Genomic DNA, 144,179 nt, shown 5'->3' on the forward strand with positions numbered 1-144,179 from the left:
GCACGCCCAGAGGAGGGCCGCCAAGTTGATAAGGGCACTGGAGCACCTCCCCTGTGAAGACAGGCTGAGGAAATCGGGGCTGTCCAGCTTGGATAAGAGGAGATTGTGTGCAAACCTTATAGAAACCTCTCTGTATCTGAAGGGAAACTGGAGAGGGACTCTTTGTCAGGAACTACAGCAATGGGACAAGGGGTAATGGGTTCAAATTGAAAGAGGGTAAATTTAGGTTAGACGTTAGGAAGAAATTCTTTGCTGCGAGGGTAGTTAGACGCTGGAAGGCGTGTCCCAGGGACGTTGTGGATGCCCCATCCCTGGCAGCATTCAAAGCCAGGCTGGATAAAGCGTGAAGCAGCTTGGTCTAGTGGGAGGTATCCCTGCCCATGGCAGGGGAGGTGAGACTAGATGATCTTTAAGGTCTATTTCAGCTCCTTGACATTCTGTGATTCCATGATTCTAAGATAACAGCCCCCAAAATCCTAAAAAAACCAAATAGAAGTAAGTTGCTATTGTCATAATACTGATAGCTTCTAAGACCACAAGGAGCCTGTGGAAGTTTGATGGCTTCTTAAATATCCAAGAAACATACTTAAAATCTATACCGTGCTGTCCTGTCATCTGCCCTGCTACCTCTCTGGCCAGCCCCAGGCTCCAGATGGAAGCATGGCATTGTGTTCGAGCTGGTGATGTGTGTAATAGCTGATGTGACTGCTGGGAATCTGAATTCTGGGGAGCATGCCTGGTGAGAATTGTCACTTGGGCATCTGTTGCTGAATAAGAAGAGCCAAAAATCGGAATCATTGGAGGTGTTTCACAGGGTAAAGTGTGTAAAATAAAATAATTTTTACTGCAAGAGCAAGAATAATAATTTTGGATTGGGAATTGACATCTGTATCAAGCTTGAGCTACCCCATTAGAATGTTTTTTAATGGGAAAAGGAGTCACACTCACTTGAAGGTCAATGGGTCTTTTTTTTTTTTTTTTCTCTGAGGTAAAAGAAGGCAAAATAAAATTACAGCATTAAGTTGTAACATTGTGGATTTCAAGTCTACTGTGTGTTTTCATCAAATAGCTTTGGGAAGGATATTTTTATTATTCCACATGCTCTCTCTAGCACCTCAGAGGAAAGATACAGAATCTTATGCTACACAGGCAATTAACGTTTTTCTAAAGGACATTTTAGTTTTCTGCTAATTAGTTATACTTCTATGCTCTTATGTCTAAAAACCCAGAGCCAGGCAGACCTACCTGAATAATAAGCCCAGCTAAAATGTGATTACGTTTTGTCTCTGAAAGTCTGAGAGAGCAAAAGGAAAGAGACTGGCTCCTCTAACCTGAAATACACATGGAAAAGAAAGGGAAGTAGTTGCAGCAAGGCACCAAGAGAGCAAGGCAATAATACTTTGTTGTCTTGCTTCAGTTTTGTGCTGGTGAATAAAAATTTGTCCTAAAAAGTCTTGGTCAAAACAGGGTGTTCTCTGTGTGCTGGAAAGCAGGCAGCTGTCTCCTGTGTGTGCAAACAGCTGCTCACATTTTCTGAGCACTCCTCCCACTGTCACTTGGGCATCTCATGCTTTCCTAGGCTGAGCAGTAGTTGTTTGCTTCCCTGGTTTTGAGAGAGAGAGCACAGGGAATCCTAACAGGAAATCTTAACAGTCCACAGGAGAAAAGCCAGCCTTTTTACAAGGAAAATGAGGTAGAGAGATGGGCACAAATGAGAGAGTTTCTCCTATACTCACCCTTTTTTCAGGTCATTACAGGATGCCAAGCTGCTGCTCTAGTGAACACTGCCCATAACTTGCACAAACCATCCCCAGCTTAGCCATCGGCAATTTGCTTTCCCTTGCTAGCATTCAGTTATTTCAGCAATGTGGGCGGTTCTATCCAGCACCCAAATCTAGCTAACTCCGAACAGTTAATAGGTAATCCTGGAAAGGAGTCAGATGTTCCTCATGCACTTTTAAAGTGACCATGGGATAATTAGATTCAGAAAGCACACTGGGGTTAAAATTTGGGTTTAACCAACTGTATGATAATGACAATGTAATCCCACTGCCCTAAGGATTATAACCGTGGCAGGTTTGAGGCAATCCTCCCTTACCAATATTTCACTTTTTTTTAAACATTTGAGGATGATTGTATATTCCCCCTGCCCCAAATTTTTACTCTCTGTGACACTCCCTTCAGTGACTGGTGTTCAAAAATCCCCCCTCTCCTAGAAAGAGGAGTGGAATCTGGATGAAGGAGGATGAGGTGAGGTTTCTGTGGGAAGGGTAGACTACAAATAAGAGAATTCTTTTGGATTTTGATTAAGGTTGCATCCATTCTAGATTACTGACCTCTGCTTTCCTGACATATACCATGAAGGATATGAACAGAAATTAGTGAAAAGCTCTTCCAGAATAGGTTTTGTAATTTAGCTAATGGAAAAAAAGAATGTTTGATGGATGCCAGTTCTCCTTTTCTTCCTGTTGATTTTTCTTGGGCTTGGTTTATATGAATCATTTTACTGAAAGCACTCTGGTATAAACATTAATGTGGGAGAAGAAATGAATACTTCATTCCCAGCCATTGAAAGTTTAGATGCCTTTTTCAGAAAAAAAAAAAAAAAAAAAAAAGTAAATAGGTTGTCTGGCTTTGATCTTCCTGTACTTTGATGTTTTGCCTGCCAGGGTTTAAAAGGTTTGTGTGCAGTTTGAATTTGGGATGGGAAAATTAGGACTAGCAACCAGTGAGCAGTTGCATGGGTGAGCTGTAATGCACAGAATTAGGTTAGGGACTGTGGGTCTGGTGCTAGGGACTACAGTGTAAAAAATGGATGAAAACCAAGGAGAAAGCTTTGCAAGTGGCTGTTTCAAAGGAGTTTAATATAAAATAAAATAAAAGCGTTCTAATGCTTCTGAAATATGTTTGAAAATGCTGGTGTCATCATAGATTAAGTATTGAATTCAGTTGAGGATTCCAACTCAAAATGGAATGAATTTCCTGCCTTTTTCTTTTTTGTTTTAGCTTGTTTTCCATTAGCTTCATTTCCTCACAGGATCACAGACTGGGTTAGTTTGGGAGGAATGCCTGTAAGACATTTGATCTGACCTTTATCTGCACATACACACTCAGCACCCCTGTTACTTGGCTGTGACGTGTTGCTCTGTGTCATGCCCAGATCAGCTCTGATCATCTCTGAGGGCTAGAGATTCTGCAATGCACTCTGGGCAACCTGTTTGAACATTTGGCCACATTCATTGTGAAGAATATTTTCTTATTATCTATTCGAAATTTCTTATTTCACCCATTATTATTCGAAATTTCTTATTTGCTCTAATTTGGTTCTGCACCTTGCAGGGAAGGGCTCTGTCCCCATCCATTCTATAACCACACATCAGGTACTCTGTAAGTAGATCCCTGTTAACCCCTGTTCTCCAGAGTGAGTGAAGCCAGCTCTCCCAGCCTTTCCTTCTATGTCATCGGCTGTGTGCCACTGACATTCCAGGGGCCCTCTGGACTTCTTCCAGTATGTCAGCATGTGTCTTGTCTTGGGTTGGCCCAAACTGGACAAAGTATCCCATATGTGGTCTCACAAAATGTAGAAGGAGGGGAAGAATTACTTCCCGTGTCCTACTAGTAACCTATAATTAGTGCAGGATTATAGACTCTTTGCCCAGTCATATCCATGGCACTTTCCTACTTGTCTCTGCTTTGAGGCTGAGGAATTATGTCTTAGTCACTCTTACTATTGCAGCCCTCTTGTGTCATCGTCACTCTTAATAAGGTATGACTTCCCTTTTCCTGAATTTTTTTCATCCATCTTCCCTTTTCCTGAATTTTTTTCAGTTCTATAACTGAAATAAGATTTCTCAACAAGAAATCTTGTATGGTTCTAGTCACATCATCTCTGCATTTGTTAGAAGTAGGAGCAGATCAAAGATTTGAATAGTTTCATAACACTGTGCCATGGTTTTCTTTTGTAATAATTTTTAAACACTGCTTCATTTTTTTTCTATTTTTTTCCAGTAACTAATGAAACATCACCATTTTGTCCCTAAGTGCTAATGTTCACTTCAGAGCCTGCTGTACAGCTCATTCTGGTATTGGGCTTCCCCATCACCTCACCCGCCTCACTTTGTCTACTTGGAATTTATTTGGCATTTCATTGGACAATTATTCAGTTTCCTAAAGTCGTGCAGGTTTTTTTAGTCTGCCCTTATCCTGGCTTTCCTGAATAAGTTGATGTCATCACTAAACTCTAAGCTTGCTCCTCATCATTTTCCAGTTCACTGTTCAATAAACTGAAGATCTTAGAGCCTCTCCTGAACCTCAGGAATTATCTCCTTCTTTTGTTTGGAATGGATTGCTTTCTCTTACTGTCTGTTCCCTATCTTCTAGCCAATTATTTACCCACATCAGGACTTCTTATATGTATGCATAGCTTCCTCTAAGCCTTAGGTGATGAATTTTGCCAAAACAGTTTTTGAAATCTGGGTAAACCAGACTGCTGTCATTCAGAGATCTGTCAGAGAACTTCAGCAGACTTCTAGCACAGACTTCTAGGACAGACTTATTAATCAGAACCTATGATGTCCCTTCTCAATAGATCATATTTCTTCAGGTGTCCACTCATTATTTCCTTGATTATAATATTGAGTAGTTAACACTAAAAGTCTTTAATTGCCTAGATTCCTCAAAACTCTTTAAAGACTGGTGTCATAGGTGACATATATACCATGCACTTTTAATGAATCCTATTTCATCCTGAAGCTTCATGCATGCTTTTGTGGAATTTCTCCTGCATCTTTTCACTAATCTCTGATAACTTTCCTAGTTACCATTTAAGTGTAGAATGACTTTCAAATTAATAATTGGCAAACAGTTTTCTCCTTTGATGCACACCTTCTTAGCTTTTGCAGCATCCCTAAGGTCTCTGTTGAGGAATATATTTGAAACTACATCCTCTTTGTTATTTTATTTAACTGCAATATAATATTTAACTATGAAACAGGAATGCATTGAGTGTTGTCCTGTGATATGCAAAATGCAATTAGGACTGTGACGTGTTTAAAGTATTTTATGTACAAGTCTGTGCATTTCAAAATACTCTTGTGTTCCACTGAAATATTTATCTGTTGGGCAGTTGGAATACATGGGACCTGACTAAAACTAAAACTATGTGGTAGCTTGACCGTGGCTTTGTGCCAGATGCCCACACAGTCACTCCATAACTCCCCTCCTGAACTGGGCAGGGGAGAGAAAATACAATGAAAGGCTCAGCAGTCAAGATAAGGACAGGGAGAGATCACTCACTGTGATACTGTGTTACTGTCATAGGCAAAACAGACTCCGTGCTGGGAAATTAGTTTATTTACCAATCAAATGAGAAAATAAAACCAGATCTTAAAACCATTTTCCAAACACCTTCCCCCCACGCCTCCCTTCTTCCCAGGCTTAACTTTACTCCTGATTTGTCATCCTCCTCCTCCCCCCAACAGTGGTGCAGGGGAACAAGGCATGGGGGCTGCAGTGAGTGCACACATTGTCTCTGCTGCTCCTTCCTCCTCTGAGGAAGGAATCCTCACATTCCTCCCCTGCTCCAGCATAGGGTCCCTTCCATGTGGTGCAATCCTTCAAGAACAGGCTGCTCCAGGCAGGGCCCCTTGTGGGGTCACAAATCCTGCCACTAAAGCTGGTCCAGTGTGGGTTTCCTACAAGGTCACAGCCTCATTTGGGCATCCATCTGCCCAAATGTGGATGGTCCCCAAAGGGGTCCTCAGCTGGCTGCAGCTGGATCTCTGCTCCACCATGACCTTCATGGGCTGCAGAGGGACAGCTACCCCACCATGGGCTGCACCATGGGCTGCAGGGGAATCTCTGCTCCAGTGACTGGAGCACCTCCCCCCTTCCTACAGCTACCCCACCACGGGCTGCACCATGGAATCTCTGCTCCAGTGACTGGAGCACCTCCCCCCTTCCTTCTTCACTGACCTTGGTGTCAGCAGTGCTGTTTCTCCCACATGTTCTCATTCCCGTCTCTCACCTGTTGTTGCACAGCAGTTTCTTTCTCCTTCTTACGTATATTATCCCAGAGGTACTATCACCATCACTGATGTGCTCACCCTTGGCCAGCAGCAGGTCTGCATTGGAGATGGCAGCCATTGGCTCTGCAGACACAGGGAAAGCTTCTGGCAGCTTGTCACAGAAGCCACCCCTGTAATTCCCCTCCTTCGCCTTGCCACTACCAGCACCTTGCCATGCAAACCCAATACAAGGTGCATAATACCAGGTGGCATAAGATGAAAAATTCAACAAAATAGTGACAAAAATATATGAGTGTTGATGCTGCTTCTTATGCAAAAATGCTAGTCTATGGGACTTTTTTCCCTCACTGCTAGATGTTATGCTTCTTAATGCCTGTGAACTCAAAGTTTTAAGAGTAAAACTCAACAATGAATTAATGAATGGAAGGATAATGTTTCAATTTTACATTTTCTGTAATAGAGATCATGATCAGGAAGCTCTAATATCTCCCACATCAGATATTCCTTTTTGTTTAGCAAAAATATGAGAGGACAGTAGTAAATATTCCATGCTCAAATGCAGTGTTGTTCTTTTCTGAATCCAGGTTTTATAGAATTAAGATAATGTAGCAATTATATACACTCATTTTAGCAATTATTTATATGTCTTTATATTAGAAAGAATGGTATTTCTGATGTAAGTGTTTAGGACTTGGGACAAGGAAGTTTACAGGAATGAGAAAATGTATGGCTCAACAGCTATAGTCAAAGCCAGTTAAGCCACTTAAAACAAGTGTTTTTAGCCCAGAAATAGTACTGTACAGCAATCCCATAAAGTATTTATGCAACAATTTATAGGTGTTTAACACCAAACTGTGCTGATCTTCCTGTCTGTCTAATCATGCCATGTAGAAGATCCATAAGAACAATTGATTTTCATGGATCTAATTTTGGAGCTAATTACTGTAATATCTTAGATGGCATTACCTGTTTGATTATGTGTGGTGGAGAGTTGATAATGACTTTATAGGTTTAGCTCCACTCTTCGGTCAACTTTGCATGAGAGCAGGCCAAGCAGGCCAGCAAGCTTTTTGAATCTAGCATTTGTTTATAGTTTATGGAACAGGCAAGCTCATACTAGAGTTGTCATTGTCGAGGAAGAATCAAAATTACTGTGAATCAGCAAGTTTGGACATTTTGGCTTTATTTGTAGAAAGAGTGATCTAAGTAAAAACATCAGGTGTGATGTTAGGTTTAGTAAACTGAGAAGTCCCTAGTGAGAGAAATGCCTAGAAAGAGAAAGCTGGATACTGGCACTGTACCTAGACACCTGAATGTGGTAACATGGATGGGAAAATACTCTCTCAGCAGGCAGGGTATAAGAAAAAAGGGAAATGTCTTTCAGAATGCAGAATAGATAGTCTCCTTTATATGGGATTGTGCAGAGTGCATGCAAGAGCCTTCCTTATGACTGAGAAAACTGGACTTGAAGATGGAATTTCATCAGAACCTACTGGTTTTTAATTCTAATGCATTCAAATGAGAGGATGTTTCACGAAGTGACAGGATGGATCAAGTTGGAAGGGGCCACAGTGGTCATCTGGTCCAACCTCCCTGCTCAAGCAAGGTCATCCCTATACCCTAGAGTATATGGCACAGGATTGTGTCCAAGAAATTCTTGAATAGCTCCAGGAAGAGAGACTCCACAACCTCTCTGGGTAATCTGCCCCAGTTTTCAGGCACCTGTACCATAAATAAGTCCTTCCTCATGTTCAGGTGGAGCTTCCTCTGCATCAGTTTCTGCCTCGTCCTACTGCTTAGCTCCATCCTCTTGACACTCTCTTCAGATGCTTATCAACTTTGATAAGACTTCACTTTTTTTCTCTTCTCAAGGCTGATCAGGCCCAGTTGCCTCAACCTTTCCTCATAACAGAGATGCTCCAGTCCTGTAATCATCTTTTTCACCCTCTGCTGGACCTGCTCCAGGTGCTCTCTCTTGTACTGAAGAGCCCAGAACTGGATACAGCACTCCAGATATGGCCTCACCAGGGCTGAGCAGAGGGGCCGGATCACCTCCCTCAACCTGCTTGCAGTGCTATTTTTAATGCACCCCATGGACAGTTTCTTGTCCATGAGGACTGTCATGAGGTCCATGAGGTCCTTTTCCACAGAGCTCCTTTCCAGCAGGTCAGGCCCCAGCCTGTTTTGGTGCATAAGGTTATTCTTCTCCAGGGGTAGGACCCTGCATTTGCCCTTGTTGAATTTCAGGCAGTTCTTTGTCCATCTCTGCAGCCTGTCGAGGTCCTTCTGAAGGGCTGCACGGTGTTCTGGGGTATTGGTCACTTCTCCCAGCTTTGTTTTGTCACTTCAGATTTAGGCACATCATCACCTTTCCATGGATTGAAGTGAGGCTGACTGGCTGGTAGTTCCCTGAGTCCTTCTTCTTGCCCTTTTTTAAGACTGGGGTGATCTTTGCTGTTTTTCAGCCCTCAGGCACCTCTCCTGATCCCCCTGACCTTTCAAAGGTGGTCATTAGCAGCCTTGCTGTGATACCCGCCTGCTCTCTCAGGATGCATGGATGCATCTCATCAAGGCCTATGGACTTGTGGATCTCAAGTTTCCCTAGGTGTTCTCTGACCAAATCCTCCCTGACTAAGGGAAGGTCTTCCTCCTGATGTTCATTATCCCTTGTCTCCAGGTTCAGAGGTCCCTGAGGGCTGATCTTGTCAGTGAAGATTGATACAAAGAAGGCGTTCAGCAGGGACCCCCTCTATTAGTTACAGTCCCACATCATTCTTTGGTTTCCTTTTGTTATTGATATATTTGAAAAAGCCCTTCTTTTCCTTGACATCCTTGGCCAGATTTAATTCCAGATGGGCCTTGACTTTCCTTGCCTCATTTCTGCTTCCTCTGACTACCTCTCTGTATTCAAAGTGGCCTGACCCTGCTTCCATCTCGTGTATAGTTCTCATGTATGCATCAGTAATGACAGCAGTTCTTTTTTCATCCAGTAGGTGTGTTGCTCCCTTTGCCTGATTTCTTGCTTATCAGGATGTATTGTTCTTGAGCCTGGAGGAAGTGATGCTGCAATACTGACCTGCTCTCTCGGACCCCACTTCCCTGCAAGGCCTGTTCCTATGGGATTCTTCCAAGAAGATCCCTGAAGTGGCTAAAGTTAGCTCTTCTGAGGTTCATGGTTGTAATCTTACTTGCTGCCCTCTTCCTCCTCACCTGTTGCTGAACTCCACAATCTCATGGCCACTACAGCTGAGGCTGCACCCAACCTTCACATGTCCAACAAAGCTTTCCCTGTTTGTGTATGAATCGAGCAGCACACCATTCTTTGCAGGATCCTCCACTACCTGTGGCAGAAAGTCATCATCAGTGCTTTCCAGGACCTCCATGGCCTGTTTGTGCTTTGCTGTGTAGCTTTCCAGCAGAAGTCAGGGTGGTTGAAGTCCCCCACATGAACAATGGCCTGTGACTTTGAGGCTGCTGTAATTGCCTGTAGAAGAGCTAACCCGCTTTGTCCTCCCAGTCAGGCAGCCTGGAGCAAACACCCAGAGTGTCAGTCTTACTCATCTGCGCTTTTATCCTGACCCATAAGCTCCTGATTCATCATCCACCCTGAGACAGAGCTCAATACATTCCAAGTGTTGCCTCACTAGAGGGCAACTCCACCACCGTGCCTTCCTGGTCTGTCTCTCCTAAACAGCGTGTAGCCCTTCGTGGCAATGTTGCACTGTGGGAACTATCCTACCACATCTCTGTAACTGCAGTGAGGTCAAAGCCTTGTGACTGCACACAGAGCTCTCGCTCCTCCTGCTTATTTTCCCCACTGTGTGTTGGGGTACAGGCATTTAACAGAGGTATTTAATATCCCAGTGGGGTGCAGAGGGATACCCCATAGTCCTGTATAGTGGTTGTCCTTTTGTCTGCTTGTGCTTAATTGAAGTATTCCCTCTTAAGCCTCCTTTTGCTACTAGATTGGTTACTATAGTTCTCCCCTTTCCTAAACCTCTGGCAAGTCCGGCCCTGTCCCTGTTCATGTCCCCCTTATTGTTGGTCAGATGGTAAATATCAGTAGTGTGATTCCTGTCTGCCCAAGGAGATGTGTGTGGGTGTCAGGGAGTAAAGGAAAAACGAACTTTTTTGAAAGAAAAAGGAAATAACGCCTGGGCTAAACTCCTCTTGAACTCATCAGAAACATTGTTCCCAAGAACTTGGTCTGTCTGATGGGATCCTGTTTTTTAACAAACACCCATAAAAATTATTTTTCTTGCCTGAATAACAACCCAAGTGGAACCATGTTTTTGTTATCAAACTTTCAAAGAAGTTACTGACCTGAATTGCTGCCAGGATGGAAAATTACTATGACTTAAGGCAGCACTCTTGCAACCCCATAACCATCAGTCCTAACTGAGATCCTGTGAACTCTCCAAGACCACAGCAGGCTGTAATCAGCAGCCTCCTTCTGAGTGGAGCCTCTCAGGGCCAGTGAACTCTCAAATTTTCTATATTTGGAGCCACTGGTATCACCTTAGGTGATACCCCCACTGCTTGAGGTTCAACCCTTTGCCCCTTGAAAAGGCGCAATGGCATCCAACATGAGCTGAACTCAAGGGGAATTTTTCACAGGTACATACTCCTTTAGGTCTGTGGGTATGAAAATATATTTTCTGAATATGCCATAGAAAAATTACCATGAATATTGGTCTCAGATCCTTAAATATATTAGATTAATAAGTAAGTTAGGCCTGTGAGTTATTGTCATGTTGTAGTAAATTCTGTAGAATCTTTTGTTAAACTGTTTGAATTAGGCTATCAATTAAGTGCTGTTAAGTTTAAGTGCAGTTTAAACCTTTAGGCCTCAACCATTGGTCACATCTGGGACTAAGTTTGGCAAAGGGGTCCACTCTGAACCTTGTGACCCAATAGGTGGGTCTCCCTCATTCCTTTTTATCCTTATCCTTTCCCATTCTTGCCCTTTTTCCATCCCCAGCCTCCATGTAAATTACTTTTGGTAGATTTTACATTTAGATTGATTGATTTTAGATTTTAGTCAAATTTTTCTCTGTGTGCTTTAACCAGCTAGTAAGCAGTAGGGCAAACCTTTAAACAAATTTTGTCACACTTTAATATTAAACCTGCTTTTGCTGGTACCTTTTAGCTGATTCTTTGAGCGACCTGAGACAGTTGTTTGTGACAGGTGGAGAGCAAGAATAATGAGAAGACTCCTTCCCTGTTCCCTCTCCTACCCCAACTTCCTAATAGAGACCAGGTAAATTCATACTGCAGGTGGAACCACTCGGTGTATGCTTCACTTCCTTGGATCACTGCTGCCCTCTTCTGCTGGCTTCCCAAGGCTGTTGTGGCATGGGGAGTTTTTGAACGGCACCAAAGGCCTTGTGTCGTTGTGATCTTATGGGAGGTTGTGGAATGAAATGCAGTGATTTTATAGGGTTGGGCTCCACAAAGAATTAATTTTATTCAGGACAGTGCTGTCATATGTGGTTGGTACCCTTTTGTATTTACTTTACAGAGTCATAAATGATGTGGAGTGCTTGTGCTGTGAGAAAGAGTCTGTCAGCAGTGAAAAAGCAGACACTGTTCTGGCCATGTTTCTGCAAAATGGTCTTGGGCCAGCATGACTGGCAATGCTGTAGCATGCCTGTGCTGAGCATTTGAGCTGGTGCAGACCTGTGAGTCCGTGTAATGCCTCAGAAATGTGGGGCTTGAAACCCAGTTTCTGATGCAACTCTTCTGGGGTAAAGCAATTTCCACTGCATAGCTCCTGTAATTAAGTTTATTAAGAATTCTGGCACCTTGACAAATGGTTGTATTGTATTATGAAGCACAGGGAAAGCGCTAGACAGACTCCTGAAGATGTAGGAGGAATTTAAGCATGGCCAGCTAAGTCCAGGGGAGAGCCACAAAGATCATTAGAGATGGAAAAATCTCTTTTATGAAGACAGGCTGGAAGAGTTGGGGTCGTTCTACCTGGTAAGGGTTCCAGGGAGGCTTTAGAGCAGCCTTCCAGTACCTAAAGGGGACCACAGGAGAGCTGGAGCAGGAGTTTTTATAAGGGCATGTAATGATAGAGCAAGGGGGAATTGCTTCAAACTGAGAGAGGGCAGGTTTAGATTAGATATTAGTAATTCTTTACTGTGAGGGTGGCAAGGGATTGGCACAGGCTGCCCAGAGAAGCTGTGGATGCCCCATATCTGGAAGTGTTCAAGGCCAGACTGGATGGAGCTCTGAGCAACCTGCTCTAGTGGAAGGTGTCCCTGCCCACAGCAAGGGGATTGGAACTAAATGATCTTTAAGCTCCCTTCCAAGCCAAACCGTTCTGCAGTTTTATGATTTAAGGGCATACTGAGATGAAGCTATACAATTTTATTTCCATTGCAGCTGACACTATTGCCAGGCCTGACTGCATGGTTTCTGCCCAGCCTTGAGCTCTTGCAGGGCGCCTGCCTGGTGGGCTCCTGGGTGTGGCTGTATTCCACCAGGTGCAGTCCAAGGCTGTGGAAACCCAATGTGTGCTCCCAGAGGGATTTTGACAGAGCTGGTGTAACCACCTGGGGCAACCACCATCTTCCTGAGGGGGAATGAGCATCAGTTCCACAACTGGGGTCAGTTCAAAGCACATGGACAGGTATTCCACTTCCAAACACGGGTGTATCTATTATGCTGTATTTATTTTTATAATCTGTGCATTTGTTCTGTTGAGTGTCAACAATTGTGTATTTTTTCTCTTTGCCTCAGTAAGAGTTATTGGACTAAGATTTGCATGGCAGGTTGATAGGCTTGGCATGAATGAAGAGAAGCTCTTAATTACAGTAATGTAGTGACAGGCACTTCTGTGTACTGACCAAGAGCAAGCATCCTTCCCAATGCTTGAGAGCATCCAGAAGTCAGTCAGAAGGCAAATGAATCAGGCAGTGGTGTCTGCTTCTCAAGACTGTGACCCAGCACAAGACTGTCACCTTGTGTATTCCTGGGCTGTTAACCAATTACTGATTATGATGATGTGCAGGGACTTCTCTGAGCATGTTTACCCACAGGCCTTTCAAGGAGCAGCTAAATTCTTTCTAAATAACTTGCATATGGGAAAAATTAAAAAAAAAAAAAAAAAGTCAGTCTCAGATACTTTGTGTGTGTGTGTAACCATACATATTGAAGTTATAGTTTCTTACATTCTTAAGTTATCTTTTCTGGGAGAGTGGGGATATGAAATCAGTAGTGTGACTTTGTAAGCCTTTAGGGACTGAGGTGGGGTGTGTCACAAATGGGGTGACTAGAAGTATCTGGCAGTGGGAGGAGGGTGGAGGATTTCTCAGGGCAAGTCTTGTAGTCTACAAAGGCTATGTACACCACGAGGGCATTGCATGCTGCCCTGCCATGGTGTGGCTGGCTAATAAAGACAAGCCATCTTTCATCAGGGCTACATAAATAGCAAAAGCTTCACTTGCACATTCACTGTGGCATGGAACTGCTCAGCAGCCCTTCCCTCTGTGTCATGTAAAGACACATTGCATGGACAAGGACACCTGCCCCAGAACAACACACAGCACATGCAGTTTTCCAAGCAAAACACACACACAGACACACAGACACACACACATACACACACACATACGTGCGTAGCCTGTGCAGTAGGTTTGCCTCCTGAGAAGACAGGAAATTAAAGTTTTGTTGCAAGTCTGACTCAGTAGGAAATAGAAACAGAGCACATTACATGTATTTTCTTTATTGCTGGACTTTTTTTTTCCCAGTAAGTAGGCATGATTCCTTAATGGCTGAGGTTTTTAACAACAGTAAGGTTTTTCAGGTCTCTTTTTTTCTTTTTTTTTTTTTTAATCTGTGGACAAAAAGATACCTTTGAACAAAGTTTTGCCTTATATTACAGTATTTCTGTACAAAAATAAAGGTCCAAAATCAAATTATTATTAGCTGATATTCCCCAATTTATTTACAGGATACTCTCAAAAACCTTCATCAGGCAACCAGGTAAAATATTAAAGCAGTTGCATTGTATAACGTTGCCTTCTCTAGTCAACTCTGAAGGGCTCTGGCCTTTGGCAGTCAATCTGGGTTGAGGAGTCCAGCCAGAAGTATAAAACATGATGTCTTTCAAAGAAAAAATTAATATTAAAAACTTAAGCTGACATTATGGAGAATTGAACTGATAACTGTATTTCCATATTAGGGTAGTCTATAAATATTCTCAGCTACATCTCTCTTTATCATACAGCAGATACAGAATGCAGACTTCTGCTACTTATATGGTAATACATATTTGAAAAAGTAAAATCAGTGTATGAAAATTTTGGAATTTACTTGTTAATAAAACTGCTTATAAAGTAACCATACAATTGTAACAACTATAACTCTGAACTATTAAAATGTACAGAAAGACTGTTTACACCATTGCACATACTTATTCCCTTTGCTTCAAAAGACTTGTGAAATACAGAATAAAATTTGTCAAATTTTACTGACAGCTCAAGCACACATGCACGATGTGCACATCCATGGAAGCAAGGGCAAACAAAGTGTTGGTGTCCATCAGGAAAGCTGCCAGCAGCGCTCCAAAAAAATATACCTTGCTCTTCTTCCCTCCCCCTTCCCACCTGTATGCAGGCCAGTAGATTAGTGCAGAATGGATGAATATAACTCTGTTTTCAGTGTTCTGAAAGGACAAAGGAAATCCTCTTGACTTTTATCAGCAATTTTAGATCAATACAAGTTAGGCTTATATGGTAAGGCACTTATTACTGCTTTGTATTGCAGTGGATCGAGTCTTAAGGCATTTGTTACATCAACGGAAGGTAATAATGCTTTGGAAAGTTTTGAATGAGCCAGCAGTTCTAGGTATGTGACTATTCCAGGTGATTTTCCCCTGCCTCCCTGTGGTCTTTCTAAAACATTGTTTGAAGGTATTTTCCGTTGAAACTCCGATTCTTGGTTAGCTTGTCAACGAAGGTGATTGATGTCCCCAGATCGTTCTGAGGCCAAGGAGTGATGTATTCTATTTAGGGGGCAGTAGAACTGGTTTTGTTTTCACCTGGAGCTGCCCTGACTTCCATGACTACTCACGGATCGAGAGGTGCTGTAGCGTTTTTTCACGATCATACTGATGTAAGCTTTCATCAGCTTTGCAATGTCAACCACCTGCCAAGAGTATGAAGAGCACAGTGAGGTAACAGTATATGAATTAATTTCTTTGGACACTAACAATATAAAACTGTCAAGCTTTCAACAAAATCCTTTTGCAGCTAAACAAATAAAAATACTCAGCACTTCTCTCCACGTGATTGTCTTCCCTTTAGCTTTACAGGGATCTTGAACAAATCTCTAACATTTGCAGCCATTACTTGAATTACTAAGTGGCCTGGCTATCAAAACAGGAAGACCACAATAACAAAACTACCTTGCTCTTACCTCGCTAGTTTCAAAAAGCAGTTCTCTTTCATCCACCACGATCTTGTAGGTGTTGGCAAGCGGAGCACCAAATGACAAGATATGTTCATACTGGAACACCTCCAGAGGCCTTCCTTCCCCACGCTTGTAGACAGAAACTGCATCAGCGCTGACTCCAAGCCACAACTCCTGTGGGAATCCCCCTTCTTTACACTAGAAAAAAAAAAGTAAATTAACAGCAAGGGGAACAGTGGGGGCCACACAACACTTACTGTTGATGCTTTTGTCTGTAACCATTTGTTAAAAAGTGCATATTGCTTGTCCCTCTTTAAATGTAGCCTTTTATACTTATACTTGTTTGCAACCTGTCAGAATAGCATTCTGTCCCTCTATTTTTATGGTTAACTGGTGGATTTAAATAGCTACAGTGTTTGCTAATGGGAGTAGGCTTTTAATAGCTCAAAGTTTATTACATCAGCTGTCTGAGCATTGTGGTACTGTATTTATGGAATGAAATCAGCACCTATACAGTGTAGGCTGTAGTTTGAATGTCCATATGGTCTTACCTCTACGTCAAAGAGTGTTGAACCATAGCCAGGCCATTCCTTAATCAAAGCCATGTACTTTGCCATGGCCTGCTCCTGATTCATCCTCTGGAGTTTTTTCCATTTGTCAATAATACTAGTCCTGGAAGCTGAGATTTCCTCTTTGACCCACATGTCTAACATCTGATCCTCCTCAACCTTCTGTTTGCTGACAGAGCCACTTCGGAAACTCCTCCGCAGTGTTCCTTCAAGAAAGCTGGCTCGTTTCTTCTCGGCCTTCTCTGATGCAGTAAATGTTTTGGTCGACTGTGTAATCCTGGACTTCAGCTTTTGCAAGGGATAGACTTCCTCCAGTTCTGGTACAGTGGTGTGCACAGTGTAATCTCCCTGAAGGTACTGAAGACGCAAAGCTGCAAGGACCTGGAGGGTTTCCTCAGGAGCAGGATAATGTCCTTTAATCACTGCTTCATGAGCCTATCAAGGGGAAAAAAAAAGGTAGCTTTTTATAAATCAGCCTTTGAAAGAAATACGAGAAACAAGGGGAGTAGATTTACTCCCAGGCCAAGCCAGGACCTGAAATAAATGATCCATTAAATAAGTCAAATGGGGTAAATCTCTTGGCAAATTTAAGCTGGACAAGACTGAGTTTACCAGAAGAACTACAAGCCTACTGAGGAACTAAATGGGAATTACTTTTACTAGGACAGCTTTTAGTGAACTCCCGTATGTCAGAATAACTGAACCATGAAAAAGGAAAATAAAATGTAAAGGGGAGAAAACAGGATCTAAACATCTGATTGTGGAGAAGCCATCTATGTGCAAGGGCATTAGGAAGAAACAGGTCTTCCATTTTGTTTACTGCTATCAATAATCTGTCTGTGAAAACTGATGTTTCCCACCAAACAAGCCAAGCTCTAGAACAGCTTTGTAATTTTACTGAGGGGAAACAATACGTTTTCAATGGATCCCAAATCAAGTTAATACAACATCTACATACTACAGTGCTCTGTAGGGATGAGATTCTGACCCAAGAAGACTCTTTTAAAATTCCAGCTCTCTGCACACCCATTCAAATTTGTGAAAATGTGCAGCAGCTAGGTGTTTTCTTTCATATGACAGTAGTAGAGGAAACAAACACCTATCGTGTCTGGTGATCCAGGAATTGCGAGCTTAGTAAACACACAGCTAAGTAACAGCTAATTCACAGCTAAGTAACAACTAGTTTGTTTAGGTTTGTACAAAATGTGCCTTTAAACAGGCAAAATGGTTTACCTGAGATTGTACACATGCAGAAGAAAGAGCTGTCTTTTAGAAATGGAAGGACAGTATTTTAATGAGGAAGAACTAAAAGATTTTCTTCAGCTCCTTATGATCATTAAAGGATTCAGACTTTAAAATAATGGAGACTGCAGAGTTAAAACTGATGACAAAAGGGAATTTTCGTAATTGTCTGAAAAGAGTTGATGACTGACATCAAAAGCAGATAATTAGAAAAAATAGAACAGAATTGATGTTAGATTGTAATGTTACCTCTTCAAGGTACTGCTGTAATATTGCTGGTAGGGATTGAATGTCATGCTTTATAACAAATAGTACTGATTTTGGCACGACATAAAGTATTTGGCTAAACACTAGTCAGCACAGAATGCCACATGAAAACAATCTGCTTCAGCAAGTGTGCTTTTTTTAGCTGTTCATACAGAGCACTGCCTGAATCTGCCTCTTAAGCCAATAATGTAACTCAGAGATTTTCTTCTTGCTGTTTGAACTTCATCCCAAACAGAGGCACTGGATGACTTCTCTAGAGGTAACAACAGACAGACAGAATGGCTGTGTTTCTAAGCCCAGCCAGGGCAACCTATGGCCCACATCCTTCAGCCAACAAGGAACAGTTCTGGACTGAGCTACAGTAGCAGGCTGTGGAAGGAGACTTCTGGTAGTCTTGTGGTGTAATATGTCTACATAATAATATGTAGCAGACATATGTAATATCTATGTAATATTAAGTCTTAAAACTTAAACTGAACAAGGAAGAAATACTCTATTACAGGGAAGATGTAGAAGGGGAAAACCCTTCATATATATGAAAATTGAGGTACATCAGTTCTTGATCACGTCAGGCTTGCTCACCAACAGAATGTCATTGTCTTGGTGTTGCAAAGAGCCAGAAATCTTAACCCTATACAGAAATCTTTATCTGTGTCTAGTGTCCACTGAAAGAAGCTGACTACTGGAAGAATTTTTAATAATTTGCAATATAGCAGAATGGGAGAAGATCAATTAACAATAAAAAAAGCCATCAGTGAGTTTCTGAGTAACTACAGGGATTGATATAATAAAAAAACAGCTGCTGATGCATTTAATTTTCATTAGAAATCAATTTAACTTATTTTATGTTTTGCAGTGTAGCCTCATTCTGGGCTCAGCATGTTCACTAAGTGGATTTCTGTTCATCATAACTGTCTTACTGCTGAGACTTGATTATTACACTATGGTACCTATGAAATGATCCGGTTTTGACAAGATAAAAGGCTATTGCTCAATTAGTTCTGTACAGTTGTCAGTAGGAATCTCTTATTAATTAAGTTGTTGCCAGTCACACTTTTTTTCACTTTATTTCTTATAATTTCTTCAGAAAATAGTTTAAGAAGAGGAAAATTAAAAACAAGTATTATTCTTTTTTTCATGCAGCTTAGATCCAGTTATTCATTTTTCTACCACTACACAGAAAGCAACTGACAAGTAATGCAGAAGTAAGAAACATAACACTAGAAAAATCATACGTGCTTCACTTATGTCAGGATAGGCCTATTTTGACTACTGAACTGCTTCCTTTGCTCTTGATGCTTGAGTAGTAATGCATTCAGTTGAACAGAAGCAAAATAATATCACTCTCTTGGCTGCCTAGAACCCTTTCTCCCCTCCTCTTTATAGTGCCTCAAAACAGAATCTTTGTTCTTTACCTGCTCAAACATAAAGGCAAATTCCACGCTATCTTTTGGGACATTTTCTGTGTCCAGGAAGCAGTAGAGCTTGAAGTAGAACTTCCAGTGCATCTCCCCAGCTTCAGCAGTGGCAGCAAGCCTGCAACATTTTGTTAGGAAGGAGAGAGATCAGATCTGCGAAATCTTTTCTAAATTGCCACCTGCAGAATCTAAGCAAGGCATCAGCTGAACTTTGCTTTATGTGTATCTTTGTTTTTACAGCCTACAGCAAAATCAAGGACAAATGTGGCTCAGTTCTCAAGTCAAAGGTTTCTAACCCATATTCTCTTAATAAATGTTGATTTTTAGATAAGTCTGGTGTTAATAAAAGTGACATTATTAAGTCCTGTATAAAACTACATAACACTTAAAACACTCCTTTTTTCCCCATTTTTATGTGGATAATGGGGGCCGATTGCCATGCATAAAAAGTAAGGATGACAAACAGGTATTTAGGCTTGTATTTAATTTTCTTACTACAGTGCTATAGGTGGTTTCAATTTTATTGGTAAGAGAAATGTTGTGAGCTGTACTGTGGTGACTTCCATGTGAAGCTAGCTAACAGTCAGAATGGCAGTGACTGTCTGGAGCTCAGTTCTCACAGTCACATTGCCAGTAATGGTGGAAAAATTTATAGTAGTGGAGAAGAAGATGTGGGAATAGTGATGAGAAATATCACTCTACAGGTGTCAGGACAGAGGAAAACCACCACAAGAGGCTATTAAATCTTTCAAGGAAACTAAAAAAAGAGATCCTTTTGTTCCAGAAATGGCCACGTGTGTAATTCAGCTGCATCATCACAAACAAGCAAGTCAAAGAGAAAATGACATTGAAAATTTATTTAATTGCTACTTATTAGAGTGAAGAGAGAAGGAGAGGCACACTCACTTTTCAAACTTTGCCAAGACATCAGCTACAATGGTTCTGCTTTCAATTGCTTTATCAGTAGTTCCGTTGTATTCAAACAAAGCAAACATATTTCTGCTATCCTCCATGGCCAAGCCACGAATTAACTTTTCAACCACCTAATGGAGAAACAGCACATGAAAAAAACATAGCATGGAAAAACAGTACCACAGAGTAAGACAGACACTTCGAAAAAAATTAGAGCTAGGTTTTACATTAGGCTGAAAATGTTATTAACTTGTCTTCATCAGCATTATTAATTGTTGTCAAATTCCACTGTAGTTGTTATTATTTCAGAATATGTATGTGCTATCTCCTGGACAGACATAACCCCATGTATTTCACCAACTCAGCAAGAGTCTTCCAGTTTTAGGAAGCAGCTTGGCTCTCATACACACCAATGTCTACCAAAGTTTCTCCAATAAAGCTCTCTGCTAGTTGCTTAGTGTTTCCTGTAATTTTTCCTGTAAGAAGGAACAACAGCTGGGTAAGCCTCTGCAGCACAAAGTTTTTATAGAAGGGATTTCTCCAGAACAAACTGTGGGGAGGGACAACTGTCCTGGAGGTACAGCACTGTAAGCCTTTCCTTCCCAGAAAGGAGAGACTGGCAGAGAAAGCCCCAGTGCTTCCAAAGTGCAACACTACTGCTGCCTGGGACTGGCATGTGAAGGGACACGCTGATTTTGTTACAAAGACATTCTGTCACCACTCCTCACCTCTCCAGCTGTAGTGTGTGAGTTGATTGTAATCTTACAGGAGCCCCCACCATGGCAATAAACTGTGGATGTCATCTCCTGCCTGCCAATCAGTGCTTCTATTTCATCTCGCGATGGCACGAACTCTCTGCATTTGGTTTTCTTCAGAGATTCGTAAGTGAAAAGTGCGTATTTCTCCATTTCGGTTCCTGGAAACTGGTCACGAACCCTGTGAGACAAAGCTTATTACTTTAAGCTGCAAGTCTGTGAAGTTTGCTTATTTGAGAATTTTTCCCCCTGAGATTATTTCTGTATCCAGTACACTGTTTAATTGACATGCTCCAAGTACAAACAAACCTTTTAAATTACTGAGTTTGTTGGTGGACTGACTTTCCTAACGACACGCTCTGCATTCTTCCATTGCACCACAGCAAAAGGAACTCCACATTCTAGTTAATGCTGAACTGACAACAATGGTTTATTATTATCTAATGTTCACTAATATTTTAAAATCAGATTTGCAATCACAGGTTTGTACCTCAAATACATCTTTAAATATGATACTGCTCTTTTATATGCATGATGCATATCTCATAAAATTAAGGTAAGTGGGATGAAGAATTTTTAACAGGTTGGTTTGGACAGGTGAGAATGGGACTTGGGGGTATGGGCTGGAAGTCATTTAAGTTTATACAGTTACAGGAAGCACCCCTTTTGCCAACATTAACAAATTGTGCATTCAACTTTGTAGCATTTTGCTTGATTCTTCAAATGTGTGTAATTCCATCCAGACCAACTCACACACACTTTTCCTATAACATTTTGTTTTTAGATTCTCTGTTTGGCATAGCCAAAAGTGAATGCTAAGTGAATACATCTTCAAGTCTCACTTCTAGATATCTAAACACTGTTAAAAGTCATGGTGCTTTAGTAGATCAAAGGTTCTCACCTTTTGAGATGAAACTTGAGATATTTGAGGATGCTGCGACTGGGCAGAAATGTGCAACTCATGCAGGTGAGTATTTGCCAACTATAGAGGTTCCCCACGCTCCCAGGGTTAGGCACTTTATTGGTTTGCTTGATGAGCTGACAGTAGAGCTCATCTCGGAGAGGTCGTAAATCATGTCCTGTTTGCAGGATACCTTGGATTATAGGGATGGGATCAGACATAGACTCCAGCTGCTGTAAAGAATTAAATATCTTGATGGCTTCATCCTGCAGAGTTGTGTAGCCTTTGTCTTTCAGCACTACAAAAGAAATATTGGGAGAAATGTGCTTAGATGAGATATGAAAGAAAAAAGACCCAGTCTTAATGTGGAAATCACTTAATGCTACTCTGTGACCTTGTTATGCACGATATTAGAATCTGTATTTTCCATTTCAAATGTATGATGCAAACTCATTTTATGAGCTTATTTGCTATTGAGATTTGTTCCAAATTTAATAACTGAAATGGTGTATCTTGATTGGGTTTTTTTTGTGATGGAGAGTTTTTCTCTCAGAGGGAGTCACACTGCTGAAGTGCCATATCACACTCCATATTAACCTCCCAGCCTCCTCCCAAGGATGAAACTTTGTGGTCTGAGTAATATCTTGTTTAATATGCAGTTGCAAACTAAGATAACCAAATCCTTTTCAAGGACACCAGGTTCACAGTCATCAATAGCTCTTCAAAAGAGACTTCTAAATTAGCGTTTGAATCAAAAATATTAAAAGAGATGATTGCACTCATTTCAGGACTAAACAAAGCATTACTTTTTAAAACCATGTACACTCCTAAATGTTATTTCCCATAAAAGCCTTTCCTACCCATCTTATAAAATGTACACAAGTTAATTGGAAGCTGTGGCGGCTGCAGCTTCCTGCAGGGGGTAGGAAGCAACAATAATTTAAGGAGGAGAATGTGATTCAAAGGGACTGAGTGAATCAGGCTTGTTTCAGTGCAAGACTTTTCAAACTCAGTCTTCTTAGCTGTATTGCTGACAGCAATAGAAACATTCCCTTCTGCTACACTCTTGAAGGAACACCACAAGCCCATGGCTCTATGCTATCAAACTCCTATTTTCAAAAGAGAACAGGGAAACCTGTCTATTTGTATTATAAACATGTATTTTGCCACCATTACTTCACTGTAGACTTAAAAAGTCCACCCTCTGGTTTAGTCTTTCACAAGGAAAAGTGGTTCTATTATTGGAATACTTACAGTTTAGATTGATGTCCCCATATGGCAGTGGCAGTAATGGTGAGTGCAATGGATGATGAGTGTAACGGAGAATGGGATTCCTCTTATAAATCTGTTCAACCACATCAGCATTCAGGCAGTTTTCCTATTGGGGTAAGAAAAAAAAGAGGTTTTGGGATCCAGCTTTAAGAATAATACAAGGCTTTGTGCCCTTAGGTTGGTTGCAAAAAACTGAGCAATCAGTGTTGCCAACACTATTTGGTGTGAAATCCAGTTGTGGGTGCTGTGGCTGCCAAGGCATGCTGTGGGCTATGAATGCTCAGTACCTGCCAACCTCAGGCCTTAGATAGGCTTGCTTTATCTGTGCAGTAAGAAAACCAAACTACAGCAGAGCTGCAGGACACCAAAATGAAGTATCATAACAATTTCTGAAGTGTGTTTTCATTTTATACTCATTTTTAGTCCAGTAATTTATAATGGGAAATACCATACCTGTATTAAAGTTTTATTTAAAAATATTTCTCCAGCATAACTAATTGGCCTTTCAGTTAGAAACTGCACAACTACCAAACAAAATAGTCAAAAGTGCAGCTGTAAACCTGGTGCACCCACTCTACACATCCAAATACTACTCTTACTGTTCTTCTTAGGCCAGGTTTGACAGATGTGTGACCACTGTCTTCTATCAGTCCTGAATTCCATGTATTTCTTCTGTTCTGAAGAATAGCATTCATAATCTTGGAACTGAGAACTTAATACCTCTGTTCCATGAGAGAAGAGGTGTCACTCTCTAAGGGAAAAGATCAGTAGTAGTTCTCCCCTCTTGCCTATTTCTTTGGTCTCTTGTGAGAATCCTCATCCTCTCATAAATGCACATTAGCAAAAAGCTCCAAAAGGACATTCTGTGGCTGTGCATGCACTGTCTCCAGTGAGACAACTGTAAAACACTAAGCATTAATTAAATGTTTTTCTCATCACACAGAGATATGAGATGCTAAGCCCATGCTACCATAATAAAAGAAAAGGACCATAATGACAAAAAAAAAAAAAAAAAAAAAAAAAAAAAAAAAAAAAAAACCGTTTTGGCCCCGAGCTGTTTGGTCCACATCATGGTGCGCTGCTCACTGTGGATAGAGCCAAACACATCTGCTAACTCATGAACCTGAGCAATGTGCTCTACTGCCAGGTGTAGCCTGTCAAGTTACACAAACCAGTAAAACTTGTTACTATTTTAATGGAAAAAAGTTATCCCTCTTGCCCTCCAAGCTGCACTTCAAAGTTTGCTCTTCTACTGTTTAGACAGAAATTCCTTTATCAGGTCAGAGAAGACATTCAGGTTTTACAATTTTAGTCCATGTCACTGTGTAATTAAAACGTAATTTTCTGCTTTATTACCCAATATGGCAAAGCCAAAACAAAGATTTAAGGAACCATTGTTTCTCACCCCATGCCATCCTGCTTGTGCCTACCTTAATATCCTGAATAAGCTGCTGAGTTGGAGTATCAATGGGTGCCTTTGTGTCAATCACGTTCTGGATGGCACTTGACCAGCGGGTTGCCTCATTAAGCAATTTCGTATGGAGACGGTAGCAGTGTTTGCGTCCGTACACGGTCACATTCCAGTAACCTGGCACAACAGCAAAATTGCTCATCATACAAGCTGCAGCACAGCAGACACCTAGTGCTGCATCCCAGATAATGCTGGCAGTCTATCAGGAACTAAAAGCGTGCAAATTATTAAGTATCATAATACAGATACTGCGGTATTAAAGGAGATTTTCTCCTTTAAAGAAGCCTAGGAGTAGCCTCAGACTACAACAATGCATCATGCAGCTCCCTGTTTTACCCAGTAATCTTAGTAACACAACGCTGTTAATACTGTGGAATATTCTTAGGTCCTTGTAGCCTATGGGCCCTACTTCTCCAGTCCTGTCTGTAACAGGAAAATCTGAGACAGACTTGGTTTGTACACAAGAGTCTTTCAGAGTCTGTGGCACACATACAAACAGGCATAAAGCACAAACTACTTCCTCTGCCTATAATTTTACACCAATGAAGTGGAAACTATGACTGGAAGAGCATTTCAGTTCAAATTCTCTCTCTGCATCACTGTAAAGGCTTTTTATCAAACAGATTCAGTAGAAGGAAATGTGTTTCATCTTTCACTAGTGAAAGCCTCTTTGAAGTGTCAGTGACCCCAATGAGATGATACAGGACTGTCAACAGTCGCTTCTCATTTGCAAACAGACGCTTCCAAGCTGAAAACCAGTTCTGAAAGTGCACAGTGGAGCTGACTCAGGTGTAGGATGTAGGTTACCACAAACTGGACTCTTACTCTGCATCTCCTTATACCTGCTCCAATGCTGGCCCTCATAGTTCCTCAGCACATAAAATAATGTATGAGAAGAGTGCTGCCCATGTCTTTTCCCCAGGTCTTTGATGTGTAAGCATAAGTGTTCAGACTAACTCGGCTGCAGTGCCAGTCTGTGATAATTTGAATGTTGGTGAGAACAAATTTTACTCCTCTATATATTACCTTTGTTTTTCACCCAGTAATTCCCTGTAGAACACATCAGTGACATGGGAATGGGATTTGTTCATGGAACTGCACCCATAATAATGCATTTAAAATATTCTTATGCACTGTATCTTGCATTACTAGGTAGAAGGACAGAAAGCATACCTGAACAAGAGCAAACAATTACCTGTCTCTTTGAAGATTTTTTCATCAGGTGGGACCACTGAGCAGAGGCTGTTCAGGACCAGTGTACCCAATTTCAAGGCATTTTTCTCTGAACTCTTGTAGTAGTCCAAAGAATTGTGCGTCAAAACAAACCAACGCTTCTTTAGTTTTAACGAGGACATCTTTGGGTTGTTCTTTACTTCCTTGTGTAGCCACCCTGTTTAGGACACAATTTGAATCACACTTCTTTTTCTTGAACAGAGCTGGACAAAAGTAGGTTGATAAAAGTAAGTTGTATACGTTCAACAACAAAAACACTGTGTGAATTGATAAGCTCACATATGAAACAACATCGAGTTAAATTCTCAAACAATGAAATAATAAAGATAAAATTAATATGAAAACCTTTCCATTTTGATGTTTCACTGGAAGAATTATCTTGTCAACTTACAAAAACACCTTTGTCACCATTACAGTGTTTTCTTACATGGCACAGCAAGAATATAATTTCAGCTGCATTAATTTGTGAGTAAAGTCCACTGCACGAAGAGGAGGCTGCAACGCTAATCATGTTGGCATATTACCCACATTGTATTGTGGGGACAATCTCTTCAAAGCATAACAGATGTTATTTACTGCCTCACTCAGTTCTTACCCCTCACAATGAATTCTTGTCCTTCCACTCTAGTGTCCCCCTTTGACCTCTGGAGCAGGGTTATCCAGTGATGCATCTCTTCAGGAGTGTCAGCATTACAGTGAAGAACACGATTAGCAGTGATGATCACAAATGAATTGGGTCTATGAAAATAAATGAGAATTGAAACAGCTTTTATAATCAGCATACATACTGTTTACCTCACCCCCCATAACCATAAAAACTGTTCATCTTTTGCATTTTCTATCCATAAAAATACTGTCCACCTCTAATGCATTATTTAGTTATCAGCTAAAGAAAAATATTAAGCATTTGAAAAGACTCAGTTATGTTACATTCACATCCAAATGCAAGGGTTATGAATGGTGGGAAAGTTCACATTAAATTACAACTTGCCATATCTCAAAATCTGTGGTGAGAAAAACTTCCAGACTTTAATCAGCTTTGCACGTGAATCAGAACTGTTTCAGGGTCAGATCTATTTAGAGTGTCTGCTTCAGTAGCTACATTAGCTAAAACAAACTACAGTATACAAAGGTCTATAGTAAAGCAGCATGTGAACATCTATTCTTTTATTTTAATGCAGTGCAACCCAATTTACAGAGAATACAATCTATTTTTAATGAGTCTGGCTTTTACCCAGTCCTACACCAGGATTCACTGAAGCATGAAGAACTAGCCCAAGAGAAGTGTGCTGATGGCTCTCTGGATCAGAGAGGCAGGTTCTCGGCCTACAATGCTTGCTTTAACCCTTTACCATTAATTTTTTCATCTGGAGCAAACCCCCAAAATGTAACATAAAATCCTCCCACAAACTAAAAAATCCATGTGAAAAATGCTTACAAGAGAAATGCTTAACTTATTGCATTAACATAGTGCTGGAGAAATGCTAATTTAAAATTGTGAAAGCTCTGGACATTTGTGTTGTATGGTTTAGGAATGGGCTTGTAAATTCACTGTTACTTCTGGTATCAGTGTTTTGGCAGACCAAGGACAAAGCACTAACTTAAAACCAGCTGTTTTACACATGTACACAATGAGGAGAAACTGGAGTGAGCTCCTGCAGTTCAAATAACACTTCACATCCAGTAACCTTATAAGCCAGTCATAGTCTGAACCCAGACTACTTTTTATTTCCCTTAACACCATTAGTAGTTCAAGAACTAAGAATAACCTGACATTTTTGTTGTTTTTTTTATGCTGCACTGACTTATTTGTTATAAGACATTTTTGTTCTGGGGAAATAGTTTTCATCCCTGAAGAATACAACATTCATGAAGGAGAAGCTGAACAGAAAAAAACCATTAAAATTAAATTTTCTGCCTACTGCATTACTAAGGAACTCAAAATAGAGTTGTTTTTTTTTTTTTTCAGGAGTATTACTTGTATAAATGACAGAAATATGTAATCTTCCAGTTTTGGATCACTTTAGGAGCTGAAGACTTCAGGTATGAAGCAGTGTCATGGAAATTATTGAAGCCCCTCCCAAAATGCACCATCATTCCTACTCCATGTTTTAACATGTGGAGTTTAGTGCTATGAAAAGGGAGGCAATAATGAATCATTTTAATACATGGTTGGCCAGAATATAGAGACTAAAGCGTAAAGTATCTGATTTTGGCGAGAAGAAAAAGAAAGTCACCAGGCATGGTTCTGACTTACCTATCTGGATTGTCAGCAGCACAGACAGAATCAATTAGTCCTACGTCGAGTGTACCCTATAAACAAATATCCAACCAGAAAATAAGGAAGACATTCATTATTACAAAACTCACAGTACTCTTCTGACAGACAGGAGAAAGAAGCAACAGCTTTGATCAAGCAAAATGAACTGCAGGTTTGGGCATCAGTTTCTCTTAACCATTAAAACTGCTGAGGGGAAAATGAAGAGACTTGGTTGAGTAGATCCAGTAAAAGATTATTTGTAGTTAGGATGGAGTCAGCTCAAAACCTGCTCTTTTCTATGGTTCCAAACATGCTTGAATTTTTCACTGAAAACTGCCATCCCGATAGAATAGAAATGGCATCCTCTCAAACTTCTAAAGCCATTAAGCAGAAGTTTTTGTTTTCCTTTGCTTGATATTAGGTTCCAGATGTATTCCATCAATTACCAATGTATGTTGTACAGAATGAAAAATGAAGGATCAGAGAAATCTCGAATTTTTAACTCTTGGTTTTTTAATTTACCCATTAACACTATCTTGGCAAAATTTCAAAATCGAGCATACCCTGTGATGTGATAGGGAAGTGGACCAGAAAAACCACCCCCAAAACCAACAGTCATTTTACATCAAGGTGAATGATAGGAGAGGAATCAGAAGCCACACTCTCACCTTGTACAGCTACAGGACCAAGGATGTGGGAGCTCTAGCCAGTGTCACAGCTACCACCACATTTAAACAAAGTAGGTTGTGACTCTCAGAGGCTGTGGCCACCACAGTGGCCCTGTTTTCTAAAAATATGTGGTTTGAAAAGTTCTTCAGATTTAGACTTACCACAGCATTCTGTGGATTTGCCTGCTCATCATGCATCTCCCGGATCTCCTGCTCTGTGGACGCATGGACTTGACTCAGTACACTGAACCACTGGCTGGGGAGAGAAAGGCAGCAGTGTAAGTAAAATTTTGGCTCTGCACAAGCCTTCTGTCACCTTTGTTCTGCAGAGATGTAGCAGGTTCTGCAGGTTTTTGAAATTGCTTAAGATTCCTTTTGTCAACAGGCATAAAAGCAGCAAGGCTTTATGTCAGTTCAAGTAACACTGGGTGCAAGCAAGCCACTCCAGATCTCCCATCCAAGCTTGTGTCATACCCTTCTTCCTGACAAAAAGTACCTTGTACACTAAGTGGCATCTCTGAAAATCTGCTGTAAGCACACTGAAACATCTGAGTGCTTGGAGGGTCTTTGTAACACATTCCGCGTTTCATCTGGAATAAAATACATTGCTAGCTACACACAAAGCCTTTAATGGGAATCCCAACCTTCAGATTATAAATTGTGCTGCACTGATAGCGTGACTGGTAGTAATTTCTTACAGTGATACTTCTGCAAAGACCACCTAAGTCCATTGAGCTCTCTGTAGAAGCACAAATGAGAGGGAAAAAAAGAATAAAACCCCCAAGCAAATACCTCTACAGTTTTTGTTCTCTATGGAGCACTGAAAAATCCAGCTGCTGGAAGGATGAGCAAATTTGCACCACTCCAGTGGCACTGTACATATCCACAACAGGAAAAGTGGCAGAAAGGTTTCCAGTGCTTCAGCCCCTAGTCCAGAGCAGCAATTGCAGATGGATTTAATTCCAACCACACCTTCTGCTTCTGGTAAACCTCTATCCTTCTGGCACTTGTATATGATAAAGCTCAACTGCTCTAAGGAATCCCACTGAAATCTAAGGACAGAGCTTGGCCTGTTCAACAGGTTCCTGAATGCCATTCTTTGAGATATGAATTTGCCATTCTAATGAAAACCACCTGGGGCCAAGTTTTCAAAGGGATCAAAAGCCCAGCCTTTAAAACAGACTCCTCACTTTGCTGCAGAGGCTCCTCCATCACCACAGGGTTGAGGAAAAACTCAGCCTGCTGCAAAACTACTGGACTTAAACATGAAATTATCTTTTCTGCAATTGCTTTTAGTCACAGAATATTTCCTAGGACACTGAAGAGCTGTCTTGTTAACGCCAGCGTTCAGAAGCCAACTGTTCCCCCAAAATGTAGATTTCTGGAAACTGAACTGCTAAAATAGCTTAAGAAAAACTGTGTAGGCTGTCAAACAGTACTATCACTGCCATATCCTAAATTCTTTTTATCGGCTCGAGCTTTTATTAGAAACAGTGCAAGCAATGAAGAAAAACGAAGATTGAGAGTGCCAGACCATAAAGCAGATGAGAACATATTTAGTTCTGATTCTTTTTTTAAGACTCAGAGACACCCACAGAGAGGTTGTACTTGACACTTTGCTGGATGTAAGGCAATGCCACAAAAAAAGGAGAGAAGCTGTCATCTAGGGAGGAGGAACCACCAACTGAAGTAAGGCTGAAACTGAAGTAAAGAAACTGAAGAAAGCTAAGCCTCACCAACCAAAAGATTCCCACAAATTAAATTCATCGTTCCTTTCTGGGCTCAGGAATTGCAAATGTATTTAAAGTGGAACTTTTATTTCAATACAAAAAAAAAAAAAAAGACTTCATAGTACTGTAGGCATATCTAGTGATAATTTATGGATGAATTTTAAAGAACAATTCAGAGTTTTCCTGATTTCATTTAATCTTTGTGTAAACAATGAAAATTAAATGAATCATGGCACTTTGCAAAAAACAAAGGCAGACTTTATTTTTGCTTTTTTCCCCCTCTCACGACCTCCTTTGTTTTTCAGCTGAATCCCAGAACACAGAAATAGGGAAAAAGGCTAGGGATTTGAAAGGAACAAACCCTAGGCAATGACTGCCCACTGAAGAATTACTTCTTCAATAATAGTAACTCCTCTTCTGGGAGGAAGAAGATGTTTTTTCTCGCTTTTTCCCTTAATTTGAACAAAAAGCAACCTCAGATCCTGATGTAGCTCAGGTACAAAATATTTTTTCAATAGCAGATGTGGACCAAACACAGCCCAATGATTCATACTTCACTTTTCACAATGCTTTGTTAACAAGGCTTTGACTTAAGCCTGTCTGCAAATCCTTACACATCTTCCTCATTAAGTCTTCTGGGATGAGTGAGAAAAAAGAAACAGGAAATACATTGCTAAAAGGTAATTTAATCTGGATGGTTTGTTATTCTTACTATACACAACAAGGGTGTATAGTGTCTCCTCCTCCATCTTTAAGAAAGAAATGGAGATGCATGGCAACAGACAAGTCTGTGTGCTGATAATTGCTTATTGGTCCCTAAGGCACATACACAAGTCTGGCAGAAGAGACTTTAGCTAAGCCGTCATTTTAAAATGTGCTTACATCCCACAAGAATCTTAACAGTAACTGCTAGAAAGCTCCTAAGTTATTTCAAGGATAACTTGAAGGATACCTAAAAAAATGAGGATGGATTTTGAGTTGCTATATCTACATCTGTACTCAGGGTCCTGTGGTATAGGAAGGCATTCCAACTTTGCAAAGAACAGAATACGAAAGAACTTTTGAGGCTTCTGAGCAAAGTAGTTCAAGTGATGTTGACAAAGGCACGCTGTATTCTGGCCTTGGGGCAGCAAGGCAATGGGTAATAAGCCCTGATTACTAACTTGACTTTATTTAAATGCTTGATTTTTTTAGGCAAGCATATTATTATCTTGCATGAACTGTAGCATGGGGATTTTTTTTTAAAGATGCTCTACAACTGATCAGACAAGTCAGACTTGCTCCTCACCCACCTGCCTCCCCCATGGTTAGATATGGATCCTTTAGCAACAAAAGCAAGACCCTTTTTAAATATGCAGAAGGGGAAGCACTCTCTTAAACACTCCTGTTACATGAATATGCTTTTGCTTTAAAATACAGTGACGGCATTACAACTTCTGTCTGAAGAAAATTTAGGTTCTGCTTAAACAAACAGATCCCACCCTTAAGAACAAAATGCTTCATTTCAGGCAGATACAGGGTCTCAAATATTGATTTGATCAATGCAGCTAAACACAGCAGGGTCATCCACAAGGAAAGCATCAGTGGCTAACAACTGCCTCTCTACATACAAATTGTATTTCAGAAACTTGCTAGTAACACATGAGTAACAGTCAAATTCTAGGCAAATTTTCACTGGCAATCTGAGTCTTACCAGTAATTGTCTGCCACAAGGTTTTCTCCTCAGCAAGCCTTTCAAAAAGTGTGTTAAATGCAATGTGTTTAACACAGACTGAATATTTTATGACAGTAGTCAAACAAATTAGTGACAAGACAAAGTCAGAATGGCATAGAGGTTAAAAAGGAGAAGAAAGGGAGAAGAAGATAGGTCTGATGATTTTCATACCTTGCATCCTCAGGGGATTCAGCAATTAAGTGGTAGGTCCTATCACTCATTATTAGATCAATACCATTTTCTTTGCCTGTATTATCAACAATCTCTCTGAAAAAAAGGAAAACACCAATATTGAGCATTACACATTATCAACATTTTGAAAATTATGTTCTGCTGAGAAGCTCACAAACTATTGATACTTAAAATAACAGCAGTCTTCATCAGGTTCATTTGCAAGACTCACAGTGATTTATCAGTATTAGTCTGCCAAACTACAGCAGTGTTTTCTGCCCAAACAGTACAAATATTCAAACTACTATGAATGTCACTATACCAATGTGACCATTCTGTTACCATTTTACCAAGAACTAAAGAAAAAGCAAAGCATTATCAAACCCCAAGAGAGGCAAAGATAACTGAGTTAAGAAATGGATATATTTCTGAACTGACTGCATAACCAAGTGATTTTTGGAATGCTAAAAGGAAGCTGTTGAAGATTGAAAACTGAAAGCCAATAAAACCTGGATTAGTGATTCTGTGTGGCTGTGAGTCAGCATAAGGACAATTCCAAGCATGACTTCCAGAAAAATCTGAGCACTCATCTGCTGAAAAATTACGTATTTCTAATTTTTAGTTTGGACATCTAAGTGTTGATATAAAAACAACTTTGACGGTTTTAGCAATAATTAAAGTATTACATTAGATTTCCCTGTAGCTTAAGAAATAAACTTGATTTCCTTTTTGCTGTTTTGCTGTATTTGCCTGAAGCTTACTATTTCCTTAACTGGCTATATTTTCTTATCAGTTCATTTATTCTCATAAATCTCTGTCCTATAAACAATATATGCAAGCTCTGCATATCAGACTCATGAGGATGACTTATCTGCTATCCACAGCAGATATTACAAAAAGCTGTAATTTTTTACTGTTTGATTCCTTCCCTCTCAGTAACAGTGTCCAATAAAATACCTCTCTGTTCTGTGTTTTAAGGGAATCAGCCTGAGATTTTTAAAATTGAACAAGGTCCCTAATAGAGAGTGGTGAAATACGTGGGTTGCACTATAGGTTAGGAATGCACTCAGTAAATATTAACACTATCCAGAAAAGCTACTGTTTATTCCTTATGAAACACAGTTCTTTAAATACATGTACCCTTACTTTTAGCTAATTTATAAACAAATAGTCACTGATTGAACCTGCAGTTCAAACTAGGTTCAGTAACCTTTGTCTGATAATTTTAAAGGTACGTGCAGCAAGGAACGTCTATAGGGCACAGCCAGTGAAGCAACGAGGTAACAACCACAAAAAAGAATGATTGATTGAACATATTAGAAAAATATGCAAAATAAATGCTATGGTACATGAGACAGAAATAAAAATAAAAAAAAAAAATCAGGAGCAAGTCAGGATTCTCACTGAAGCTCTTTTCTGTCCTACTTGAAGTCAGGCTCAAGCCAGGACTGCCAAAGAAAAGATTAATCAAAGACTTAGATTTAGTTTAAACTCTCTGTTAAAGTAACAAACAAATTGGATAGCTGCAGATTACAAGGCACAGAGTGGAATTGAGTGTTACTAGACATTTCTGTTTCTCTCTACTTTGGATGAAAGCTTTAACTACACTTTATAGAGAAAAGAGACAACTAATCTTAGCACACTCTAATTTTTTAAATTAGGTAGATAATCCTAAATTGTTTAGAAAGAAAAATACCATCCAGTAGAAAACTTTATTTATTGCGTGCTTCAGGAAGCATAAAATTCTTAGGCTTAAGGAACTTCAGTTAACAAGGCATAAGTTATTAGGTTTAGTAATCTTGTTTTTTTTAATGAATATATGCATTTTAAAGACTTTTCTAGACTACCACAATTATTTAAAGCATGAAAAAAAATCTAAATACATACAGAAGATTCAGCTTTGACCCATGCGAACTTCAATATACTCGGGGCCTATTAATTCCACCCTCTTCATTCTGGGTTTGCCTGCAGCTACAGACTTGGCAACATGCCCCAAATTGCCTTGGGAATCATTACAGACTAAGTAGGGCCTCTAGTCTGGGAGAAAGCATAGATGGGTTCATTACAGCAGCATTTTTCTGAAGTATTTGGCACTGGCTTAGCTCTGGAGCACTTTCTAGACTTAAGAGAGAGCCAGCTAAGGACAGCACTTGCTTTCACTAACCTCACCACATACACTATCCTGCTTGCATTCACACAATTCGCAGGCAGGGCACTCAACGTCTTCCCAGACTGAGCCCCAAGTACTACTTAGAAGGAACCATGGCTAACATAAAACTATGTAAACCTACTTGGCAGTTCGGACATCCACGGCACCCTTTAGCTTTTCTTCACTGTCATTTTCAAAGTACATCAACCTGGACTGTCTGAGAACAAACCATCTTTTCTTCCAATTCCTTCTGGAAAGCGTAGATGATCCACCCCCCTTTTTGTGAAGCCAACCCTGCTTAAGTGCTTCCTGCTTAGAACGAAACCACAGGAAGGTCTCATCTTTCAGGACACACCAGCGTCGCTTCCATGTGTTGATTAAGCCACCTGGCAAGAGAGACAAATGTGGGTTTATGTGCACTTTAAAGTTTAAACAAACAGCTGTATCATAAACAGCGAGCAGCACCAAAACTGGAAGGTGCTGACCAACAACACTGCAGTTAAACTGAGTGTCTGCTGTAAGCCACAAAACCTCAGTTTTGCATATCCTTATGGCCACCAATATTGTTGTCAATCTAAACACCCTTAAATTATAAATTGTAGTAATGTAGTAATGAAACATGCATATAATTACATGTACATATACATATCTATAATAATAATTTACCTACAAGTCTTGCTGCACATGAGAATCAGATCTTTAAGACTGTTTTCAATGTATTTCAGTGATAATAAAAAAAAATCTAGTGTTAAGCTCTTTCCTCTCTCCAGGTTATTATGAGATAACAACATTTAACTCAAAACTACAAAACCTGACAAAGCTATGTTTAGAGCAGGAAATACACCAGTGTGAGCTCAGTCATACCAAAGTGTGGCCATACAGTAGGCAGTGCACCTTTTGCACTGGAGTTACAGCACAGTCATAAAAACCTTAATCAAACCATTCCTGTTTGATGACCAAATCCTGTCATCCCACAAAAACTGACTGCTAGCTATGTCAGAAAGTAAAAGCCCTGCTCCTGCCAACTGCATTATTTTTCATACAAACATTGTGGTGTGTACACTCATCACTGTTCCTATACCTAAGTAAGGTATACTACAGTGCTGAAATCATACAAGGATTCAGCTAGATTATAATTTGTTATCAAAAATCAGAAGATAAACCGAAGAATTTTAAGCAGAGAACTCCTGTGTATATTCTTTCACAGTCTCTCACACCCCTTTGCTACATGCAACCTTCTTCATGTCTTTCAGATGCAAAGTGAAATTTGACTAAGGTCAGTAAAACTGGTATGCAATGTAGAATGCTGTCTATGTTACAAGGTTTTGACAGCAGCAATAAGCTTTCCTGAAAATTTGATACAATTGGATTTGTGAGTTATTTTTCTCAATGTATACTTAATATTTCATTGTTTGTGAGACAGCAAAGATGTAAGATGAAACAGAGGCAGCCCAAAACATTGATCTTTTTTTGCAGAGGGGAAAAACATTGCTAGATATAAGCCACTGCAAGTAGCTTAGCTTGAGAACAGCTCAAATTAAATAAAGTCACTTTCCCATCACCCTTTGAAAAATGAGAAAATAGCTTAACTCTACAGGAATTGGGAGTGTAATACACAATAAATATTTCTGGTTGTTTTGTCTATTTAGCAAATACTGATTCATCCAGTACCTTTCATGTACAGAAAACTGTGAAAGTAGGGCAGGCTGACACAGCTATAGACTGAATCCCTCCGGTAGGAAAGTTCATCATCTGTATCAAACCTGGAGTCAAAATCTTCTTCACTGTCTTCAAACTACACAAGAAAGGAAAGAAAGGTCATAATCTCTCAGGAAAGAGTTTAGATCAAGCTGGTTTAGAAAACTCTAGCTAAAACATTTTATTATGTATTGGAAGGTTCCTCATTGGTTTCATCCAGCTAACAAAGGAAGGAGTAGGCACTGTAGTAAGTTTCAGCTTGAACTGTTTGATTACACAACAAATCTATGTAAAAGCTTTGTAGATGCTCAGGAAAGTTATCCCTTTGCAAGAGTATGATCAAGGTAAGCTATCTTCTGCTACTTGCCCCTATCACTGAAGTGCTGGGGGGAACAACTTAAAAATGCATTGAAAAGGAAACTTTGCACAAGCTGTGGTACTGGCTTTCCCTCACTCCAGAAAGTCAGAATTTCTGTTCTGTATCTGACACACATCCAGAGTCATGCAGCAGGAAGACATCCTCAACAGAGACACTGAAAGTGTTTCTTTCTCAGGCAAGAGCTGTCAACTTATCCCAACACTCACAATGGCTCTTGGACTGCTTATCATTGCCTCAAATGTAGCAGATATTATATCATTGAAGTTTTCCTTCTAAACAAGTCAGTGTTCCTGAAATACCTTTTCCCTTTCCCAATCAGGCAGTCTCACAGAAACACTGGGTGAGTGATAGAGGAAATCAGATTCTTTGAAAAATATTTGTAGAAGGAAATCCCACAGTATATTCAGTATACAGCACTGAAAAATTTCTCTGCAGAATGTGTGTCTGACTCAGTAATTTAAACATTTTCTATTGTGTGAACTTTACTCTCTAAATAATCTCAAAATATACCTGGCACATCAGGGACTTCTCCAACCATCTTATTCTTCAATACTCTTGCAACTTGCACACATAACTAAATTCAGTTTTTCTGAAATTAATTCCCCAACATGCTACCTGGTACCCCAGCTCCAAACACATGCACAGAGAAGAACTTCGCTGTGCACTGAGCTCCTCACCAAGTAACACACAGTGCTGCATTAAAGCAGTTAAAACCATATCTGTGCAAAAGCCCAGGACTGCAAACAGCATCGGAGCAGCCTCTGACTCTAATGCACTCACCCCAGTGGCATCTAGATGGCAACAGACTCCTATTTCCATAGGTGCTCTGAGCAAATCAAGCTACACAATGTTTTCTAGGAACAGCTACAGTGAATCTACAGCTGCACAGCAGGGGGAAAAAAAAAACCAGAAAGCACCTATCAATTATTAGATAATATAAACATTGCTACTTACCGAAGACTGAGCTCCCTCAGAGCTGAACCGGTATGCTCCAGAGCTGTTGTACGTCCCCACGGAACACCGGTAGTCGGGTGACCATTGGCTACTGTGCGAGTTAGAGAAGGTCACACTGCTGCCAGAAGTGATAGCACCATCTTCGTAATCGTCCTGGTCATAATCATAGTCTCCGTCGGGAGAAATAAGTTCCACAGAATTAGGGGGTCTGCAGGATACGTTTTCTGGCATGCAGTACGTGGATTCGCCGCTGGAAGAGTTGTGGAGACTCACTGTGTCGTGGGCAGGAGGTATGACCATGGCGTCGCTGGCAGCAGGAATTGTTGGCACCACGGTATCATTCATGTAAGGATCCTCTTCTGAGGAATCATCGCTTGTTCTGATGCCACTGGTCCTTTGATCAGAATGGCCATGCTCACTCGGGTTGGGCGAATCCTTAAATGCATCATCATCGGCTTCAAAGCCCTCATCTACCTCCTCCTCAGGATATGGCTGGCTGAAGTTAAAATTGGGCTTTTCACTGCAGGCATTTCCAGTCTGTTCAGCCAGCTCAGCAGGATACCCACTGCCCACAGAGAGAGACCTCTCAATGTTTCGGACACATTCGTCAATCTCATCAAAGTTCAGAGATTCCAGGAACTCCTGGGCTGCCCGACATGCTTCGTCCTCAAGCCGCCGGAGCTCCTCATCTCGACGCTGCTGCAGCCTCTGTAATGAAGCCTCAGTCAAGGACAGCTCCTGCTGCTTCTTCACACGCTGCAGGTCTTCAATTTCTTTTTCCAGACGTAGGATTTCTTCCACCTGCCTGCTTTCTTTCTGCTTCTCCACCTCCTGTTTCAGTTCTGCCTCCTTCTGAGCTTTCTGAATGGCAGCCAATTCCTGTTCCTGCTTCTTTCTCTCTTCTTCAGCCTGCATAAAAGTAAAATGAAAAAAGAAATAAAATCAAGTCAGGTCCCTAAATGCAAGCTTGTTTTTTAAAATTTATTTCTAAAGCTCTACACTCCACCATGCTCATTCATTTAAAAGGAGCCCTATCTTAATATCAGCAAGAAATGAAAAGGAAAGAAAAAGAAACAAACTAAAACATGAATACATTAACTCAGAGATAGCTGAGGAAAAAAAGTTCTAGTATATGCAGAAAATTCAATCTTTGCTGGAAATTAAATGAAACATCAGGTGAAGGAAATCTCCATGCAAACTATATTGAGTTTCCTTTGGCTTTATCTGCCAGCTCCTGTAATTAGTTTAGTTTTAATGCTACAGGTACCTTTTATTTTTTTAATTGCTGGGTTGAGATACTCAAATAAACAGGGTGGCTGAAAGCATTAAGAGTGTAATTTACCTGCTGGGCAAGACGCTCTGCTTCTTGCCTTTGTCTTTCCCTAAAAGTGAGTGAAGAAAAAAAGTCAGTCAATCAAGCTCAACATAAGCTCATGGCATTCCTTTGCTATGGCAATAGCTCAGCTTACAGAGATCATCTGCCACCTGGAAAAGATAGCCAAAAATAAGATCACAACGATTATGTTTGTGACTGTGAAACCACCATGACAGCTATATAGGTCTTTTAGCAAAAGCAGCAAAAGTTTCCAACATCATTTGTTCAAGAATAGCCTGAAATAAAGGCTTTCAGACTAACACCTAGTACAGCACAGGCAGGAGAGTGATGTAAGCCAGAGACTGCACCTTTCTTCCTCCTCTCTTCTTCTTTCCTCCTCTTGTCTCCGCTTCTCCTCCAGTCGCTCCCTGTAAAGACGCCGAGCAAGCTGGCCTCGCCGCTGCTTCTGAAGGACTGTGGCTGCTTTCTTCAGGCACAGGAACTTCTTCCTACCGCTGAATGCTCTGTAGTTCTTCTGTATCACAACCACATAGTAGAGAACCTTTCTGTACCACTTTCTGCGGGGGAGAAAAAAAAGAAGCAAATTTGTAATGAAACAGTTGTGAGGGATTTTGCCACGGTGACCTGCAATAGTGAGCCCATGACAGTTCTAGCTCTGTGATAGCTCCCCCACTGTTCACATTCTTCTCCCTTTGAGAAGCAAGATTCTCTCAGCTCTTGACAGGGCTGTGTGTGTCTTCATTAAGGAAATGCACATGTCTTACATGTTCTTATGCCCCTGCCAAGGAGCTGCTGAAAGGACAGTTCTCTGTGTGTGCACACATGCAGAGAAAGAATATATACAGCCATCCCACATCTCTGAAAAGAAAGACCATGCATAGCAGGATAGCTGGCATTAAAAAGGGATATTGTTTTTAAGTAACATACTGGTCAGAATATAAGAAGAGGACTAATAAGAACATGAAAAGAAATGACCTCATTATGCAAACAAGCTTCCTTAAATTGTCCTCAACTGACTTATAGAAAAAGCAGAGAAATAAACAGACGGGATGAACAACTCCACCTAACACATAATGCATGAAGCCAGGTAATCAAGTCAAACATTAATCAGTAACATAATGTCTTGGTTCTCCAAGAACCAAATGGATTAGTTTTATTTTCCTTCTCTTTTCTTACCATGAAGAAGCAAAGATAAATCAGGATCTCAGCTGGTGACTTGGGGCAGCCCTACTAGGTGTCATCCAACTAGAGTTCCTACCATGGCTCTAATGCCATGATACAATCAGATGGATACTGGCTGACCTCCAAATTTCTGTATTGTCCTATTCACTATATTAAAACAATTCAAACTTTGCATTATTCATGGGCATTTTCAGCTGCTATTTTCAAAAGCCACTTACAGAACTTGAATGCCTGGCCCCTAGGAAAAGTTGAGAATTGTGTCAGAAGGATTTAACTTCTTGACAACTCATCCATTTATTTGAAATCCTCGCTATTAATATTCTCATGCCGTCACTTACCGGGCTGCATAACCTAAGATGTGTGCTCGGATGATCATGGCTGCCTTGGTGACTTCCGCTTCTCGCTGCTTCTCCAACTTGTGTTCTAGGGACTCCCGGAGGAACACCTACATAAGAAAACTTCTGACTTAACAAATTTTGGTGAGCACCATAGTTAAGGGAGAGCCAAAACAATCTAAGCAGCAAGCCTCAGCTTTGAATTCAGAGAAAAATATACTATTTCCTCAGCAGAAAAAAGAAAACCAAAATGTAGTCCTCTTAAAAGAAAACACCTGCAGATGGTCCTCTAACCTTGGATTTCAATGGGAAGGGTCAGATTACTCTATTGTAACTTTTAATTAGGAGCAGGGTTTTTCCAAATGTAACGTAATTACTGGATTCTTTAGCAGCCTTTCCCACCAGAGTAACACAAGCCAAAGAAGCTGCAGGGCTTAGCATGAACTTTCTAATCAGAGGGGCAGAAATACCACCCTGATAATTTACTTTTTTCACAGGCATATCAGGCTCCACAACCCCTTACAAGGCTTGCTGTTTCCTAAGACCCTGCCATAGGACTGCAGAAGTAGGCAGAAATGAGAAAGCCTTCATGCTCACATGGACTTGACTGTGTTTTCCTGACTTTACATGGAGAGAGGAGCTGACAGACATCCCACCAGAGCTGGTCACCCTCTCACAGACAGAATGCTTCCCAGGCTCTCTTCCAACAACTAACCTGGATCATTCACCTGCACTTCCTAGTGCCTCTCAGAGGCAGCTTTAGCACATGCATTGACATAAACTGAGCTAACATAGCCAGTTTTACCTTAAATGAGTAAAACTGCTTCTCTAGTCAAGCAGGGGCATGGAGGAGGCAGCTTCCCTCTTCCACCTGCCTTGACATCTGCTCTTTGCCACACACTCACATAGTGGTGAGCTATCTGCTGTCAGCGCTTTTTCCAGCTCTTCTCAACTCTTCTTTTTTAAAGGCCAAGTATGCTGGTGTCAGCTATGGGTGACAACAGCCTGGCATGCTGCTGCCTCGCACATGGGCAGCTGGAAATAGCCAGTTCAGTGACACTTTGATAATGTGGGATGAGAGCCAGGCTGCACACCACAGCGTGGGGATGAGGAAAGCTCATGGACAGGGTGGGCTCTGCTAAGGGAGGAGGGCTGCAAAGACATCTAAAAGCAGTAACGCATCTTTGAAGTGCTGGGTGTTTTCTCTTGATGTGAAAAAAACCCCAAAACCCAACAAAATAATCTCACATTCCCTGCCCCCCCACCAAAAAAAAAAACAAAAAAAACCCAAAAACCAGAAACCAAACCCAGTGGGGTGGGTTGGGTTTGGTTTTGACTTTTGGGGGTGTTCACATGCAAAAGAAGCTGGTTTTTCCTCTGTGTTTACATGGGAAAAAAGCCCATCATCAAAGCCACAGCAGCACTCTCGAGGAGAGGAACAGTTGTGAGTTTTGAACAAAGCTAGAAAGGGACTTTCTAGTACAAGTTACCCGAGAAACAGGAACAGAAACAGCCTCACAGAAAGTCTCAAAGTCCCAATGTCAGAGCTGCACTGGGCAGCTCTTTCTAGATGAAGTTTTCCGTCATGCAAAAAGCCTTTTCTTTCACTCAGTGGGCAATCTTTCTTTGCTTTACCCACAGGCTTTCAAAAACACAACTAAATTCTTCAGAAAAGCATTTAGCTACTTCTGGAACAATAAATGGATGGTAAGCAGATGTTAAGCTGAGACTAATGCCTTTTCCTGACCAGGTGCATTGCAGCTTGAGATATAAAAGACAAGGAAAAAAATCACACTGAAGCCAAATGATTGCAATGTCATTATTATCCCTCTAAATTAATACAGGGGCAGGACAGTGCCTCAACCCATGTTCAGCCTGAAAGCAGTGTTCTCTTGAGCTCTTCTCCTGTTTATGCAGTCTCACAAGCGCACAGGCAGCTCCTGGGGGAGGATGAGCCCCGGCCACAGTAAGGGAAGTTACAACAGAGCTCTGGCTCCTGCTGAGGTCCTGATGAGCAGCTGATTAAAAACTACTTCTGATAACATGTGTCCCTAAGATGCCAGAGCACTCTGCAGGGTCCATGCATGAATACTGTTAATATTCTACATCTGAAATAGAATGGGATGCACAGCCCAGCTCTGCAGCCCAATGCTACCACTGTGCTATTTGTGAGCCACTGGCTACAAAAATGGGATGGAAGATGACATCAATTGCCATCAGACTATTATAGATAAGAAATGTAAGATATAAGATGATTGAAACAACTTTCCCAATGCAAGTCTAAGAGTCCTTAAGCATAGAGGAAGAGAAGAAACCCTTCCAAACCACCCAGTTGTGGGGAGAAGAAGAACATTTCCTACAGAAATCAGATTTTACAAAATGTATTTGCTACCTTACAGCACTAAAAAGCATTTTAAAAAAGTTTTTAATATTTAGAAGATCTCAAATCCTAAAATGGGGAATGTTCTCCCAAGTCTGCAATGCTTTCATATCATTTGCTGAAATCTAAGAGCACAAATCACAAGCTGTTGTCTACAATCAAATTTGCAAAATGAACACATAAAAAGACCTGGATTGTTTTATTTCTCAAGTTAAAATTCTATTCTTTAATTTATTCTAAAATTGATTTTTTTTTCTTTTAGGGAAAAAATGTGGGTGAAGGTCAGGTTCTGTGGTAGAACACATATCAAGGTCTAATGTACCTCTGGAAAAGACTCTCAGACTAAGATGGCAAACACACTTGGAGCTCAATTCTGCCATGTGTGCACTGGCTAAAATCCTTCCCCCTGATTTCTGCCACTGAAGAGGTATTGGTTAGGTCAGTTTACTAGTATGAGTGGAGCTCCCTGCAGAACAAAAGTGTTTCCCCACATGTTCCATACTTCTGAAAAATGAAAAAATCCAAATACCACATTTTAAGTTCTGATCATCACCAGTGTACCACTTGTAAGCAGTGACAGAAAATTCAGGTGGACTCTTTCTCTGTGACTGAAATCACCAGTCAGTTTCTAAGTGCCTAAGACAGCAAATTCCTCAGCACAACCATTAATTGCTGCTTTAAGAGTTTCAAGAGCACCAAAAGGCATGCGCAGCTTCTTTAAAGGCCAGAAATAATTACCCTTAGAACTACATCTCTGCAGCTGTGCAGTCTAAATCCTGTTCCCTCAGCTTTGTATATGCACCAGCACCACAATATGCACAGTCAGGTTATTTTACCTTATTTTTTCCAAGCTGCCATTCAGTGCTTGTGTTGTCATACAGACGAAGCAAGACGGCACATTTCTCATTTAAATCTTCAGGGAGGGTTAAGTTTCTCATGAGGACTTTATACCTGGCAACCAAAAAGTATTCATTGCTTCATTTAAGAGATTAAGTTCTATTTTTGCCATATGATTCTTTTTACTTTTATTCCTCAACATGGGAATATTGACATACACTTCAAGTCCACAAATCAGTGTGTTTACCTTTTATAAAAGTCTTGAAAGGGCCTCCGGACTGGGAAACCAGCCCTCCGAATCCTGACCGTCTCCAACATCCCAGAATAGCGCAGCTGGTTAAGCACCACTGTCTGATCAAACTGGTCTGGCATCTGAAATGAGAAGGTTCAAAACAACAATTTTAATAGCAATGGTTAGCGATGTCAGGGGAAATAAAGAAGGGCAAATTGTATGAATCTGAAATGCACAAAGCCTAATAACTGGCTACACAATGTCTTAAAGGATATTAGCAGTCCTGAGCATATAAAAATATCTACAGAATGGAAATCATGGGGTAATTACAGAATATCATTTCCATAGACAGGACATTTACAGCCATTTAATCTCGTCAACTGTCTCTTTCCATTTCATGTGTATTTGTAGGCTATTGCTGTGCAGGTGGAAACAACAGCAAGAAGAGCAGGCAGTTAACAGGTCAACAGCTATAAGCTTGATTATTTTGCTTCTTTAGCAATTGAATTTAAAGTCCCTGTAGAGGATTCCAAATGTTGAAGATACTCGAATACAAGCCATATGGATGTAATAAAAATGAAACTAGAAGGACAGAAAATATTAAATTCTTAGTGTATTGACAATTATCTGCCATGGAACGGGAGCAAAGTTTGCCAGTGATACCTCAAATCTTAAATAAGCTGTATTTAAAAGAGTTTCTATTTATTGCTATTCTGAACAGTAGAAATATTCTCTTGTGTAAACAGATCCTCCCTGCTCATCTCAAGTAAGTTCCCCTTAGCTTGCCTGTAGCTCTTTCAGCATTGTTTTCCATTCAGAAAACAGATAACTCCCCAGCCACTCAGTTATGCAATCCTGTGAATACAGATCAGTATGGTTCTGCCATTGGGAGCCTCAGGAATGCTCTCAGCCCATCTGAGAACCCCCAAGTCACCTGGGTATTTTCACCATGGTTTGAGGTAACCCAGACAGAGCCATGCAAAGCTGCTCAAGACAGCACTAATTGCTGCCTGGCAAAACACAGGCAACCCCCATACGGAAATGCCACCACATGTAAACACACCATTTAATTCATCAGCATGAGTTATCATCATCCACTTTAACCCATCAGCTGACCCTCCTCTGCAGCCATTTGCAGAGCTGGAGCACAGTGTTCAGTATTTTGCACGTTCAGGAGGTGGGATTTCACAGATACAGCCAACAGTTCACATAAAGATCTGAAGTTCTTCAGCCAACAAAAGTGACAGCAAGATCAAGCCCTGGGAAACTGTCAATCAGAGGATCGTCTTGGTATTTATTAACTGGCTTTAATCAAGCCTCTTGTTCAACTTAGCAAACGAATTACTCCCCCAAATTTTTACTTGATAAATAAATTCAACTTAACAAATAAATTACACCCCAAATTTTAACTTCTTATAAAAGGTAACTTCAGGAAAGCACAGACTCAAAAGCTCATTTTCACTATCCAGTATAACCTTTTCCATCAGTGCCTTTATTCATGAAACAAAACACTGTGTGCTAGTGGTGACACCAGAGGGAGAAAACTTCTCTGTGAAAGATGCAAACAAACCCATCTCCCTCAACAACATGCTTCAGTGGATTTTTCCATGGCGAGTAAAATCTCCATATTTCAGTGAACACGCAGCATGAATGCTTTCAGTGAGGGCATCCATACTGCCATGGCTGGTATTGCCAACAAGGTTTCCTGGATGTGCCCCCTGTATGGCATCCAAGTGTCAGGGAACCAGCCTGGCAAAGCTGCCCTTTGCATGTCCATGCCTCCTCTTTGGGGGCAGGTGGCTGATGATGCCTGATGGGAAAGGCAGGGAATGGACACAGATGTACACAGAGAAATCACAAGCAAAAGCTTTCACTTTTCACCTTGTGTAACTCAAGGCTGATGCTTGCCACAAGCAGACACAGCTCTTTTTTTTTTTTTTTTTTTTTTTTTTTGTTTTTAACACTAAAACTACCTTTAGTCCTTTTACCCCACCCAAACTTGCTGGCTGAAAAGGTGAAGTTTTTCTCAAGACTTGCAAACACAACAGTATTTTCTGTGTGCTGAGGTGGGGAGGAAGATGCATGGATGGGTGTGGGGATGCACCACAGCCAGGCAAAATGCTGGTGACATGACAGATGTCTCTCTCACTAGGCAGCCTCTCGCTCTGCAAGGGAGCAGCCCCTGCTTTGAGACAGATGGCTGATGTATCACTAACCCTTTTATTGCCACCTCCAGGCACTTAACAAGCCAAAAGTCAGCGCCACACCTGCCTTGAAAGCTCATGTTACTGTTTAAAAAAACTTGAGTCACAGAAGAAGAAGAAACATTTTGGACACATTTTCCCTACAACTACAGAAGTTTGAAACGGCCCTGCTCTGTCACCAGAAGGTGGAAATGTAATACAGATACCTAACTTCAAACACCTGTAGTTTTTTTAAAAAGCATTAAACATTGCAAGAGATGTTAGCATGCTATCAACACGGGACAACATGGAGACCATTGCAACTTTAATAAACCACTTTAAATGTCTACTCCATCACTTTACATTACTTGCTATTTTTAATTACTCACAGACACATGAGACATTAAATTGAAGGGCCAAATCCTCCTGGCATATCATTGGAATTACATCTGCAACAAGTATGGCTGCTTTGAGAAAACAGAGGGTTGGTGGTAAGAGTTGTGCTGGACTTATCTCTCATGCTTTTCAAGATGAAACTTGAAAAGATTCCTCCCCTCCCCCCATAGCAGGGATAACCTTAAGCATAACTTCTAGCAGGACTCCTCACAATTAAAGACATCAATTGTCTGTGCCTTTATTGAACCAGAGTGCAAGAAGTGCACATATGCCTCTACTGAACTGCAGACACTTCTCACACAGAGTGACAACCATCTCAACTTGAACACTGCTTGGTGCAGCAAGAGTTAAACTTGCAATAGTATCAAATCTCCATGCAAAGGGTTCCCTGTGCAGCTGATGACCACCCTTCCCTCTTTACTGGTGCTCCTTCAGACTTCCTGTGGTTAGCAAGCTAACTTTCCCATTGGCACCAAAGTAATACAGGACAGGACCTAGCTCTGGGGTCTGCTTAATTTCTACCAGTACTGCTGTTAAAGCTTGACTTGGTTCACAAATGAACGCTTGGGAAGCAATTGTATTCTCTAGGAAAACTTCAGATAGACAGCAGAACCATGACTGACTTTAAAACAGTACATCTTCCACAGTAAAAATTTGAAGTCATTCCTAAAACCAAGAGTTCTGCAAAGTAAGATCAAATTTACAAAAGAGAAGGCAACAGAAAAGAAAGTCAACAGATAGCTTTCAAAATTGTCTCTGAGATGCAATCAACTAGATTTTCAATAGGTATTTCATTTTTATCATGGAATGGCAGTGCTGAACCACTCCAGCACACAATATCACTGAACAGCAGCTAGAATCACATCAGTCAAGTCATATTAAGGCACTGAGCAATATCAATGTGAAATTAATAACTACAAGCCAGGTCTCTTCTGCATGATAAGGGTGTATTTTTATTGTGTTGCAGACAGAACTTGTAATTCATTATTTCCTGGATCTAAAAGTCTCCACTGAATTTGCAGCAGACAGCACCAAAGCCAAGACTTAAGCATCACCTGGAGTCTCAACTGGCGAGACTCTGATTCCTTAAACTGCTAAATGCTTGCTCTGATCTATAGTGAATCTCCCATAGGGCAAAGCTTCTGCCTGAAATCACAATTAGAAGCAGCCATTAGGACAGACGTTTAACACCTATGTGTAATTGTAATAATAAAATAGTTCTTCAGATTACAGCTTGACTGAGCTTTAAGAAAAAAATTTTGCTTTTTCTTCCCCTTTCCTTGGACAATACCTTTAGTGAAGACACCAAGGTCTGAATAACACAGAGAACACAACATTTTTTTTGTCCTGTGCATCATTTGCACAGAAATCAATCATCTGCTGAAACACAGAGCATACCTGACCTCACCCTGTGTAAATCCTTCTTCCTCCCTGAACTCCTGGCTGCCTCACAAGAGTACAGGCACAATAATGATGAATTACAGCACCCTCACAGACTTTAGGCAGGTGGGAGGGAGTTCACAAGGAGACTGGCAAGAGGGATAGGGGTGAGAAGAGAGAAGGAAAAAATCCCACTCCCTTGTTTCTGGATTTCTCTCTAAGAACTTGAGCAGAACTATGTCAGCTTTGCTACTGTGTCATAAAACTGTTGATTTTCCTAGCTTAGAAAAGTCTTTTGTGGAAGATACATGCAGAGAAAGAAAAAAATGGAAACAGGTAAGATGGAAAAAAGTAATTTTTTTTTAAATTTAAACACCAGTAACTTATTTTCAATGTCTTAGTTTTTTTAAATCTGCTCTTTCACTCCTAAAGTGAAATCCTGGCAGTTTTACTCTGGAGAAAACCACCAGAAATTAAGAAGAGGCCAGTCTTTCTCTGCTTTATAGGGGGTTTGGAATGAGTTTTCACATACAAATGTGTATATTTTGTCAGAAATAGCAAGACTTACTAAGCAAGATGTTTCTGAGATATTCCCCAGGGTCTTCTGATTTCAGTCAACAGTTCCATGAGTCAAAACAAATGCCAGGCTTTCCTCACAGACAAGTGACTAATTTCATTTCTAATATTTATAATCTAGCTGAACTGATATGAAGAATTCTTCATGACCATTTTTAAACCAAATTATGCTCAGTGATTCTCATCCAAATGTACTGCTTGGCAGCCTTTACTGGTGTCAAGGATTCACACCAGTAACCTGAAAGAAGTGAAAGGGAAATGCCCTTGTCTACAATAGGAAAAAGCTCTATGACACCAGGACAGGCAGGGATAAGGCCTGTCAAACCTGGAGACTGCAGCTGTGTGCATGTCATCCCCCTACCTCCAACAAATCATTTCACACCCTGCTTTTCTAGCCATCATTTCTCCAGTCATTTGCGCCATCAGTTTTGATGACAACAGATTTTCAACCTCAGAATTTATGTCCTTCCAGCACATAAAGCAAGGAGCATTATAACCTGTGCATATCCTACCCAAGGACATGGAGCATCAAGCTCCACTCACCTAAAAGCCTATTTCAAAGGAAGAAACTCTCTACATTTTTCTCTAGCATGTAGCCAGCATGGAACAACTGGAACACGTTTGGGTTGAAACACACACAAGTTTGATGCCTGCTTGGTTTTGGAAGGCATTCCCTTACCGTCCCAGAGTACTTGTGTCCAGATAAACACCATAAAAATACAAGACAATAAAAACACAGAACTTGCCACAGCTATGATTTATTTCGAATTTCTACTGTATGGCACTGGCAAGTCAAGGAATATTTCAATAAACCTGAAACAACAGCAAGTGTTTCACATGTCCAAAGTTCTCCTGGCCTTTTTCTGTACACCCACCCCAAAAATCCAGGAATAGCCTTTAAAAATTATTAACACTGCTGGTGATAACTTGCTAGAAAAATAACATGGGTATATTGCAACAATCCTCCTGCCTCAAAAAGGTTCCGCTGCAAACTCCATGCCAGATTTCACTGCAAGCTCAGTAATGACATGCTGGCTCCTTTTACAGTCTCTACAGGTCTGAACCTGAAAGCACTGCATTTACCAGCAGCAATCATTTACACCATTAGCTGATCACTTCAACTCCTACTACTGCATCTGACCTGCATCACTCATCTTGCAGCCCTGAGTATTTCAGATAAGAGACAGACAGCAAAATTAGCCACTCTCATGCCACTGGTTAGAGTTTCCTGTGCTAAAAATAGTACTGCATAGAAGGAACACTGTAATTTTAGAGGTCTTCTACTCTACCAAAACAGTCAAAGCAGGAGCCTCAATAAATGAATGTGAAAATGCTTTTGTATTTATATTCAGCCTGTCACCCAGCTTACTTTACAAGCAAGGGCATCCCAAGGACATGTTTAAGACTGCAGCCCATTTAAGAGCTATGAGGCACTGCAGTGCTACACTGACTATTTACACTAGTGTTTAAAGATTTCGACTAGGTCAAAACACTGTTGAATTAGATCCATCCACAAAGATGCTGCGGTTGTTTTTCAGGTCCTGCTTGACCATATTCAGCAAAGAGAAGAGCTGGAAGTAGCTGCTTTGTTGGGTAAAAGATGCTCAAATGATTCTGACTGGCTTGTTGAGATTTCAATGCTTTCATCAGCAACAATAAAATCACAATTGCAGGGCTATTTAATATAGTTTTTATTAGTTATTGTCCCTGTACTCTCCCATTTCAATCTTTCAGATTGTATGGACTAAAAGCTACGCCTGAGTAAATATACAACAGTCTCTTTGTGAACCTTCCTTTTTAAAGGTATCCATAATTTTGTCTAGAGGAAGCTAGGATTTGCTACCTCTCTCATATGGGCCCAGAGGAATGCTAGCTACTCAGAATGACTTATTTCTTACACACTGGTTACAATTTCATGGAATAGAGACGGATTGTTAAAGGCACAGGCTTAAATGCTGGAGATACCAAAGTTTTCTAAGGGCATATTTAGAGCTCTGTAAGTGATTGCCTAAACTTTCAGCTGAAGTGAACCCTTGTTGTTTGAATACATTATTCAGGGCCTCCATTGAAATTCACAGCAAGTCCCACGGGCTGTTTGTCCCAGAACTGCAGGACCATCCATGTGAGACAGGCAATTAAAACCATTTGGGAAACAGGGATTTAAGGTTTGACGCCTTGCTGGCAGGGTCTCAACACAGTGACAGAAGGTGTGACTTGCAGCACAGACCCCAGCTGGAACTTTTCATGGACCCTCCTTTCCACCTGTGTGTAATCTGCTGCCATTTCATCTGAGGTCTCCTCACTAAAACCTCCAGTCCCTGCAGACTAAACCCCAATCTGGCCTCATTCTCTCCACATTGTGAGTAATCAGCAGGTTTCTGAAGAAAATCAATCAGGCTGCCTGAGCCACAGACCTACCATGAAGAAACATGCTGTGAGGTACTAATTGCAGGGACAGCTATCCTTCCTTACCAACCCCACGTCAAGACAACCAACACCAACATCTCCATTGTTCATTATGGGTTAAGAAAGTTTGTGCACACACCACTCCACATCTGCTGAGGCTGCACACAGACCAGCTGCAGGGAGAAACCCTGACTCTCCATGTCATCTAATAACTTATACAAACTGAGACCTCACCCTTCTTTTTTTTTTTTTTCTGGTGGAGTTGTATTTTTTGTTGCTTGTTTTAATTTTTCCACTGTACTGTCACTCCTCTATGACAGACATTTTATCTATAGCTTACAAGATTTTTTTTTTTGGTTATTTGACAATTTACTGTCAGGCTGGGCATATGAATGCATTACTAAATGCTTAAAAGCAGTAAAACATGTTTTACCATAGTCTCTCTAACATGATTTCTTCAGACAATGGTATCAAGCATTTATTCCCAAAAGAGACAAAGGTTCATCACAGAATAGAAAGCTAAGATGGAAATACTTGAGAGAACATGTTTAAGATGAATTTCCTATTGCACAGCCAAGGCTGACATGGCTGTAAAATCTTGTAGCAATCTGTGTAAGAACCTAATCCTGTGTGTTTCTAGCACCTGGTGCAGTTACTACGAGCAATCTCACCCTTGAAACCCTCCAAGAAGCCAGTTCTCACTGACATGCTAACACAGGATCATTTCAGCAGTACATCCCCAAATGGTATTGCAGATAACTTTGATCACAAATTTTCTTTGCTCTCCCTGGTGACCCAAAACTGAGCAGCCTCTTTTCAGACCACAGCTACACATAAGGGAAGAGAGAATAGAGGGTTATTGCCTCCTTGTCTTTACTGCAGGTTAAGTGAAAAGGATGGGGTGGAAGAACCTCACTTCCAGCTCATGGGTGGAGGGCTCTAACATTGCATTCCACAGAGGAAAAAGGAACATCACTTGTAGAGCACAAGAAGAGTAGAAGAGGATTCTGAATCCAAATCTGACCTTATTCCCATCTTCAGTTTTGCGCACCCACCTGCTGCTTCTCTAGATCTCATCACACACTATCTTTTTAGGATCCCATGCCCAAATGCCATTTACTTATTGATATTCTTCCATTTTGAGGCATTGCTTTAAAGAGAATACTTAAAATTCACTGCTATTTCGGAAGTCAGTTCAGTGATTTGTGAGCAAACCTGTGCTGTGTGTGACACAACAATCAGGAATCACACCTCTGCAAACTACAAGATTTAGAATAATAAAAGTGTTGGTTGGCTTTAGTTGATTTAAATGTGGAGTGCTCCTGCCTGTTGTAAGGCCCCAAGGGCCTGCAACTTAATAGCTGAAATAACTAAAATAAAATTCAAGAGACATTAAGAAGTCAGCACTGATCACACCCCCTTTTCAATACTGAGGCCACCAGCAGTTTCTGCAATGCATCTTGCCCCTGCACACAGCTCTTTCTCTCCATGTAAGATGCCTACAAAGCACAAGGCTGACGTCATGCTCAGACTTGCTGCTCTGTGCTTTCTCAAGCAAGGAAACGTTTCAGAGCCATTCCTCTGCCGAGAAAAAGTACGTGGTTTTATAAAATTTTCTCCTAAGTAGCCCCTTCTCCTCTCCTTCCTGTACCGAGCCTGTTGTTCGAAAGCCATAATGGGAAATCAGCCAGGCTTAAATCACAGCCAATATCTGATATGTGCAAATGAGGAACGCCACGAAATATTCAGCCGAGCAGCTTTGTGTTGCTAGGACACCCGAGGTCGGGCAGCACTGAAAGGGCAGATTATTCCCACCCCAGCACAGGGCTCCATTCACAGCTGCCTCTGAGCTCTGCTACCCAGCCCTCCCGGAGCATCCCTGCCTCCCAACTCCCTGTGCTGGCCCTTGCCACAGTGCCCAGCACACAAGCCCCTCTGCACCAAAAATGCCCCAGTGGGCTGCACATGGCTCTGGCTGATTTGGATCATTTCCAAAGGCTTGCTTCAGCTGAGGGAGCCCAGGGTACCAGGGGGCTGATCCAGAGCTGGGATCCAGCAGACTTGCAGTGTGTGGTCTGGAGATCTCCTTTAAGTATCAGGAACCCTGTAACACTGCATTTAAGACCATTTTTAAGTCTAGAGTGGGACATTCAATTTACAGAGGTGATGGAGATCCCTGTGACCAGCACAGATGCTTACCTAGCTGACAGCAAGAATTGTGCGATGGTCCGCGTGAATGGCCCAGCTCAATGCCATGTAACTGGTATGTTAATTACTACTGCATCTTCTATCTCAGTACATCTCAGAAACTGTCAGACTAATTTTGGCCTTTTTCTTAGAATTTGGTCCTCTGAGCTGCTGTTCTTGCATTCCTATACATTTTTACATAATATACTCAGGACTTGCTTTGCAGATCTGCAACTGACTAGACAAGAGACAAGACTAGTGAAATGTGTGTATGTTTTCAGGGCGGGGCAGAAAAAGAAGGCAGTTGTTTGTTCTTGCATACATTAATTTCACAGAAAAAGGCAATAAATATGTTCTCCTTGGACAGCTCTGTTATAACACAGCAGTCCTATCCCATCATCCTGCTGAGAGTTGGAGAGTGTCCTCTTTCAGTTCTTTGATGTTTCTCAGAACTACATCAAAATCAAAATAGGTATTTCTGGTAATGCTGAAATTTCAAGTGTAAGTCAAACAAAAAGCCCCTTTACTGATTTCTTTATATTTTATATAAACATGAGATGAAGGAGCTGTGGATCACAGCTCTCCGTGCTACTACAGAGGCCACACACAGGTGAGTCAACATCACCTTGGGCCAGAACAGCAGGAAGCTCCTATGTCTTCTGCATTGATATTAATTGCATTCAGTAGAGAAAACACACCCACCACTGTCACATCATTGCAACAGGTAATGCATTGACAAGCATTAATATGACTTTTTTGTTCCAGTTCCTATACAACTGTGAGGTAAGAGTTAACTATAGAGAAAATTCACTTTGCTTTATTAGCATGGTGCAGGGTTATCCAAAAGGAATGGCAATAAACCTCCTTCACATCAATATGGTCATCAAAGTAGCTATTAACTGATTTATCTACACATACATATCTAAAGAGTGAGAGAAAGAATGAAGTATAATAAATGGTAATAGCACATCAGGATCTAACTAATCTAACATTCAACCTCCTTCTGAGTGACTTAATTGTGATGCCACTGCTCATCTCCTCCAAGCCTGCAGAATTCACAGCCATGGATGCTGGTCAACAACCCTTTGTTTCAGTAAGGTTTAGTTCCATCTTCACTTAGGTACATGAACCACACTTTTGATTGACTCTATCAATTTTTAAGATGACTTTGTGGAGAAAACTCCTGCCCTTACCCATGGCCTTACAATCTGCTGTGTCGCATTCAAATACGATATCGTCTCTTCTTGTCCTAGAAGTAGATTATTTTCTATCCTCCTTTCATATTTTATGATCATAGTGCAAACAGACTCGTGAGACTCCATGAGTGATTAAGTGCATTTTCACTGCTGCTTTACCAGCATTCTTTCTCGGGGAACTGGCCCGCTGCATGGAACACACACGACTGGAAGCAATGGATGTACCAAGTCTTGTCTTCTCTGTGCAAATGATTTGTGACTTTAGGCTGAGCTTGCTCTGTAAGGGAGCTGCACAAATGTCTCTCCCCTTCACAGCTGTGTGACAAGAGGAATTGTGGCTCCAGGTGCTCTGTTAGGTGCTGGCCAAAGCAGCATCAAACCAATAATAACTTAAGCAAAGAATTTACATGTGTGCTTAGAGCTCATTGAGGCCAATGAGATGTACATGTCCTGTAAGAACCAGGCTGATTTGAGATGCACCATGTTGTGCATGCCGGGGGTCACAGGGAAATGCAATTTTAGATGGCTGAACAGCCATTTCTTCCCTGAGAAATTCCTAGGCTGGCTTAAGTATACAACCCAACATAACCCTTAATGTTTGACTCAGAAGGGAACACTTGAGATAAAATCATCTTTCCTAAAAGCAATTTTGTTTGACATGTGAATTGCGTGCCTACATTAAAAACTTCCTTAAAGCTAATTTAAGTGCTGCACCACTTCTAATAAAAATCATAATTTCTCCCTTTGAAATACTACTTTTAATTGATGAGGCTGGTCACTGTTTCTTTTTGGCTAAGTATGAAGTATGCACAAATGGTGTGTTTGGCAAGCTGCAGATGGACACACTCATGCTGGATCTGGGGCAGCCATTCGTTTGAGAAAGCCAGTATCACAGATGATCTGGCTTTTATCTGGCTTTCTGAAAGTGGATGGCTTCTCTCAACCCATCTACATTATCTCTGCTTCACAAACAAAGGTTTGGAGACCCCTCCAAAGCACCTACTTGCCACATCCTTAGGAGATTTCTAGATCTAATGAGAGAGTGAGTTTCAAAAATGCCATGATTGATTACATCATGTAAACAGTGGAAATAGAACATAGCACTACGAGTTTGGTGACAAACTTGCCTTCTCTACACTAGATATTGTATAATACTCATGTGTGCATGGCACAATCCAAGGTGGCTGCAAAACAAAAACTTGCCAGTGTCCCAAATGATTTACATGGTGCAATGGGCTTCTTGGCAACCAGCACCTTCACTGACCTGAACTGTGTGCACTTGTCTGGTGCTTGGGACCAAGCAACAGAACAAATACTGCCCACAAAGCCTGAGGAATTGTGCTGCTATCACCTCCCCAGCAAAGCTCCTGTAAGCAGCACCAGCTGCCCAGCTCCTTGTTGCCTGAACAGGGAGTACACTTCAGGAATGTGGAGAGAAGACAAACCAATAAGAGCAACCTCAAAAACCTCATAATGTGTCAGCCAAAAACTTCCTAGGTTAGACTGACCACCCTTCCAGCTCTGATGATGTCCTCAAACACAGACTTTACAGCTACTACATTCCACTTCATACAACTGAAACCACAATGTGACTGCTATGGACAGTGATAGGAATGGACCTGCCTTGCTTCTGAGGTTTATGAACTGCCTAAACCCACCAGAAACAGTAAATTCTGAGTGTAAGACAGCAAAGATAAAACGCTTTGATGTTCTTTGAGTAAGCATTTTGTGTTTAATGTTTCATCTGATGAGGTGGCACCAGATGTTCTTAAGTGTACTTAGCCCTTACAAATGGATCATAGTGAGGTTTCCCCCCAAAAGTCTTTGCTGCATCCTGTTGAGAATGAATTAAGAAAACTCACATATAAGTATGCATGTAAACAGATAGATACAGTCAAAGAGAAAAAGGTTTAGTAACTGATCCAAGTTCTACTCTTAAACAACATTAACTTCTCTTCACACAGATTTTGTCTTCTGAGGGTAGCTTTGACAAAGATCTTTGAATAGCTGGGACAGCACTCTAACTTTCACTAATCTGTTTTTTATATTATAACCTCTGTTGTTAAGCTTTGATTTACGCTACAGGTTATAAATATATTTTTTTTGAATAAGCCAATAAATGAGAAACAAAAGAAATCTTATCTTTTCTGAAACTAAGAAGATTTAGCAGAAGAAATACTGAATACATATCACCAATGTGCATACAACAAAACCAGCTACATTTTGACCTACCACCTCTGCTACCACTTGGGGTTTAAAAGGACGTATTTTAACATCAGTGAGAGAAGAACAACTACAAGTTATGGCAACACTGTTTCCTGGTCCCATAGGCACTTTATCAGATCATGTACCCTCCATCTAGATTTGCAAGGCAAATCTAGGGCTGCACTTCTTGAGACCAGAATAAAACTCCCATAGACTTCAATGATGCAGGATCAAACCCATTCCCTTCATAACAGGTTCTCTCAAGCAATTTTATCCTAATTTTCTACCCTGTGGCTGAATTCTAATGTTTGCAGAGACAAGCACTTTAAGTGGGAAAGCAAGGCACAAAGTGCAGATCCCAGAAGCAAAGGCAATCAGTGGTGAACAGCACTATTTTACCTGCTGTGTTAGAGGGCTATTTCAGTGGGGGCAGAAGGGAGAGTTGACACAACAAAGAAGGTCAGAACATACTAACTGCTATGCTGTCCTTTCTATTACTACTGGAGTAATTTTTTTTCCCCAGGCATATTCCATTTCCTGTATTTCTATGGCAAAAAAATTACCGTTTCAAGTGTGCCCCATCAAAGTTTCTCCAGTAAAACAAAATTAATTGAGACTTCTGGGTTCTGAAGATACCTTGCTTGACTCCCCCCACCCCGAATACACTTCTCCCCAGTATTACTTTTTTATCATGCAAACAATGCAAAAATACATGCCTTATGCCTTAACAAATGGCAGGAATACTATAATTCTTAGCTTCACATAGCTGGTTTTCCTGAATATACACCTATGGACTGATGAACAGAAAAGACCTTTCCCCAGAAAGCAGCCCATCACTACAACAGAGGTCTTCCCCCATCTCCACACACAGCTCTGCTTTTGTCGACTTTTTCCCAGCTCTGCAAACAATCACCCCTTCAACTTTCAAACAAAGTGTGATTTATTAAAGCAGACTGCTTGGCAGCAAAGCTCTCCTGGTGTTCGAAAATATGATTAGACCAGTAAATTTAGTTCTTTTGTCATAAACTCGATTCTGCATGCATTTACCCTCTTTAAAAGAAAATACAAGCTCAGAAACATTTCCAGTACAGCTTGCTGAGGCAAACTCCAGGTACTTTCTGTACTGTTCCTACAAGTCCACTGCAGCTTCAAGTATGCTAGACTAAAATAATTTAAAAACCTGCATGAATTAAACCCCTTACCTTTTAAGACGTTTTCTCCCTTCAGTGTTCGTCCATTGTGAAAAACTGAATCTTTAGCAGGTTCTTTTTGCAGCTATGCACACACACACACACACACACACAGACACACACAGAACAGAGCTTTCTTCAGCTCTAGTATTTCAAGTCTTTCATGTGATATCTTTGGCTGTACTTGCTTAATTCATTCCTGCTGCTACTCAAAGGAAGTCAAGCCTAGCGAGGGCTGGCTCTACAGCAATCACTGAAGATATTCCTGACTAACAGGACATGAGGGCTAATCTCACCTTATAGGCAGCAAGAATGTAAATATATTTCACAGCCAACAAATTCCTAAACCTTAAGAGATAAAATGCACAATATGCCCTATGACACAGCTTAGCAAGGAAGAGACTTGTGAACTTTAAAGTTTTTGCTAAAGAACAATGCTCTGTACGCCAGCGATGCTTTTGGAGCTCTAGAGATGTCTATTTATCATGGACTGTGCATGTTCCCTTCGAGTAGTTACCATGAGAACACAGCAAACAGGATTTGAATGTAAATTGCCATTTAGAGATGGGGGGGACTATGTTTTTTTTGTAGTAGTTAAAGAAGAAAACTTCCAGAGCTTGATGAAGTACACAGTTTTTCAACGCATGCATTTGCATGACAATGTTTGCAATTCAAATGCTTGGTAGAGCACACAAGAAGGAAGAAAAGCCAAGTTCTTTGCTGGTATTTATAAAAAGCAAAAACTTCAGACTTTGGATCAGTAGTTGCAGTTCCACGACTGCCTATTTATGCCACATAGCCACATATAAAGGAATTCATAAGCCACAAAAAAATCCATCAGGTGGCACAAGAATTACACAAGAATTATTGTAGTGCCTGAAGTCAGCTGCAGGCAGTAAGATCCTCTGCTGCTGGCAGATCAATTGCTGAAGCAGTCAAAATCTTTCTCACTTCCAGCTATTACACTGAACTACACAGCAAACATTATACATTAAAAATATCCCATTCCTGGGCATTTGATTTTCCCACAGAATTGTTCTGATACTTTGCCATCTGGGCCATCCCTATCTAAGTCCCTCCCAAAGCAGCAATTGCTCCCCACGTGTCCCTCCATCCTGCTTACATACTGCCACAGTTACTATCCAAGATCCAGAAATTGCTCCTACCACTTGTGGACAGAGTCCTACCAAATGGTACATGCTGCAAAACAAGCAAAACTCTTGTTTGCCTGCTCTGCCTGGAGCTGGGTGCAACCTTTACAGCACAGTGTCTGCTCCCTTGCCTGCAGCATCCCATCTCAGCTCTCTGTCCCTAGCCTTGAACAGCTCAATTTTAAACCCCTTAACCACGGTCACTGAAAGACAAACCCTAATACACTTAGCAAAGGAACGCCTCGTCAGCCCTGCTTAGCAAACAACAAACCTTGATGAAGAAGAAGAACATGCCTTGTCTGGGTGACTGCCCGGAGAGTGGAATGACCTACTTCAGCCCAGCAAGCAGGGATAGTCTGAGATGGGGACAAAGGGACAACCCAGTGGCAGCATAACCAAGAGGCTGCACCACAGCAGTGATGGGAGTGATCTTTCAGAGAGGACACTGAAGAGAGGCATGGCTTACATATAGCATGAAACACCTTGCTCTTTCAGACAGGGATTCAGATTCACGTTACATTACTGCCAGCACTGCAAGCAGGAGCGATTGCTTTCCTCACACCCACTCTCCTTACCACTTTTACCTAAGGAATGAGTCCTCTAGCGCCTGACCTAATTACTCAAGTGATGTGTCAGAAAATGATGCAGCTGGGACATACTCCACAAGTCTTGATTGGAAGCTATGTAATTCTGCAAAACCCAAGGCGATAAGATCCAGGCAGCTGAATTAAGTGGCGTTGGCCAGGCACGACACCACACCTTCCGACTGCGCCTTCCTGCTTATGAATAATAAAGCCTCATGAGCTAGTTAAAGGGTAAGGAGAATAAATAGTTTGCAATTGTTGACCTGCGAGATCAGGCCAACATGCTGTGTTTTTGGGAAACAGTTGCTCTTCTCCCAAATGATGAGCCTGAGCAGCAGCTCCCTGAGTCTGACCCAAGCTGCCCAAGCAAAAGCAATCTGTGCTCACAGCCTGTGGCTCTGCTGCCTCCAGAAGCAATGACAGCAGTAATTGGTCAGCCAGAAAGCTTTCTTAAAGCAAGTATTTATTGAGAACAACTGAGATTAAAGACAGATTTTTAAAAAAGGCAATAAGGATCTCTAATATATGAGCCCCTTATACAGCTGTAAATGAGTACTGCTAGACCTTAACTTTCTACAGACAGCCCCACACACACTCAGCAGCTCCACCTGGGCTACATTAGCTATTTCCTCTACTTTCAAAGTATGACAGAGTAACTATTAATGTGACCAGGCTATCTATTACCTTTTCCTTATGGACAGCAAGTCAAATTTACCCCATGATCTGCTAGCTCCCAGTACCAGACACCACTGCAGCTATGCTGCAGTAGAGCTACCTCAGGGCTTAGCAACTGAGTAAACCATACAGACACCTCCATTTAGGGCCTAACACTTTTTTAGCTTTTAACTGCTGGGCTCAGCATCTTAAAAAACCCACAAAGGCATCTGCTCCCCTGTAAGGAGACCCAGAGTCTGCTGAATGTCACTGTATAAAGCAAATGCTTGGTATACAACTCCATGGGCATAGAAGTTTGGAACTAGAGCACCTTATTAAGGATAATTTTTTAAAATAAAGACTTCTGAAAGTAAAGTTATCCAGATGCTTAGCAATCCTGTGCTTCAGATACAGTAGAATACCCTTGAAGTTCAGAGTTTCTCTCCCTGAATCTTTCAAGGTTATGTGTCAGTGCTCTTCCCAATGCAGTACCATTAGACTTGCACTCTTCTTATCCATATTTCTGAAAAAAACAAAAAAAACAAAAAAACAAACAAACCCAAAAAAACCCCAACTCCCTAGAAGGCAAACTCAGTATTTCATACAGTTGAATCTCAATATGACAACACTGCAATTCCAGCTTGACAACCAGCTCACCTACTGCACTTGTACCTGCTCTACACCCTGCACACAATCACCCTTGCAGACGGGGTCAAGCTCTGCTATCACTGTTCCTTTGCACTGCATTCCTGAGCTGTACTTCTACCTGGTGTTTAGGCTGGTATCATGCTAAACTTACATTTGTAATGATTCAGGGCTATTTTAAGAACACAATTTTAATTCAGGCGCCAAGCAAAATAGGTTTGTATCTTATTTCATATTAGAGGACAAACTGCTTGCTATTCCAGGGTGTCTCATGGTCATTAATGACCTATGCCTCAAAGTACACTGCAGGTGCCAATAGCCATACCTTGATCCCTTCAAATGGCTCTGTCCCCAGAAGCAATGTTAACAATCTTATTGCCTTGATACTAATTTTCCCAGAATGAATATGGAGCATGATAGGACTCTAAGAGCAGTAGACCTCATAGAATTTATTACAGACTTTTTTTGACCAGTCTTCCTTTGAACTGCTAAGGTATTACCAGTTTCATTTTTCCTGTTGCTCCCTGTAGCCCCTACCCTGCAGTAGCTTTACAATACAGGTTTAATTTTGTCTCACTTATTTACCCAAACTAATTAAATTTTAAGATTAAAAAAAAAGTTAATATAAAAACCTGAAGAGAAACAGAATTGTCCCTTTAGAGATCACAAGGTCTGAGAGACGGCAGCTTTTATCTTGACAGTGACAAGACCATCACTACAACAGAGGAAGGAGACAATAAATGAGCAGACAGACATGAGTAGGGAACCCTGCAATCCTGTTGCCTGGTGGCACATATCAACACAAGTTTTCTATAAAAACAATTTAAAAAGTGAAATTTTTGTCTACATCAAATACTTCATGTGAACTACAATTAAGCCAGAATTTTGTCTATCAGGACCAAACTGGCCTTAGATCTGTAACCAAAGAGAAGTGCATGCATCTATTTATGTGCAGGAGAGAATGGCCACATCTGAACCTGTTCAAGTCTCAAGAACAGGGGATTATAAAAACAAGCTGTAATAACTGAGGTTTTGAGAGACCAGAACAGCTGAGGCCCTGCAGATGCTGGAGGTGGGGCCACTTGCTATGATTATACCAGTATCATGCCACTGGAGATTATGCCAATGTATTTTCAAGAAATAGCCTAAATAGAAAAGGGAACCTGAGAAAGCACTTGAGCCAAGCTGCACAAGGCTGGCTGCTTCTGGGCAATAGGAAAACTTCTGCCTCTGAAACTGCTTGAATAGGAAGTTTAGATCTTAAATTTACTCTGATCTGTCTCCTGAATAGCACCAAGGCTTAGCAACTTATTAATAGCAGCAAGCTGGAAGAACACTCAGCTGATGATTTTAGTAATGGCTGCAGATTCTTTTAAAAATACAGCCTTTTTTTTTTTTCTTGTTGGTTTGGTTTTGTTGTTGGCTTTTTTTGTAGTGGTGTTTGTTTTTAATTTAAAGCACACGAAGAAAAGGAGAAAGAGATCAGAAAAGGCAAGGTTGCAGGGAGGAATCATTATCAAATAAAACAGGAGACAGAAAAAGAAACATGAAACCAAAAAAGAGAGAAAGATGTGCTAAAGTTCAAAGGGATGAAATGATACATAGTTCTGCCAGCTGCAGTGAAGATAAGGAGAGCTGAGGAGAAAGACACTTCATTAGCAGAAAACACTCATTAAGCATACCAAGTGGAAAAGTTTCCATGTTATGGATAGTTCAGAACAGATTGGAAATTGTGAAAACAGATACCCTGATTGTTCTGGGGTCTCCCAAAGATTAATGGGTCCTCTGTCCTTCTGTCTGAGGCCTGCCTGCCGAAATGTCTTGTGACAAAAGGTCACACACTCCACGCACTCCCTTTAGGAAATTGCACTAATGAGTGTAGAACTTGCTTTCATATGTAAATGTTCAGTGGTTTACTGCTTAAGCTGAATTGTTTTTGCCTGCCACTGCAATATACTTAAAAACTGAACTTTAGAAAAATTAAAACAATGAAATAATTACTGTAAATTATCACATCTGGTACCAACATGAATACGCTTCAATATCTAGAACAGCAGAGAAAGTAGCTTGCTATACATTCTGCTTTTCATAGGCTTGAATTTGACTTCTATTTGCTTAACTTCATTCACCTACAGAATTCAAACACACTTGAGCTCCCCCAGCTCCTCCCCTCCAGTTACAAAGGATGTTCACCAACAGGTGTGTCCCCTATTTGTATCCAGTCCAGAGAGGAACAAATAGATGGAGAGGCTTTGCCCCCAGTAAGACAATTTCAGCTCTCTCCTTGATGAATCTCCCTGGTCCAACTCTCCTTTAATGCTGTGTATTTCAAAAAAACAGTAAAACACCCCTTTCTTCCACATACTTAGGTATTTGGCAAGCCCTGTTCAAGTACCTTCCGAGTGACATTTATCTTTCCATATCACCATGACTGCCGAGGGAAAACACAGAGGAAAATGCTCAGTGAAGACCTTTACTTGCTTTTGATCCAAGTTTACTCCACTTCAGTAGCTCATCCGAATCTTTCAAGCACTTTTTTTTTCCTAACCAGCCCTGCACAGTGAGTTAGGCAATCCCTGGTAGTCCATGCACAGCTCCCGTGTCTCTGAGCCATGCTGGTTCACAGCAAACTGAGTCACCTTATTTTCCTTTGTCTAACTGAAAAGAAGTGACATGAGGATGTATGAGAGGATAAACTGCAAACTGCTCAATGGGATGTGCACCCACAAATCCAGCAAAGGTACACAGCAGCCAAGTGCTGTTTTTGTGCCTGCTCCAGTACCTGCACTGCTGCAGAAGGAGAGACACCGCCAATCTCATGAGGTCAGCACTAAAAATTACTGTGTCTGTTCACCAGGGAGTGGGGGACAGAGCAACATACAGCAGGCAAAACTCCCAACAGTGCATTTTGGTGACACTTCCCTGAATGAAGAATGCCATTGACAAGCATTATATATGGTTGTCCTCCTCATTTGCAGTCAAGTCTTCTACTGAATCAGCTACAAAAGAGAAGCTCTGTGACACTTGACTCGTGTTCTTCAAACAGTATTTCTTATTTAGTAAAGCCATTAAGTAAATTCAAGTCAAATTTTCAGTCAAACAAAGGCAAATGGAAAAAATGGAAAAAAGTACAACCATTTTTGCATAAGATTTCAGTGAGATTTTACATGTACATTGAAACGGTTTGTCTACAGAAATTTCCCAATCTGTTCCTGCATGCACTCCTGCAGTTAGAGGTGGTCCCCAGAGACTGTCTCACGCTTCTCCTTGCACAGCTGCTAATTCTGTGATAACTGTGTTTTAGTGGTAGTAAATTACATGTGCAGATACAGTAACACGCCAAAATTGTCAGGGATGAAGCAAGATTAAGTGGGAAAAGACTGGAAGAACAAGGAACATAGGAGTGGGAACTCGGTGTTTTCCTTGTTATGGAAATGCAACAAGTGCCTGGTTCTTGCATCAATCACAGCAAATCCTTGTACCTTTGCTACTGTGCAGATGAGCATTATTAGTCAGGTATGAAAAGACAGATAAGGGAAACCTGAGAGTTTGTTACTGAAATCCTTCTGTTTAAGGGTCATGGGGCTTCCAGACAGAAACAAGTGAAGGGAAGCAGACAAGCTTTTCAAAACTGCCTTTCTTCTGTGATCAGGGACTTTGCTAAACATGCAAGCTCACAAATCCCAGCTACTGGCCTGGGCTCTGTCATCCACATGGGTTCAGCCACCTGGGTGGCTTCACACCTCAGAGCACCTCTCAAACACCTCAAGACACAGAAAGTTGTTTTTATTTTCTTCCAGGCTGCTCCCTCTTGCTAAGGTGCCCAAAATCTGCATGTTATTTGGCACATCACAAATAGCAGAACAGCCAGCAAATGAAAACATGTCAAGTCAAGAATGTACTGTCCAGGTGGCATAAAAACCTACAAAGAAATCCACACATCTGCTTTGTTAGTATCCTGATTACCTAGGCAGCCCAGAAAAATGGAACATGTAAGTATGGATTTATAGTAAAGTCACCAATCTCTGAGTTGCCATGTGAAAACCATAAATCAGATTCACTAGCACTTCTGGCTGTTGTATTTTTGACAAAAGCAGATCATGCCTGAATAACAATCTATTATGCCCAAAACAGATGTGAAAAACCCCAGGATACCAGAACCAGGCTAACAATACTAATTTAAATGACTACTGTACCATTACCACTTCATTTCTAGAGAGCCCTCCAACATATTTAGGCAAATCTTGACACTGCCTTTCATTATCTGTAACTCAAAAGAAAAATTGATATTGTAAGCCTTAGTCTCCAAGCCTATTTTAAAAACAGAAATCTGAAACAGAACAAAACATCCAGCACATACAATTCTAGGTATTTTCGTAAATTGAAAGACCAAGAGTCTGACAACAGAGTCATTCACACCAGTTTTTCTATACACATCTGAATCACTGCCTCTTGTGACCTAAAACAAAACAGACTTTGCAATTTTGATATTTTCTCCCTAACAAGGCTCTCACAGAGTTGTCACACAAAAAGTGCAGCCTTCTACCTTCTGTTTATAACCTTCCTTACAGCCAGTCATTTATCAGAGTTGTGGGCAATGACTATTAAAGAGGTACATAATCCATGTGCAAAAAAAAAAAAAAATTCAAAAGCCCTTCCTAGTGCCTTCCCCTTGAAAGCCTTCCACAAAATCATTGAAGAATGCTACCCTCTGCTTCAAAAAGTGGTAAATAACCAGACAGGCAGCAAAAGATTAGGCCTGAGATGCACAGAAAAGATGGACACCATTTAAAATCTTACCTTCTGCACGTTGGGTTTGATGCACCGAACAAAGAAAGGGTTTGAAGAACTCAGTGTCGCCATTAAAGAATGAAGTGATTCCTGAAACACAGGTAGAGAGAAGATAGTAGCTCACAAGCTGGATTTTTGTACAAGCAACATAAGCCCAGACAAGAGCTCCTGCAGCTCAGCACGCTGCAGACAGCATCTAACTGCAACACCTAGTGGTGCACGCCAGAAGTTACTGCACCCTAGGAGCTCCTGCTTCCAAAGGGATGGGGTCAATACGTGTGTGTTCCCTTCTCCCACTGCCTCTTCTGATCAAAACTGGCATCACCGTTTAACAATGAACAAGATTCACAGATTGATATGAACAAAACTGTTCGTAAGGAAACACCAAATTATTGTTTCGGGGATCTTTCAGATGACTGCTTAAGACTTAGGATCCACATTCCCAAACAGCTAACCTTGAGCAAGTCAAAAGGAAGGATAAGGGGTCTGTGGCAAAATCCACCAACTCACATTCCCTGTTTTCATTTCAACCACCTCAACCCACAGATTTTCCATCTTCCCTGAAGACAAGTTTTTTCCTAGCTTTAGAACTCCGAATGATCCAATGCACATTAGACTATCAGTTGTCTGAACCTCAGCCTGAAGATAAAAATCATAAAATCCCTCAGTCCTTTTATGATTATTACTTTAATTACGCATCCGCCCCTTTCCCATCTGAGCCATCATTCCGTATCTCATTCCAACTTGCCTCATTCTGTATCATTAAGTATGATGAACCTTTCTAAACTGAAGTCTTGCATTTACTTTGCAGAGGTACAAATGATGGTACAGGAGAGGAGCTCAGGCTCTGAAGAACCCACAAAGTCAGCAATGGTAAAGTTACTCCCCTCAAAGGTGGCACTTTGTGCCAGGCAGCAGAGAGAATACAGAGAAGGCTGACAAGGAGACAGCAAGTGCACATTTTAAAGGAGCAACACTGTGTGTCCTGCCATATGTCTTGGAGCAAAACTGTCAGTGTCAGTCTGTTATAACAAATTCTTGGTTTAATCTGCAGACCAAGCACTTACTTGGTGATTGAACATGCAGTGAAAAAGGCAGCAGGCAGAGTTATGGCTGTGCACAGGAGCTGGTGCACGGCAAAGTGAGGAAACAGCGAAATAACTGGGAACATAAATGGTAGTTCTTGGTTTGCTTGCCTTTGCAAAGGACCAGAGAGCTGGGCAGCAAATATTAAACAGAACATACAAATATGAAAATCTTTGTGTAAAGATAAATATTTACAGCTCTGAAAAAGTACAGGTTTCAGTCATATTAAACCCATGTGAACCTTACATCTGTGCACAATTCTCTCATCCCAGGCTCCCACTCACAGATTGGAAAAGTTGGTTAGTCTAAACAAAAATGATTTAAACTATTTTCACTTTCACCTGTGGTACAGCCAGCCAGATTCTGCACAGTGCTGCAAGCCTTTAAGTCTCTGTCAGGTGATGAGCTAATCTGGAGCTTGCGCTGGTAATCAACAGGCTGAAACAGATGGTATCTAAACTCTGCTATTCTGCATGCACCCCCAGGCCTGCATTAGGCAGGTCATCAAATGAAAAGAAGAGTCAACCAATTTATCATGAGAATAAAACTGTGAAGGCAAAGTTCTTATCTTCAGTTGAAATAAGATGGACTAATCCCTGTAAGGCTTTAAAACACGTAAAAAACACCCAACCTAATTCTCTGGGGAAGGCATGATGTGAAAGTCAACATCTTGTAAAGCAGCCCAGCTGGTTAATGGTCACTTACTGCAGCATTAGATAAGAGGCAATAATGTTTTGATTTCATGTTTTATTGCTCTTGTGTTCTCCAGATCCCCTGACAGAGAACAGAAGGACTACTACACTTTGTTCTACCTTGCCAAATGAGTGAAAAAATATGGTCTGTTTTTGTAAGGTTAACATTTTAAAGGTCTATTTTGCATATATAGAATTAACCAAGTGGAAACAGTACCTTCAGCTACCCCAGAAAACCAACAAATAACACCATCTCATGACAAGAAATGGATACTTCTGAGATGAGTTATGGTAGCACAAAGCAAGCTGTCCTGAAAATACATCAGTTTTTTAATAAAAGACATTGTGTGTGCCCCAGCATACACTCCTTGCTGTTCTGTCCAACATTTATAGCAATAGTCTATTAGGATAAAATCTGCCCTTAAGGGGTTTGAGTCTGCTCTTCTTTAAAAAAAGTGAATGAACTCTGCAAATGTATATTAATTCAAACAAAATGAAAGGCAACTAATCCAGACTTGTACTCATGCAATTTAGGAGATGTTTCATGCCAATCTTTCCCTTTTAAATAATTTGCAGATAGACTTTATGCTAGATTTCAATTTGGTGCCATTTTTGATGAGAGGCTATAAAGCCTCATAAAAAGGTGTTTAACAAAAATGCCTTCCAAACTTTAAGTTAAAGCAAGGCAACACCTTAATGAGGTATTTATTCAGCACTTATTTTTCTCAGCATACAGGCACTGCTGTAAGGCTTTGTGGGATTTTGTGGCTGTATTTAGATTATAAAGACAAATCAGGACAAGAGAGACCGACTTCACAGATGAGCTTTAAAATAAGAACAAATAGGCAAGTAGGGAATGCAACAGGAGATTTGTGGGGATGGTGTGATGGAAAGGTTAGTGTCTACTTGAAGCTAGCCGGGACAGTCAATCAATTAATTAGCAAGGGCAGTGTCATAGAAGAGACAGCAATGTTTTCATGCTAGAGTTTTGCTTTTCTTGATCTGCACCTGCTCCTTACTGAGCAGGGTCTGTCTGTCACTGATTAGCTACAGAGCAGAGATGACACATTAACAAACCTTGAACTGCAGACTGACAGTAGGCTTTCGATGCTTGCTTCCACATTTAAGAGTGTCCTGATTGTTGCGACTTGAAACGTGTTCAAACAGATCATAGATGAAATCAAGACTGAAATGGAAAAGAAAGATAGTATTTCTGAAGTGTATCTTAACAGACTATGAGGTTCACCACTGTAGAATGCAAAGAAAGCACTGTCTCTTAGCGAGAAGCTCCACCATCAAAAACATGCTTATTGATTTTTTCCACAATCTTTAATAAACAGTAGATTTTGACTTTGCAAAATTTATCCAGGGGAGAAAAAAACCCCAAAACAACAAAACCAGGAGGTTCTTTCTTCTCAATTCCAAACACATCATTAGGGAAATGAAGTGTGAAGTCCTGGAGGCTTTACTGCATTTCACTCAAACAAAATTGCAGCTGACTGCAACCAGAATTGTACCTGAACAAAGACTGAAAAACAAGACTTCCAGCTTGGTTAGGGACATAACACAAAACAGGCACTCATGCAAGCAAACAACTGTGCATGTTGTTTTCTACACTACTGGTTGGGTACTCTTAGCACTTCTACAGAAACACAGACATTTTAATTCAAGGTCCACACAGATGTTGGTGTAAAAGCAAAATCACGCCCAGCCCAGTTTAACTCATTTAATATTTTTACCTAGACACTTCAGTTGACAGATGTTATATCAGAAATGTCATAAATCCAGAACAAATAACAGAGAGGGAATTGCTTATTAACAGTTTCCCGGGCACAGAAGGGCTTAAAGGATTTACAAACAAGCAACCTGCATAGCAAGGCAGGATGGCTGGATAGGATAGGGGAGGGCAGCAGATGAGACAGCAACGTCCAGGCTCAGCTCCCTCTTCTTCTGCCATTCTTTTGTGTGTCCTGAAATCTCACCCAAACACCTACAAAAAGGGATGTGGTACCACCACAGCTCACAGGGTACCACCATAAGGACCCTAAGACCTTACACAGCAGAATGACAGGAAACGTGCAAGTACCAAAGGCATCCAAGCTCAGACTTTCAGTCAGATAAATCTTAATAGAAGTTCTCCCCTCAAAGCGATTGCTATATGGCATTTTGCACCGTGGTAGTCTCCAACAGCAAGTGTTCAACCAATTAGGGAATGCCAGAAACACAAACATGAAGTAAAAAACCACACATGCACGCTGCCTATGAGGCACTCTGAAACAGTTAAAAACCATGACCACCTTCCAGCATCCTTACCCATTACAGAGCAGCAAGTTAGTTCTCTAGGAAGCTCCTGGACTGAACAGCAACAATAGTACAATGTAGGCAAACCCAGCTTTGTGAGAACCAATTACAGTCAGACCTGCTTACAGGCAACTCATTTCTGTGATATAATATCCTCATCTCTATTTCATTCTGTGCTCCTTTCAGGTCTGTCAATGTCTGCTGCTATGCAATATCTAACACATTCAAACCCCAGCAGAATTAAGTGTTCAATCCTGGCAGAATTAGTTGATACAACACCCCTTAGCATCATGTCCTTAACAAAAATCGCAGAAACTTACCTGCTTTCACGCAACAAGTTCAGGAGATCATCTCTGAAAGTATCTCTGTTCTTCTCCAAGATCCCCCTGACATCATACTGGACCTAGAAGGAAACAGAGCTGGTTCAAACAACAAGCCAAACAGTCAGGCACCTCTCACAAGAGCGGTGCTGTAAAAAAGTGCTGAGGGAACAGAGTGCTTTAGTTAATTTTGAGCAGCCTTGGGGGAAAATTAAGCTAATGAAAGCTCTGCTTGGAATAATTTCAGCAAATAAAGAAATTACCTCCCCAGCGTAGTGCTTCACTCCAAAGTTGTGAACGGCAACTCTTGGTTTTACATAAAAAGGATTGTTCTAATTGGAGGGGGAAAAAAAGAGAAAAATATTTGGAGGAGGTTGTCACATAATCCTCTCAGCCCATACCTAAACAGACCATTGTCTTCCAGTAAACTCTCTGGAAGATTAGTGCTCCAAAAGCAAACAAGCAACTCACGATAATAGGATTGTTAGTCTGGGCGGCTTCAAATGCAGTAATAACAGATTTATAGCACATAAAAAGGCATTATACTAAACCTGAACCCCATCTGGCAGAACCATCTATAAAAGGCACTTTGAAAGAGAAGGCTCTGTCTGAAACTGGCAGTTATGAAGATTGGTGGATATGCCTGCATACCAGAAATCGTGAAAAATAATTCCAGTATCACAAATATAGGTAACACTAATCTGGACAGAGGAAAGAGCAAAATTTCAGTAAATGACATCAAGGTGAATGCTTTATTACATCAAGGGAAATTGAAGATCTATATAATCTGAGCTACTGCAGGCTGACAGAGCTCTCATTAAGAGTAGAATTTGACTTATTCACCACAATAGAACCTTTAAGTGAACAGCAACAAGGATATGTTCTTCCAGCAAACAACTCAGCCTTGTCAGCAAAGTATATGGATTGCCACGGAAGTAGGATCACATCCAAAAAAGCCTCTAGAACTATGCACCCATATGTTTGAACCATGCATTTCTACCAAAGCAAAGAGATCCCATACAATTTGCACAGCAAATATCAGCAAAACATCACATACAGCATGCTGGGCATTCAACTTCTCCAGTAAGGTGGAGTCAGTAGCTTGAGGAAAATGGCTCTCCTCATTGATGAGTGCCAGTAGTCCCAGTTTCTAGAACAGGAAGAAGAAGCAGAAGATGAATTAGTGCATGGAGGGACACAGCTGTTCTCCCCTGTTTGGAAAAATCACCATCCTTGAAATTTCTGTGTGCAGAGAGGCACAAAACCACTCATATACAAATAAAACCCCATTATTGAAGGTAACTGTAATCCTGGTTTTATGGCAATGCTCCTTTTGAAATATAGAGCATATGATCTGCGGGCAAAATAAAGAAAAACAAGCTACTGGAAGAATCCGTTCTCCTGATGCAGGCAGTTTTTAGATGCATACAATGACATTGCCCCAGAATATATCCCCAGCCTCCAAGATCTCCAGTGATCAGAAGTCTGAGGAGTTTGTGTAAAACAGCCTTCCAAAAAATTTGTTCCATATAATTATCCACCCAGTTGTTGAACCAATGCAAACTTTTAGCACCCACAGTGCCCAGGGGCAGAGCAAAAGATACACAGTTTAACTTCACCCTGGGTGAAGCACAACCTCCCTTTGCTTTACATATGCCTCTGTGTGATTTCCTTTGATGTTCCCCACTTCTCATGCTGGAAGAGGTGGTAAACAAAGCAAGCTACCCCACAGTTAATTAATGTGTCCAGCAAGCTCCAGGCTGATAACAGCCTCTCAGGAAAACACAGGTGTCCAGGGGCACATTTTAATAAGCCACTTCCCAAGGGCTCAGAGCAGCTCCTGAAAAGCCACCCTGCCCTGACTGCAGTCACGTCCTGCCGCTGGATCCCCTGCCCGCTGCCGCTCGCTTCCGTGCCCGTCTGAACTCTTGCAGTCACACACCCTGCCATGGAGATAAGCTCACACAGCCTGCCTTGCACTGATGGCAAGAGAGAGCATGGATCAAATGGTTCTTTTTTATCATCTCCAAATACTGCTTTTTTATATAATCACACATGGTGAAAAGTTGCTGCAAGGAAAAGAGCTCACAATATAATCTTTAATATAGCCTTACATGAAAATGATCTGATTAAAAGTTTGCTATTTAAACATGCAATATCCACCATTTTCTTCACTTGTTCTTTGCTACTACATGTTGACAAATGTTTTAAAGACATTACATCAGAACAAAAAACTAAAAATAGGTAAGAGTATCAAACTCTTTCTTACCTTTTCAATAAGATCCAAGCACTCTCCATTGTCTGTCCAGTCAATATCTTCCCAAATTAGTCCTTCCCTAAAGGAAAATAAAGCAGGCCTTTTTATTGAAATTATTTTAGTTGTAGAAATAGGAGAAGCTGGTGTATTTATTTTGAAAATTACAGTAAAATCAGCTTGCTTTTATAAAATACACAGCTCCAGATAGAAACTTTCAAAGGAAGCTAAGGTAGTTGTGAACTAAGACTTCAGGTGAACATGATATTGTCAAAATTCTTTCAGATTTCCACCACCATAATTTAAGACACTCCTGAAATGACAGGAATTAGAGATGAAAACACAATGAGAAATTCTAGATTACTGTTTTGCTGTTCATGAAAAGGCATAAATGTGAAGGAAATTAGTAGTAGAATACATCACAAGTAAATTACAAATATTTATTTTCCTCTTAATGCTACATCAAGTACTTAACCAATCTACTAACATATTTTTCCAGACACAAACATTAATTGACTCTTTGTCCACATGAATGTGTTTCCATTTTCCTTGGGATGTTGAGGATTAACCAATGAAATTTTTATTCCATGCATACTTTAATCTTCAGTTTTGCTATAATGTGGTATATAAAACAGTACATAATGCTACTCTCTCATGCCATACTTAAACAAACATTTTAAATGCCCAGCAGCTCAATCTTTAAAGGTACCAACACATTCTTTCAGATATGTACTTGAAATACTGAAAGCTCTAAAAAAAAGATACTTTCAGTGGAGATCCTGGTTAAGGAATGTTTTTCAGCACATATGTTATATCAGCTTGAGAATATTTCAAAGAAGGAATTAGATTCAAATAGAATTTCATTACTGTTAATGGAATATGTGTCCAACGTCTTCCCAAATTAAGACCCAGCAACCAGCAGCAGACTACTTTGCCTTATCTGTCAAACCCCATCCTCCCAAAGTAACATTTTAATCAACTTTTACAGATGTTAAAAAGCAGGAAAACCCTTTCACTCCTTGTCCTCGCTATGTTCAGATACAATGACAACAAATAAGGCTTTCAGAACCCCAGGAAACATTCAGTTTAGGATGCACAGCCTTCTCACCTGTTTTAAAGGACACTTGTGCCCCTCCAGCAGTGATGAACTCAACATTTCCCAGATGCAAAATGCCAGCCAACAGCCTCAGAACTTCTCGTACTTCCTCCCTGCTGAACTCCATCACTTCCATTGCAGTCTGGAATGACATTTGAGCTTCTTCAATAACATGCACAGAGTCAAAAATGGGAGGCCCTAGGAAAGCAAGTCAGGACTAAAAGAGAGCTGGCTTGAGTCCATTCCTTTGGTTTCATCCCAAACTGAATACACTCCAAGGCATCACCGGGACATCTTGGAACATGTAAGCATCACTCTGCTTTTAAGAAATTTCATTTTGATGCTGTAATGATATTGCAATTTGCTTTCAAATTCACCATTAAAATCATATAAATATTGGAACGACCTGCTGAGTTGTGCATCAGATGCAATTACTATAATTTGAATTATTAATTGATTACCTCCCACATGTTTTTACCAAAATTTGCCTACTGGCCTTGTAGGTAACAAGGCACGGGGGAGAAAACACAGCAGCATGTAAGATTTGATAATTTTTGTGCCCAAACACGCACCTTAACAGTGTGGTCTGACAACTTCCAGTCAAACTGAAGAAGAAAGGTATCTATATAAAAAGTGTTGAATTTATGAATAAACAATATGGCAACAATCAAGGCTCAACTACATAAATGAGGAGAAGAGTAAATAGTAAAATATTAAAAGAAACACTAAAACAGGAGGAACACATGCTTTCCTTTGACACAGAAAAGGTAACTGTAAGCCTCTTGAAATGACCAAACTTTCCAAATTTGGGTGTAATATGAGCCTGAGACCAGATCACTGTTTTGTGCTCTGACAGTCAGACTCATCATGTTATAGTCACTGCAGGTGTTTGACAGATGACACATTTTATCTTTCATAAATCACCCATTTCAAATGGAAAAGCCTCAGACTCATCCCACAATTCAAAGCAGGGCAGACATAATGGCTGAAGGTTTATTTTGTAAAGCAGACCTCTCACAACTAAAGGGAAGCAGCACTACAAGTTCATCTCCCTGCGCACTGTGCTGCTCCTTCCTGTCTCCCACAAAAAAGTGTCCCTTAAGTAACACTTCCAAGACTTACACTGCAATAAAAGCAGGCAAAGGAGATGACTATAACAGGAAAAGGCAGGTGAGGGTGAGCTCTGGGGGTTTCTGCCCACCTCCTGCTCTGGGAATGCAGCCTTGCAGTCTGGCAGCTGGGCTCCCAGCCTGCCCACGCTGCAGGCAGCAGGCAAACATCATGCTGCAGGCAGCAGGCAAACATCACCTAGCCTGGGATGATTATCATAAATTGAATGTCATGATAACCAACTGCAGCATGTGACTACAATATAGCTAAGTTGCCAACATTTCTAACACCTCCTTCTGCCATACAAGATGAGGGATTTTTACACTGAAAAAATCTAGACATTAGTTAATCAGTTTGGCAAAAAGATTAACATAGCTAAGCAAAAACAGTTTGGTGAAGGGCGTAAAACCAAACGTTTTATCTGATTTTTAAAATCTAACACCCATCACCTCAGTGCTACAATACCCAATTAGTGTGGTCAGCATGGACTAATTGCTGTGGAGGTGAGAACACAAAGCCATTCAGAGAGATTCCATCAGGACCCGGGTTTTTAATCTGTGCTTATATTTTCATAACTCTGTTGTGTAAGTTACTCCATACAACTGCATTTTCCAGCTGCAACTTAGAGTCACAGCTCCCTGTGTGCTGTATTGCAAACTCCACCCAGTAGATAGATGCCATATGACATATGAACTGGGCAAAGCTTTCAGATTGAAAAACAGTGATTGATATATATATATGTATGTGTGTATGTATGTATGTATGTATATGTGCATGTGTATATATATACGTGTATATGTATATGCATACATATCAGTAATATAAAACAATGCAGGGAAAGGCAAAAGCATGTAAACATGCTTTCCCCAACAGACATTCTTTTCATTTCAAGATGTAAGCATTTTGCTTCTGGAGGATAGATAAAGGCATGCTGAAGCATTCTGAGAAAGTATAAGTCCCTGTAAGATTAATGCCCCAATGAATGGAGGAAAGATAAAGGCATGCTCAAAATGAAAGTGAAGCATTCTGAGAAAGTATAAGTCCCTGTAAGATTAATGCCCCAATGAGAGAGCTGCACATGGAGGAAAGCACAGGAAGGCTTTGTACCCTGCTTTGCCAATGGGTTCCACACACCTGAACTTCCAGCACTTTTAAAGCAAAAGATCTAAGGAAGCAACTCACAATGACTTCCTGGAAAGAATCCTTGTCACTGATTGTCTTATCCGCTATACATCCAGACTGGTTCAGGTAGTGGTAGTTCTCAGGTACAGATAAGTAAAAAGCATCTAATGAGAGAAAACAGGGTGAGTGAATAGGAATACCAAAACAGAAGTACTCCACAAGTGACTATGTCAGACTTCAACAGTTCACAATTCATCTGCTCAGAAATTATGACAATGCACAAGACAAGGTTTTACATTCAAATCAGATGGGGAGTTATTTTGCTGGGTTTTGTTTTATTTAGCTGCATAATAGAGTTAACTCTACTTTTTAGCATGCAAAGACAGCAGGCCCACAGGGAGATGCTGAAACAGCTTTAGGCAATTTTGCACGTATACAAATGGCATTTCTTTTGTTCAGTGGATTTATTCTTTATGAGAAAGGATTAGAGCAACCAGAATTATTTATCTTTGTTGCTGTGGAGTTATTTAGTACCAGCAAAAATATTCAGTTTGAACACAATGAGGCAAGTTTGTCCCCAAGCAATTTTCCCAAGGCCACAGCAGAAGCTGGGAGGAAAACTACCGTCAGCTCAGTGACATTCTTCAGCTAAGTGGGTTTCTTTATCAAGTTGAGCTCAAATTCACACTCAGCTGAATAAATAACCTATTTCTCAGCTTGGGTTAGTGGGTTTCTGCAGTTAAATTCTCCACTGCTGTCACCACTGCTGACTGCTAGCAGAAAACCAAACAGCTGTGTGACTTGTGCTTTGCCACTCACCTTTCTCTCTCTCTTCTATCCCTGCCAGCAGAGCATAGAATATATGATAATTTCTTTCCCCGGGGTTTTGTCTTACTACACGATTCTGTCAAAGCAAAAAATAGTTTCCACTTAAGTGATCACTTTTGAAGACAAATTTTTTTATCCACAGTTTCAGACAAAAATTTAATAAAAAACAATTAACTAAGCAAAAGCAAACATCAACTTACTTTTTCCAATAAATCTGGAGCCAGCAAGAAAAGCTTCAGTCAAGGAATAAAGTAAAAATCAATTCATGCAGAAGCTTTTTATAATCTTCCTTCTTTTGTTTGAGACAATAGGAAGACTATCATGGTCTTTTTTTAAAACATGCTAAACCTGTTTCATACAATACACCTACAAGAAGATAAATACAGTAGCAACAATGATAATATTGTAGCAGTTCTAATATCTGTGTAGCAACACCTTCCCTTCCATCCCACCAAAACTGCACTTGGCAGATTCTGCATTTTAAATTACATCTGTTTTCCTTTGCTTTCTTTTTCTTCCCTTAAAACTAGGAAACAACCTCAAGAATTAAATTTTTCCCACTGAAAAAGCAGCTTATGTTTAAAACAGCAGGTAGGATCTCCTTGGAATATTCCTCATCCTCACAACTCTGCCGCTCTGGTGGAGCTGGCTCATAGTCTGATTTTGCCAAATGCAGGACAAATCTGAGGATTTAACCCACCCAGACTCACACTGCAGAAATTGAACAGCTCTGCTCTTTCACATACTTTTCCAGAGAAGTAAGCAGCTTATCTTTGGATACAGTAATGAGAGAAATGGCTGACAAGTTACTCCCGAGGACCCAGGCTGTTTTAGCTCATTACATGGGAAATACACACAAGCCATGTCATGCTAGTGGCAGCAATCCGAAGTGCTGCTCCTCCAAGAGTACTTACATCCCACCCACTACAAAAGCATGTGTGCACGTGTGAATTTGGTGTTGCTGCTTCCCCTTCCCAGCTACACCAGCTCAGTTTAACTGTGTATATTTCAGGATGGGGTGAAAGAACAGACAAATGCAGGCCAGTTCTCCCTCAGTCTTCCATCAAGGAGGTACATGGGCACTTCCCACAAACAGGGGTCAAATCACCAAACAAGGATACAATCCATAATTCTTCCTCCCTGAATGTTCCCTTTCTGACAGATGTTCAGCTGAATAAACTTCCCAAAGCGGCTTGAGTTGTTGTTGTAAACAGTCTTTGCATTGCCAAAAGCTTCCATAATTGGACTGTGAAGACAGAGAACGACAGGAGTGTTAACATGTGACCAGCATGCCAACAACTTCACATGGGGCTGGTGAAAGGAGCAGCACTCTGACAAGCTCCCCCTCTGACACTCTAATCAGCAGCAGCCTACACCCCAGCATTACCCTCCCTTTAGCAATGGGCATCTCAGTTTTCTAGCAGAAGATGCAAGTATTCATGCAACAGGAAGAAATATCACACTGAACTACTCTGTAGCTTCAGAGTTGTAACTGCTGCTTCCCACTTCTTTTGTAATTGCTCAAAAGAATTCTCACTGCAGTACTCAAATGATAGAAATAAGAAATCTCAGCACATGCAAATTGCTAGATAGATGCAAGGAGTCCTTGTCCTAGGGAAATTAAAAAAAATAACTACATCAAGATACAGCATGTACAGCAGAGATGAAGCAAGATAAACAGAAGTAATAGCATCTCAAATTGCCTTTGTTTTTAAATAGTTTAGAACCATGTAATTTCACGTCAACACCAAGATTTCTTTTTTGCTTGCATAGATTGTGTCCAATTTATCTGATACATTTTCTCATCTGTCTTATCAGCTCTCCTTATCCTCCCTTTCCTCAGCATGCTTTTACCACTTGAGCACTTTATCCTCACCATGCTGTATCTTGTTCTACCACATCCTCAGGCTACACAAACTGAACCAAAGGTTTCCCCCTCCCATCACCCATTTCCCTTACTCTGATTATCTGAATTCAGCCCCAAACAAAAATGAAAGCCACCATTAAAGCTTCATGCAATTCAAAACTCTGCGTATTTTTGCTTCACTAAGAGATACCACCATGCTCACAATTCTCTAGAGCAGCCAGGTAATTTTGTTTAATGGAGTACTTCCCTTTCTCCAGTACACACTTTACTTTTACTTTTTTTTTCAGTAAACACACACAAACATATTTGATTACATTGCAAGATCTTATTTCAATGTCAAGGTTTATGTCTTCTGAAAAAAATACCCATGTATTGAAAGATCCTATACCTGCTCTCAAGAATAGCTTGCTCCACACAAGAGGTCTTCTCTCTGGAGGACAGCTCCAGTGAATGCTGGCTCATTGCAGACAAGAACTTGAGAATCAGCTTAGTGCTCTCCGTCTTCCCAGCACCACTTTCGCCACTGAAAGAAGATGAGGAAATGGTTTGCACAGTCCCAGTGTCCAGTGAAGAAGCCCTCAGGCTAGGCACCCAAACTCTACATTACTGGAGGTCAGGAAGACTGGGGAGATTAGAAGTGATGGTCAAATGAAGCCAGAAAACCTCATTAAACTTCCTGAATATGACATCCAAGAAAAAACTGTCCCTAAGCTTTATAACTTTCCCTAAGCTTTATAACTGCCCAGACAGCATTTCAAGGTGCTGACTGCATATGTACACACACCTAGGAGGCAACAAAGAGCTCTCTGAATGTAAACAATTATCCAGCACTTCCCACCATCATGTTAAAACAAACTTACAACAAAGACATGGCAAAGGGATAAAAACCAAACGAAGAATTATATGGGAGAGTTTGGTAAACACTGCAGCAGTCTAGCTAATGAAGGAGCCCTGCTGGGAGGAGGAGGAAGTTAGAGACACCAATGCACATTCTCACACATAAAGGCCACTTGTACAATTAATACTGAAATTCTTAGCGAGCTACATACTCTTTAAACAAACTTTTTATGTACCTGTTTAAACAAACCAGATCCATGTGAGTTCAAAATATCCAATTTCCACCTCTCATTACCATCAGAGATATAAAACCTTTCATCACCACCCAAAGGAGAACAAAGCTATTTGATAATGCTAAATTGACATTTTAAAAGCAAATTATTAATAAGCAACCCTGCTGATACAAACAGAAGGCAATATACTCAGTTTCTCTTCAAAACCAACACTTTAAAAAGGGAAAGTTTAGATTTGGCTCATTTCCCCAATGCCCTTTCCCTTCAATTATGTAGTCTAAACAGACACTGTAAGCCATTAAGAAAAATAACTTGTAGGGAAAGTTTGTCTAATTTGCTCAGTCTTAATCTACAGTAATAGCATTGTATCCTAAACTGTGGCTTTGCTCCTCATTAAGCTGTACCTAATTCCCGTATATTCCCAAAGAAAGAGGGTACATTTTGGTCTTACTTCATCTTTTCCATTGTAGCAAGTGGGAATTTTGACTTTGATGGAGCACAACTGGGCATGTGGAGCAAGCCTAGATAATTTACAGTCTTTTGTTGTGCCATTGCTGTGTAATGACCCCAGTGATTTTAGGTTAAAACAAAGTGTAATGATGCTTTCTAGTAAAATGCATGGAAGAAAGGCATTGCCCATAAATACAGCATGACATTTTCCTGCAAATGAATGTCAATAATAAAATTAGGGAAGAGACATTCAGGAAACATAGTGAGACATCTTCATAACTGCCAGTATGTTCCAGCAAGTGTGATTCATCCATTACATTTATACCACATCAAACAAATTCTGTAGTGTTTTTTATGTAATTTTACCCTTGACGTCTGGCCTTTTCAGTATTCCTTCCCCTTCTCTTTGCAGGCCCTCACTCACTCATCTCTTCTGCCCAAGAAGAAATACTTAATATTCCTGCATTCAATACTCACCATAAAAAACAGATTTTTACTAGTAGCTCTGAGAGAGCTTCACAAACCCTTGCATTATTCTTGTTTAGTGCAATAAATCATCAAGTAACACACACCTCTTCCTGCTCAATTCTCTCCCTCTGAGCCATGCATATAGCTCAACAGCAGGCACAAGGTGACATTGAGGACATCACGTCTTTCATTGATACCATCCTTCCTCTGCCCCACTGTCCCTCGGTCTGCAGAATCTGTAGTTCTGTGGAAGCTGAAAGTTACCCCACTGTAGCCGAGAGCCATTCTACAAGTGCCATTCATTCAAAGCTGATGGAAAAATATCTCCTGCACCTCTCTCTGGTACAGCTGGCATTATGAACAATTACACGCTCTTGTTTTTTTCTCAGAACAGGGAGACTCAGAACTGGTTCAATTCTGGACCTGCCCAGTGTTCTATTTTGACAGTTGCCAATTGGAGATGCCCATGAAAGACATAGATTATTTCCCTTCTGTGTTCTTCCAGCTTCCAACTCTTTGCTGTTCAGAGGCTTCCTGATCTAAATCTGGTTTTTACATGTCTTGTAACCCTCCATATATTTATTTTCTATGAGTTTCTAGCCATACTACCTTGAAAAGCAAATGATCTTGTTTTTTTCAGATCCACTTTCTATTAGCTTCATTTGATACCTCTCAGTTCTCATGGTGGAAGGAGAAGCCAACAATTCATCCTGGAGCTCTTTCTGCTGTGCATGGCTTGATGGTTAGTGCCCCAAATTCCTGGGTTAGTGCCTGTTTCCATTAGCCATTTCCCATGTTATATTTTTATTACTTTTTTAACGCTCTTTCTGCTGTGCGTGGCTTGATGGTTAGTGCCCCAAATTCAAGGTGCCTGTTTCCATTAGCCATTTCCCATGTTATATTTTTATTACTTTTTTAAAATTTTTCTCTGAACCACCTTCAGTTCCACAAAGTCCAAAGGATGGATTTACACAATGTTCTCTACTCATTTAGTAGTAACCACTCCATTCTATACACTTTTACAGTTACATGGGATCAACCTTTCAGAGTGCTTAGAAAGCTTTCACCTACAAGGTCAGTAAAAGGGTGAATTTTTTAGTGCAACCTTTCCAGCAACCTTTCCAGCCATGAGTTTAAGTGTGCAGCTTGTTCCACATCACTACGTTCAGGACTGTGAACATATTAAGTCTGACATCAGGCCAGAAGGCCCCCACTTAGAAGATCTTTAGACTTTCTCCGTGATTTGTTCTATGCAGGGCTAAGGGCACAGCAGCCTGCACTCATGACTGCCACAGCATAAAAAGGGGTCACTAAGAGAGACTCCTCATGCTGAAGGACATAACACTAAATCATTTCCCTATTCTGTCTGGGTAAGAGTCAGAAGAACAGTCTGCAGTGGCTGCTAATCGCTGACACACCAAAGGCACTGCTCCATGACACCTCTGGAACCCCCAACCCATCTCCTGAGGGCCAAATGACCAGAAGCCCCACAGAAGGGCCCAGGAAGGCCAAAGGATACTTGAACTGAGACAGGAGGTCTACACATCTTGACCCTACCTCCTCTTGGAATTTCTACCAGCTGAACACCTCTGGAACCAGGAGTGGTAGCTATACTTATTTGTTTCTGTATCTTTTCTGCCTTTCTCACTTTCTCCCTCTAACTCCCTCTTCTCAGAGTTTAGTGTAACTTAAAATTGGATGAGCTTAGAGTTTGCAAAGTTAAAGTGCTAAGTTAATGCTTCGAGAAGAGTTTTATGTTGATGGAATGCTGCTCTAAGCCTTTGCAAAAGTTCTCTGACTTTCTAAAGTTGCCAGCTTTTTTTTTTTTTTTTTTGTTTTGACCCCTTGAGAATATCTTCTCAGTACTTCTCCTGTGCATCTGAGTACATGAACAACCATAAATCCTTTCAAGAGTCTCATCAAGTGAGGTTTTTGGGGCCTTACAGTCTGCTGCCTTTAAAACCCCAAGGCAGATTCACACAGACAAAACAGGCCCCTTCAGCAAATACACTTCATCAAATGCACATCTGAACTTTGGTGCATCAGTCTCACAAGGACACTACACCCATCACAGATCTGCGTCCCATACAAAAGATTTGTTTCATATTGAATTTCAAGCTGAAAAACAATAACAAAAAGTTTCAGGCCGTGAGATAATAATAAGAGAGCAAACAAATTGGTATCAGACAGTGATTTCCCACTCATGGCACTGACTTGAATGTCATACAGAGCAACGGTTGTGGCTCCTCTTACACTTCTTTGGGAGTGCTCTGACGTGGATCAATTACAATTTTATCTGAGAGAAAAGCATGTTTTTGCTTCTGCACAGACTAGACCACCTTAAACAGAGCAGCAAAAAAACCCCAACCAAACCAAACCTGAAGATATTTTCCTATTCTTGCAAAAAAGGCATGGAGGTTTGAACTTGGTCTCAACTTGTAAACTTCAGCTAATCATGGGGCAGCTCAGCCTCTTTCCTCCACCAGGACAAGCTACTTGGCTATTGCTCAAATTAGATGGACGTTCTTCATGTTCCTGAGGCACCCAGCTGAAAAATCAGAAGATGTTTTTAACATGGTGGGGTTTTCCCCCCCGTTTTAAATGAAACTGGACCCTGCAGTAATGGTTCAGACCAACATGAAACTGAGAAGTCATTGATGCAGATCTTTTTGTCTACAGAAAAAAACTCCAGTTTTTTAGCCTGGGAGAGTTAAAACACCATTTCACAACTATGTACATATTCTAATACACCAGTTGTGTACAGCTTCTTCAGTGTGCCGTTTTGTTGACATCTTAGACTGATAAGTCCTTTTTATGCAGCATTATCATGAATTAATGCCTGTTACACACACCAATAAATAAGCATCTCTAGGTGTTTCAATTTATCATCTCTTCTGTATTTCCTTCCTTTTCACCTCTGACCTGGATGGTTATACAGGAAAAATGGTCTCACATTTAAATGATATTCTGAGTTTTTCTAATTCATGTTCTGCAATTCTCCCTCTCACCCCACCCCAGCCAGAAAAATATCCAAATATTAATATTTCAAAACACTAGAAGCTTTTTCACAGGTTTTGAACCGAAAGCATGAAGAAAGCAACTCCAAACCAAAGCTGAGCTAATTCCGAGGGCCAGCAGGGGGCACTTCAAGTCCAGAGGAACATCAGAAAGCAACCCAAGCGCCTGCCTTTGTGAGGCTGTTACAATTTACTACCTAATGCTGAGATCCCAAGGTCAGGAGCAGCTCAAACTGCCTATCAGAATGTGAATAATTCCCTCATTTTAACCACCGTGTTTTCGAGGTGCAACAGAATTTTCCTCTTCATCATCTCTATATTTATCTGAGTTAAAACAGTAAAGAGCTCCACTTGGCTATGTTCTTTTTCAAATGCCGGTAGTAACCAAGAAAGTTACAGTGACAGTACAGTGACTTGTTACAATGCCTAATTCTAAGCCAGTAAAAGATGCAGGAATGATCAGGATGCTGAATTTGCCAAGTACACTGTTATACGTCCCACTTCCTATGCCCTAAACTAGGCATGTGACAACAGGGACTTTCCTAAGCTGTAGGAAGGCCATGGAAACTTTCAATAATCTTAAAAAATCCTATTCTGAGTCCCTCACAGATAGAGCAGATAATGCTCTTTTAGGAAAGCAGATTTGGCATTCAATTTTTTAAAATCTGAATTGCATGTTTCCTCAATTTCTGCAGTAACAGGACACCCTTATATGGTTGTATTGTGCCACTTATCTGAAACACAGAACTTACACAAATCACTGTTTCAATCCATATCCACAGTAAACAATTTTAAAAGGGATTCCTAATAAAAAATCCTCCATATTATGGCTTATCTGTACCAAAGTACATGGTTTACAGAGCAGAAAATGCTGAACACTCCCCTGGAACATCACAGACTTCTGCTTATGTCCATTTTAGGACATAACCTCCTTTCCTCCTGGCAGCTTGTAAGGAACTGGAATGAAAGGTAAAATACTGAGACTAGTACAGAAGGGCAAAAATACCAATGGCCACCAGAAATTGTTTTAGTCCCTAAATTTGTGTACACAGGCTGTTCACAAGTAACAGCCTAGCAATAAAAAACAAAATCATGACTCCAGGCTAGCTATTGTCACATAACAAAAATCTCTGTGAATTTTGTTTTTGTTTCGACTCTTACCTGAGCTCATCTTTATATGTACAGAACTATGTATTAAATAATAGGAAGGAGAAAAACAGTTAAAGAAAGCTGGAAAAAACACACTCTTCAGCTTTGTGTCACTGCAAAGCAGAACCTGCCTAGAGGCCAGGGCAGGTGGGCACTGTGACCTGAGAGCCTGCACAAAGTTGCAAGGCAGGCCTGGCTGTGTTGCAGCTAATCCACATTTCTAACAACAGCTTGGGTGCTGAACTACATGCACCCAATCCCCCTCTCATCCATGAAGCCTTGCAACCTGGCCCACAATCTGAAATGTCAGTAGAAACTGCCTATTGCCAAAGGTGCTGCTCTCACTCTGCCTCATCCCCTCTCTGTCCCACCATCTGCCCCATGCTGCAGCCAGTCCTACAGCCACCACAAGAACTCCTGGGGAGGTCTGGAGACAGCCAAAATTATGGCAACTCATGCCTCAAGAGCTCTACACACGTAACTTTGGGGTGCAGGAAGGTGACAGCAAGTAGGCCTAATCACAAAAATGTTGTGAAGGCAAGAGAGGAGAGGCAGGGGAAACACAAGGTCTCCTACCCCTCTGAGCATCACCCCCTGTCCGGAGCCCAGTGGTCGGGGCCATGCTGCAGTGACCTGCTCCTCCCTATCTGGTGGGCCAGACTTTGGTCTCCCTGCCTGTGTATGCGCCAACACAGCTGAGCTGGCAGGCTAGGGAATGGGAAAAGAGCTGGCTGCGTTTCCAGCTCTTCTGGAGCCAGAAGGAAGGAGGAGCTGAAAGCAGTGAAAAGCTATTGAAATGCCAACTGCTCCCTAACGCACACTCGGCCACAGCCAGATCCTGAATACCAGCGGCACAGTGGTTCAAACGGGAAGCTATTAAATCACCATTAAATTAAAGCACAACAAGATTAAGCAAGGAAGATTAATCAGGCAGAATTAAGTGGCTGAAATGTGGAGGGGTTTCTCTCTTGCTATTCTTATTTACTGCATATCTCAAGAACTCGTAGGGTAATTTTTTTCTTTTCCTCCCCATACAGGAATCAAGGTCCAGTGGCGACAAACTACTGAGCTGCACAGAGATGTTTAAACTGGTGGGAAAACACTAAGGTAACATTTGATGTGTGAAGACCAAAAAATGCCCAAAAATTCAACAGAGTTTTTTCACTAAATATAATTGTAAGATGCATAAAAAAAAAACCAATACGTTTTGTTAGAGGCGCACAGAATGACACAAAACAAGTTCAGAACTCTCTTGAAACGGTGCTGTTTAAAAAGCCTGCTTTCTTTTGGAGCTCTCCCCACATGGCCCACAGCCATGCTCCCAAACCACCTTGAAGAGCTCACCATCAGGGACACCCAGAGGGGCAGCAGCAGCCCCCACTCACCTGATGAGGATGCACTGGTTGTCGTGGCGCTTCCAGAGGCAGCGGTAGCACTCGTTGGCCACGGCGAAGATGTGAGGCGCGATCTCTCCCATGTGGTGCTTGCTGTACCGCTCCACGGCGGCACGGTCGTACAGCCCCGGGATGCTCTTGTAGGGGTTCACAGATGCAACTATCGAACCAATGTAGGTCTGCAACACACAGCACCCCCCCAGAGCTGTTAGCACACGTGTGCTGGAACAGATTAACACTCTTCTCTAATGACAGATAAGAAATACAGATTTGCAAAACCATAACAATCCTTTGGATAAAGGTGGCCAGCAATTTTCCCCAATTTCTTCCTCTCAAGAAAAGCAACCAAAGGGTGAAAGTTGTTGCCACCTCTGTCACGTTCTCAGGCTTACCCCACCTATAACACTGAGCTTATTGACTGTATAAATCCCTGCCTTAATGCTGCTTACAGCTGCATGGTAATGCCTATCAGCGCTGGCCTACAGCTGCTTCTCATGTGTCCTTAGGGACTTGCTGAACTTACTAAAAACCTGACTGAGCCCAAAGTAATGATGGAAAGGTCTGCATTTCCATGTAGAGTATCCAAGTTCTTCTCTGCTACTCACTTGTAAAACAGAAACATCAGGCATTATGGTAGACACTAGGACCATTATATTTAGAATAGCAGTCTCTAAGAAAAGCGTGTGAAGTGGCAGATGCTGCAAAAACACTGGGTTTCTGCAACATTTTTTGTATTAGATGCAGGACAGCAGCTGGCAAGTCATTAATTTCTATCCCACTGCAATTAGAGAGCACATCAGTCAAAACCACCCAGGTAGCAGCTTATGCCCATTCCCATTGCCTTAACTCATTAGGCTGCGGTAACCTGATCATTTTCAACAGTCTGTTCACAATGCTGTTCAATTTCTCCCTCACCCTCTATCCACTTCAATATAATTTTCTAATAAAATCCCATTAAGTGAGGTAGGAGATAACATTAAGCATGCTATCTCCAGAGTTTCTGGGGCATGTGAAATTAATTGATATACTGTACAGCATGTGCAGCGTTACTTCTGCGGTACCAATTCCATTTAGTTAAACACTCTTTCTCTGGTTACAGGCAGGAAGCTGACACCTGGCTTCAACAGCCCTGCTCTGGACCGGTGAAGAGCCAGGCTGGGCAGCCTCCAGCCCTGTAACACAGCCCCCATGTACAGACAGATGCCTCACCAGCAGTCAACCCTCTCGTCACTGACAGGAACCAGCTGTGAAGCTGACAGCAGGACTGAGGGTCTCTTCATCTCCACAGCACCCTAACCAGAGACGGATGGGTAAGGGGAGCAGCATCTTGCAAACCCCCGAAAGGCAGCCCCATGTGCTCTTCCTGCAGCCTCCATCTCTAAGCCACCAAAGGGACCATCAGTCATACTTTTCTTTTCCCCTCTATCAGTCTCTTTTGCAGCATTTACAGCCCACATCTACCTGCCTCCCTCTTTCTCTCCTTAATTAACATGCAATTATCGCTGTGTATCAGCTCTCCTTTCTCACTGTTACCCTGCTGTTACAGTCCCATTATCCACCTGTTCACCCTCCATCAGGCCCGACACAAATTGCAGCTTTGAGCTTCTGCTAAGGGCACTGCAGCGGTGTCCTTGAAATCATGACAATTTTATTAGCAGTAAGGGGAATATCCCTCCTCACTGTAACTTTAGCACCTTTTACCGAGTGGCGAATTTTCAATCTGTGTGTTTTATAACACAACCCCCACCCTCCCATGCCGTGCAACAGCTCAGAAGATTTCATCTAGAAGAGAGATACCATTTCAACATGAGATCGTATCGCAGCACAATTACAGCACTGAGACAACAGCTTAATTTCCTGGGATCATCCCCTCTTGGACTCTTAAATAAGTAATAAGTAACAAGGAAGGCTCTGAAAACAAACTTCCTCTGTTTGATACATATTTCAGCACAGATTGCACAGGGAAACATTTTAAGACGCTTCTTTTTTAATTACATGACTGCAGTGCAAGTATGACCAATAAAAGAGACTGCTACAGATCTTCCTCTTTCCCCTATTAAAGTCTGGCTGAAGTCTTTGGAAAAGAGTAACTTGAGGCACATCATCACAACAGATGCCACGGCAAAGATGTAAATACAAAAATCCCCATGAAACATAATACCATCTAGCTTCATAAGTAAATAATCACTCTGTAGCTTCTGCAAGAGTAAGTACCTGACAGAACAATACCTCCACGATAAAGCACTGGCAAAACTGCATCACTACGGGCTACCAATTATGATTTTTCTTTTTTTACTTTTTCTTTTCTTTACTTTTTTTCTTTTCGTTTTTTACTGTTTTACTTCAGTTCCAAACAGCAAATATCAGAAGAGGTGACAGCAGTCCACTTCTGCATATGCTCATTTAAAATGGGGCAGTCTTTCAGAAGACTTAAGCACATTTTTTTTAAAGTGACAGAAAGACTTCCAGAATATTAGTCATTACTGTGAATGATAAAAGTTTATTAAATAAAGTGAGCTGGCTTCATTGCCTTGTAATTCAATAAGTATAATAGAGAAATGGGTGGTGTATTATGGCAATAAAAAGAAGCCTGGTGAACAGCAGAAATTATACTGGTGAAAAAATCACCCCATTCAGTAATGTTTAGGACATGTCACTATTTTAAAAAAAATTCCTTCTTTCTGTCTTTTTCTTTCAGCAAAAACATGAAGAACCACAGTCTCTACTGACAAAAGTGCAGCTTTGTGGTTCCAGTTTTCTGGTGCTTTAAGTATGTACAACCTGCAGGACAAGCTAAATGCATGCACAAACTGCCACCAAATTATAATGGCACGTGGCAGAACAAACTCAGGACTTCAAAAATCAACTTCCTCATCACAAGGCAAGATCATGAAAAAAAGTATATTCTTCACAGACACAGTGTATCACATTTATCACCTACCAGGTGTCACAGTCCGACCCAGGGGTAGCCACAACCAGCTTAGTCTGCATGGACTAAGGAGTTAGCTGGCCCAAGCAAAAGTTCTGCCTTCACCCAAGGTAGTTCAACAAAGTATCAATGGGCTGAAGCAGCACTGTTATTAAAAACTATTCAAATTATTTTAAAAGGTTACGCTAAAAGAAAAATCTTCCAGAAATCTTTGTGAATTGCCTCTGGGATCCTCCACTGCAGCAAGATCTGCTGCTGCAAGAATAATTTCCTACATCATTTCCAGGCTTACTACTTATCCCATCCAGTACCTATCACAAGGTCTTACTAGCAGCAGTATATTATAAGCAGTAGATCCTAGACTGGCAGCTCTAAGAGCCCCAAAATTAGGGACCTGGAGGAGGGGGGAAGGATACATGTACTCTCATGAAGAATGCTACCACCTCTCAATTTTATAGAATCACAGAATGGCCTGGGCTGGAAGGAGAACAAACATCATGTAGTTCCAACACCCCTGTTGTGGACAGGGACCCCTTCCACTAGAACAGATTTCTCAATGCCCCATCCAATGTGGCATTTAACACTTCCAGGGATGGGGCATCCACAACTTCCCTAGGCGAACAGTTCCAGCGCCCCCACCCTCACAGCGAAGAATTTCTTCCTCATATCTAACCTAAACATTCTCTCTTTCAGTTTGAAGCCATTCCCCCTTGTCCTGTCCGTACATGCCCCTGTAAAAAGTCCCTCTCAATCTTTCTTGTAGGCTCCTCCACTTGCCCTCCCTTGGAGACCCTGAGCAGCCACACAACACAACCCCTTTCTTGCAGGGCACACCTTCTGGGCTGGAAATGCAAGCGTCTTAGGAGCAGGTTAAACCGGTGTAAAAATACACAAAAATGCAGGACTGCTCAGTGGACGTGTGCTGTCTCCTGAGCACCACTTCTGCACCAGACATCAGCATATGGCAAATTAAATGGGTTAGCAACCGGAAGCAGGATCTCTAAATTATGTATTATGCCAACACCACAAAGCAGGTGACATTTCAGAAAAGATATTTTCACATAAGAACGACACTTCCACTTTGCTTGAAGACAGTGATCTAAATTTTCTTTTTGTTCTTTGCAGTTTCTAATCTGATTCTGGAAGTCAATAACTACTTATTTTAATGAAAGCCTTCCAAAGCAATTATGAATGGGAGAAATGCTGCCAGAGCACTAGCAAGCAGACAGGGGAGTTCTGAAGACTTCCAGTTGAAATAGTTGGAGAGTTTTTCCAGTAATATACTGTGAGAACTCCTGTTAGAAGCCTGACCCCTTAAATGCATGGCAATGAACGGGCCAGTTTACTATTCCCTGATATATGACTGACTCAAGGCTTCACACAGAACCACACACAAATTCTTGAACTACTTTGGTACAGACTAAACCAGCAACAACTTGTTATAAGGTCATGGCTAATATATTTATTTAAACCAAAGAATAAATGAGAGTTGAGTTACTCAGCCTGAATCCCAACGCAGCACTTTGATTACTGCATTAAAGGTTGGGTTCCTTTTGCACTTTCAAACTTTTACTGGAATTTTACATTGTTAATTCATCTCCTAAAACACTTTTGCTCACAAACCACAGACACTCCTGCTCCCCCTTTCAGTAAAAAGGGAAAACAAGATTGTTTGCTGATCCTTTACAAGGACTTTCAAAATTAAAGGTTCCAATCCTATCTTCTCAGCTAGACACTGAGTAAGAGAAGACAAAATGAAAGATGTACTTCAGAAAGGAAGAGATTTTTTTATCAGTTCTTTGAATGCTTTTTGTTTTGTTTGTTGCCTTCTGATAGCAATTAGCTTTGAGCCTCTCTCTTGAATTCATCCCACAGTTCTTCAAACACTGAAAAACAATTTATTCTTTAACAAGAGCAGACAAAGACTGCTGATAGCCACAGAAATACTCTAGCAAAACTTAATATAGTCAGAGTAGTCCTGTCTAACATGAGAGGGTGGGGCTTTTTAAATAAAGACACAATCAATTTATTTTAGTTTGATGCCAAATGAATCTAAATGACATACAAGCTTTTATTGATCCAAATACACTTTAGTGTATTTTACACTTAGTATTACAAGAAAAAAAATTGCAATATAGCAAAAAAATACAGTTTGAAATGTCTTACTTTCTCATGTGGAAAAGGCTTTCAGATTAAAAGAGAAGAAAGTAGCACAAGAAATTTCCCCCTCAATTTTTTTTAAGGTTCTCTATAATAGAAAAGCAATGAAGAAGAAACTGCCCTAATGGAAGACCACTTCATTAGTCCTATAAATCAAACATACTGAATATACCAGAGCCACCCTGCTTTTCATCTTTTCTCCTTCACAGATGCTTTTTAGAATTTTGGGGTATATCCTTTCAGGTTTGTTCCATATCCAGCAACCATACACCTTGCACTTCTTCCCTTTTATGTCAAAACTTCTCCACAATAACTTTTCTGTTTCTGAGGATCCTTTATGATATCTGCGTTCTATCCAAGCTCGCTTTTTCCATGTAAGGTCCTTAAATTTATTCTAAACTACCCTTCTCATGACCTTTCACTCTCTACATCAAGGTGTCCCTCTGTACTTCACAGACTTGTAGCATCTGAGACATCCCAGTCTTCCTGCTTTCACAAAGAAATAAACAAATAAAAAGGGGGAAGCAGGGAAGGACACACACTTAGGCTCTCCATATCTCATGCTACAGGGAGAGCGGTAGAGAGAAGGCAGAAGCAGACTGGAGGACTCTGTTGAAGCACATTATGTGCTGCTCCTGAACTAAATCTTTGATCAACAATCTCAACAGAAACTGAAACTACTTGCATTATTAAAACAGGCATAAGAAGACTGCATTACTCTATTTCTTTCTAAAATTGCGTTTCTTTACTACCACCAAAAAATCAAAATATCCTTCACAGCTTGGAACTAGAGATGTTGGAACAGATCAAATACAGAAATTAAGATGTTTTGTTACAGATATATACACTAAAATCGAGAAACAGGACCTTGTCCAAGTCTCTTAAGAGCACTTTCAAGCCTTTCTTCTTTAGAGCATGAAAACTCTGTTATTACAGAAAGAAAAGCATGCTTACTGATGCCTCAAAAGATAAGTTTCTGGACCGTATTTGAAAAACTCCTGAGTTTCCTGGAGTCTCTTAAGGAACTGATTCTGTGTCTGAAAAGTAAAAGTAGTTTTTTAAAAAAAATAGGGTATTGGTATCAACCTGCCAATTTATTCCACAAGTATTAGTTTCTGGGCTTACTCTTAATTTATGGGAAACTTCAAATTAAACTGCAGTACAACTGGCTCACATCAAAGCTACTTCTATGTTACTTTTACAAAAGGCACGGGAAAAGATTTTTATCACCATTCCACACAACCTCTGCATCTCACATACCTTTAAATCATCACAGCTACAGTAACCTTACCAAACAAAACCAGTGTTTTCATAGAACATGCAGCAGCAGGCAACTTTTAAAAGACCACAAAATAGCCATCAAACTTCGTTATGTTTTCAACACCAAATTTTAAGGTGTCAGGATGAAAAACCTGGGAACAGAAGAGTTTGCTCCAGACTGCAGTTAGGGCCTTTGTGGTTTAGAGCTCTCTCAGGTGAAAGGATTGATGGTAATCAGGGTTGAGTTTATTCTGTGGCAAAGACAACCAAATGCCTACCACATACACATCAGCAGAAAAAGGAGAAAGATGGCTGGGCCACATTTTGGTGTGCTTTTAGAGGAGGCAGAAGAAGGGGCGATGGTATGCCATAAAGAAGATGGTAATTAATGGTCTCATTCATGGGAGAATCTCGATTTATCCTCACTGTGGTAAGTATACCCTGTCTTTCAGCTAGCCCCATGCTAATTTCATGGGACAGAACCCAGTTGTCTCATGTCTGAAGCAAAGCTTCTTTCTTAAAAACCATAATCGAAGTGAAGTACTAAACTGCAATTTAATGTTTTTTAAAACTACATGTTTTAAATGTTTTCAACCAATCAAGCCATTTCTAAGATATAAATGCCATACTCTATAATCATCCTTACATGCTTGGGCTCCTGCAGTCCTCACCATGTCTGGTGACTCATGGTGAACGTCCAACCGCCCAAATTTACATCAGCTTTGCTTTTCTCTATATCTATGTTCCTTGTCATTGCACTCCTATGTGCAATGCAGTGCAGTGCAGTTTATGAGCCCTAAACTGTCATTTTTTACTTAAGTTCAGCCGTAGGATTGATTGCAAAATGAGTTGCTTGTAAATACACAGGCCACACTACAAATACAAGAGTTAGCACCCACAGGAGAGGACCTTTAGAAGTGAACCAGAACATGACATGGAATGTCTCTAGGAAGATCAGCTACCTATAGCCAAGACTCATCTTCTACATGTTCTCCTTGTCATTGTTTTTGGAAAGTGTCTTCTCACACTGCTCAGCTGTATTTTCAAACCATGTCCTTCAGTCCATGATGGAAACTGCAGCAGCCTCTCCTACCAACCACTTCCATGCTGGCCTTTTCTCCTTCTGTGCTGAGCACAGAACAGATCCAAGGCACAACAGACCAAGGCCTTTTCAAAGCCTGGCTTTATGCCTGATTCCACCAGCACAGCTCACAAGAAGATTTTGGAATAGTTTTGGACTATTTTAAAATGTGATTTCAGGTGATCACAGGCAACTGTCGGGCAACAGGACATTCTCTTAGATGCCTTGTCAGTGATGTTGACCCTTCAGTCCAGCTAATGTGACCTTAAGCTTCCCTTGGTGCAACAGTGTTAAGCAACACAGTCCTGTTCCCAAGCCCCTCCAAGGGCAAAGGCTGCGCTATCTCTTCAGGAAAAAAGCTGTACTTTGTAACCCAGCTACCTTAACTTCTACACTAAGAGATTCCTTCAGCTCCCTACAGCTTCAGTCTTGCACATTCATTGAGTCCTTATTCTAGGAAGCTAAATGAAACTGTGTAGGTCTGTTTATTAAGGGTTAAAAATTGGGTTTTGGTCACTTTAGTTGCCAATGTAAATACCCCAAACTGCACGGAGGCAGACGCCTTTCTGCCTCCACAGAAGGCTCAGAGATGGTGAAGACCTCTCCACCTGGTTAAGAGATATGCTCACAGCTTAATCTCATCTTCTTGTTTTATTTCTCCTATTGTAGGAGAAATTATTATTTTCTCCTATTGTACATATTGTTCCATGTGGATGGGGATTACTCAAGGAAACACTACAAGTGTGATTCTGAATCCACACAAAAAGAAATCTCGTTAGGAAGCATAAAACCGATATAAAGAAAGGTTGATAAAAGAGCACTGTTACAACCAAAGGTAAAAACCAAACCAGCAGATAATAATACAGATGTTGTTTTTTCTTCTTTAAGGTATTCACAGGTCTCTGGCAGTTTTTCTCCTGTATAAAAAACACCAAGTCTCCTTGTTTTTACTGTACTTTTTGCTGACTAATACAACACAATCTCTACCATGCAGCAGTCCTATCTACTGGGTCAGTGTAATGATCTTTTGTACAGTTTTCATACAAACAGCTACTGAAGAATTTCTCTCTTTGCCATTGCCATGCAGATAAAGGCAGTCACCTCCTGAACACAAACACGATTGATCAGAACAAGACATTGATTTTTGTTATTTTCATGGGCTGCAGTACAGCATGTGAAAATGACTTTGCAGAGGAGAATGTAGCAATCTGTGAGCACAGTTTTAACCAGGCAAGCTCTAGCTCAAATCAAAAAAGGCCTCACAAAAAGCAGAGACCCCATGGCTTATCACTTCATTTCAAATGGCCTGTGGCACAAACTAGTTCTTCCTCCTGCTCTGTTATTGCACAATGCTCAAATGAGCCTTTCAAAACTGTCTGAAGGTCTAATTTACCCTCCAGCAAGGAAAAGAAAAAAATGGTCTTCTTCCTTCCTATACGTTCATACTGGAGAGATGAAGGGGCTTTTCAGAGAAAATACACACAAAGGAAAACCAAAATGCTGGTAAAACGATGAACCAAAAAGCAGTGTCTCTAGAACACTGGCGAAATATTTTTATATAAAGCTTCACAGATCCGTTTAATTCTTCCTGAAAGTATTTTACATACTGATATCCAGATTTCCTTAACTTCCATGGCTCTTTACTATTTGAAGACCTCTTCTGTAGAAAGGGCTTTTTTAGGAGGAAAGCAGGAAGAGCAGGAATTACTCTTTAACAGAGCATGAAAAGAGAAATCAAAAGCCAGCATAACTGAAATCTATCACTATGCCAGGTAGTTAGCTGGATGTCACTGAACTGCAGCCAAATAGCCGTCAGTGGAGAAATCAGGACTGAGATGGCAAATGGAATTAACTGTCAAAAATCTGCTAAATGGAGCTTTTGGATTCCATTTGCTTTTAAAAGGAGCGACTGACAAACATCAAAGGGAAAAAGCTGAAACTGCCTGTGAGAAAGGGACCATCTCTTTTTAAATAAAAATAACAGGCTGGCTACAAATCAATAATCCATTTACACAGATAAACAATAGCTATAAAAGTTAATTCACTCCCAACTTAAATGGGTTGTTTGCAGCCTTTCTAGTATTAAACTGCTGGAATATGTGTATAAGATGGTGCAGTGCAGGCAGGAAATTTTGTACAGCTTGCTTTACAGTAGAAGCCTAGCTCATGTAAAACGTGGTGGCAACAGGTAAGCACCCTAAGTTTTGGAGCCCAAATTCCTGCCCTCCTTTCAATGACTTGGCTGGACTGGGAAGAACAGACGTTAGAGAAAGCAGCCAAAGCTTACCTCCAAGTGAGGCAATGGCACGTGCAGAAGCATTCAGCACTGTTTGCAAAAGCTCTGACTGAACACCACTAAGCTGCTGTTGGCATTTGTCCAAATGACTTATAATTTCTTTTTTGATTCTCCATGTTGGTCTGCTTTCTGTTCTTGGCTCATAGAGTTAGCAGTGACATGCAATAAATGAATACTAGCCTTCAAATCTGGGAAGACATTAGCAATAGATACCATCACCAATGACAAAATCTGCACATGATGCAGATTTCTGCTTTGCAGTTTTCTATATGAAGTTACCATCAAAGATAGCTTAGAGCTTTTGTATTACAAATAGAAAACTGATGGAAGTCAACAGAAACTGAGTTGCCAGTCCATCTATTATTTATTCCCCAACCAACAAACTAACTAACTGAGAAAAAAATACTGGTACAGAGTAGAATAGAAAGAGCAAGATTTCATGTTTTAGTAAAACTTTGACCTCTTCACCCTCTCCACATCACTAAAGCAGGCCACTGACACTAGCAGGAGAGATCCTTACTGCCGTGTGTACACCCAGCAGGTTACCAACACCATCTGATGCGCTGCAAACCGTAATATAAATTTATCTGTTGGTGCAGGCATTGCGCACATGTGGCCACTGCACACACTGCAAAGTCTTTGTGTAGCTGTGGCATACATGGCTCTATACTCAGTGACACACACCTATCATTTCTTTTAATGTTGTCACATTGATCACAACACCTCAGGCTGAAATACTTCCTTGGATCTGAAAATAGGCACCTTTAAAATCCCCCGTATTTTCAGTTGAGGACTTTGTGACGACAGAGTTCAGACAAACAATCTTTATTGTTGTTGTTGTTATTACAACTATTAGCAGTTCCACAAGTCATGCAGAATGGAGGAAGTCAGAAGCAAGGTTGGTTAACCAACTGATGGCATTTGTTTACTTCTCGTATCATTACAGCTATGTTTCTCCATTAACACACATTTAAAAAAACCCAAAAAACAAAAAACAATAATTTGCCTGTGGTAGACAATTTTTGATCTATATAACTGACCAGCCTTTAGAAATAGCAGTCACCAGTAATAAATTTCACTAGATTTCCAATTAAAACCCTGCTGTGTTTTTATAGATCTTTGTCTGCTGCTCTCTAGTAACAGATGTGAAATGGAAGCTGTAATTAATGCTTGGAGACAGGAACTCGCTTTGAACCACATTTTGAAAACATTATCTGATGTGTGCAAGCATAACATTCTAATTATGGAGGTAAGCAGCTATGTATAGACATTTGTCATGAATTCTTAGCAACAGCATTCTCCGCTTCCACACTTCTGTGGAAAGAGCTGGTGGCAAATATTTTCCTCATCTTCTCAGTAGCACAGGAAGGCGTAAAAAACACTGTCATTCCTCAACACACTTTGAATATGTCTTTACTGTAAAAGCAGAGCAATTAAATAAACAGCAGCTTCCCCAGTGACCACAGAGCAGATCCTGCAAACCGGTTACCTGGGACTGCTCTAGAGCAGTGGATGCCTCTGGAGAGGAACCATGCAACCACAGCTGGATTGCAGACAAGACCAAGATAAATGTACTTCTAGGGGCCAGTGTAATTGTTCTAGGGACATGAACTGTTTTTATATACATGTTTTATGGTACTAATTAATGACACAGTTTCTGGGTACCATTGTCTGGGTTTTTTAAGTCCATGGCCCACAATTATTTATAACAAGGCACACAACAGGCCAAAGACCAAGGCTGTTGAGCTCTCCAGGATGTTGTAGGGGTCCATGACATATATTCTTCTTAGGTTCAGTTTCCGCATGGAGTGTGTCCAATTTTTTCCATTTAAGAAACCAGTCATGAGGTTTTGTCTTTATTAGTAAACACTTTAAGGCTATGGTTTAGTGGTATTTATGGTGGCATTCAAAGGTTGGCCTTGAAGACATTGGAGGTCCTTTCCAACCTCAGTGATTTTATGATTCTATTGGCTTCTACTCATCTTCCTTTGTTCCTCTGCCTTCATCTACAACTTGTGTCCATGTTAGAGGACATCTGAGCAGGAGTGCTGTGGAAGTATATGAATTACGTCTGTCTGCATTACATCAGCCATGACTTTAGTGTGCCCCACTATTTTCTCACTGTAACATGCAGCAGTATCCACTTCCTGCTGACCATCATAGCATGGTATAGAGCAACTGCACTGGAGCCAAAAGGAGTTTTACTGTACTCGGAAAAAAAACAAATATGCAAAAAAACAGAAAAACAAGTCACAGAGAGCAACTGACCTAGATACTAAATTGTCTGTGTCTGCGAACAGAATTTGAAAAAGCCCCTCTGGTGATTATTGATTAATGCAGCACAAACATCAACTAGTTGCCTCTGGGAGCCCTTATGACTTCAAGGGAGATAAACTATCTAATTACTGCAAGCTTAACAAACTACAACTGATTGTGCTGCTTAAGTAAATAAACACTAATAGATTTAAAAATCAATGCATAAATAACTGAAAATCCCTTTTAAGAACAGATAGAACTGAGCATTCTGTACAATGAAGTGGCTAGGAGCTCTGCAACAACCTTGTCAGGGAAGAGACAACTTTTCCAGTTTAACACCTTTTTCAAAAATCGGATAAATGTTGCTTTTTTATCCAAGTTGTTCAATGTTTGTTGCTTCAGCTGAAGAGAGAAGGGAAGCTAGCCATGAAAACTGAGCTCCTAATTACCATCATCCTCCCTCTGATGTGGATGTGGCTGGTACAGCACTACATGTCGACGTGGCTGGTACAAAACTTTTCATACATATGCACACAGACATAACAGATGGTTACAATTATCGATGGGCGAGCTGCAGTCCTAATTTGAGAGTGAGCAAAAATAGGTTGTGTTGTCCCTCACCCTTCCTGGACACCACACCCAACTGCTGGACAACCTGAAAGTCACTCTCCCTCCCCATCAGGGGAAGGTGACCAAGGGACCACCAGACTGCAGCCCAAGCAGAACGCTGCCCTGGGCATGATGCACATCCTCCACCCAAACAAGACAGGCACATGTCAAATCATCACCAACACTTCAAAGGTGGATGTGCCTACCTAGAATTTCTTAACTTAATTCAAAAGGAAAGAGCTAATCAAAAGGGTTTTGAAACTTGTTTATTGCTTGAACTCATGCAAATGAAGGTGGATATGACACTGAAAGCCCCTGCACTGACCTGTACAATATATACTGCAGTTATTTCCAACCTGCCTCTCACCTCAGCAAAAGCTGCTCTCATCCTCCACTCTGCTCTTCTGGAATTTGCTCACCTGCACCAATAACCAACCACTGGCAGAGACAAGACAACTACAACTCATCCCAGAGCCAGTCCAAACACCATAATTTGTGCGACTCACAGCACAATCCACGCCGTGTGGTTTATGGAATTCTCTCCAAGGCTGAGCCAGTCTGCTCCGCAGTGTGTACTTAACTAAAAGTAAACCAGAATCAACAGCTTGGGAACAATTTGCCTTTGAATGTTGACAAGAGTGGCTGCCACAGCACTTGCCCTCTCCACATCATGTGCCCTGTGGTGGCCTCGCTTCAGAGGTGACCAAATCCCCCAAGTGCCTTCACAAAAGGCTCTGTTTTCAAATGTGGCCATCCTCCATTTTTAGCACTAGTGTTTATCTTTCCATATTTTGCCACATACCAGTCTAGCATGCAAGCTAATCTGAGCATTCAAAGATGAGCATTAAACTGTGTATGCTGATGTCCACAGCTGGATCACCCACTGTTGTTCCCAAGAGGAACAAAATGGGAGATGAAGCAGCAATGAAAGCTTGTGCACCATATGATCACTGCCATCCTAAATTTTTGTGCTTTCCTGGACAACAAATGTGGTGACAGCACAGAACCAAACTTTCAAATAAATGCAGTATTAGTCACAAAGCCTGAAAAAAATACCAGACAGTACCAGCCTGCCTGGAAGAATCAAGAAAGGACTTGTATATCCTATGTTTCTCACAGACCAGAAAGGGAAAGCACAGATTCTTTCATGGAAATTCACACAAAACATCTCACAAGATGTTAACAGACTTGACACTGATACAAAAAGATGGTTCCAGATAAACAAGAACAACATTTTATCATTCACCTCGCAAACAGCAAAGATTCAGCTGAGAGCCTCAATTATGTTCAGAGCCAGGAATCATTCTCACAATGAACATAATCTGTAATCTAAGTCAATATTCTTCCCTCCCCAGGAGATACCAGGAAATACAGAAAATCCTCTGCTGACCCTTTAAAGCTGCAGTTGTTGGCAGCAGCAAATAAAGTTGCTGACGTGTTTGACAAAACTTGGCATCAATAGCAAATAACTCTGTAGTATGAATTAGGAAGTAGTGAAAAGTTTAGGAACACGGGTATGAGTATGTGAGACAAAAATGTTAATAAGTAACGGAAGAGTAAACTGAGCTCAAACATCTGAAGATATTTATTTAAATGCTCATTGCTGGAGAAACAGCTCTTCAAATACAGAACAACACACAAGTTAACAGTGGAAGATCTGCATAAACAATTGTCATTCTGAGAAAGTAACTGTTTAAATTTCCCTTTAATTGTTTCTTCTGTACCTTTGAAATTATGCATACTTTTCTACAACTAAGTATATTGCACTTGATATAATTTTTATGTGTGTGTGAACAAGCAAGCCCCAAAACTCAAATCCCAACAAAGTGTATCCTCTGTTAAAGTAAAAAGGTACTTCCTGGTCTCAATGCCACTGAAAAAAGGAACAAAAAGCTGCCATGATCAACAGCCACACTAATATATTTGTAATACTACAAGCATAGAACTCAAAAAATGACAACATACACCTTTGCATATCTCTTCCCCCTACTCGGGATGTGAACAAGAAGGTGTACAGAACTGAGATAAAAGGGATCTGTAAGCTAAAAGACAGAACACAGCAATTATAGGGTGGTTTGTATCTGGGGATGGCAAGAAGTCTTTCAATGGGATGATCAGCCCCTAAGCCCACAGAGGAGAGTGGTACATGCCTTCCCAATTTATCCCTAGTGCACCAGGGCAGATACAGCCAAGGTGATGAGGCAGATACAAGAGACAATGTGTGAACTACAATGATGAAGCTACTCCTGGTCAAGGGAGAAGGCAAATAAATAATCTGTAAAGTTTTGATTGCTCCTGGCATAAATTCCAATGGCTTTCACTGTCCCGTACTAGGGCTAGTTTGGTCTCAAAGCCGAATGATCGAGCAAGGTTGAATGATTTGCTGCAAAGTAACCTTCAACAAAGGTAAACTTAATGCATCTTCAGTCTTCTTCTTTTTTTTTAACATTAAAATATGATTATTGCTCAAAATAGTGAAGCAATTTTGGCTGCAAATGACAGACCTCCTTTTGCAATGACAACACCCCCTTCTAAAATACATGCTCCTAAATTTATAAACTTTCATGTAATTACTCAATACATGCATTCAGTTTTTTGGGATATTTTTGTTCCTGAAGCCCTTTCTTGCTAAAACAACACCATTGCTGCAGTAGGAGTGGGGTACCAATGAGGCTGGAGAAAAGAAGATGCTTCTATAGTCTGGTCCTGGTTACACATAGAGGGCAAGAGAAAGGCTTTCATATGCACTTCAAAACACACGTTTTTTTCCAACCACCTTTTCAATAATTTTTCAGGTGGATTCAAAAGAGTAAGCAGTTACATTAACAAAACTGAAGGGACAATGCATAGTCAGTAGCAACTGCAGATCTGTCATCATTAACAGCATACAAACCTGTTTGTCTAGAAAAGTACACTGCGCTAAGCACCAAGGATCAGAACACCCTAAACTTGCCTTGACAAGCTAAGAAAGAAGCTAGGACATGCCTCTTCAGAACGAGGTTGTTCTATGCCTCATCAAAAAAATCACACTCATACCTTTATGGTTTTTTAAAAGGGGGTGTGTCCTCTGTGTGAGTGCACATCATGAAACAATGTTTAAAAATTTTGACTCACACTGAGTACCATATGCTAATCTAACAACACTGTTGGAAAACTAAACTTCTATCAAGTATATGTTTTTTACTCTCACATGCAGGGTTGTTCATTTATGCTATTCATCTTTTGTTTGCTGATTTTTCTGAAAGGTAAAACAGTTAATTTGTTTTGAGAAAAAAAAAATACATAAAGACTAATGTAAAGAGAACTGCCTCAGTATTGAGGGTTACCCATGCTAGCCACTTTTAAGGTAATGTGCAAAGGAATATTATTTCATTGTGCCCTTTTTTGCTTTTCATCAAATCTTAAATACAGGGAAAGTTTATTTTTTCACTTCGATAAGTTAATATTGAAAAATAAGAAGCCAAACTCAGTAGATGATGGTTGAAATAAAGCATGTATATGGTCAAATCAAGGGCCCAGACATGTGATGAAACAAAAATCGTGTTCTGCAATTACTAGTAAAAAAACCCAAACCAAAATGGCCAACCACTGGACCACTGAAAAGTGCAATTTTGCAACCTGTAGCAGCTGCTAATATTCCTTGTATCTTCCTCATGATTAGTGCAGTTCCAGACTCACGAAAGATTTGTATCTAGTTTAAGAGTACTGAAAATATTGAAGGAGCAGGTAAATATAATAATAAAAATCTTCATTACAGAGTTAAGAAAAGGAATTTTGTGTGGACTAATTCCTAGTTTTGGAAACTGATAAATAGCTGCCTGTTTTCATAGACCCCAAACTCCAACTATCTTTATTTAACAGCACAAACACTCAGCTTGACAATCGTATGCTTCTTTCATAACAACCTTTCTACTACAATGCAAGAGGGGAACCTGATCAGAATTGGATCTTGAAGGACTAACAGCATCTCAAATGGCAGTGACAGACTAAGTTCTGCCACATCCTCCCTGGTGATATACAGAGCACATTTTTTTGGGGCAGAGAGTCTAAAGTGTTATGAATAAAAAGTTTATTTATGAAGCCAACAGAAGCAGAGCCATAACTGTCAGCCAAGCACCAGCAAGCACTGTGGGAATGCTGCTGCAGGCCGGGGGTCATGCTGTGCCTGAGGGGCCACCTCTGCGCAGGAAGAGGAAACCCCTCAGAGGTTTTTCACCATAAAACTTTATGTATGTTCCTGGCAATGGAAGACTGAACAAGTGACATTGCAGGAGGCCATCCAGACAAACAGTGATGTTGTCTGTCCTGCTGAGACAAGTGAGAAAAGAGAGGCTGAAGAAGCAAGAGGCTGAAGGCAGATCGGATGAAACACCAAAGCTCTGTATTTGGAAACCCTAACAGCTGACAGAGGAGTACAGCCTGAAGACATTTCTTCATTAAAATAGTATGCTAAACATAGCAAATGCTTGCACAGGCCACCACACCGGTACAGGTGTCACTTGCACAACTGGAGGAAAGTTGGGGAAGAAAGGAGATCTGGGAAAGAAGCTACAGGTGTCACTTGCACCAGCAGAAAGCATACTGGAGGAAAGTTGGGGAAGAAAGGAGATCTGGGAAAGAAATTTCTGACAGGAGCTGGGAGGCATCACAGACATCAACAAGGTATGTGAGCAAACTGTCAGGAAGTTCCAACAGGTTTAGAACATCTGAGGTATAATCCTTGGCTGAGGGAAAAAGACAGACATGGAGAGATCAGAGCCTTATTTTGCGGTGAAGAACAATAAAGATGACAGGACAAGGATTTGTACAGGGCAGAGTGACCCTGCCAAGATGGAGAAAGCAGCCACTTGTAGGAGCATGTGGTCCAGACAGAACATCTAATAGACAGAATGAATGCGAAGAGCATCAACTGATAGCAAAACTTTCGGGGCTGAAAAATGAATTAGCAGTCCTAAGACTAACCACACAAACTGTAAGTAGAATTAGAGATAATTACATCTCAAAAGTTATAAACTGCAGTTCCTAGTTAGAAGAACCATAAAGGAAATCTCAAATGTCATACTGTAGAAGAAAAATATCACAAGCTGAAGGATTTGGAAATAAAAGGGATATAAGAAGAGCAAATCCTAGAAAAGTAAGCAACTTAATAGAGGCTATGTATCATCCTAGATACAGAAAAACAGACTCAGTGAGAGAATTAGGAAACCAGAAGGGGACGACACATATTCTGTGAGTGCATCTCATGTGAACATGGAAAGGAAGAAAAGTATTACTTCTAGGAGGATAACCTCCATATTTTGTGATATCTATCCTTTGCTGAGTGATGCACAGGTTAGTAGGTTAGGCAGAGCACCCAGTACATCAGTCAGCATGTTTATTAATGTAAAGAATTAACAGACAAACATCAAGTAAAACAACACGACAAATGAGTTGCATGTGGCAGTACTACAGAAGATGGTCTCTGCAGATTCATCCTTCTCACTCTAATTCACTATTTTCTCTTCTTCAGTCTAGTTGTTATAATACTTCCATCTCTGCTACACAGTGCCTTCTTGTTTGGGTGAAGAAATTTTTCTGTGGGCTGATTCAGAGACAGGACTGTGCATCACTTAGCTAGAAAACACACCAACTGCTAATAATGGCTGCCACCCAAATAAGAAAGGAGAAGGAGCTCTTCTTGAAATCTGAGTAGCTACTTTTCCTTTATTTTTTATTTTTGCCAGAACCATGCATCCCTCAGATTTCTTAAACCCACTGTAACACCAAATCATCTAACAAGATCGAAGTCATGAGAGAGGGATGCAGGATCACATGTACAGACCTCATCGCCTTAAAATGGGCTTTTTGCAGTCCTGCTGCTGAAAGGCCTGCTTTGTTTTATTTCCTCTTGAATCACGCCTTTATTAGGATAAGGACGTGGAAAAACTACCTTGAACTTTATTATTACTAACTAGAAGATCATGTTATGAAATATTACAGCGCTTGAAATCCTCAGGAAATAGGAACCCAGAGCCACTATGCAGGGTCAGCACAAAGAGCAGGAAGATGACCAAGCTGGCTCCTGAACTTCAAGAGGACCCTCTTGGCAAAGTGCAGGAATATCCATCCTCAAGGACCCTCCCAGCATTTCTGGAAGGTCAAGTGCAATATGCAGGAAACTAGAATAAGATTTAAGACAAGCCTAAATGAGAATTCAGCAAAAACTTCTTTCCTTTCTAGATATAAATGGTTCAAGATAACAAACATGCTGAACACATGGAAAACTCTAAAATAAATCTTAAAGAGACAGCATGCAAAATAAGAACTCTCAACGTTATTTTGGAAATGAAAATTAGAGGTTGAGATAGGACGGACCAATGCAAAGAGCAATGCAAGCTTAAGAAATATAAAACAAAACGGCAAACTCAGCCTAACAACAGTCAAGTGCAATTCACTGAGAAAGGACAACCCTTCAAAACTGTACTGCTGTCCCTACCACAGCATACTAGTGCTGTGATGAACATGCCAAAAAGGAACTCGAATGAAGAAGTGGCCTAAAAAGCCAGAGGACAAATGCTATCCTGCACAATTAATCTGGCATGTGGGAGAAAAATAAAAAAGTTGTCTTTCAAGCCTTCCATTTAAGGGAAATACCACAAAACAATGTAAAATTAATTTTCTCCATTGAAAAAAATACCCCTAAGCTCAAGATTTAATGGAAATTATGTTTTAACAAAAGATGTAATTCGTAATATAATTTATTAACATGAGCAAAGTACATAAAAGTAGGCTCTCAATGACAGGAGTACAAATGCTTTCTCTCTTATGGTACCATTTTGTGACACGATGCCAAATTTAGAAAATCCCTGCTTGAATCAGATCATTAAATGACACCAAGAGATTTCACAACAGCTGAGTCAAGTGAGTTAAAAGAATGGTGAATTAAGTGCTTATGTACATCAAAAAAACCCCACAATCCCAACTTCTTGCAAAAGTTACAAGTCACAGCTGGGATTTCCAGCCTGCGTGGATCCCATACTCAACTGAATCATTCAGGGTGTTTTTCACAAGGAGGTGAGGTTTTGGTTTGTGCTGATAACCCATATTGGATGGGAGGAAGGCAGAAGGTACTCCAAAATTTTCCTGATCAACAAATTGGTATTTGAATTACAACCTTCATTGTTTTAGTGAGATTTCTGTGAGATTTTTATTTAAAGGCAGCAGTAGGCTCATATGCACCTTGGAAGCCCTGACATGAGCTGGATCACTATTAAAACTGTTCTCTGAAAACAAGCAAAGTCACCTACTGAAGAGTTCACATATTGCAAGCATTTTAGAACAACCCCTTCCACACATTGACCCATTACCCACCTTGTGGGCAGCAACTGCAGCAGTTGGTCACCAGTCATAGCCTTGCCATTAATAACACATGCTGAACATGGTATTGCCTGACTGATGCCAAGTACTGCCTGCTTGGGCATGGTTATGCAGTTTACCATGTCCCTGCTGTCAGTCTTGTTCCAATAAATCGAGAGGGTTTATTGGGAGGGGTAACAGACATGGAGCAACCAACTTCCCTCGGCTGCTCTTTGCTGCTCAAGAATTTTTTTTATCAGCCCTTGGTGCACTCTATAAACTGCAGGGCCTCACAGAAGATAATCCTGGTATCCAAACACATAAACAGAAATATTAAAGTTTCGTCACACACTCAATTTAAATTAAGTTGCTCAAATCCATATAACCAGAGAGATAATATAAAATATGGTAAATATAAAATTTAGTAGGACAGGAAAAATGAAAACAAAGAGCTACTGTACAGAAGTCACCTGAGAGACAGGTTTACAAAGTAAAAATATACAAGCAAACAACCACAATTTTTTCAGTAATTACTGTGATACTAGCAAACAGCATCTGGGCAGTCCACAAGCACCAGAAAGCAAAACTAATTGACCCAAAAACTAAACCCCACAGCCTTCCTGTTGCTGTCCCATGGACTGCCCTATGTGAACTCTTCACAGGGTTAATCCCAGTGGCTACTGTGATGTCCATGAAAATGCATGACTCAAGAGCAGCTCCAGAGGACTTGGTTCATACGTTCATTACATCAGTGCCCTGTGTTATCTGATGCATCTTTTTGCCTATTGTCACTGACCCCACAACACAGATGAGCATAGCCCAGCAAAACACACAGGACTGTACAGAGAAACACTTAAAATATTAATTCTTTTTTTCCTTCTCTGCTGTTGGTCTGAACTGAGGATCATCATTTGTGTTCCCCTTGTGTTTAGAAGTTAAAAGAATGCAATAAATCTTACAAAATGTCTTTATAGATGAGTCCAAGCAGAAAAAGGAGGCCATTACAAGCTGTGGAATGCAGCGTTCCAGGGAGAAAAATAAATCATGACAAGCCCAAGGACCCAGAGATTAAAAACAAAAATAAAAATGTAGTATTTTACTCTTTTTTTCTGGAGAGATCTACAGTCTAATTAGACACTTAAAATACAGGACAAGGATGCTATCTTATAAATCTAAAGTAATTTAAGATCAAATGTAAAGGAGAACTATTGACATTGTAAAATTCTACAGTTAATTGTGACAAGAGTGTAACCCAAGTAATGTTTCTGCCCAGTAATTTACTATTTTTCTGTATCAGTTGACCTCAGACACCCACTGTGTTGTTCCAAAATAATCTTTCAGATAACAAGATGTACTAGGGCCCAAGGTTTGCTTTGATGTGATGCAATTTAATCTCTATAAAAGTAACCAAAAAAACTCCAGAATGACATTTCTTACACATGACACTATGAAGGAAAATGAAATAATTTTTTGCAAAACATTTATTGATGTCAGGAAAAAATTACCACCAATCTGCTATCTGTGACTGACCTTCTGGCCTTTTCTTCAAGCAACTATCTCATACACACATCAACTAAGAATCAGTCTATTTTCCATCTGTTTTGTAAAATTCTCCCCCTTTTGTGCTGGGAACCACTGCAGTCCCTGGCCTCCCTTACCAGTTAGATGCTAATCTTGACCTCTAATGGGAAATGTGTAAATGACCACTTTGCACATCACTCTGCCAACCCTATCAGTTGAGTAACACACAGCCTGTAAATTGTGGTAATCCTACACTTTATCCTTACCCTCTGCTCACTTTGGTTCCTGCCATTTTCAGTCTTTGTTCTTTGTGCTACCAGTCAACCCCCTTCCAAACCCTTCCTCTCAGCCCCCATTTCAAATCTCTTCTCAGACTCATTGGGGCCTGGGACACCTCTGTCAGTAGCTGCTCCCAGATTCAAGGGCTGGGAGCCAGCCCTGAAGCCTTCCTACCCTCTCCCCAGCCTGCAGCAGCGACAGCACCAGCGATGACTTGCAGCACCTCCCCAAATGACTTTCCTACTACAGCTTTCAGGTTCTCACACCCACACAGAATTTCTCTTTCTGCTCCCAAGCTTCACAGTGACAGGAAGCACGCTGCCAAGATGACAGCCCAGCTCAGCCACAGCAGAGCTCATCAACCCACTAAATTGTGCCTCTTTGTTCTTCTACATGCTGACCACTGTCAACAATCTTGTCTGATCAACACTTCTCACCTAACGCCCATTCCGCAAGAGGTATTTAAAGTTTACTTCATTCTCAGAACCATTTCCATTCATAGACAAGCTCTGCCATCAAGTATGAACAAGCTTCTAATTACAGGTTCAGAACTTATGGCCCTTCAATTGGGGTTCCCTACACAGACAATTAAGCAATTTAATTGGAACTAAACACATCCATTTTACCTAGATTACACTACTGTAAGCTAAGCCTTTAGGCAGTCTATATAATTCTTACAAGGAAAAAACAGAAGTCCAACTTTCTTTCCAAGTGATCTTGCATAACTTACAGCACCTGCAGACACCACAAAGCTCAAAGTTTAAGACGCCCACCTATAAATACTGCGACTGCAGTACAATAGAAAATGTGCAACACCCCTCACATGTCACCAGCACCTTCTTCACCAGGCAAAAGTGCTCCTTTCTGTTTGTAAGCAAAGAAGTGAGAGAACTGCAGCTGCCCAAGCTTTCCCAAAATTCTGGAGCATTTTGGAGCAAATGCTTGCATTTGGAGCAAGTGAAGCAGTCCAAGGGCAGGACACAGCAGATGTACCCCAGCACATGTCCCCAGCTCCCTGACAGGCAGCCAGTCAGCAGCAAGGCTCCGCAGAAATCCAGGGAGGAGGCTCTGACCCGCACATCACTGCGAGATGAGACAGAGAGCACACCCCATCTTGTAGCAGAGAAACAGAAGGTCTGGGCCCATTCTTCCCAGGGGTTCAACCTCCATCTGTCTTGGGACACCCCACCAAAGACACTCCCAAATCAGTGTTGCTGTAAGGAGCAACCAGTAAACAGATGTAATGGCAACCACTCCTGCTTTCAGTGCACATCACCTTAACTAGCTCAAAGGACAAGGGGGTGAAAACTGATGGTCTCTGCAGGAGGAAGACCAGAACACTAAAAACTCTCACCCTTTATCCATCATTTTCCACACAATGGAAAAGAGCATCTACATACAAAGCCAGGCACTGAGAGCATTAGCTTTCCTCTCAGCATTACCTATTGCTCAAGTGAAAGTTTCAGTGTCAAATTTGTATTTATTCTGTGATTCATAGAAATAAACAATGACTATTTGCCATGCTGGATTTGAATAATATGCCCCACTATCAAGAAATGGAACAACTATGGTCAATAAGCAGCCTACAAATTATACCAGCTTTTTTGAGACACAAAGTAATTAATCTCAATAGGTCTTCTTTCTAAGAACAAAATAAAAAAGGAAAAAGCCCTGCAGACAGCTGACTGGATTGTCTCCAAGACTAGAATAGGAGCAGCCTGTGTGCAACTCACAGCAGTGAAGTCAGAGGCAATGTTTCTATGGGAGCTGGAGCTCTAGAGGAGCATCCCTGTAGAGCCTTGTCCCAAATGAAGGCTCGCCAGAGAAGGTGATACTCCAGTGGTGCTCTCCAGGATTCCAAACAAAACCCAAGCAATGCCATCGTGAACCTTTTGGCCTCATCCCTCCACATTCTTCTCAACCCAACAGTTTACATGAACTGACCCTGCCTGGGCTGATGGTGCAGCCCCCATGGCCTGTGGGTGCCAATGGTGCCCAAACCCTGTAGGAATTGTCCACCCGAATGAAATCATGCACAGGGGGAACAGAAGACACCTGGGCAGCAGCTGCCAGGCACAGCTGCCTGGTAGGAATTTCCCCTCAGGAAAGTTCTGGCACTTATCACCACTGCATTATTGCCAAAGACAAGTAGGCTCTGCTGCAACACCAACTGTAATGGATGAAAGGTCCTTGCATCAACCCAGCGCAAGCAGATCCCACCTCACAGGGAGACCACAGCCACTAGGCTGGGGTGCTCCTCCTTCTACAAGGCTGCCGCTGCAGAGGGCTGGGAGGGAATAGAAAGAAAACAGACACAGAATAAAGGTTTTTGCATAGAAATGGATGGTCTTCATGGCAAATTTCCATGTAATTTAGGGCTTAGGTTTCCTTCACCCCTCCTACCAGGCAGCAACCCATCCCTCAGCTCTGGTCAGATGCAGCCAGACACCGAAGGTTTTGCTCCAGCTCATGGCTTGACCACCCAGTACTGGCTGGGTGTCAGGGGCTGGCAGACCTGCAGGAGCACCCCAGCAGGCTCCAGGGCCACCCTCACACCAGCCCTGAAACAACCAACATGGCCAGGAGCCAGGCTGGAGAAGAGCCAGCACTGACTGCACTTGGCTGCTGGCAGCATGATCCAGTGCACTCCCACAGCAATGCGCCAGTCAGGGAGGACTGCAAGGTCTTACAACCCTCAACTACCTCCATCCTGAAAGACACCACCCACAGAGGCTCGAGCAGTAAACTCCCAGACACAATTTGCTCACACCTTCTTCTCCCGCAGGTCTTACACCACTGGCAACAGAGCAAAGCGTGCTTCTCCTCCAGGGCTTTCCACCACCAACTCTACCTCTGTGTTCCTCTTGCAAAACCTCCCCTATTTCCAGTAATTTCTCCTACCCCCCACACACCTCTGCCCCTTGCCAGTACAGTCCCATTTTCCCTCCTGGTGCCTTCTCCCACCCATCACCTCACCACAGGGAGATCTGTCCCTTTGGAGCCACCCTCTCCCAGCTGTCAAGGCAAGAACTTGCTTTCCAACCCACACATGCATTTCATTTTGAATTCAAAGTGTCCAGTCCCTGAAATCTGGCAGAGGTGCACCTCAGTCCAGCTGTCAGTCAACTGGTTCTGTCTGTTCTGCCCACAACCAAGGGACGATCTAAATGTCACAGGAAATACAAAAGAGTTGTCAGACGACTAATTAATGCTCTACTTGAAACAGGAGTATGAATGTTATGTGAGACGTCCTGAATACATTGGGGCAATAAAATAATATAGAGCAAGAATAGGATACTGGCAGGCATTAGTCATGAATACAGTGCTAAGGGCAAAAAACACTCTGCACTGACTATTTTTAAAGCTGTTTGTGAATTAAAGACATGACAACTTGCATATGTATAGAGGAAGTCCATAAACACATAATCTCAGCTTTCAGATCTCCTCACAACTTTTAACTATAAAACTCTCAATTTATATTTCCTCCAGTTTGTTTTTTTTTAAATTTCTCCAAATCTTGGCTTGATTTTGCCAATGTATGTACTGTATGCCTCACAGCAACAATATTTGATTGTACTCAGCCTTTTAATCAAACAACCTTTTGTTCACAACAGCAATGTGCCTGCTCCTATAGGACCTTTCTGCCTTAATTTAAAGAAACACCTTTTAGATTTTTACATATTGACATATTTCCAGAGAAGCAGAATAAGCAAGAGATTGACATGAGAGTGACCTGGTGGAGCTTGAAATTATCTTTAACGGATTGGATTAATTTTCAAGTTCTTTTGAACCCACCCCAGTGGAATTCAGATAAGGGTCTACTCTCATATTTGCTTGTTAAAAAAAATTAGTTTTAGGGCATTTTTGCCTTTATGTTACAAGAATAAAAAAAAAATCTAAATGACGGATGGTACAAAGCTCTGTATGGGTTTGCAGAGATCACAGATCATAGACTATCTCAAGTTGAGAGGGAGCCTTAAGGATTATGGAGTCCAGCTCCCTGTTCCTTGCAGAACTACCTAAAACTAAACCATGTGACTAACAGCATTTTCCAGATGCTCCTTGAAATCTGCCAGGCTTGGTGCCATGACCATTTCCCTGGGAAGCCTGTTCAAGTGCCCAGCCACCCTCTGGGTGAAGATTCTGCCCCTAATATCTGACCTAACCTCACTCAAACAATGTAATTTCCACTTGTGAAAGCTTAAGTCCAAATTGAAGCATGAATTATTTGTTTTAGAAGAAAAAGCCCTTTATATTTATTTTTAAAGTTAACTTTTAATCTTTTTTTTAAATAATATTATGAAATGGCACTTCTACAGTATCCCTAATTATCTTGTAAAGCCAAACCAACCTCTCCCCTTTACCGGCACGCCACACTCCCACCCACGCCCCTGGCACTACTCACTGTTGCTCCAGCCCAGAAAATAGGAACTGGGTACCATCCTGGCATGAACATCAGCCCCTCACTCACTCTTTTCTCATCTTTAAAGGAAGACAGCCAAGGGCATATTTTATCTACAACTCAAAGCGGTCCTTTAAACAAGGTAACTGTGTACTCAACTTCCCTTCCCCCAAAACTTGCAGGTGTACAATGGTAACTTACACTGCAGGCAGGAGAGAGAGAGCAAGAAGTGGAAAAGGGAGGAACTGAAGCTCTGAATACAGTAAGCTCCTAAGAGCATCTATCCATGAAAACAAATAGGAACATGATGGGCCATAACACACAATGGAGAATGCTCAAAGCAGAATCATGGGCAGGTGAACACGAAACATTGGGCATTTTCCCAAACCAAAGCACACAGTTCAGTTTCTATAACAGCCTAGTCAACAAAGCTATGCCATTTCAAAGTTGACTTTTACCATGTGTGCTGATCTGAAAACAATTCATCAGGCTTTCAGGAAAATGCTGTCTGAGGAAGAACAGAAGGCTCTGTCTACAGTCATTCACTCAGCTGAGGCAACTGGGATTTTTTCCAGTTCTGACCTAAGATAATGGAAGGTGCCCTTAAACAGCTGCAGGAGGAGGTGACCTCCTCTTACTTATGTGCCTGGCTCTGACATGCAGAGGTAATTGTAATTATACTGTAGGCAGCGACAGACCGACTCTCAGCAGGTGTCCTTTTAATCTACCCAAGTTTGCACTGGGTCTCACAACAGCATTGTTTCCCCTGCCTGAGAAGGCACCCTAAATATCAAAAAACTATTCTTTGCTAGCCTAGAAGGACGTCAAATAAAAAAAAAAAAAAAAAAAAAAAAAAAAAAAGTGCAGGTGGCTTATCCACACTCAGAATTAGCCAGTGCCATTCATAACCATTGCCAGGGGCTGCACCATCTTGGGACAGAGGAAGCTTTAGCCCTACCTCATAGTCTAGACTGGAACTGAATCTCAGCTGGCTTCACACAGCATGAGTACAGCTTCCTCCTACCCATGTGTGCTAACCAGGAACCCAGCTCATGTGGTCCAGAGACACATGACTGTCCATGGTATAGAACCAGCCTGGGTCTAGGAAAGGATTGATCTTCACTCAGCCTGGGCCCCGTATTTACTGGCTTTGCCAGAGATAAAGAGAAGATCAGCTTCAGCTCTGCACCCCAGTGAACCCCTCTTCTCAGAGGATCAGACACTGAACCTCAACAGCCCGGTCCACAGTGCTGTTTCTGTGGCTAGCAACCTGCCAGTGTCTGATTACTGCAGGGTTGGCTGCCCAAGTGTGCAATAATAATACACAATAATCCCTCCTGAGAGGCACTGCTCTCACATGCCCTGCTAGCAGGACTGTGACAAAAGACTCTGTGTCTGCAGAGGGAAGGAGCAAGGGACCTTGCCTCCCCACCAGCAGAAAACCACGGGTCACTGCAGAGGGCAGGGGGTCCCTCTGCTCCTACCACTGCTCAGGCGACTTGGCAAAAATAGTAACTGACAGGTGAAAGGTGGGAGAAAGGAGGAAATAGCTGGAATAATTACGAATTTCCATACAGTAAGCAAAAACTTGGGCTTTTCTTAATAATATATTCTGATAGGTTAACTAATCAAGGAGATTTCAGCAACAAAAATTATCATAAACATTATTTTCAAGAAGCATGAAGCCATCTTTATTTACAGTTCTACGGAGTATATTCTGCCCTTGGAATCTTACTTTTCTCCAGGACCAGTGTGCTTAGAGAACAGCAGCAGTCTCCAGCAGATGACCACTGATAGCTCCTGGAGAAGCACTGTGGGTCAGTGAGCATTGCTACTGGTCAGGCAGCATGCTGCAGTAGGGCTTTGTTTCGCTCTCTTCAACCAGGAATTCCTCCTAAAAAGTTACCCAGGCCCTTTGCTAGCTGTGCCACACTGCAAAGTGTAAAGCTTCAAGACTCTCAGGGCTCTCCTGTTATTCTCACAACAAGGTACCCATCAACATGTTAGGCTAAACTGTCAACAGTGTTCAGCAAGGAAATCTGAAACTTCCCAAACCTGTAATGGGGACTGGCTCTCCATCTCCCCGCCCTTCCCAGCACTGTTAGCTGCAGCAAGGGGAAAGTCTGCTGCCCGGAAGAACAAAACAGGTTTGGACAAGCATGAAAACAAGCTGCACGTATCTCAAGATAGCAGCCAGGGCGGTTAAGCCTTTTTCATTACAAATGTGAAACCCAGATCCACACCCCAAGAACCCAACTGGACACTGGCAACTGCAGTCCCTCAGAGACATGTGCAGCTGGAGCTGGAGGGTTCCTGCAGCCACATGCCTGCCCTCGCTGAGTCACAGGGGTCAGAATGCCCCTGGCAGGTCACTTCTGATATTTTCATTTACATTTAGGGGGGAACGCTGCCCGACTGAAGTTTTCCAGGCCTCCCCTGCCCGACAACTGCTCTGATTAAAGATCAACAAAACCAGCTGAATAGTGTACAATGGTTCAACCATGATACCACAGTGAAGAGAGATGGAAGCAGTGGAGAAATAAGGGAAAGGGCATAAATTCGTATTTATCCTCTAGTTCAAAATCTTTAAAAAAAAGATGTGAAAAAGAGAAATTGCTTATTTACAAGCAGCACAGTCACCTTCTAACTTACACTGAAGTTGCACAGTGCACTCCTGGGCTGCTGCAGGAGCATTACTCAGACTGATTGCACAGACAGGTACCAATTACTTAGGCTCTCTCAAATGCATACTAGTAAATTTGATTATTACTCAAATAAAGCACACATTGTTAGAAATGCCAGAGTGGGCTCTTTCTTTGACTGAAACCTTTATAGAAAAAAAATCCTACCTCTTTGCTATAAAGTTTTACAGTGTCGAGTACAAAGACCTCTTGGAGAGTTTTAAAACAAAAATATGAAAACACTTCTAAATTTTAATATGTCTAGTTTGGGAAAAAACAATATTTCATTATTTTGCTTGGTAATATTACAAGGAGCGTGAACAAATATACCAGGCCCAGGAGCCCAAGAATTCACAGAACAGCTTAAAAGACTTTTTCTTCTTTCTGTCTTAAGAGTCTCTATCCTTTCTTATATCCTTAGAGATAATATTGCATATAATACTGTTCATTTTCTGTTATCATGCAGGTAAAAATGTCCTTCAATTGCACTTAGGAAAAACTTGTGGATGTGTAATACAAAATCTTAATTTTTTTTTTTTTAAAAAGGAATGATAGAAGGTTTGACTATAGGTTGTCTTGGTCATATTCCTGTGGTAGGCTTCCTTGAAGAAAAGGACAAGTGGCACTGCTAGAACTTGGTGAGGAGACAGGAGCACCAATTGTTCATTGCAGGGCATGAATCCGCAGATAGGGGCAGATAGAGTGGTTGAGAGATGCAACACTTTTCAAAGCCATGTCATTAAGTCTTATTGCACAGCACAGCTATTGCTTTATGTGTGAAAATGTGCACTATATACAGATAAGGGAAAGAAGTTGCTCTTGGCTGTAAAAGTTTGAGAGACTTTTCTATATGTTACTCCCATAAAATCTGCATATAAACTGGCTGGTTTGCATTTGAACTATAAAACTCCTGCCCTGCAAGAAGCAAAAGGGCAACCTGAACACACATGAAGGTGGCTCTCCTTATTAAAAGGTGTGTGTGCAATTTTATTTTCCACAGCTTGCCTGTGCTTACATTTGAAAACCACAGTTGAATCACATACCAGATAGCATGTATGTGTATGCTGGAGAAGCCCAATTACAACTGTTCCCATGATACCAGCAAAGAGTAATTTACAGCACTATTTTTTCCACCCCAAATAAGGACAGTCCTACTTCAGTAGTTGTGTCAAATTATGGAGACAGACAACAAAGATGTCTTATATTCAGAGAATTACTTGGTAGCTTTACACATAACCATAATGTTTATAGCTCTGGAAAGAAAAACCCAAACTATTGCTGCAAAGAAAAATACACCAGTACTTTTCTGTCTTTGTAAGGATACTGCTGTTTGTTTTTGAATTTACTTTGACAAACCTCAAGCACATGAAGCTGTAAAAGCTCCAGTTTATATTCTTTAAAATGAGGGTTAGCCAGAAGTCTGACATGAAATACTGTGAGATTACCTTAACATGTTACTAAAAACCCATTAGAACAAACAGATTAAAATTGGACCACCTTTTCTGATTTCTTGCATTGGCAGAAAGGCTGCGAGAGAGATACATGGACATGGCAATCTCACAGACTAGTGAATAGTGTTGTCCTCTGTTTACCTTCCCAGGCTACTCTCTGTACTCAAAGAAGTTTATTTTACTATGTTTTCTGATAAATACACATCTTAGAATTCAGCTTTAGAGATCCCTGATAGGGACAAAAGGCAGCCTTTTCAATGTCCTTTTCCCCCAAAGATGTGACTCCTCTCACCTCCCAAGGCAGGTTCAGCTTGTAAGCACACAATCTCGTCGAGGGTGCCATCTCCCTGTTAGGACACCAACCAGTTGTTCTTTATGTAACAGACACTTTCAGCGCATGAGCCTGAACATGAAACAAGCTTGGAGAACGGGGAATGAAGCTGCATGTCCTCTCAGGGCAGAGCTGACCGGATGGCAGATAAGCCCAGGCAGGTGTGAGTCCTAATGCCCTGCACTGAAGGACACTGGGGATTGTAAGGGTTGTCTGGCTTTTTACACCCCAGTCCCCATGACTCTAAATGCTAGAATTATTCACCATAAATTTCCAATAGTCCACAAAGATCCTTATTTTGATCATTATGATTTCTGTGGAATGCAAGATGAGCAAGGACTTTAAATTTTATCATTTTTTCTTTTTTTTCCTCTTTCTCATTAGAAAGAGGGCAAGTTCTACTTGCAAGGTATGTAGAAGGAAAAAAAAAAAAAAAGCAGAGTCGGTCTGAGTGTATTTAGTGTATTTTTCCATGTAACTTACAGACTGATGGGTATACTTGCCTGAACCTACTGCAATGCAGCTATAACACTGAAAAATCCTCCTGCAGAACAAACAGCATCAGATTAGAAGACAAGGGATGCATTAATGAACCATTTAATTTAGCTACCCAAAGCCTGAGCTAAATGCCACTGCTCCCTGGAGTACTGACCTAATGTGATTCAAGCAATGACAGGACTGGGTTAACAGCTGCACTCCGTGATGTTTGTGGTCTTTTCTAACAAAAATGATTTTACTATTTTATTATTTTTGTCACCTGTTCCATCTTACCTGTGTATGCTTCAGAACTGAGTCCTAGGCTGATGCTCTCTGGTTAATTCCAGTGACTTAGTTCCACACATAAGCTCTCTCCTGCTCTGACAGTGCCATGATTTTTTTTGCAAATAGCTTCAGACTGGCAGATCAAATAAGAAGTTTCTAGAAACAAGAGCATGTTTGAAACCTACAGCCAAAGATTATGAAGCTAAAGAGACCATTATGATCTTTTGATGTGAGCAGCTGTGTAACATAAGAAAACCCAGAAATACCTAAATTCAGTTTTTATTTAGCTAAGTCTGAGCCCTGAAATACTTCAAATCTCTTTCCTTCCCCCTAAAATATCTTGCATTCATTACCATCCATTTGGATATTGATTTTTGCTACTCATAATATTAACTTAAACTAGTAGAGGAAACTTCTCTATGGGCACTTCTTGTGCAAGATTAATGGCTCCCAACTCTTACCCATCTGGTATTTAAAGCCTGAGTTTAGTGATGTTCTGTGTGACAACCAACTTCTCTCCTCACCCAAGGCTCCAATGATGTACCATCACATTCTACATCATGCAGGCAAATCCACTCTCAGTGGTGTGGAAAGTAAAGACCCTAGGAAGGACACATCTGGGCAGTTCCACAAAGGTGAGACAGAGGTACTACCTAATATCCAAGTCCAAGTGTGGTTGTAGTTCTGCTTACTATCAAGGCAATCATAGAAACACAGGCTCAGCAATAAAGAAAGATGTTTCATGAAGCAACAAATGAGCAAAGTGCATTTGCGGACACAGCAGGGCAAGACCTGCTCCCACTGCACACGATGTGCAGCACAGCTGGACTCTAAAAATGACACAATGTCTTGTCAAAAGTCAAGTGCTCTGGATTGAAGGCCAGACTTGGGCCTTTGAGTAACTGTTTACGCTTGCCACAGTTAGAACACAGAGGGAGGGAAAAAAGTGCATGCCATTAGTACGACTTCAAGTAGAAATCTTTATACCAGTATCTTCACACACTTTTTGTTAGCATATGCTCTGAGAAACAAGACACAACTAACAAAACAAAGCCCACAAAGACCTCCAACAATGAGTTACATCCAGAGACACCAGTGAGGAACCACCCAACACTTCATTTAGTTCAAGACAGGTAAGTAAAAGAAAAATTTTTTTTCCTAGTATGGTTTAAAAATTAATCCTTAATAAATTAAAGTTTTCAAATTAGGTTTTTCTTATGAGATCCCTCTGTTGTAAAGAATATAAAACTATTGCTATATTGCATGTTCTCAATTCTGGGCTTCATTCATCTGAAAAAGTTCAGTCAAACCAACAAATTTGCTGATACTATCCTTACAAGGCTTTACAGGCTTTGCGGATTCAACAGAAAATACACAGCCTTGTGCGTCTCTGCAAAAATACTATTATGCTGTGGGAAGAAAAAAACACACTACAGGAACATACCAAGAGAATGACCACTTGCAAAAGCATAGACATAAATGTGAGTTTCCAAAGCACCAAATTTAGTTTCTTTGTAGCTGAAATTTTTAGAGAAGGAAATGGCTTGAAAAGGCTGCAACTCAGGTGCTGGAAGTTGAGCACAAAACCTTAATATCTAATATTCAACAGCTGCTGGGAAGAAATTTAGCATCCCTAAAAGCAAGCTATACAGGTTCCTACCACTATCTAAATTACAGCACCTGATTTCAATTATCATTTTTTTTAGGGTTTGCTTTAACTGATCTGACCAAGACCAAAATAGGTCCCCTTATCAGATGTTGCACAAAAAGACAGAACCTCCACCCTAGCACGAGGCTGTCCATAAATACTGCTTCATGTTCCCAGGCAGGGAAGCAGTACTTGCAGCTCAGCTACTGGCAGAGGAAGCCTGTTTGTGAGGGGAAGGTTTAACCTGGACTATCAGGATGCACTTCTGGAGAGGGTGAGCCAAAGAGAGCACATGTCGGGCACAGAACACATCAAAGAGATTAAGTCAATAATGAAGTTGAAGCAGCACTCATTTTGATCCCCTCTGTCTGCTCCTGCAAGGTAACTCAAGCACCCAGATACGCGGGGCTGTCGACAGAGAGCAAGCAACCGCTGGTCTCCACACAAACTCACTTCTCATCACCAGAGGCTTCTCCCGTTAAGACAGGTCTACACCAGCGCCTGTTGATGCATCCTGTGAATCACAGATACGAGGTTTTCCCAGCAGAGGCCCTTGACCTCACCGTGATTACACTGATGGTGCTTTTTCAGTGAATTTTCTTTTGCTCATGGGGCTACTGGGGTTACTTGTTCCAGGGTTAGCAGGCTGTCCACACAGTCGGGGAAGTGCTAGCACATCTGCCAAAATGTTTTTCCAGGCCCCTTGGGGCACAGCTCAATCCAATTAAAACACGCAGAAAAGCAATAAAACTCAAAAATTATTCCCTTGGTGCTGTGGGCTCCAGCAGACCAAAGGTTCTTCCCTCTACTATACTGCCAGCAACTTGAAGTCAAACCCCTTCCAACAGAGCTGTATCAGCTATTTCTGAAATCACTTGACCCTTTTCCATGTGCATTTGAGACAAAAAACCTTGCTGACTGGCCTGGGGTCCTTGGACATAAAGGAAATTTTTTTGCCCAGCTGAGAAGAAACTGACAACAGCTTTGCCCTCAGAAAATCAGCACCGAACTGAAAGCATATCCTCCTTCCTCTCATACAACTGCACCACTACAGTGAAACCACTCTGCTACATCAGCTGAAATTTCAGTGGTAGCAGTGCCCACACAGAGATTTTTATTTTGACTTTGCACAATCCACTTCTTATAAAGAAAAAGTGCTGTGAAGAAAAGGAGGAGTGAAAGACAATTCGTTTCTAAGCAGTGGTGCAAAATGTGAATTAGCATGCAAAGCCTTGTCAACTCAATGATTTCTGAAAGATGTTTTGAACCAGTGCAGAGACATCCCCTTGGAGCACAACACTACAGGCAGATGCTTTGAATGGGATGCTGACCACAGGAAACAAGAGATTCCACAATTCAAGCTAACGAGGCACAAAATATGCCATGTAGGAAGGGCACAGGATATGCTCCTCAAACACAAAGTAGTTTTAAATGTTAGTAAGACACTACCATCTTGTCTAAAGATCCCAGAAGATAACACTGCTGAGACAAGTTCAGGCGAGCACTCCCGCTAGATCGCTGGGCAAAGAAGTGCATCCAGATCAGCAACCAGTAAATGTTTATTTCCAGTGGTCAGAGGCTGCCAGGAGTGTAAATTCTGGTTACTCCATCAACCACACACTCTGCTCACATCAGATAGACAGCTTTCACCCTGCTGGATGCTCACCTTGCCAACCTCAGGCTACATCCACCCTGCAGGGATGGCAACAGGATCTCTGGCTAAACCCAATACGCACATGTGAAAATCAGTGCAGGTATTGCCCAGTGAACTGCTGCACATATGGCTGCTAAACTCACTGGAGTTGAAAAGTGTGATGGGGTGTTAGTATTTGTTAGTATTTTCTATTAAGAAAAATGCCTGTGTTCCCATGGACACAGACCTGTTTCAGACTATTTACAATAAAAAAGTTGCAGTTCTTCTCAAACAAAATAGAAAAACAAAGAGTGCCATTTGAGGGTGGTTTGGGTTTGTCTTTCTTTTTGACCCCCAGACCCATTTTCAAACACAAACCAAGAAGTAAATAACAGGCCTTTTAATACTAAATTTATACACCCAGAAACTAAGTTTTCCATGAGCTTAGAGACTAAAATTCAGACACTTACCACTACCATGTAGTTCAATACACTTGTAACAGATTCAAGATCTTTTAAAAGAAAGTTCAAACTCCATTTGTACTCCAACAGCAAGAGCTGGCTTTTCTTCCAAGCCTCTTCACAAACCTCTTGTTCAATAATGAGCTTTCAAAACTATAGTAAAATTCATTGCTCCCTTTATACTCATCTCATTATCCTGGCCTCTTGCTGTGCTTGCTCCTTTTAATGGATGGAGCAAGTATTAGCTTGATTTCCTACCACACATCAAGTTTTCAGCTGAGGTTAGTAATATACATCTCTAACAAATGATAAGATCTCTATTAATTTACTATTAAATGCATAAAGCTGGAGATTTTATTTTTGCCTTGCATCTGACAGATAGTCTGAGCACACCTTACTTTTCTAACATGCTCTAACTTTTGCAGGCAGGCACAAATGATAAGAGGAATTCAAATCAAGGCCAGAACTCAGTTATCGTAAAAGAACTGAATTGAATATATCCATTTACATCCATATGTAGAAGACAAAACATAAAAGCACAAAGAAGTTCCTCAGGAATACTGCAGTCAATACACAACAAAAGAAAGTTTTAAGACCTGAAGTTGGTAACAGCACATTTTGATGAGAAAATTAAATTAAACCACATGCCTGTTCAAAATACAGCTTACTAAGACAGTAAAGAAAATAATCTAAACCAAAACAGTTTAAAAAAATTTCATTGCTACATTTTCCAGACTTTATTTACAAGGTCTTGCATATTCAGACATGGATAGCCAAGCGTGAATTCAGATGAAGCATCATAAAGGAAGGGAAGTTGGAATTATTGCTGACAAATCATGGAAGTCCCACTACTCCGGGTGACTCCAAACTCAGCAGACGTGTCAGGACAACATAGCAAGATGCTCTGCTGTTGGCAAACCTGTGCTGACACAGACACTAATTGTTTTTCCAGTGGTAGGCTCATAACTTTTTTGTCTAACAGAAATGCAGATCACTTCTTAAATTTCATAACTGGAAATTGGCAAACAGCATGCACAAACTCACCTCAGTCACCAAGTATCCTGTGATGCCCTTGGCCGAAGGCAACAGCCAGAACCTGCCATCTACAGAAATGCTGGAAAAAGTTAAAATCACAAGAAGAAAAAGCCTGGAGAGAGCTCTAAACTTAAGGAACCTCTCTATTACAAGTCCAGGGCAGCAAGAGCAGGTTCCTCTAATGACATGAATGGCCATACTGCTTGCTCCTGTGAAGGAAAACGCTAGGGAGGCACCTGCTCCTTACAAGCACAGCTGCTGCCAGGGCTGGCTGCAGGAGCCCCAGCCATCCTCACTGCTGCAGCTCACCCTACCTGACTGCAACACAGCGAGATGCCAACCTAAACCTTCCATGAGTTTTCCAATGGTTTTGGCACTACAAGTTTGTCACTTTTGCTTTTATGTCCTACTTGGTACAGAGGTGTAACAAATGGATGAGGATCTTCAAGTGTTACTGCTCTGCAACTAAGATAAAACAACAATAGCTGATGCACAAATCTACTTGTATTAAATTAGTGGCTTTATGCACTCAAACCTTTTCAAAGAGTGAAAAAAAAGCACCACAATAATTTCCAGAATTCCCCGCTACTGCAAGGACAGGTCTGAGCCTCTCAGTACCAATCAACCTCATTTTAAATAAGCATAATAGCTCCCACAAAATTTGTTTATTGAAATTTACTGTGGGGCTGAGGATAAGTTTGCTTTATTTTCTGCATTAATTTGCAAAGCCAGAGCTGTGTGCTGGAACTTTTAAACAAAGTGCTGGAGTCAGCAGGACCCGAGGTTCCACCCAACCACTGTCTGACCTTGAAGAAGTCCCTCACCTCATCATAAATCTGCCAGGCCAGCTGTGAAACTGGATGAAAAAAGGACTACCCCACAAAATGCATGCTGCAACTCGTTTGGCCTTCTGTTAAATAAACATAACGCCCCCTCAAAACAAACCCAACCAACTAAACAATGTGTTTTTTTCTGTATACAAAGCACTTTGTACTGTACAAAAATGGAGTGCTTTACCAAGTGGGAGGGAAATGGATGTAAATATTTACACATGTACTGCAAAGAGCTGTTACTCACTCTAGGGATGTGCATGCTGGTAGCTGTATGATTCAAGAGCTACATCAGCATAGTGGGGGTGCCTTCACTAGACAGAAATTACACACTGGTCTCTGGAAAGCATGAACTGTGCCAAGGAGGGTAAGGAAAAAACTTACATTAAGGGGACAGTTCCTGCCAGACTGGAAACCAAATTAGCTTCAAATAAAACAGAGATTCAACAAAGCTGCAAGTGCTCAGAGCTTAATTACAGGAATAGATGAAACTACTATCTTAGCATCCAGATTTTTGTTCCACTTGTCCATCATCTCACAAACTCTTCCAAAAGGCAAGAGTATTTTGGACCAGTAAGTCTGGAAATACAGAGGATAGCTATTTCTTCTTATGCAACTTGTGCTTGATTGCCCCTTATGCCTGCCAAGAAATGCTAAGACTGGGAGGGGGTCACCTCAGCCAGTAACTCACCTGCTTCCATTGTGTCCTGCTGCAAATGCAGGACTTGCTACTTTCCATCCCTCCATACCTGAGCTACTATGGAGGTGACAGGACACTGTCTTCAGAGTAACACTTGTACTAGTATATTTCCAACACCGGCACATAATCCCAAATGCAAACTAAAAACAGAGGTAAAACCTGTGCAGTGTAAGGGAAAGAGGCTGACTGGATTTCCTTTCACATGGCAAAGCCTGGCACCATTAATTCATGGGTACTAACAGCTCAAGATATCACTTACCAGTGTTGAAAAAACTTAGAACCAGGTTCCAACAGCTTCCTTATCAGTTAATTTCATCTTCCATTATAAAAATTAGTCTGTCCCTTTAGAAATTTCTTGACAAAAGAGAATTGGCCACTGGCTACTGTTTTCCATTGCTATTGCTTCAAAGGTGAATTTGCTTTACAAGTGTAAGTGTGGTAATGCTTGTCCCTAGTTTGCTATTCAATTGCACACTTCTAATAAGACATTTCTTTCTATTTTCATACATAAATAGAGGAAGCACTGCTTGTAACTGCAACCTTGAACCACATGTGATAAGGTGCTTAGTATTTACATAACATCCACACTAAAACTGATAAGAGCATCACGTTGTACACAAGTTAGAAGTTATGCAAAAAATGCATGACTCGAGAGCAGCTTCCGCAGCTCTGAATCTTTGTGGTGTCTGAATCTTTGTCAACTTCAAGCTGCCTAATCTGCTCTAAGGACATAATGTACAGTACGCTGTTTGTTCAGCTTGTGGAGAGTCAGATTTAAGGATTCCATATTCAAACAGCACTGACTCAAGTAGCAATGCTCAAGGACTTTTCAAAGTGCATCTGTGGAGCTTATCAACACCACAAGTTGAATACTACTCTACCTGACTGTGTTTTCTTTAGCCAAGACCTCAGTTTTGCTTTAATCTAGCATCAGCATGAAGCTATAACTGAAAAATCAAGCATTCACTTAGAAAACGATTGTAGGCTACTGTTGCCCACCATTTTTTCTAAGGATATGGACCTGCATATGATGTAGAGTAAACACATTTTAAGTCTATCGATTTTAAGACACAGTACACATATATATGTATCTGTGTGAGCACCTACACACATTTCTCCATTTCATCATCTTTACAACATACATACAGATGACATATAATACTTTCCAGAAGAGCTGTATCAGAATATTAGGGGCATTAAGACACTGCACTGCATTGCAATAGCTCTGCTCATTTCTGAAATGTGAACAAATGCATTTGATACGTACACAGTCAGCATGCTTAGGATTAACAGAGATCAGCAACCAATTTGGCATAATTGAATATTCACAGCAGCGTCTGGTCTGATCTGTTAACACAGTCACACACAGGGAATGTAGGGCAAGCATTTTTAAAAATGCCCAGAAGAACAACCCAGAGGAAAACCAAGGGTACTGCTTAAGGAAAAATGGACCCCCAGCAGCCTTATACTTCTTGGCTTCCTGTTCACCTTCCGCACAGTCTTTGCTGGCTGCAGCCCCTACCCACATCAAGGGTTTTGTTCATGTGCAAACTCAGTGCAGTGATCACATTCTTCCTAGAAATACATGCTCATGGGCTGGACATACCGAGCCTTTGTCACGCTCCCTTTGCTTTCCTGATCACGCAGCAATACTGCCCTCTCTTACCCCCTCACTGAGGACATGTGAAAAACATTAACATATCTCAAATGCCTAGCAGACCTTGAAGTATCCTTGTCAGAACTTTACATTTCCTGGGCAAATCTTGTGGTGACAGAAGCTCTCTCTAATTGCATTTAAGCCATTAACGATGCACTGATAATGCCAATGAAGTCTGACCATCAGATTTCAATGTATATTAAATGCCTGCCTGAAAGCAGCATTAATAATGGAATGGATTTATTATTTTCTTCTAATTAGAACTCCTTGCTGATGCTAGTGAAAAAACACACTTTCAAGAGAGAAATAATCAGCAGCAACATACATGTAATTATTTTCATTATGTACTTGTGTCACTTCTATCTATTAAGATTGCTCCCTTCTCAAATCTGTTTCCCAGTTCTGCCACATGTGGAAAGCTTTGGATAAAGTATTCAGTGGCAGGTATGCATCTCACTAGAAATGCATGGTTTTTCAAAGTAGCTTATTTTATCATCATAGACAAAACAGTACTTTTATATCATTCAGGCCTACAGTAACATGAACATTCTCCGAGGCCGTTCTTTGAAGAGGCACGTTTAATTTAAAAATGAACAACTGTTTCCAAGAGGTAAGATTTTATCTTTCCTGCAAAAGTCATCAACTCTACAAAGTTACAAATCACTGGAGAAAAATCTTGCAGCAAGCCTTCAGTAGAAGCTCAGACATTTAGCAGCCAAACACCTCGGGAAAGGCCTCCTGCCCTTGGCGTGCTCTAGATGCTGCTGAGCAAGAGCTCCTGGAGCTTCCCTTGGCAGCTCCAACATGCCGCTTGCTGTTCATGCTGTCCCTGACCAATGTCAGGAATGGAAGATGAGAAGGTTATCTGGCTCTCGTGCTCCTTGTGAGCTGAAGGAGGCTCTGTGAGGCTTGCTGCTGTGTTGAGGTTTGCTGCCTTTACAGTGAGGTCCCCCCCTGCCCTGCTGCTGGCTGGGGAGTGCAGCGGGTCCGGCCATCACCCACGCAGACAGATCCCGTGCTCCCAGCCCCAGGAACTGCCAGCCTGCCCCGTGCCCCAGAGTGTGCACACGGGTACTCGGGTGTCAGAGAGAAGAGCAGGGAGCAAGGCTGCAGGATGGAGGAACAGGATGAATGATGAATTCAGAGGCAACTGAATCTGAAGCAGAAGCTTGGAGAGACCAAACAAATAAAAGCACAGGAGCCCATGCTTGGAAGACAGATCAAAGGGCAGGTAGGAGGCACAAAAAAACCCCTCAAGCAAACAAAAAAAGTGAACAAGGAAGACTACTAGGGTGATTTGAGGAAGCACCTTTTACCTCTACCCCCATTTGTACACATCCTTATAACTCCAGAACATCCAGAAGCTGCTTGCAGATGACTGATACTGCTCCCCCTGGTACAGGTCCCTCTCCTCTCCAGTGTGTGCCACAACCACCTAGCTGAAAAGGGGCAGCATGCTGCTTTTTCTACATTGCAAAAAGAGGCCCTGCAGCATTTCTGAACTCTCCAGGGTATGACTTTGCAACACAGAGGGGGTTTTCTCCATTTACATTTTGTGACTGTTCTTGGTAAAGTCTGCTTGAGTAGATAAATCTCCTTAAATCGTCTCTCAGATTCACCATGTGTATGCTAAACAGGACCTGGCTTGTTTTACAAAATAAAGAGTGCTGGATGAGGAGGAGGCACATGACCTACACTAACATTTTCTTTCCCTGGTTTAGCATAAATAAAAGCACCACTATGAAAGGGCGCTTAAAGTTCCTTTTGCAGCTAACATTGAAAGAGTTTATTATCATACTACAGAAATGCTTTGGGGGAAATCTTGCTCTGATAGTGTTCTCATGAGAACACTTGACGTTTTCAAACAAGTCACTTTGAAATGTTCAAGAATACAAATATCATGAGGCTCCCAAAGGTGCAATGACACATCTTATCACAAACGGAACCTCCTCTGTTGCCTGCTTAAAAACCCTGAAGCTCTGCAAGAAGTACTTCATCTTTCAAGCAGTATTTGAAACATCAAGCTTTGAAAGTGATCTGGCTTTGAAACACCAGTCAGATTTAGTTTCTTTAAAGTTAGGTTGTATACTGAAGGGTACCTGGAGTTGCAGAAGATCCCCCTTTGTTTCTGTATTTCTCTGGTACACAGAGGTAACATAGATTTCAGGAACTACTGGAGTGACCACAGGACAGGGCAAAGATCAAATGAGATTTCCACCTACAGAACCAGCACTATGCAGCCAGAGGCACTGCAGCCTTTCCCAGAGGAGCTGCCAGTAGACACAGTCTCCTTTCCTACAGATTCATCACTCCACCTCGCCATACCTGCTGTCCAGACCATGGGCTGGGATCACCAGCACACCTAATGCTCCACACACCTGCCCAATGGCTACACTTTTTAAATTATTTGAATGACTTGAAATAACAATGAAAAAAAAAAAAAGATTTTTCACAGCTCACACCCGTAAGTGCAGTCTTCAGTCCCTGATGGAGAAGTGGGGTGGGGATGGGACATGGCTCTTCCAAACAGTGGCTCCCAGGGGGCTAACTGTAAAGGAGAGAGAGGCAGTGGCCTCTGGTCACCACTATAAACTTTTTAAAACGGTGCTTGCACCTGCACTAGTACTTTCTCAGAAGCCATCATTGTGTAAAATCCTGTCCAGAATTATCCAGTCATTTGACTTTTTAATTTAAAAAAATTAAAAATACTATGCAATTTAAAAATCCATTTAATAAAAAATAGGGTGCTCTAGGCCATTTGTGTTTTGCTCAACTCATCCTCTCCAAGTAGAAGTCTCAGGGGCCACCTACCATTTATCTGCACTGTAAGGTACAAAGCCTCACCAGAGCAAAACTCAGCAATGCCCTGTTGCAGAGCGAAGTATCCCCACATGTAATTGTGCTTAACGTAAACCATATGTTCCTAAAAACACCAACAATGCTGAACAATGAGACCAGCCTCACATCCAAGGGAATTTAGGAACAGGGGAACAACCGAAGTGACAAGCTTGTTCATCACGGAGCTACAGATTCATTGTTGTCGTCGTTTTTTGGCACGATGCTGCCTGAATTCCTTCCCATGTTTTGTGAACAGCTGAACTGTGTTCCCTTACAAAAGAAATTAATATGGCAGCCTGTGTACATCTGCTTTAATCTTAAAACAAAGAAGTTTTGCTATCTTTAGTACAAGCATAATAAAGGCACCAAAAAAAAGACAGATGGTTTGGATTTTCTTTGCAGAAAGCAAGAGGGAAGACTGACATCTCAACTGTTTACGTAGGAACAACCCATTACGTGGCCACAGCAAACCAGAGGGGACACAGAAAGTACCTCTTTGTCAGCGTCTCAGATGCCAACTGCTTTCAGTCAGGTCTTATAAAAAGCATAAAACAACTCTGCTCACAGATAAATGCTTTTGTTCATACAGATTTAATTTATATGGTTAGGAAAACACTTAACAACGGCCACACTAATGCCAAACAAATTAATTTCAGTAAAGCTAGAGCAAACACTACCGTTCTGTTTAGGCAGCACAGAACAAAACCCTTGAAAATCCAACATTAAGGGAGTTATTTATGGTCATTGCTCAGCCCTCCTGCCCCCACCATTTGTGCATTAGAAATCTCCTGACTGCTCACTTGCAAACTCCCTGACTTCTGACCAAAACTGGCCACACACTGATAGCCTGAAAGTTCATTCTGCAGGGATAATATAATCACCCTTGTCTGGAAGTTGGGAATGGGTCTTGGATTTTAGGTTTTTGTTTTGTTTTGCATTGGTGTTTTTTTTACAATTCAGCCTTTCTTTTAAAATATCTCAGTTCAGGATTAAAACTTTCCCCTTCCTGAAATCCATCAAACTGATACTGGTTTTGGCAGAAAGGGAAGTAACATGAAAAAAGTAAGGACAGAACATGTGCAACATATCCAAGAAGTAAGTCATAGCTTGCTCTGTATTTTTTATGTAATAGATACATAGTTCATGGAAAAGTACACATAAAAAGAGGCTTTTCCTATTACCCTTTAACAAATATTCAGAGAATGGCAGTCATGTAAAAATATCACCCCTTGATATACAGGGACAAAAGGACAAGCTGAATTAGCTCGTGAATTAGGGGCAGAAAAATGTTCTCTAATACAGATATTGCTTCTTTCAGCATAATTAAATGCCTTCTTAATATTTCCATGTTGGAGAATTTAAGAGACCCAAATTAATGATTTTTCCAATTAGCAAGTATTTAAAAAGTAAAAGAAGATGGCACACATGGAAAAAATCCAAAACACTTGTTCAATTTGTGAGTGCTTCCACTTGAACCAGTGCTCAAACACAGTACTGACAAGTAACACTTGGGGTTTAGAAGCAGCATTTCCATTAAGGAAAATGTTTGCTGCAGTTGCATGAAATCCTCACCAGGCACGGGGAGGCTTTTATGCCTTGCAGTTACACTCCATTAAATACTTCCCAGGAGGGCTGGGGTGGCACGGCTCAGTGGGCCTGTGGGACATGTGGGCTTGCAGGGCACGTGCAGCCTCTGCCGCGTCGTTGGCTTCACTGGCACCTCTCTGCAGAGAGCACGGGATGGAGCAAGCATGGGCAAGCGGGGCACAGCCACCCCTCCTCGCACCCTTCTAGGAGATGCCCCACAGGCTGGGGTACCAAAGGGCCCCGGGGACAGCCAAGTGCAGTTGTGCAAGGCAGGGAGGCCAGACTCCCTGCGGATGCTCCCGGAGCAAGCTGCCGGCTCACATCTGTCACGAACTCTGTTTACAGGCGCGCCAACAGATGCTTGCAGCGAGAGTCGCTGAACTTTGACATCCAACATAAAGATGTAAACACTTCTCCACAGAAGATAAATCCTGAGTACTAAAAGGCGCTCTGGCTGACTTCTGGCCCTCCCCAACCCCACACCATCCGCCAAACCCAAAACTCCCACACATATCCCTTAAAAACAACAACAGTAAGAAAGGCCCAAAGCACAAAAAAACCTCCAAGAAATTAACATACTAATAGCCACAGCACCAAGATTTTTTTAAGTATTCTAACCAACAGAATTATTACTAGTAAGCCAAATATAACTGACTGGAGAATAAAATGAACTTTACAATGTTTAGACAGATGGAATCTGATTTCCTGCTGTAAAGCTGCTGAATTTGGCATTGACCCTGAGCCCCAAAGGCAGGAGATCTGCTGCCCAAAACACACATAAGCTGCCCAATGTCCGGAATCAGTAGTCACTACCCTTCATATGCACCATTAAATTAAAAAGCATGAAAGTCTTCATAAATAAGGTTTGCAAAAAGAGATGGATTCATTTAATGCTAAGAGCAGCCAAGACCAAAGCCCACTGCATATATTTGTGTATTTTCTTAAGAGGCTGTATATACAAGGGAGCTCACAAAGGGCTTCTTTAAAATGCTCCCTTGTAAATGTGCATTCGAAGGGTAATAGATATTGAACTCAGGGAAATGTCCAAAAAATCACTGTTTGGAAATATTTTTAGGCCTTCATGTGGAAGAGCTAGAAGCAATCATGATGCTTTTCAATGCTAGCTAAGAAAATCCTTGTCCAGAAGGATTTACTTCTCTGATGCCTGATCCTATGAGCTATGGATACAGCCAAACACAGCATTTACTGATAAACAGTCCTACTGACTTCAGTAACTAAAGCCAAGTAACTTCAGTGGTGTTATTCATGCCCTGTGAATATGAACGGAAGACTCTTGTTTAAAAGGGCTCCTCACAACAGCAAAGGCTAGCACAAGAGAGTCCCAAGTGAGGGTGAGAAAGGACACAAGGCAAAGAAAAGAGTCCTTATGAGAAATGCTTAGCATTACCTGCATTTGGGGCTTTCTTTTTAATTTTAAACCAGAAGTGAGGAAAACATGAGCTCTCCTGGTATAACCACACAGTAACGTCAACATAATCTTATTGCTAACTCAAAGGTCAAACAAAAGGACACCCCTCCCCTCGACAGAACAAGCCCCAAACCTCAAACAAAGCCCAGGTCTACAACTTCTGAATGAGGTCACGATGAGAAACTCTCCCAGCCTTCAAACCAGAAAGAAAAAAAAAAGTGAAAACCTCCATGGAAAACATACTTGAGCTGTGTATAACAAGGAACATCTGTAGCCTTCCAATTCCTGAGATGCAGAAATGCCGCAGAAGAGCCACAATAAGTTAAACATACAGGAAAAAATACTTTTGTTGCTGCCCAAACCATTTACAGGTGCCTCTGATTTGAAACTAAGGATACCAAGCTCTACTCTGTTTGCTGACATAACACCATGCTGTGAAGGACTTCTTTGTGAAGAAAATTCACTGAAAGCTGGTTTAACTGACAAAGTCTTTACTGGTGAAATATGACATCTGTTTTTAAAGAGCCTACATTTTTTACATATTATCAGTCAGCGGTTTCTATTTATAACATTCAATGTAAAAGTTTCTCTCAGTCAGCTAAGTAGGTATGCAATTAAGTATCCTGAAATTCTAGTGTCAGACTGAGGACAGTTTGCAGCAATTGATTCAACTTTTACTTCTCCCTGGATGAGTTTGTTCACATGAGATTTCCCCTGCACACACATACATTAGTTATGTTTTACACATATACAATTCTTCCCTTGCAAGGGATAGAAGTGTGTTCTCAGGTGCTGTTCTGGAAGTCCTCAATTCTCAAAGGCTTAAACATAGAGCTACTTACACAAACTGCAATAACTGCATTAAAAAAAAAAAAAATTAAAAAAAAAAGAGTCCTTAGTCCACAAACTATATTTATAGTGCTGACTACATATTTATTGGCATTACTTTTATATATACTTGGATGTATAAATGGAAGAAAAAGTAGAGTCCTATTTAGGTGACTAGAAAAATGTCTTGAAATCAATGCCATGCAAAAAACCACAGCTCTTCTGAAAGATTTCACTCCCCCTCAAGCTTTTTGTATTTGCTGTCTATGCTTTCACTGCAGACAGCTTCACGTGTGTCTGTACAAATCAGGAACACAATGCAGTCCTCTTTGATCTGAAATAAAGTTCACAGTATTCAGGAAAAAAAAGAAAAAGGATAGAAACTAGAAAGAGGTTTTTTCTCAATGGAACCATTGATTACTGAATATACACAAGTAAGTAATTTCAAACAAAGAACAGAATGATAGCAGGGCTTTTAGGATTTTATTTAAACATTCACTTAAGTACTTTATAAGTTCACACAACTTCATTAAAAATACAGTAAGACAATGATGAAATGTCTGCTTTACTGTAAATAAAGCCTTTAAGGAAGAAATAATTTTAACCCCAAAACTAAATGCAGCAAAAATATCTTCAAACATGAAAAAAAATTCAGTAACTGTAATGTCATCTTATATATGAATGTGTATCTAAACAGACAAGGAAAGATTAGGACCTACTTTTTTTAATTCTAAATGTTCACAGGCTTCATTGACACACTTAATATAGTCCTACTAAGTATGAATATACTGTATTAATACAGTAGAGTCATAGACATGGTGTTTCCAAAATATCCAGGACAGAGCCCTTCACCAGCTCTCTGCACTAATGGATCAGAAAAACAAATAACACAACCGACCCACCCATCAGCTAACAAACGAATACAGCATCTTCTCTTCTGGAAAGCATAAGGTTTGTGCTGATAAAGGGAAACATATTTACCATATGAATTGTCTGCACATGGTAGCTTTTCCAGTCAGTGCAGACTCCCTGTTTTGAAGGCCAGCCTGCAGAATGCTTTGGAGAGCTACTCCAGAGCCAGCTGCAGCCCAGCATCATGAACGCGTGCTAAGAGGGAGGTCACACCTTTCATCTCCCACTCCTTTATCTAGAGCCAGGGTGCTGAAACACAGGCCTGACGTACTCTTCCCCTCCTTGTATTTAATGAGGCTTTCATCTACCCCCATACAGTGCCACATTTTTCTTCTTTTCATAAAGAGCTATGAATTTTTCATAGCTATTTGCGCAGGGAAATCCAAGCTTACAATGCGATATTCCTATTTTAGCACACCATATCTCATGTATTAGGTATTTCCCACAGACCATCAAATCAGCTAGTTTTACAACCATCTCACACAGAGGATGACAACAGCAGGAAACAGTATCACAGTTGTCTATAACGATAATTAGTGAATGAACTGTTTACCTGTAACACTCAGGTAATATATACAAGAACACTTGAGGAGGAATTATATTACCATGTGATAATCACAAAATTGCTATACAGCTTGATAAAATATAATTATATAATCCTACCTTCACACTGGGTAGGATTCTCTACAACCATCCCTTCAGCATACAACTGTAAGCTGCTACAGGTTTTTGTGGCAAATTAATTTCTGCAGCTCGCAACAGAACAGAAAGAAAAAACTAAGAAGTAATGCACTGTGATACGAAAATGTAATAATTCTGCAAGCTGACATTGGCAAAGACCTGAAGTCCAGACTCATAAAAGTAAAATCCCAAACCAACTCCAGGAACAGAGCTTCCCAGTCTCACTGCTCTGCCAATCATGTCATTGGAAGACGTGCAGAATGCTCAGTGGAAAGGTGAGAAGTGCAAAGGCTAGTAGAAGCTACTGAATCAGAGAAGATTAATAACAATGCTGTGCTTTGATAAGGTCACAACATTTTCATCAGTTTGTCATTAGACTTGAGCATGAGCTCCAGTTGTCAAAACGATGTGGGAATCAATACACCAACCATGCTTCAAAAAGCATCATCACCCCATATTCTGCAACCTCACCCCTTGCTTCCCCTCTCTGGTTCTTCAAAGTGATATTGAGCTTTGCAGGAATTGCCAAACAGTCAGAGGTAATAGTCAAGCATTACCTCAGCCCTATTTCACCTACTTGCAACATTCTGCAGCCCATAGGTAACCAAACAGCAAGGGCACGATGGCCTAAAAGCACATCAGGAAATGCAATGGGAGAAAAGGTAATAATTGACCAATGTCAGCTGGCACAGTCCTTTTACACACAAAGTCTACTCCTGAAACCATAAGCCCTGAGGATGACTGAAGTTATCAAATACAGTGAATTTTTACTATGCCTTTGGCTGTGCAGCTGCCAGCTCAGACCTGCTGAGGAGGTGGAATGCCATATCACAGGTCTGAAGGCCAATCCCTAAGTCGTTCCCATTTTGCACCACCTGATTTTAACACATGCATACCCAAACAAAGGAAGCAATTCTTTGCCCAGTGATGTTTGCATCAGGGTTTTCTAAGCAAACTAATCAACTGGATGACATTTTGGTAAAGACTTGAGACTTTTTTCCATATTACCTGAAGTTTCAGCTCTCATTATGGACACCATGGAAAGGCAGTAACATCACACAAAATGCACACAGAACACCATTAACGAGCAATTTATCTGCTGGTGGATGTCAGCACTAGCTTTGCCATTCTTTTCTAGGGCTGTCAAAGCAAGCTGTCCCTTTTACAGTGGCATCGGTGGTTCCCTTAAGTATAAGGATTTTCCAGCTCAAAACACTTCCCAAAGTCAGGCTCTTTATGGCTACACATCCAATTACAAAATCCTGTGAAAATTACAGGTAGTCTCCCATGTAAGCATGTGGGTCACTCATACTAGGAGCTGGAGAAGGCTTGTGCTTAAAATGAAAGATGTGTTTAAGATGACATTTCCTGGAGGACGTTAGTGTAACAACACACACAGCAGCCTTTCTACACTGCAGCTCAAATGTAATGGTGATGCTTTAATGTGATGGAGCCTTTTTATTTTAGCTTGAGAAAGCCAACAGAGGAGACACTTTCAGCCTTTCCACTTAATTGGACTTCAAATTTCAGTAAGAAAAGTAAAAATATGAAACTTCCCAAATCTGAGAACCTTAAAAGTTTTATATGCAACCCATAGGAAACACACCAGCACATAGGTGGCTTTCCTGTTTCTCTGAGAGGAGGCCTTGTACCCAGAGGTAGTTGTTCTTCTCAGTCTAATTTTGTGGATGTCTTCCCCCATACCATGTGTGTCTGGGTCACCAATAACTTGGTGCAAGAGGAAAGGATGACAGAATCATAGAACGCCATGGATTGGAAGAGAACTGTAACAGTCATCTAGTCCAACCCCCTTGCTGCAAGGGGGAATACATTCCACAAGATTATGTTGCTCAAAACGCCATTCAACCTGAAGACTTTCAGGTCTTCAAGGTACCTGATATACCTTGAAGACTTTCAGGTATCCACAGCTTCTCTGGGCAGTATGTTCCAGTGCCTCACAACCCTCAAAATAAAGAATTTCTTCCTTAGTCTTGTCTAAACCAACCCTCTTTTAGTTTAAAACAACTACCCCTTGTCCTACTGCAACAGGCCCTGCTGAAAGGTTTGTCCCCATCTTTCTTGTAGCCCCCCTTTTGGTACTGTAAGGTGCTATAAGGTCCCCCTGGAGCTTTCTCTTCCCCATGCTGAACAACCTCAAATTTCTCAGCCTGACCTCGTAAGAGAGGCGTTCTGTGCCTTTGATCATTTCCATGGCCTTCCTCCATGGCCCCAACAGGTTGATGACCTTTTCGTGCTGGGGGTCTCAGAGCTGGATACAGCACTTCAGGTGAGGTCTCATGAGAGTGGAGTAGAGGGGCAGAATTCCCTCCCTTGACCTACTGGCAATGCTGCTTTTGATACAACCCAAGACACAGTTTGTTTCCTGGGGCTGTCAACACTCTGCCAGCTCATGTCCAGCTTTTCATCCACCAGCACCCTGAAATCCCTCTTGGCAGGGCTGTTCTCAATCAATCTGTATGGATACCAGGAGATGCCCCAACCCAAATGCGTGGACCTTCTACTTGACCTCATAGAACTTCATGAAGTATATGCATATGCCCACTTCTCAAGCTTCTCCAGCTCCCTCTGGATGGCATTCCATCCTTCAGGCTTGTCAGCTGCAGCTTGGTGTCATCTGCAAACGTGCTGAGGCTTTGCTCTATCCCACTGCCAATGCTGCTGCTGAAGGCATTAAACAGTTCTGGTCCCACTCTAGAACTCCAAGGGACATCCTTGTCACCAGTTCAGCTCTTGACCACCATTGTTTGGATGCTACCATTCAAGCAATTCAACCTCATCTACCAAAGAGTTCATCCATCTAATCCCTATCTCTCCAATTTAGAGGGAAGGATGATGTGGGGTTCCATGTCAAAGGCTTTAGAGAAGTCCAGGCAGATGACATGCACAGCTCTTCCCTCCTTCACTGATGTGGTTTGTCCATCATTTTCATCCCACAGTGCCAGCACAGCAGTAGTTTAATAATGAGTACATTACATTTTACCCATCAAAAGCCACTCTGCAATTCTGTCTGGTTCCTTTCCTGCCTGGAGAAAGGCATGTAAAAAAAGCAAGAGTTCCCCGTCTCTGAAAGACATGCTTTTATTTCTCTGGCTGTGTGCCAGCCCCAACTTTCTGTTACTGTGAGGGAATATAACCTTTGAGAGGCCACCTTCCTCCAGTAAACTACATAATCACCAACCTATGTGGAACAAGGCTCTCACACCCAGCAGCATTACTTCAGCTTTGTCAGACACAATTATAGCAACTGACTGGAGAGGCAACAGAAGGAACTATTCAAACCAAGTTGCACATTCAGGTCATACAAAATGAATATTTTATTCACAAACCTTTTAGGTTCCCACTATGCCCTCCACACAAGGAGAAAATGCACAGCTGGTGTCACCACCATAATTCTGGGGGTTTTGACAACAGAATGGTCTATGCAGCGCCAGGCATGCTGGCATAGATGTGACTCACCTTTGTCAGTGAGACTGTGATTATGCAGATGTGGTGGGAAAGCTTCCACAGTGGAACATTGCCACGAAGGGCTACACGCTGTTTAGGAGAGACAGACCAGGAAGGCACGGTGGTGGAGTTGCCCTCTAGTGAGGCAACACTGGGAATGTATTGAGCTCTGTCTCAGGGTGGATGATGAGTGAGTCAGGAGCTTATGGGTCAGGATAAAAGGGCAGATGAATAAGGCTGACACTCTGGGTGTTTGCTCCAGGCTGCCTGACTGGGAGGACAAAGCGGGTTAGCTCTTCTACAGGCAATTACAGCAGCCTCAAAGTCACAGGCCATTGTTCATGTGGGGGACTTCAACCACCCTGACATCTGCTGGAAAGCTACACAGCATACAGGCCAGGAAGTTCCTGGAAATCACTGATATCAAATTCCTGTCACAGATGCTGGAGGATCCCACAAGGAATGGCGTGCTGCTTGACCTCACAGTAACCAACAAGGAAGGCCTTGCTGGAGATGAAGGTTGGGCACGGCCTTGGCTAGAGTGGCCATGAGATTGTGAGGTTCAGTATTGAAAAAAGAGGTAGCAGGGCAGTGAACAAGATTATGACCATGGACTTCAGATCAGCTAACTTTGGACTCTTTAGGGATATTCTTGAAAGAATTCCATGGGAGCAGGCCTTCCAGGGAACAGGGGTCCAGGGGAATCAGTCAATAATCAAGGCTCACTTCCTTCAGGCTCAAGAACAATGCAAACCAATGAGAAACAGGTCAGGCCAAGGGCACAATAAACCTCTGTGAATGAATAAAGAACTGTCATTGCTCAAGTATAAGCAAAAAAGTTCACAGGAGATGAAAGTAAGGTTAGGCCCCTTAGAGTGAATATAGAAAGGTGATCGGGATAAGTAGAAATGAGACTAGAAAGGCCAAGGCCATCTAGAATTAAACCTGGCCAAGCAGGTAAAAGATAATAAAAAGGACTTCTTCAAAACCATCAGTAACAGGAAGAAACCAAAGGATAATGTGGGCCCATTAATAAATGGAGGGGGGACCCTGGTAACAGAGGACACAGAGAAGCCAGAGTTGCTGAATGCCTTCTTTGCATCAATCTTCACTGACAAGTCAGCCCTCAGGGACCTCTGACCCTGGAGACAAGGGATAATGAACATCAGGAGGAAGACCTTCCCTTAGTCAGGGAGGATTTGGTCAGAGTACACCTAGGTAAACTTGCGATCCACAAGTCCATGGGCCCCAGCAGGATGCATCCATGGACTGTAGAGAGAGCTGGTGAAAACCACAGCAAGGCTGCTCACGATCACCTTTGGAAGTTTATGGAGATCAGGATAGGTACCTGAGGCTGGAAGAAAGCAAACATCACCCCAGTCTTCAAAGCGAGCAGGAAGGAGGACACAGGAAAACTACCATCCAGGCAGCCTCACCTCAATCCCTGGAAAGGTGATGGAGGGCCTCATTCTGTAGGCCATCTCGACCCACAAAGGAGACAAGAAGGTGATCAGGAGTAGTCAGCATGGGTTCACTAAAAGTAACTCATGTTTGACCAGACTGATTGCCTTCTGTGCTGAAACAACTACCTGGATGGATGAAGGGAGCACAGTGGATATTTTCTACCTTGACATCAGCAAAGCTTTTGACACTGTCTCTCACTAAATCCTCATAGGCAAACTCAAGAAGTGTTATGCTGGATGAGTGGACAGCAGAATGGATTCGGAATTGACTGACTGGCAGATCCATGAAGGTTGTGATCAGTGGTACAGTCTGGTTGGAGGTCTGTCACTCATGGTGCCCCCCAGGGTTCTATAATGAGCCCAGTGTTATTTAATTTGTTCATCAGTGGCTTGGATGAGGGAATAGAGTCCCTTCTCATCAGGTTCACTGCTGACACAAAGGTGAGAGGAGAGGTTAATACTTCAGTTTGTGCAGCCTTTCAGAGGGACCTGGACACATTGGAGAGCTGGGCAGAGAAGAACCTTCTGAAATTCAACAAAGGCAAGTGCAGGGTCCTGCACAGAAGAACCTGTGGATCCTGGTGGACAGCAAACTGTCCATGAGCCAACAGTGTGTCCTTATGGCCAAGAAGGCCAATGGTATCCTGGGATACATCAGGAAGAGCATTGCCAGCAGGTCAAGGGAGGTGATCCTGCCCCTCTGCTGAGCCCTGGTGAGGCCACATCTGGGGTGCTGCGTGCAGTTCTGGAGTCCACAGTAGAAGAGACATGGAGCTTCTCGAGCAGGTCCAGCTGAGACCTCTTGGTAAAGAGTCTGCAGAATCTCTTTTATTCACAGCCTTAAGAAAGGCTGAGGAAGCTGGTCCTATTCAACCTCAAGAAGAGGCAATTATGAAATTACCTCATTAATCTGTATAAATATCTGAAGGGAGGTTATCAAGAGGATGGAGCTAGGCTCTTCTTGGTGGTGCCAAACAACAGGAAAATAAGTCACCAGCAGAAACTGAGCACAGGAAATTCCAACTAAACACAAGTAAAAACTTACTGCAGGTAAAGGGTGACCAAGCACTGGAACAGATTGCCCAGAGAAGTTGTGGAATATCTCCTTCAGATATTCAAGATATTCAAGAGCCACCCGGACACAATCCTGTGCCATGTGCTCCAGGATGACCCTGCCTGAGCAGGGAGGTTGGACCAGATGACCCACTGTGGTCCCTTCCAACCTGACCCATTCTGCAATTCTGTGAAAGTTTCTTTTTTACAGAGTTGTGAGAAAGACAAAACATAAAGGAGCAATGCCCATACCTGACCATAGTCTGTCCTGAATACAACAACTCCTTCTGCACAGGAATGAACAGTGCTGGGATAATGCTGATTATTTTCTCGCAGCCAGACCCGAGACCCCTGCAATTAAAAAAAACAGTTATAGATGGCACAACAGAAAAACTGAAAAAAATAATTCTACTCACTATTTTTCTCTGGAAATACTTCTCAAGGAATAGGAGAGAAAGAGAAAGCAAAATCCAAATAAGCAAGTGAAAGAAAATAAAATAATCTCTTAGCAAGTATTTGTTGGTTTCTGCTTGATCAGTAAACACAGGAGAACTACACTGAAGTGCCTTTTTTTTTTTTTCTTTCCTTCACAAGTTCCTAAATGCTGGCAAGAGCGGCTGGAACCAATCCTATGATTCTTTGAGTCATGTGCCTCATGCTAGCACATGTAAAATTACAGAAGAGTGTTTGAATTTACACACAGTTTAGAAGATCCGCCCCAAAGCCAGCTGGCTCCCAACCTGTTTATTTTCAACCCCAGTCAGACACTCCCAGCACTTCTATCTTTCACCTTTTTTCTAAACTACTTCCCTTTCTATCGTTCTCCTCTCTTGGCTGCACAACAATGCAGAGGATTAAACAAAGAGACCAACCAGTAGCAAGCAATGTTACAAAGGTATTTGCTATGGAGGCATTGGAGACACTATCAGTGAGGCACCTAAGCCCGTCTAGTAGAGCAGGTAGAGCTCAACGCTGCATCTATCACCGGGCTGGTGGCACAGATGCAGCATTAAGAAAACAGAAATATCTAGCACTGAGAACAAGGGAGGAGGACCACAGCTGATGCTGCAGCTGCAGCAAAAGCAATAAGCAATAGCCACTCGAGTTGTGCTGCGTAGGAGAAGACTTTAGCTGGCATGAAAACACTTAGCAGTAGTGACCCATGGCCTGACTTCCAACCAAAACTATACTCCCATTCTCTTCAAGCATCTGGCACCATATCAGGGCAACAGTATTTTAGTGGCTTTCAGAGAACGGAGATTTTTTTCACCAGAACAGTCAAATATCCTCCTAAAGAAAAAGTAAAGGATTGATGGTAAAGTGCTGAGATATACCCTGACAATCATAAGGTTTCGGTGTACAATCATAAAAAAAAACCCCAACAATTAAAATAATTTTGTATGCTAGCACCCAAAGGCTGTCCTTGCCTGAATTTTCACACAGAGAGACCAGACATAAAGTCTTTTTAAGGTGGAGGGGGTGCAGTCCTGATTAAGAATCAAGACAAATACAGATTTTTATTCTGCTGCCTATTTAAGATGTGTGGTCCATGAGCTTATCAAGGACTTCAGCCACATTACAAGTTATATATGCTTTTAGACAATGTCGAATAAATGTTATTCTTCTTTCTGCAATGGGTCAATAGCAGCACTGAGACAAAACTGAGAATTTAAAAACTCTTGCTGTTTGGTTTCCCTAAATGGGAAGAGCTCACCTGGACACAGAGGACGAGGCAAGAGCATCCCTCTTTATTTTTTGCCACTGCAAAATGTCTTTTCACAAACTGCTTTCCATTTTCAAGGCTGCAAACGCCTGCGGGGCATTTGGCCTTTTACTTACAAAACCTCAAGTCAGATGGTTTCTAGATACACAGCAATTCTGAAACAGTTCAAATGCAATGTTCATAAACTCGAAAGTGCAGTGTTAAGGCAGATGGAAGCAGAAAGGAGAGCGCCAGTTCCTGAGGTGGGCAGGGGGAGCAGGGGACTGGGAAACAGTGGGGAGACACCTCCCCAGAAGTGGTAAAAGCAATAGATAAGACTTGAACATTAAATTCAAAATCCACTAACAGCAGTTGGAACACTTCCACCCACTCTCCTGGGTCTACATCAGACTCTGGTCTTCAGAAAACCAAGGGCACTGTTTTTATTCTCCTGAACACCACAAACATCCCAATGCTGACTGGTTCAAGGGTACCTCTCACCCTGCACTTCCCAGAGGAAGGAAGGCTGATGTGAGGGCTTTGCTCTTGGACTTCCTCTGCTACCTCTGCACCAGAGCCAGCAAATAGAAATGTCCTGTGTCCCTCAGGTACAGACACAGGAGCGATGATAACTTGAAGGCTACATATTTGGTACAAAGGAATATCTACCACAACCACCATGTAGAGACAAAGGATTTTTTCACATTAATGCAGGTGCTGCCATCAGCTCACTGTCCCCAAGAGTGTCTGAGAGTGAAAACCTGAGGCTTGCAGCTGCCCTGTGGAGCTGGGTGATGCAGAGCCCACTTAATTCACCGTGGAATGGGTCTAAAACCCATAAGCATGAGGGCACAGCAAGACAAATGATGTGATGATGCACCCATGCTACACCATGCCATACAGTGAAAGCAAGGCGAGCTGAGCTTTGCCTGGGATTCCTGCATGTCCTCAGCCACCTCACTTCATTCGTGCATCACGAAGGCTGAAATTGACAGGGACCTCTGGTGAGCCTCTAGCCCAGGGGCTCAAGCAGGCTCCCATAGAGCTGGTGTGAAAACAGTCACTCCCACAGTAGAAAGTGTTTCCTGATGTTCAGTGTGAGCCTCCTGTGTTTCAGCCTGTGCCCACTGCCTCTGAACCTCTGAGCATCACCATGAAGAGCCTGGCTCCCTCTTCTTTTATCTTCCCTCCAGGTATTTACATACACTGGTGAGATTCCCCCTGAGCCTTATACAGGCTTAAGAATTCTACCTCTCTCAGCTTGTAGTCCTAGGAAAGAGACCCTTCATGATCTTTCTGGTCCTCTGTTAGACCCTATCCAGTATATCCATGTCCCTCCTGCACTGGGGAGGACACAATTGGATACAGCACTCCAGCTCACAGCTCACCAGAGCTGAGCAGAGGGGTAGGATCATCTCCATCACCTTGCAGGCAACACTTTACTAACACTTTCAACAGCAATGTCTACAGAAACCTCATGAGATTATATACTCCTGACTTAACACAGGACACCAGAAGAAAGAATCCTCAGCTCATTAAGCCATCCCACTCAGTCAGACAACCACTGCTTCACATTTGAATGTTTTTTTTAATTAGTGGGACTACTATAGGCATGAAATGAAAGGACTACAAGGTTGTCCAGCACTCAGAAAATTTTTATTTCACTGCAAAGTCTTTTTTGCCTTGACCTAATAACCCCCACAGGAGCAAGGCACAGCAAAGCTTTCCCCCACAGCAAACACAAATTACAAGGAATTTAATGATGGTGGCTACTGTCACCATCAAGCTCTGAAGACCTGATGGCTTGAGGAGTGGATATGCATGTACTGCTGTCACCCCAAGCAGCAAAGAGAATTTGGTCCCAGCCTACACACACCACTCACCCCCCTCATCCCGAAATAATTTTTCCAGCCTGCTGCTGGGCACTAAAGGTCTGCCCTGGTCAGTCTCCACCGTCTCTTTCCATGTGAGCTCAATCCACCTAAATACATACATAAAGAGCAAAAAAACCTATCTGCCAAAATGCAGCCAAGTTCTTCAATTGGTCTAGATGTTTCAGGACAACCAAACCCCTGTTATTCCACTGGTTTATTATTTGCCAGCATCTCAGAAGCTCAAGTAACATGAAGTTTATGCTTTCAAGAGCAATGAAAAGCTTGTAAACATTAAGCCGCAACAAAATCTGCCAAAACCTCAGCATTCAAAATAGCTGTCAGAAGGAGGATAATGTTTTCCATCTTGAAATCAAATAATCAATGTTGCAAAGGTTTTTTTCTGGCTATGAAGGGGAAAAGAAGAGGCCTGCACAGAAGCCTTCACTTGGTTGGGTTAGTGCTATAATAAGCTTTTTAAAGCAGGGAAAGGGGTTGATTTAAACAAATGTACATTGTTAGGGGTCAATAGCTGCTATTCAAAGGAGGCTGGAACAATGCAGCTCACAAAGCCGGAGGCATCTGGAATGCAAATACAACGTGTTCCCTGGCAAGGTAGCTCTACAATGGAGTGTCTATCCATGGGCCTTCCCCTATGGGTGGGGGTAAAACAAAAAGGTCTTGGCAAGAAGTACCTCGCCAACTATGCCAGGTACAGACAATGATCCAGCTGCTACCCCTCTGCAGTGCATTAGCCATGCACTGGTGACAAAATCTTCACCAGTGCTTAATTTATGGACAAGACTTGGCATACAGGACCCACCTGAGGAAGGAATCCTCTCAATGCACATCGTGGCTACATTGACCTCAACCTCTTTTGCAGGGAGAAGCCCGGTATCTTGGGTTACTACAGAGCCCCCTGACAGCCAGCCTTCTGTGGTAATAGGGCAAAGAAAGCCATGGAGCACTAACTACAGCCCAGTGTATTTTATTTCCATGAAGTAAGGTTGTAAAAATACTTGGAATAGTGTTTGTAGAAGAACAGCCATATGCCATCATTTCCGTAGCAAATAAATTTCTCCTGACTGCCAAACTGAAAGGAAATAGCTTTGCTGATCTCACAGCTGCAAGACCACCTGGAGAAGTCCTGGTCCTTCTACCTCACAGAATTTGATGCTGAAAATGCAAACACTACTTGTCTTCCTCAGTATTCTGTACTTGGAGATGACAAATAGCCATTATTTTTTTTACTTTCTGTTGGATATATATGCTGAAAATCACAAAATTAATAAAGAACTTTATCTCAATTAAGTAAAACAGTGGAGCATTCTTTGCAAAACTCTAATCAACAAGTTAAGTTTTATATGCATCCATGCTGTATGCTGAATAAAATAACTGCACATTAATTACATTTTATATGCATATATATCATATATATGTCTGCATATGAAAAAGCAGATACTGTATAACAACTGTGTTCTCATCTCAGTGCAAATGCTATCCATTCACACCTTAAAATGTGAAATCCAGTCAATACATCAATGCAGTTGATTCAAAACCATTAAAATTACTTTAAATTAAGAGCTATGAATGTAGGTTATGCTGCATCTGCATTCAAAAAGCATGTCACTATTGAGGCTTGGCAAAGTGAAAGGAACAATAGTCAATATGTACTTAGAGAACTTTTTGTTTATGCACCTCACTAGCTTGGCTCCAAACACAAAGTCTGAGAGACAGGAAGAGATGTTATTAAC

The 144,179-nt window shown here is 41.3% G+C and overlaps 1 protein-coding gene across 1 annotated transcript; it reads right to left on the reverse strand.

Moving 5' to 3' along the window:
- Window positions 1-13,760: 13,760 nt before the first annotated feature.
- Window positions 13,761-85,908, reverse strand: MYO10 (myosin X). The gene is made up of 36 exons (XM_041475881.1): window positions 85,885-85,908; window positions 85,271-85,458; window positions 78,120-78,254; window positions 76,986-77,110; window positions 76,065-76,078; window positions 75,856-75,940; window positions 75,097-75,200; window positions 72,817-72,946; window positions 71,724-71,851; window positions 70,512-70,604; window positions 69,718-69,786; window positions 69,455-69,537; window positions 67,911-68,019; window positions 65,065-65,145; window positions 43,527-43,651; window positions 43,279-43,393; window positions 40,066-40,172; window positions 38,893-39,102; window positions 38,552-38,591; window positions 37,210-38,118; window positions 35,850-35,973; window positions 34,321-34,564; window positions 32,030-32,125; window positions 28,577-28,670; window positions 27,744-27,799; window positions 26,082-26,224; window positions 25,449-25,643; window positions 24,213-24,370; window positions 22,765-22,888; window positions 21,511-21,808; window positions 20,583-20,790; window positions 19,849-19,985; window positions 18,940-19,060; window positions 15,998-16,450; window positions 15,453-15,644; window positions 13,761-15,182 (listed from the first exon to the last, which is right to left on the reverse strand). The coding sequence occupies exons 1-36, from the start codon at window positions 85,906-85,908 to the stop codon at window positions 15,072-15,074; spliced, it is 5,628 nt and encodes a 1,875-aa protein (XP_041331815.1). The 3' UTR covers window positions 13,761-15,071.
- Window positions 85,909-144,179: the final 58,271 nt, after the last annotated feature.

This window comes from Pyrgilauda ruficollis, unplaced genomic scaffold (genome assembly GCF_017590135.1).
Source record: "Pyrgilauda ruficollis isolate IOZ18807 unplaced genomic scaffold, ASM1759013v1 scaffold37, whole genome shotgun sequence".
Classification (NCBI taxonomy): domain Eukaryota; kingdom Metazoa; phylum Chordata; class Aves; order Passeriformes; family Passeridae; genus Pyrgilauda; species Pyrgilauda ruficollis.

Bases quoted from the DNA above. Each gene is read 5' to 3' on its own strand.
- MYO10 (XM_041475881.1), bottom strand. From the start codon at position 85,908: ATGCCTGATGTTTCTGTTTTACAA. The intron at 38,119-38,551 runs GTAAATTACACT...ACTTTTATGCAG, and splicing joins CAGAGCGTCTTGCCCAGCAG to GCTGAAGAAGAGAGAAAGAA. The intron at 32,126-34,320 runs GTAGGTTTACAT...CCTTTTTTTCAG, and splicing joins GTGGATGTCCGAACTGCCAA to AGAGATTGTTGATAATACAG.